The sequence below is a fragment of the Centroberyx affinis genome, unplaced genomic scaffold, assembly GCF_046629955.1.
Source record: "Centroberyx affinis isolate AG114_WGS23_722 - 3 ecotype Tasmania unplaced genomic scaffold, CSIRO-AGI_Caff_v1 ptg002319l_1, whole genome shotgun sequence".
Classification (NCBI taxonomy): Eukaryota; Metazoa; Chordata; class Actinopteri; order Beryciformes; family Berycidae; genus Centroberyx; species Centroberyx affinis.
The window spans coordinates 137,952-281,620 of record NW_027280588.1 but is presented as its reverse complement, the minus strand read 5'-3'; the positions used below and the strand labels follow the sequence as shown (position 1 = coordinate 281,620).

At 42.3% G+C, this 143,669-nt stretch overlaps 9 protein-coding genes across 11 annotated transcripts; 6 read left to right on the top strand and 3 right to left on the bottom strand.

Moving 5' to 3' along the window:
- Nucleotides 1-1,145: 1,145 nt before the first annotated feature.
- On the top strand, nt 1,146-15,860 carry ssh1a (slingshot protein phosphatase 1a; the record flags this gene model as incomplete). The annotated part of the gene is made up of 14 exons (XM_071533061.1): nt 1,146-1,244; nt 3,736-3,836; nt 7,261-7,325; nt 8,278-8,399; nt 9,007-9,075; nt 9,406-9,471; nt 9,814-10,008; nt 10,158-10,251; nt 10,971-11,099; nt 11,307-11,353; nt 11,483-11,629; nt 11,922-12,122; nt 12,301-12,997; nt 13,204-15,860. Coding segments are annotated over 14 exons (3,127 nt in total), but the record flags the coding sequence as incomplete, so codon positions are not given.
- Nucleotides 15,861-23,944: 8,084 nt separating this feature from the next.
- On the top strand, nt 23,945-64,885 carry LOC139655617 (coronin-1C-A). 3 transcript variants are annotated; one of them, XM_071533063.1, is made up of 11 exons: nt 23,945-24,070; nt 41,440-41,639; nt 55,877-55,999; nt 56,997-57,126; nt 57,568-57,749; nt 59,385-59,504; nt 59,873-59,977; nt 60,104-60,249; nt 60,492-60,549; nt 60,700-60,942; nt 61,781-64,885. In XM_071533063.1, the coding sequence occupies exons 2-11, from the start codon at nt 41,442-41,444 to the stop codon at nt 61,898-61,900; spliced, it is 1,425 nt and encodes a 474-aa protein (XP_071389164.1). In that variant the 5' UTR covers nt 23,945-24,070; nt 41,440-41,441; the 3' UTR covers nt 61,901-64,885. The 3 variants fall into 3 exon arrangements, with proteins under 3 accessions (XP_071389164.1, XP_071389165.1, XP_071389163.1); XM_071533064.1 differs by lacking the exon at nt 23,945-24,070 and adding an exon at nt 24,176-24,311; XM_071533062.1 differs by lacking the exon at nt 23,945-24,070 and adding an exon at nt 28,730-28,779.
- A 1,726-nt stretch (nt 64,886-66,611) lies between these two features.
- On the top strand, nt 66,612-71,229 carry tmem119a (transmembrane protein 119a). The gene is made up of 2 exons (XM_071533075.1): nt 66,612-66,741; nt 68,498-71,229. The coding sequence occupies exon 2, from the start codon at nt 68,513-68,515 to the stop codon at nt 69,269-69,271; it is 759 nt and encodes a 252-aa protein (XP_071389176.1). The 5' UTR covers nt 66,612-66,741; nt 68,498-68,512; the 3' UTR covers nt 69,272-71,229.
- A 1,816-nt stretch (nt 71,230-73,045) lies between these two features.
- Nucleotides 73,046-74,440, top strand: LOC139655615 (leucine-rich repeat-containing protein 24-like). Its single transcript, XM_071533060.1, has one exon. It carries the CDS (start codon nt 73,046-73,048, stop codon nt 74,438-74,440), a length of 1,395 nt encoding a protein of 464 aa, XP_071389161.1.
- An 86-nt stretch (nt 74,441-74,526) lies between these two features.
- On the bottom strand, nt 74,527-76,262 carry iscua (iron-sulfur cluster assembly enzyme a). Its single transcript, XM_071533074.1, has 5 exons — nt 76,141-76,262; nt 75,820-75,933; nt 75,612-75,722; nt 75,428-75,506; nt 74,527-75,247 (listed from the first exon to the last, which is right to left on the bottom strand). The coding sequence occupies exons 1-5, from the start codon at nt 76,240-76,242 to the stop codon at nt 75,156-75,158; spliced, it is 498 nt and encodes a 165-aa protein (XP_071389175.1). The 5' UTR covers nt 76,243-76,262; the 3' UTR covers nt 74,527-75,155.
- A 489-nt stretch (nt 76,263-76,751) lies between these two features.
- Nucleotides 76,752-86,464, top strand: sart3 (spliceosome associated factor 3, U4/U6 recycling protein). Its single transcript, XM_071533068.1, has 19 exons — nt 76,752-76,937; nt 77,561-77,687; nt 77,798-77,902; nt 77,992-78,176; nt 78,579-78,684; nt 79,354-79,478; nt 79,644-79,799; nt 81,321-81,459; nt 81,790-81,897; nt 82,013-82,090; nt 82,200-82,258; nt 82,571-82,680; nt 82,823-82,935; nt 83,538-83,614; nt 83,703-83,871; nt 83,994-84,451; nt 84,587-84,739; nt 85,017-85,204; nt 85,586-86,464. The coding sequence occupies exons 1-19, from the start codon at nt 76,752-76,754 to the stop codon at nt 85,776-85,778; spliced, it is 2,835 nt and encodes a 944-aa protein (XP_071389169.1). The 3' UTR covers nt 85,779-86,464.
- Nucleotides 86,465-86,604: 140 nt separating this feature from the next.
- ficd (FIC domain protein adenylyltransferase) lies at nt 86,605-90,297 on the bottom strand. The gene is made up of 2 exons (XM_071533069.1): nt 89,727-90,297; nt 86,605-89,622 (listed from the first exon to the last, which is right to left on the bottom strand). Exons 1-2 carry the CDS (start codon nt 89,995-89,997, stop codon nt 88,541-88,543), a joined length of 1,353 nt encoding a protein of 450 aa, XP_071389170.1. The 5' UTR covers nt 89,998-90,297; the 3' UTR covers nt 86,605-88,540.
- Nucleotides 90,298-111,053: 20,756 nt separating this feature from the next.
- Nucleotides 111,054-113,753, top strand: cmklr1 (chemokine-like receptor 1). The gene is made up of 2 exons (XM_071533066.1): nt 111,054-111,216; nt 111,350-113,753. Exon 2 carries the CDS (start codon nt 111,384-111,386, stop codon nt 112,434-112,436), a length of 1,053 nt encoding a protein of 350 aa, XP_071389167.1. The 5' UTR covers nt 111,054-111,216; nt 111,350-111,383; the 3' UTR covers nt 112,437-113,753.
- A 3,347-nt stretch (nt 113,754-117,100) lies between these two features.
- On the bottom strand, nt 117,101-130,836 carry wscd2 (WSC domain containing 2). Its single transcript, XM_071533073.1, has 8 exons — nt 130,446-130,836; nt 127,209-127,323; nt 125,726-125,910; nt 123,111-123,232; nt 122,838-123,012; nt 121,594-121,758; nt 121,293-121,493; nt 117,101-118,954 (listed from the first exon to the last, which is right to left on the bottom strand). The coding sequence occupies exons 1-8, from the start codon at nt 130,834-130,836 to the stop codon at nt 118,602-118,604; spliced, it is 1,707 nt and encodes a 568-aa protein (XP_071389174.1). The 3' UTR covers nt 117,101-118,601.
- Between the last annotated feature and the right edge of the window lie 12,833 nt (nt 130,837-143,669).

Genomic DNA, 143,669 nt, shown 5'->3' with positions numbered 1-143,669 from the left:
AGAGAGAGAGAGAGAGAGAGAGAGAGAGAGAGAGAGAGAGAGAGAGAGAGAGAGATCCTTCTCTCCTGTACCAAGTATGAACGCCATAATCTAAGAAACACATCAACTCTGTAAACTCTTCTTTAACTTTGCTTTTTTGTAATCATCACTGTTATTGTTGTTACTGTCCAGAAATATTCTATGTGATGAATCTATGCATTTAATATGCAGTTTATTTTACTTTATTTCTATCATTTATGTTTGAATCTATGCTTTGGCAACATGTGCACATGTACGTCATGCCAATAAAGCTCATTTAATTGAATTGAGAGAGAGAGGCACTCTCAATGGTTTTGGAGAGCTAGTTTTTTGTTGGACAGCAATGCAGGATCCTGAATCTGGACATGGTTTGCATTGCTAAAGTGGGAACCCCTTGCTCACTTTCTACTGAAAAGTAGGCCATTGTTTGAGAGCTGTGTCAGGCCTGATGGAGGAGGACAGTAAACAATCACAGAGTTCATGCTCAAGGAAGAGGGAATCCAAAGCCTAAATTCAACTGGATTCATTGCCCTCCCTAGCCTTCTGTCTGTTTGTTTGCTTATGTTTATGTTCGAGAGCAAAAGGGAGTTTGACTCAGTGTGTGAGTGTGTGAGAGAGAGTGTGAGATTGACTCAGTTTCTGTTAGAGGCTATATGTGTGTAGTTGTAGTTGTGGGAGTGTGTAGCTTGTGTGTGCGGGAGAAAGAGAGTGAAATCAACTGTGTTTTTGTGTGTGTATAGCCTATACTCTATGTTAAAGAGAGTGAGGGAAGGAGAAGGCAAGCACAGCCCTCTCTGCCTCAGGCTGCGGGTGGAGACTCTGCAGCAAGTCGCTCCAGGCAGGAGTCTGACTGTACTCTTCCTCACAGCTCCTCTCAGTCAAACACGGGGAGACGCACAGATGAGGGAGGAGGGGACAGAGGGAGTGGCATCTGAACAGACGGCGCTTTTCCACTGAACAGCACAGATGAGTGCAGACTAACTGTCAGTCAGTCTGTCACTCAGAAGCGTGGGCCAAGCCTGAAACAGTCTGTCTTCATCTGCGCTTTGCTCTGTCACTGTTTGTTGGAGGCTGATGAAGAGGAGGTAGCTCGTACCGGAGAGGCCTGGGTTCGCTCCGGTCAACAGGATGCATCTGGTTGTAGAGTCCATTCAGGAGGCTGCGATGAAGATGATACCCTATTTTGTGGAGAACGCTGTGTTGACCCAGAGTGAAATATGCCGCATGTGAGTTTTGCAGAGTCTTTTAAAGTGGGGTGGGAACTGCTACTAACAAGGTCTTTCACTGATGAAATTTGAGGACAGTTAATATGAAACTTGACTAAGGTTTGGCCTACTTCCTTTGAGCTCAGTAGTTATGTTTTTGAGAATTGAACTCATTTACTGATTGACTTGACTTTTTACAGTTATTTTAAGTCCCAATGTTACTAGTTCACTGTAAGAGTAAGAATGTTGGCTCTTGAATTGATTTTTTCGTTGTCATTTTGCTACAAAGGCACGGTATCATATCAGACCAACAAACTGAATCAGTAAGTGAACTAGCACAGTTGATGTGAGATATTGGACTACAGTAAAAATACGCTATCATTCAACAGCAGTTGTTATTCAATGGGATGAGGTGCACAAAACATGTATTCCTACCACTCTTCATCTGTCTGACCTGATATCTTTTGGCATCAATGGGACAAGCCTGTGTCTTTGTCTGTCTATGGGGTATCGGCAACGTAGGTTGTAATCATGTGGAATCATTGAGGCTATCTGGCAAGCTTTCTGTCACCGTCTTTGTTTGCCTTGATACCAGATGTATTTTTAGCCCTAGTGTTTGTGGAGAAGCTGATAGCAGGGTGCTGGAGGGCAAGAGACACCAGAGCCGTGGCTATTTAATTAGGCTGTCTGAGTATGGCCTGCAAAGCAGTGGGACAGCTTTTGATTTACACACCAGGAGAAGTTTCACACTTGCTCAGATTTCACAAGAATGCACCTTTGAAGGGATTTGTACTGGTAAGTTTCAGGTATCACGTACTAAGTCCTGTGAACCCAAAGTTGCCCTACCCGTTGAAATAGGTGGAATGAGCAGTAGGGGTTTGTACACATTACTGCAGCGTTGGGTCTGTAGCCCTCGTCTTCCCCCTTCTACTGCAGCTCTTGCCTCATAATATCCATCATTCCCTGACAGGAGAGCCTCCTGACAGCCCCATAAATCTCTAAGAGGATAGACAGAACAAAAAAACCCAAAAGTGAGACAAAAGCTCAGTGATGAGTGTCCACCCCCGTGCTCTGTTACTGTGGAACTTTGTTTCTGTGGTGTTGGGGGTGTTGGGATTTTATTGTGAGGCGCACAAAATGGGTCCATTGTTCCTACAAAATCATCTGTTTGGTCTTCTGTACTGGACTCTGGAAGTCCAGTCAGAGAGAGCTGGTTGTGGGTGCTTTGTGTGGGATGAGGGGGGGGGGGTTCATTGTTGGTTCTTGACCCTCAGCGGACACAAAAATGTGATGCTGAAATGTTTAGCTCATGACTTCATTTAGATTGTATTACAAAGGATATTCATAAACAATTCTTAAAACCGAAGATGTTTGGTTAGTGTTTTCTGTAGAGTTTTTTGTTGATGGGGGCTGTGGAGGGAGTTTTGGTTCTGAGACCCCAGTTTGCTCTCAGGCTCATTCCAGGATCAACTCCAGGAGGTATTGTAGTTTAAGACTGGCTCTTAATCTTAATGTCGCAATTATGTCATGATATATGGACAACTTTGTAATTATAATTGTAAATTTTATGGTGAGCAATAAGGCCAGATAATGAATTTTCAAAATTATGAACATTTTTCTAGCTGTCGGGGCCACCGCCGCAAACTGAAAGCATGCAAGGAAACACTGTTGGTTCAGTGCTACACCAGGGTTTGGTACCTGTTTGGGATTTGTTTTGTTCCAGTCTCTCATCACCCCTGTATTTAATGATGTCCTGGTTTGCCAGACTGCACACACAGAATACGTAGGGTATGTGTTCCACCCTGCTGCCAGGTAGATTTATGAATGTGCTCAGACTGTCATTCTGTAAGCACAGTGAAATGGAATGATTGAAGCCCTGAGGAAACACCTCCGTTCCACTTGCACTGCAGTCCCTTACTTATGTCATCGGCAGATCGCTCAAAAGCCCAGAAACAGGCTGATTTTGAAGGCAGGTGTGAATTGTTAATTGCTGTTTTTTCAGCCATGGGGAATGTTAAGCATCACAAACAACTGCAGTTAGGTCAATTATTTAGGTCTGTATTGCATTAGGCCAAGCCAGCAGAGAGTTGACAAGTCAAATCAGAATGCAGCTCATGCAGCAGGAAAAAAAGCCAGATAAGCACTCAGGATCAAAGCTTGATTCATGGCTGCTGCAGACCTGAAGTCTCCCTCTCTAATGTGGCAACTGGGCTTTTTCAGTTGGCTGTTGTGTAACGTACTGGCAGCAGACAACCATGATTTATGCTCGTCTCATTGCCTAGGTCTTCTGAACTGAACCCCTCTACTAAAACCGAATACTTAATTTGTCTCGTGTCCCACTTCTCAGCCTCCACTCACTGTGCACTGAACTAGGAGTGATGATTCTAGCAAACAGGTGGGACACAGTCCCATTTGGAGCCCAAGTGCTGAGCTGTGGCCCTGCAGCATGGTGTCTGATGCACATTGTCTGTGTTGTAACGCTTCTAACTCATGTCTCCCATCTGTTTCGCAGCCTGAGTGAGAGCTTCTTTATGGTGAAGGGCGCTGCTCTCTTCCTGCAGCAGGGCAGCAGTCCCCAGGGCCAGAAAGCACATCCACACCACAAGCATGCAGGTGAGAACCACAAGGTGTGACACCAACAAAGCACAGCTGGAGTTCACACTGTTTGGAAAACTGCTTTCTACACATCCTCTACCCAAACTATAGTTTTGAGCTCATCAATCTCAGACAGTGAAGCTGTTATTTAGTCTAGGTTATGCAGTGCATCTGATAAGTTTATGTGCTGCGCTCCCAAACACTACAGCAGATGTTTGTAGGTGAGGAAGAGGAGGCTGCTTTGTTGATAAGCATGTTCCAGACGTATAGCTTAGGCAGATTAGTGGTTAAGTCTAGTGCATGGTAGAACTTCTGTTCACGATTAAGAAAGCACCCATAGTGTTTGTGTCACCTATGTGTCCTCTCTTGTCCTCACTGTGCTAGCTTAATTGATGGGTGCACAGTGTACATAACTATTCTCAGCTATGGAAACTCCTAGACCTATAGTGTGTGTGTATGTGTGCTGGTGTCTTCTGTTGCTTTAATTGTTAAAGTGAATTGAGTTGGAAGTTGGAACAGTTTGCAGCACAATGTAAATGGCAGCCAACAGCCAACATTGAAAGTTGGCTGTTGGCCTACATCAAGTGTTTACACATAGTTATTGAAAGAATCTACAGTTCTGCACATATTAGAGAAAGCAACAGGGCGTTCACACTGTGAGCAGCTTGGCTGATGGGTCGTTCCATTCTGACTGATTGTAGGCAGTGCAAGAAGATCTGATTCCATCCATGTAGTGTTCTCCTGCAGCTACAGAGGCAAATCAAGTATTTCTGTTATTGCCTGTCATAATGTTACATCGTTTTAATGAGTTAACATTGCTAGCTGGCAAGCACAAAGTAGGTAGCATCAATTGAAAATAAACAGAACTCACTAAAATTACTTTCAGTTCTATCATTGTCCCCAAACATGCAACCATTCTCCAAGCATTGTTTTTGAGACATTTATACCTGTAGTCTTTCAAATAAAAGTTATAGAGAACTGGGAAGCTTGGAATGGCTGTAATCAATTTCTCACCCCTTTTCCCTTGCCCAGCAGAACTATTGTATACTGTATGAAATCTATATCTATTGCGACTGCGAACACTTTGTGGCCAACTTTTCTTGACCGACAAGCTTGTTTATTGTGTTGCTCACAGTCTAAACGCATGGTAAGAGTTGGCTTTGGGAAATGAACTGGCCAAGGTCTTTTATCAGAGGCTGTTTTCAAAGCATGGTAAATGTTTCAAAGACACAGGGCTGGCCTGACGGTCTACTGGCATCATGGGAAATAAACACCAGCCACCAGCCAAATGCTTCCAAGGGGCTGTGGCTGGCAGGTTTGTCTACTTTACCAGACACTTTGTCAGGTAACCCACCAATTTGCAGGTCCTGCTTTGTTCTGAAAAACTGCGGCTGCGAAAATACTTCTGGGATTTTCCAGCAACTGTGGCCTACAGACAAAAAAGATGATGAGATGACTTAAGCAAACTGCTTGCCAAAGCTATTCCTGCTCAATGAGCTGGTGGCCTACTGTCAGAACAGCAGCAGCATGATGGGGCTAGACTTAAAGAGGAGTACCACTCAGTAAGAATGCACACAGTTCACATATCATACGGCCTAGACTAGTTCAGACAGTCTTGGTGAACATGAACATCTCTCTAACAGGCTGAAAAAACACCTAGACAACAACACTATAATCTCTGATACCACACAGCAGCTCAGAGCTACTACACTGATAGTAACTGACTTTGTGGATTCATCCAATGTTAAAAAGTGTGCTTTGATCACAAGAAAATCATCACAAAAACGGTCACAGTCATTCTCTCCATTTTTCTCGATTTTCTCTGTAAAGCTATATTTTGGTGTGACATCACAGATTACACCTCTTGTTTTCAGGCTAGCGGAGTTGGTAAATGTTCACTACTAATATGGCTAAACTGTCTTAAGGTACCTTATTTCAAAGCTGAAATCCATGGTCAGTCAAGGCTGCCAGTTGAACTGGTCTGAACCATCCACATGATAACGTTGACACGTGATACATAATTTTCTGGAGATATATTTATGTTTCTGGGTATGACCAAGCGCCTCTGAGCTAGACTGCCTGAGGAGAACTCTCATAGCTTCCAGCTGTTTTTATTCAGAGCAGATGCCAATTTGGCTACCATATATGTAGAGCTATTTGAACTAAGGCCTTGTACACACTTGACTTTTAAAACAGTTACAGATAGTCTGGCCCATCAAAACCATCAAAAAGACACTTTGAGAGGTTATACTATGGACATTTTACCTGCAGGTCATGGTGTTGGTGGAATAGTTTTTGAAATGTTCTAATCTCTATCACATCTTGTAGGCTCACGCACACTGCATGAAATTAGTTCCAGACTGATCTCTAAGAGAATCAATTATTCTGTTGAGTTTCAACTATAATATGTAACACAACATTTTAGAATATTTTAGGAAATGTGCGTGAAGTCTTCAACTCGGTAAGCAGTGAGGAACGATTCATATGGATGTCATCCTCACTGACAGTGTTGCAGTAGTTGCATTGTCGATCGCAACACAAAATGAGTCTTATGTTTTTTGCACTTTGTGAATATAGTTTTGAGTTTTGTTTTTTTTAATCATTAAGCTAAAAGGTTTCCAAAATCAAACCATTCAAAGTATAGGCTACAAATGTCTGCAAAGCCAAAGAGTAACCTGCTGTGGGAGGGACGTGTCTACCATGAGGCCATGAATCATGAGACCCAGAAGGTACATGGCCACGGAGAGAGCCTGGCACTTTCTGTTTCTTACTGGAAGCTGTAATTAAAACCAGCCAGGATGACATGATTTGTCTACCTGTTGTGACACACTGAGACATAGTTGGCTCCCCTTCTACAGCTACCTACCACTGCTGTTGGTAGAGCTGTCATGTTACCTCCCTCCACACCCTGTTTTATTATCCCACTTCCCTGGGTTACCTTACCTCAAACCTGGCACAGCATACACCAAGAGCTGTCAGCGGAACAAAGGGACGATCTTTAGGTGGGGGTTTGAGGGTGATCCATTTGCTTATAACAAGAAGGAAAATTATCTTCAATTCATTGCACTGCATTGTATTAACAACACAATTCAGCTGATAAGACAACAATGAACAGGGTATACCTTATTATGATTTCCATGGAGTCATTAATTGGGTGTAGATTTCAGAGTTGAACACCAGGGAGCACTGTTTCTTCACATACCTTCACCCACTAGAGCAATGCCTTGAATTGTATCAGCTCATTGTGTATTCCCTAGCATCATTACATTCTCATTAATATTCTCACTCAGTATTGCCGAAGTGGAATTGGCCGGATTTTCTTTGGATCTTCTGTTTCAGGTCAAGATCTATCAGCTGTATGACTAGGTATTTTTATAATCACATGACACCAAACAGCCACAGATTGTCAAGGATCTGTTTGCTCTATGATCTTTCTCAACAGGCGACTTACCTCAGCACCTGCAGGTGATGATAAACATCCTTCGTTCGGAGGACAGAATCAAACTGGTGAGAGACGGCATAAGTACGCACACACGTACAAAAACACACACAGGCCAGTGACTAACACCCTGGCTCTCTGTCATAGCAAACCTTCCTGAATGCATTTTATTGTGTACTTAAGACTCTCATTTGCTCACTATAATTATTAGCTCATGAGAGCATGTTTGAACACACTCAGGAGAGCATTACCAAAAGTTTCCATGGTGTGTGTGTATATGTATGTGTTTGTGTGAAATTGTGTTTGTTCGTTTTATGTTTACCACCACTGTGCTCTCACACTTTTTGAGGGCTCAGTCACCTTATTACATCCAGTTTGCAATGCATTTTTGGGTCAGCGCATAGGATCAGCCCTTATTGGCACCTCTAGAGCATTGGCTGTTGTGTAACTTCCAGTCATGGTGCATGTTTGCTAACTACCTTGGCTTCATTTGAATCAAGTAGGGTTCGACCCATAGAGTTTTTTGAAGGCCGATACTGATACCGATATTTTGTGCTGATATTCAATATATTTAAATGTCTTCATTTTCATGCCAAAATGACATGCATTCAATGTTTACCCCAGAATTTTACTCTTGGCAGGGTGGAAAAGCCTCTGTCGCAGTATTTATGTGACACTAAAACTCTCCATTGAAACCCACACTAATGACATTTATTTAGGGCTAGCAGCTCTTGAAGGCAGTGTGACCCACCCCATTTATTCAATGACTGCAAATTATTTGATAGACTACTATCAAAACCGATACATATCAGTCTAACCCTAGAATGAAGCCCATGCATTCACCTCAGTGAATGAGATTGAGCAAACTACCTATTTCATATTGCAATACAGTATTTTTCCTGCACATGGCACACAATAATGATAAAAGATAGATAGAGAGAATACAGTAGGAGAGGTATACTTGTTGGCCAGTAATGGATGGCACTGGAAGTTGATGTGACTTGTGTCTACCCCATCCAGGCGGTGCGGTTGGAGAGTGCGTGGTCGGATCGCGTGCGGTACATGGTGGTGGTTTACACCAGCGGGCGACAGGACACAGAGGAGAACATCCTGCTGGGAATGGACTTCACCAGCAAGGACTGGTACGAACGAGCCCGCTGTGTGTTGCTGTATCATCACTGTATGCCAGATATAGACAGATACCTTTTAAAGGCGAACATCACAGCATTTAAGAACTGATATATTCATTTATGTAATGTGTGGACATAATATGTGGACTATTGAGGAAAGTCCAGTTCATATTTGTGAATGTGAACAACTCTCTCCTGCAGAAGTACACCTCAAACCCAGTCTGGAGCTGCACATACTTGAAAGGCACACAGATTTTGTGTACAGACAGAATGTTATTTTAAGTTTTTTGCCCAAATGAGTTTCAATGTTCTATGGCAGATTTGTCAGTTCTGAACCAGAAAATGTACCGCTTGTAGCACAGAAAATCTCACTTGATGGCAGGCGCCTTTGTCATCTTTCTCCATTAATTCACACATTAGTTCACAGATATTCACTGAGATGTCCTAGAACACATGAACAACAGGAAAGTCTGAAATTGAGTGTTTTTCCCCCCCTTTTAAGTTGTGGCATGCATAAACTAACATGTTAAATGTGCTTTCCTCATTGCAGATGAACCATTTCAGAGAAAAGCTGAGTTTTGTAGTTGCTTGTTTTAAAATTTTGACTTTTCCCTGCCAGCAAAAGCTGTTCGATCGGCATGGTGCTGCCTCTGTGGAGTGACACAAAGATCCATCTGGATGGAGATGGGTGAGTTTTTACTCTTACCCCTGCTTTCAGGACAGACACCACACAGCAACAGCATTTAGTGATATTGATCTACCTCTTAGTTGACAATGCATCTACATCTGAGACCGTGAATATAATACTAGAATATTGTACTGTAGATAGATAGGTAGGTGTGTGGGTAGGTAGGTAAGTATGTGCATCAATACTGTATTTAACCTAGAGGGAAATAAAATTGCTAGTATTATTTAATTCTAAATCAATATTAGTATTGTATTAAGTGTAATGATGTATTGCAGTAGATCCGTGGCGCTCCAGCTCGGGGAATGACCATCTGTTTTGTTTGCTCCTCAGGGGATTTACTGTGAACACAGCAAGTCGGACTCATGTCTTCAAACCTGTGTCAGTACAGGCTATGTGGTGAGTAATAAACAACCTATGGAGCCACGGTGGCTGTCTACAAAAGTTTTGGGTGATGAATCAGTCTCACACACAACAATAAATCTTCTGATTGTATGTGATAAACATTTGTGCCACTCCACTGCAAAAGAGCCGTAGGTTGAGGTAATGCTTATTCATTCTGCCACCTGCTGGTACAGAGATGCATGTGCATAGAATTGCATGGAGCCTTTCCAGATTGTAGACAGCATGGTCGTTTGATTACTTTTAATATCATTAGCCGTAAGGTCCGGCTTATTTGTCTGAAAATTAATCAATCAACTACAGCTTTGACAATTATTTTTCCAAACCACCACCATCTAGGTCGGCTCTGCAAGTCCTGCACAAGGCATGCGAGGTGTCCCGCAGGTACAACTACTTCCCTGGAGGTATGGCCCTCACTTGGATAGGCTACTATGAGAGCTGCATCGCTTCAGAGCAGAGCTGCATCAACGAGTGGAACGCCATGAAGGACTTGGAGACCACGAGGCCAGACTCGCCCACCATGTTTGTCGACAAGTCAGTGAACAGAAATCCACTCAGATCAGATCCATACAGGGGCCTGATGTAAAGGCTAACCTACTCACTCATATACTAGCTGTTGAAATGCTACTTTTGTGTGAGTGTTGTCTAATAGTCAGATTTTAATGAGACTTTATCTTTGGTAGGCCTTCAGAGAGGGAGAGGACAGAGTGCCTTATTAAAGCCAAACTCAGAAGCATCATGATGTGCCAGGATCTTGAGAATGTCACCTCCAAACAGGTAAATAAAACACACACACACACACACACACATAAGAACACACACACACACACACACACACACACACACACACACACACAATTTAACATTTCTTTATTGTGATTTCATTTTTATTGCAGTTTTTCATGTTTATAGTATATCACAAAATACAGTAACAGCAAATTTGTTGATGGTAACACAAACACATTTCACACATAGTTAATATATGTACATGTTCACAATTTTATTACATAGCCACATTTATATTTCATTGTTTTATGATGTAAACACAACCCACTTGTCTTCTTGGACTCATTGTCACACTGTAAATATTTTTTTTTTTGTTGTTATTCCTAATTAGAGGAATCTATTTTATACTATTTGCCTGTAATTGCTGCCTTGCTGGCTACAAATAGTAACTTATCAAGGTATTACCCACTCCATAGCACTGTTATATTTTCAAGGCACACAGTATAACTCTGTAAGTCTTGGGTATGTCATGGCCTAGAATTATTTTCACCACTGCATAAACAATATCCCCAAATAAGGTATAATATGTGTGTGTATGTTTTTAAGGCAAGAGTTCACAAGAGTAAACTTCTCCCAGTGAGGAGGTTACTGTGATCAAGTGCTTTACAGCAAATGCATTACAGAAAATAGAACAAAAACCTCCACACAAATCAACTTATACTGTATAACATTTGATGTTTATGACCTAATGCTGGAGCTCGCTTTGTCAGATCCGTACAGAGCTGGAGCAGCATATGAACTGCAACCTGAAGGAGTATAAAGAGTTCATCGACAATGAGATGCTGCTGATCCTGGGTCAGATGGACAAGGCCACGCTCATCTTTGACCATCTCTACCTGGTGGGACACTTGATATCGCCTCTCTCATCTACCAAAGAATTTAGGCACACTGTTGTTTCCCTTGAATAGCTTGTATAGACTGATTCTGTCCTGTCCAACCCAATTAAAGACTAATCTTGCCTGTGAAATAATTGTTTTTGGAGAAAAAAAGAACACAGAGTGGAAAAATGCTGAGTATAAACAGTATTTTCCCTCATTTGTTTGTAGGGATCTGAATGGAATGCATCTAATTTGGAGGAGCTGCAAGAGACAGGGTAATTTATTTTATGTTGTGGCGGAGCAAAGATAACCTCTTTTAAGACGTGTTTTTATTGTGATTTGAGCAAGTAAGAATGTTGTTGATGGATGGAAGAGTGTCCATTAACAGAATCTTTCCTCCCCAGGGTGGGCTATATCCTCAATGTCACCAGGGAGATAGACAACTTCTTTCCAGGCACATTCAGTTATCACAACATACGCGTCTACGATGAAGAAGCCACTGACCTGCTGGCTCACTGGAATGAGACATACAACTTTATTGTTAAAGCCAAGTGAGTCCTGAATAGAACAGAAAACACATTATAAAGACACCTCATTATCACTGAAGACAAACTGTTAAAATCTCATTTCCCACATTTATTCTTTCAGAACATAACAGACCGCAAGCATGGCATTGGAAACCTAATCCAAAACATTACTTTTTATCATCTGTCGGTTATGAAGTTGCTAAGAGAATCAGGAGGTTATCTCCAAAAAACAGGAGCAAAGCCAATTTTTTCTCAGCTAGTGAACTCTCTCATCCCTCTTTCTTTCTTTTTTTTTCATTTTGATTCTCCCAAATAGGAAGAACCGCTCCAAGTGTCTGGTCCACTGCAAGATGGGCGTCAGTCGGTCTGCCTCCACAGTCATTGCTTATGCCATGAAAGAGTATGGCTGGTCGCTAGAGAAGGCTTATAGCTTTGTCAAGCAGAAGAGGAGCATCACACGACCCAACGCAGGTTTCATGAGACAGCTGGCGGAGTACGAGGGCATCCTGGATGCCAGGTAAACCTCCCCCCAAACCTCACTGTGCGTGTGTGTGTGTGTACGTGTGTGTGTGTGTGTGTGTGTTTGTGCGGCAATAATGAAACCCTAAACAGCGTGTATACTAGTTGTTTGTTCTCAGTTGACCTGTTTTATGACTTCTGCTCTCCTCCTGCTCACTGTATTTCTGTTTTTCCAGTAAACAACGTCACAACAAGCTGTGGCGTCCAGACCCAGACTGTGAGATGGCAGAGGGGCAGCAGGCCCAGTGTTGTGGAGGGGAGGAGGCAGGCCACCTGACCCCAGAGCCAGGCATGTCCCCCTGCTGTGAGGAGGCGCTGTCTGATAAGGGGGCGGCATGCCTCACCCCATGCAGGACTGTTGCACTGGAGATAGACCCCGCCTACAACAACTATTACTTCCGCCGGCTCTCTGACTCGGCCCTGGACAGCGAGCCGTCAACACCGGTGCGTGGTCCTCCTCTCCTGAATATGGACAAAGTCTTCATAGAAATAGAGGATGTGGAGCGGGACGCCCTACTGGATGATGAGAACTTTGAGGGGCGTGAAGGCCCGCCGCTACCCCACTTTGCGCCTACAGGGGAGGGTACAGCTGCCCAGACCTGCTGTCGGGGTCCTGAGCCCCTGGAGGAACTGCGTCTGAGGTTGGAGTTTAGCACGGTGGAGGAAGAGGATGAGGAGGAGGTACAAAAAGAGGAGGCGGAGATGGAGGTACTCATGCAACCTGATGGCGGAGGGGGTGGGGGAGGAGGCGGCGAAGAGGAAACGCAAGATTTGGAGGTAGAAGGGGATACAGAGGGTAATGGGATGGACCTGGCAACCCTGAATGAGAATTCCAACAACAACAACCACTTGAGCTCCCCGCATATCCTCAATGTAAGTTCAGGAAATAGGCTTGAACATAGTGTTGCATTATACAATTTGAGATCTACATTGTAATACGTTGTAGAAAATGGATAACCTAAATTTCAGAGTGGAAACCCTGTTATTCTTCTGGAGCATTTGTAACTTCATAAAATCCAGCTTGTAGGAATTACCCCTTTCCCTCTGCCCCTTAATTCTTCCTTTCTCTCTGCATTTAGGAAAATGCTCCTTCAAACGCTCATCCAGTTGATCCTTCTATGCCGTCTCAGTGGGATTGTCAGTCCACGCAGAAAGAAGACTCTCCAGTCCTGGTTTGCCTTAACCCCGATCCTCTTGAAGTCCCAAGTGCTTCAGTGCCGCAATCCTTTACCTCTTCTGATGGCATAATTTCTTCAGTGGGACTGCTGTGTCCCTGTGGCCCTCTGTGTGACTGTGCCAACTGTGCTGCCTCACCTCCTACAGCTCCACCTGACACTGACAGAGAGGGGCAGCCAGGAGACTCACTGCACTCAGTGGAGCCTGAGGATAGTGGTGATCTGCTGGAAGAAAAGACTGAGAGTCAGGAGCGGCAGTCCCCGGAGGCCTCTGAGGCTCTTCCTGAGCTGATGAAAATGGATTTGGAGGAAGTGAAGCCTGGAGTGGCCTGCTACCTTGGCCAGCAGCAGGAGACCCTTGTGCAGCTGCAGAGGTCTGGACTGGTCCGCCGCCGGGCCGAGAGACTAGAGAGGCTTTCAGGTTTATCCCAGGAGAGCCTCCATGCTCTGCAGCCTTTGCATGCGTGCCGAGAACCCAAGAAGAGTTCGCTTCACACAGAGGAGGAAGAGGAGCTCTCTGGCTTCCCTAAATCTTCCACACCATGCCAAGTGCGGCTAGAGCCACTGGTGGTGCCACTGACCAATGAGGCCTTGTTGGGGGTGGTGGGGTCTGGGTTGCTCACACCCACCTCCTCGCCTCACGGCTCCGCCCTGACACGTAGCTCCAGCAGTGACAGTCTGCGCAGCGTGAGGGGGAAACCGGGCCTAGTGCGTCAAAGGGCGCAGGAGATTGAGGCACGCATGCGTCTGGCGGGCCTCACCGTGCCGTCGAGGCTCAAACGCTCCAACTCGCTGGCCAAGCTGGGCAGCCTCAATCTCTCCTCTGACGACCTGTGCTCAGCCTGCTCCTCAGATGCAGGCACCCTCCTGCTCCTCTCCCTGTCCCCAGAGCCAGACCCCAGCCCAGAGTGGGACTGCCCCACCACCTCTGCCCAGCCTCGGCCCTGCAAGGACTGGCACACTCCAGAGAGAGTGCTACCAGGGGAGCCCAGAAGCTGACAGAAAGGATGGAGGTGTACTCCTCCACCCATCCCTTCATCTCTCACTCTGGGGAGCTGGAGTGGGTTGGACAGATTCTGGAGAGTGGAGAGAGAGAGAGAAAGTTGAGTCTTAGGAAACAGATGAAAATATGTGTGCCAATATGATTGGCATGTCAATTAATGGAACCTGCAAAAAACAATGCCAACCTTTGTTGTGAGGAGTGTTGTGCCCAGCAACACCCTCCTTTGCCACTTTGTTTCCGATACTGCTGTTCACAGTGATGAGTCATATTGCTGTATCTGACAAGTGTGTAAAGCCATCCGTTCACCTCTAACTTGGTTTGATTCATGGACACAAAAGTGCCTTACCTGTGAGACCAGAGGCACAGCTGTATGTTGCCGCAGTATGAGAGGGGCGGTGACATTCTGTAACCCTTAACTTTACAGTCTGTTTTAAGCTGTTAGTACCTGGTATCTACCAAACTATGGTGTGGTATCCATTGGCACTTGAGTTATTTTTACCTGTCTGGTACATAGTGGTACATTGATGAACTTGAGTCACTCAGTGAATCTTGAAAGAAAGCAAAGTGTTAAATAAGTAATTGTAAAGTTGTTTACCACACAATCTATGATTAGATGCTAGAGGGTTGTAAAATAAAGGGTTACCTCATGGTACATTCATGGAGTTCTTTCTCAGATGAACACTGGGCTAGAGTTTTAATTCAGTTCATTTATTGATGTTGTCGAGTTATGTAAGGAAATCCATGTTGAACTCATATTAATGCAGAAATGTGTGTTCATGCATCAATGCATAGCTGTATGTGAGTCTGTGAGTGAGTGAATGGGATGTGAGTGAGAGAGAAGGTTTTGGCTTTCTCTTGCTAGAGGCACGCTCACTGAGTGTTATCAAAAAAACAGACAGAAACATTTCTTAGTTTGTGGTTCCTTTGCACTGCTTTTCATGAGTGGATACTGGCACACAACAAGCTATCTTCCAAAATAACATTAGAATAATGTTATTGACCTCATCATTCCCTACAGTGCTACTGGGAATGCAGGGTGAGGAGTCACGCTGCATGGCTTGGAATCATCCTATAATGCAAGCACCTGTGGTGACAAAAACAGTCAAATCATATAATGTGAAGCTTTTATTTTTTTCCCTGGCTAAAGCCGTCTGAACATCTTTGATATGATATAAAAACTCAAACATATTCAAATCTGTACGTCTAAATCTTCTATACCTTATCCTATTTGTTACTCCTTGAGGGTTGCCAACATTTTAAACTCATTGTGCTCTTTGAAATGTGGAAGACCAAAGTTCTACGGCTGTCCCGACAAATTGGATACACCATTGAAGCTGTACAAAATATGTGAATCATTATGTCAATCATGTATGTATTTAAACGCTGTTACATCTTTTTGCACCTTTGGGAGAAACGAAAGAGAGACTCATCAATGAATTTTAAAGCTTTTGTCACACTGATGTGACAATGATCACAATAGGTTACTTCACAGTTTTGTAACCGTTTTCTTTTTATATTTAAGTATGCAGTAACTTTTGTACTGTACATTTGCTGTAGTTTGAATGCATATTGCACTTTTTATGTTGGTTAAAATAATGTACTGTATGTGTTTATTATGGAAATAAACATTTCTTTTACATAATATCACAGGGACCCTGTTTGTTCTTTTACAGGTGAAAGTATTGCGTATAAATCTAATAGGATTGGCCATTTAAAATTGATTCAATCTATACACTGTTGCTATCAATTTGCTAATTGAGAAATAAACAGCAGCACCACCGGGAAATCGGGATACACAATGAGACCTTTTGCATATATTTACACATCTCTTTATATTCATCACTCAGGCAAAACGGCAGTGGGTTGATAAATCTGCTCAATCACACTGAGAAACAGTGGCTTGATTGCCACAGCTGACTGTTTAACATAGAGTTCTTTCTATTTGGGTAAACAAAATATAACTAGCCCTGGGCTAAAAATCAATTCACACAGGCAAATTCCAAAGTGGGATAACCCCGACTTTAGCCCAGGGCTAGCTGGCCCTGCTCCGGAGCAGGGTTAACCCCGACTTTTCAGGGTTATCCCGAGAAAATTGTTTAAAACCAGGGTTATATGTTGGCTGTGTGAACAGGGTTAGAACACTTTTGTGTCACTTGTGTGTTGTCCAATCAAATCAAACTTCTCCTTCAGAACGGCAATGATGCATGGCATTCCTAGGCTCAAGTGTTTTTATTACCATAGAATATCCAGACATGTAAGCCCTGGACTAACAAGAATGCTGTGTGAATCGTTAGCCTTGGGGTAAGAGTTAGCCATGGGTTAAATGGCTGTGTGTGAACAGGGGTTAAGCTAACCCTGGGCCAACTGTTAGACCAGGGTTAAGATAACCCTAGGCTAAGAATGTGCTGTGTGAAAAGCCCTAGTATTACTTTACTGACTTGACTGTGATGGTCTGCATCCTGAAATGGCATTACATCATAATGCCCCCATCTGTATACCTTGGCAAGAAACTGGCTTTCTAACAGCCAGGTTATATAACATTTGGCTGCCCATCCCCGTTTGCATGACATCAATGAAACACTTAAGTTGCACGCTCTTGTTCCTCCTGGCCTGTATGCCTGTGTGTGTGTGTGTGCGTGTGCGTGTGGTGTGTGTGTGTGTGTGAACAGTAGGCCTCATTTCATAAAATGAAATGGCATGTGTGTATAGTGGGGCGTTGCAGCAGCAAAGCTGTTCTTTTGCGATGTTGGTATGTGAATTGATAATTGATGGTGTTAAACCTTTCATCGTTTCATCTATTTTTTATGCGTGTACATGAAACTTGAAACTGCAACTGTATGCGTGTCAGTGGAGTTGCTGGGAATGTGAAAATGTAAACCAGCCACACAAATATCAGAGCTTATGTGAAGCCTCTCCTATAAAACTCTCTGACTAACCTAAATGTGTAGACATTTTAATAACAGAAGGATCAAATAAGAAACTTATAAAACTGTCATCTTTAGTGAGCCAACAAGCCAGTGGATTCTCTTCTGACTTCTGACTGTCTTCTGATGATTTTAAAATGGGGGAAGATCAACTGTAGTCTGGATAAGGCTTAATGATGCAACTTCCTAAGAGTGCCCTATTACACTTTTCAAACACAAACATGAAAGCTCCAGTTGCCAGGAGCATTTGGACCACGAGCTGCCTGTCTGTCAGCACAGCAGCCCTCAGAATCTATACTAACTGGGTGTGGGCCGGCCCCTCTTCCCCTTCTTCTGCCTATGCTGCTGGTGAATTCTTGGCTGCCATACCTCCGCTTTTGTTTTATTATCTGAGCGAGTATCCTGTTTTGGATGTTACTATAGAGACCAAGAGAAACAGAGAAAATTCACAGCTATTTTTCAGGTCATTTCCCTCCCTCCCGGTAAGACAGACCCAGGTTGGTTGCCGTCTCTTTAAGTTACTACTCACCATCCAGCCCAGACACACTCCACAAACATTCTTTCACTGTCTCCTACTTCTCTCAACTTGTTTCCTGGCATGAAATTGCATGTACAGGCCGTGGCAGCGTAAACAGTGTTGGGTAAGGAAGAGAGAAGGAAGGAGGACATTCCTCATATTCACTCTAATGAGGTTGAGGAGTTATAGGACTGTCAGGATCTGAGCTGGTGATAAAACATGATACCATACAGTTTTGTTCCCTCTCTCCCACTTGGACAACCGGGGAAAAGTTCACCACTCATGTCTCTAAAATATCTCAGCACAGGTTCATACCCAAAACACTCTCCATGTGCCTGACTGAACGTAAACAAAAGTTTAGAAGGAGTTATCAGAGAAAATATATTTCCTAGGCCTCTCAACACAGGAAAAAGTAAACCTAAAAGTAAGAGTTTTCCCTGATTGTATTAGTCAAATGTGCTGTGACATCACATGGCCGGAATATAAGGCTCCCATTGCTTGTGCAATTGAGGGAGGACTGAACATCACCAAACAACCAACAAAGAGCACTCTGTCGGTCCTGGGAGAGCATCGACTCGGCGACGTCTAACTGGTAAGTGTCAACCCCGATAGACCTGGATATGATAGGAGAGATCAATATCATATCCATCACATTGCAATAGCAGTGACCTGTCATGCGCCAGGCCCAGCTCTATGTCTTGTGCTAACCAGCATACACAGAGTTGACAGAAAGGGTAGGTTGTCTATTTTCCAGATGCCGAAACTTGAACAGCTTCTTTCCCAAAGGTTCTTGGTTTGAATTCCTGTAAGTCTGAGTATGTTGAGGCAGCAGAGCACATGGCGATCAAGTGATCGGCTTTAGGCAGTCAGGGAGGAAGATACAGCATAATAGAATGGTTGTTACTGGGACGGACTGCCTTGAGGGCAGGGGTTCCTCATGTTGGCCATAGTCCTGATGGAGATGGCAGGGCTCGGGGTGGTGGAGGATAATCAGAGAAGGCAAGCTCCACTGAGCACCAACAGTGTCTTTAAAGTCCACATGATATGATGGATGAGAAAGGGGAGTTCTGTTTTGCATAAGGGAGCTCACACTTCATCTTGATTTGTGAGTTTGTTGTACATTATTTTTACATTCATTTTCTGCTCTCATATTTTATCTCTGAAAATCACACTCTCTAAATACCAACATTTGTATCTTCTCCACACAGCTATGTTACTATTTTAGTTAGATAACATGAGTTCACTTAGCCATGTCTCTGGCGAATGTGCAGGCCTGTCAGATGATAAGACAACAGCAGTCATATGCTGTAACACAAAGGGAGTGTGGGGCCATCCACAGGAAACAGACCCGTGGTCCAGATCCTTGTTCATTGTGCTTCACCATTTTCTCTGCTTACTAATGCAGTTTAGTGAGAGAAAAGTTAGCTTGGTAGCATGATGGACAATTACACATAATCTCATGTGATAGTCTGCCTCTGCAATATGTCCATTTATGTACTACTGTGCTCTGCTTGACTTTGCAACTATTCAGGACAAAGTCACTGGTGGTATACTACTAATAATTCTACTACTACTACGAATACTACTGCTATAATAACAATCATCATCATCATCATCATCACCAACACAACCATCAACATCATTATCATGACAACAATAATAATTGAAGTTAACATTGATATTGCTATTCATTAAAGCCCACTCATATACAAATTGTGAAATGTGATGCAGGACTCAGTACATTACATAAAAAAAATCAATAAACAGGTGACATCATGCCATCCTTTCACATCAGTTAGACAAGGTAAAGATTGAATACTGTAAGATGTCCTGTACTTATGCATGCATTGATAGACTGGGTCACACGAAAACAAACTGGCGAAATAGCGTGGGAAAAAGGATTTGCTGTCAAAGCGTTATGTCATCTCATAAACCTTCAATACTGAAGAGGAGGGATTATTTTATCAGTCGGACTGCAGTCTTGTTGTTTTTCTCTGCTTCAGCTGCTGTGATGCTGATTATCCCAAACAGTTAATCAAGTTGCACTCTGCTTCTTTCATCAGTTTCTCATTAGACTACATCAGATCAAAAACATTGATGTTTATTCTGTATTTCCCCTTTTTCATTCCAAATTCAAATTATCTATTCATTTTGCATCAATGTGAATCGGATATTGTTGCTGTGATCATGTCTTATCATGGCTTCTCAAGCCAGAAGGCAGGCTTAAGATTCATAACAGAGGTTGGTGCAAAATCTTGTGACTCTAATTTGTTTCTTAAAGTTGACCTACGATGGGCATTGCAACAGCATGAATAATACAACTGAGTCTATATAGTAGTTTAAGTCATAAGATACTCAGTTGTTTACTAGTTCCATAAAAATGGCTCCTGTGTGAATATCTATATTTTAGTTGCTATATGGTTTCTTCTCATGATGTTAAACTTTGCACAGTGTTTACACCATGTCAAATATGTACAGTTTCTCTGATGTTAATCCTGGGTGTCTGGTAACTAATTTCACTGCTTATTTTTCTCTTCTGTTTCATTTTTATTTCAATCTCTTACGGTTTGTGGTGTATTATTCAAACATGGAATGTTAGCAGGGATGCATAGTAGAAAAGAAGCTGCAAGATCAGTCATGGTCCAAAAAATAAATAATAAATGCTGCTGGGCTGGCATGCCAAAGACATGGCATCATTTGGGAGGACTGGTCTTTTATTGTGAGGTTAACAGCATGTCTCTCTCCACAGACCAATATGGGACAGAACCAAGACAAAGTGGAAGGGGGGGAACAGGCCCTCAGTGAAGGATCGGAGGAGAGAGGGCCTTGCCCCGACTCTGGAGGTGCAGGCAGCGATACAGGTGGAGACATGGAGGGAGGAAGTCCCGGTGAGGAGGCTGGTAACACTGGGGAAAGTTCAGGGAAACCAGACGCTCAGCGTTTGGATGAGAGCCCAGGCGAGGAGCCAACAACACCTTCTATTGAGAAACACATAGGCTTGCGGGTGAGTCCTTTCCCTGCGAGGGAGGTGAGAGAGGGAGGGGCTGTAGGAAAGGGAGGGGAAGAGGAGGGAGGAGAAGAAGGAGGCAGGACTGCTCCGCTGGTTCCACAGGAGCCGGACAATAGCCAGAATCCAAAGAGTAGTTCAAGGATTGAGGAGAGAGCCAGAACATACAGGCAGTTCAATCAAATCAAGAGAGAGAAGAAGAGTGAGGAGGAGCTTCACACTTCCTCAAAGATCAGCATGGAGTATCAGGCCAAGGGGAGAGCCCCACCTCAGGAGAGCCAAGACGAAAACGTCTCACCTGGAGTCTCAGATGGAAAGTACGGCCCCGCTGTTGGAGCAACTGTCGGCATTCTGTCAGTGGATGGAAACTCCATTGAAAACAAGGAAGAAGGCTCTGTGATATTGAAGACCAGCAAAGGTGGGGCTCATCCAGGAACTAACGATGACTTCACCCAGAGGGCAGGAAGTGAGTTATTGCCATCTGTTCAACGAGATCAGAATGAGATCATGAATGTTGAAGTCGAGGATGAAGATATTAAGCTCTGTTCTGGAACAGTGGGCCACTTGAGTGAGATGAAGGAACCGCCTACAGCTCAAACCCGACCTCCTTTGAAAAACAGTCTGGAGAAAGAGTCTCTATTAGCCATGAGTGATACCTTTTACTGCAGTCCTCCAAAGGGGAGAGTAAAAAATAATACAGCAGGGGGGAGGCAGGCACGTGTTAAAGACAGCAAATACTCAGATGAGGTGAAGCCAGTTTTGAATGACTTAGGTGACAAGAAGAACACCAAGAAGAACACCATCCAAACTGGATCTCCTCACGCTGTCCAACACAATGACGAAGGCACATCTTTGCATGAAGCTAAAACAAACACAAACCAAAAGAAATCATCATATTTGGCATCAAATCCCGTTTTGCCCACTGAGCCCAGCTCTATTTTGGAGAAGCTCCTGAGAAGAAATAGAAATGAGGCATCCCCGGCTCTGTCAGAAATGAAAGAGGTTGACACAGAAAACAAGGACGCCATGGATGTTCCTGTGGAAATGAACACAAAGAGAATCCCTGATTCACAAGGCAAGGAGACAGACGATGTAGCAACAGCCGATGATACTCCAAAGGTCGATCAGTCAGATATAAATATACCTCCTTCACTATGTGCCACCAAGGGGATTATGCCATCCTCCTCTGATTTAACAGAGAACCTGACTGAGGCAAACATTGCCACAAAAGGTCTCTACAATAAAAAGCTTGCAGTGAAACAGACTGAGAATACTGACAGTGTGGGCTCAGGCAGTGAGATGTCACTCACAAAGTCACATTCAGACAATGTTGATTGTCAGAGTTCAGAGCAGGACATCAGCTCAACAGATGAAGTGGATATAATGCTAAATGCAGCCCCTTCTAAAAACCTCTCCCTAGAGAACTTACAATCAGCTGCTCCAGGTAAAAGAAAGTCCTGTGAAGTGAGTGGTGTGATCACAGAGGAACCTGCATCTTCCTCCGTGTCTGAGGTCATCTCTGATGCCAAGTCTCCACCCCAAAAACATGATGACCGAATTGCAGAGTCTCGCCATTTACTTATTGATGAGAAGAGTGTAAGCCTTCCACTACAAGCAATCAATGGGACCGAGAGCAAAACTGCACCAAGATTATACACCTCTGAGACCTCAAATGCTGAGACATTAAAAGACCCCACTAAGGACGACTACATTCCTGCACTAGCTGTGGACGCTGGCTCAGCCGGGACAGAAGAAAGCCACCAGGACATGGCCAGCGTAAAACAGGATGAGAAGCAGCAGTCTCAACATGTGACTCTTAACACAGAAAATACGATAACGGGCCAGCCTGATAAAACGTCTGGCAAGGACAGCGATGACAGTGTTACAGTGAGAGACAAATCCCAGAGCGTTCCCAAATCCAGGCCCGTCTCAGAACTCATAAAGGAGACCATTCAGCTGCACGAGAAGCTGAAGCAGCAGGATCGGCCCAAGCCCCCTGAAGTGAAGCCTGACGGGGCCTCGGAGCAGGGCCAGTCTGTGAAGGTGGCACAGATGAAGGCGGCTTTCGACTCAGCTCAGAAATCCCCAGATAAGGCTCTGGAGAGGAAGCCATCTGTGAGAAAAGGTAAGGGCACTAAAATAAAGCCAACTGCACTATAGTATCAAATGAGTAGAAACTCTGAGCAATGCTGGATGCACTGAGGATATTTGGGTAGCAGGTAAATGAATCAATGAGTCATTTGTCATTGAAATGTAATAAACCAATGAAGTCTGCTTTTCTGGTCAATGGTTCCTGAGAATGTGGGTTAAGAGATTTACCACAATCACTTGCATCAACCCTCAGCTACAAGACTGAAGGCGGGTCAGGGAAAAATGGATTGGATGATGGAATACAGCTGTTTTCTACCATGAGAAGTCAGTTGCAGCTTGGATTTGTGAAATAACGCCATCTTGTGGTGCACTAATAAATCGGTGGTACATTTTGTTCTCAAGCAGAACTGCAATTATTTTTTAAATAGCCTTTTATAAAATGAAAACTGGTACCCGACAGTAGCCTGTATTAAGGCGAAGTACCACCGTTTCACTGCCGAGCCTCAACTATATTTTCATCTATTTTAGATGCAAAGCAGCCTGCACATACATTTCAAATGGATGAGGTATTTGCAATTGACATCACGCAGCTGCCATTCAACCAACAATCCCCCCTTCCCAGTATCGCTCTAATGAAAAATACGTTTTAAAATATTACTGCTCCTCTCGGCTCATTTAATTTTACCTCAGAGCTGTAAGATGAGATGTGCAATAGGCCTAATTATATCAGTAGGCTACGACAAAGAACTACAGTAAATCATACAGCAAAATTCAGAATGATTAAAGTATAGGAATGTTACAGGGATATTGTAGTAATACCACTGGAGGTAAAAATCCCATAAGATATGGCCGTTATAAACACACTATTGAACACCACAGATGCACTGTGGGCCTCTGTCCCTATCTGAACATTATATATTTTTTCGGTTAACTGGCAGCCTGGAGGCGTGAGGTTTGCTCCCTTATTTTATCCCAGTGCTTCTCCTGATTGGTTGCCGCGGCTGCTCGTTAGCCGTCGCTGTTCCACACCCGCCTCGCCAAGCCATAAGAGAGGCGGGACTTAGGGAGGGCGTCGCTATCCATGTAGCTACCGCACAGTGACAGTGGGGAAAAGAGCACACAAACGAGTTTCAGCAGCGGCTTCGGCAAGGGAGGAATCAATTGGGATACACATTGGGCTGTGTGCTATCATTCGGCTTTCGGGAATAGTTTTGTTTTCCTCTTGGAAGGTAGGTTATGGCTTAGTCGTTTGCTTAGCAGCTGCTGGTGGTTTTCTCTCGTTTTGGTGTTATTTCTCCTTGCTTATCTACGCACGGTGGCCATCCAGACAGGAAAGTGCATGCGCTAGCTAAATGAATCGGGATGGTCCATAGAATTTGAATTGGCTTTTTAGCTAGCGTTAGCCTGCTACGACAGTTATCCGGTAATGCAAAACAAAAAAAATATCTTTCTAACCTTGTAACCGAGGAGGTGAGTGTTTTCAGTCCGGATTTTGCCTTTTGTCTTCTGGTGTTAGGTGGGATTCGTTGACATCTTCGTCGCTAAATGAAATGCCCCGTTGTATTGTGCTGTATGGGGTGGGGTAGCTCGTTAGTGCGGAAGGAAAACTTAAATCCGAAACGATAGATCCACATAGGCGGAGATACAGGGGGTGCAGGCAGCCCAACCGCGCCCAGGCCCCTGGCTTTTGGGAGCAGCGTTTATGTGGGTTCCTCTAATAGTGAATATTGGACCCCAAACATAGAAATATAGCTGAATTAGCGCAGACATTGAACAAGACACTTTCATGCTTATCAATATGGTTTTTAATCCAGATGCCAGTGCCAAATTTGGCCCACTAACACACCGGTATTGAAAATATATGGAGTAGGCTCGTGGTGGGGGTTGCATAGAAATGCAACCCATCGTGACCCAGCTGCATAGATTGCTGTGTGTGTCAGTCAGCCATCATCCTCCAGCCTCTGCTTGTTTGGCTGTAACACGTGGAGAATTGTTGGTGTGAAATTATGCGTAGGCCTGTTCAGTGTAGCCATAATATACAGTACAAGCGAGCATAATAGTGAGGGAAGACACAGCTGTGTATGCTCCTGCACCTGAGCTCATACCTGCCCATATGGAGCCCAAAAGCATTATGTTGAAACCAAGACTGTTTTGCTCACAGCCTGTTTTGAGCCTATTTTAGATGAAAGGACAGACGTGTGCTCACCCTGCAAAACAACAATTAAGTTGAATCAAATCAGACTTAAGTTGTGTTGCATTCTTCAATGTAACTTGTATTGAACAACACTTTGCCTTAGTTCCATTATTAGTCTGAATAACCTAAATGTGTGCGTTTTTTTTTTTAATTTACTTCACTAAAACTATTTTTGTCTATAGTGACTGTCACCTGGGCTGTTCAAATTCAATCCTGGTGTTATACTTTGCATTAGCCTCTACATGAAAATCCCTACTTGGCTCTGCATTGGAGGAGTGGCTTGAGTGAAACTCAGCAGCATTCTGGGAAAGCTATATTTTTGAAAAATGATTGGATAAATGAAGTGTATAAAGAGATCCATAAAGACTTGATGGCGCTTCACTGGGCAACCATAAATAATCTCTGCAGTCAAGCCATAGTGGCTGGGTGCTGACCCACATAGTCCTCTCTGTGACCCTTATGTCATTACGCCACCTCTGGCTGATGTGTTCACTTACGACAATAGGGCAGTTTGAGTTGTAATGACCATGGTTAGTGTGCCAAAAGGGCAGCCTGATTTGCATATTTGGCCCTTCTCTAGATCTAGGTTACTCAGCTCCCTTGTGTAATCAGCTTTGGAGTGCTGGGAGTTCCCTCGCTGAGTCTCACTGTGGGATGCAGAGCAGGTGAAGGCTGACTGACAGACCCAAGGGTTTTATGTCAACAGTCCTACAGCTGTGTTTGGGCTTGTTGGCCATTCCAGACGCATCAGCCTCTGCTGGTTGTTGGTGCTGCAGTACACTGTCTTAAGAAGTGCGTAGCCTGCCTTCCTATGCCTGGGCTGAGAGAGGAAGTGGGTCAGGAAGCAGAGGGAAATTAAGCATGAGACCTGGAGAAGTGTTGGTTCTTAACCACTGCGGCAAGGCACGCCGGTGTGGAGTGTGGTGAACTCTGGTGTCCTGTAAGATTTTGAAGAAATATTTTTAAGAAAAAATTATATTTATGTCCACTGTCCAAGATATCCATCACATTGACCTCATCAGTGTTGATGCAGCTCTGGCTAAGTCCAGCAGCTCCTTGTGTTTGCTGGCCCTCTTGTACGATTGCACAAGACATTGTGACATTTTGAAGCCATTTGGTTTGCCTTGAAATAACATGCCTGAGCACCAAAAAGTACTCTTAGGCCTGCGCTATGCTTTGTAGACTAAGGTACTGTATGTTAGAGAATAGATTCGGCTATGAGATCTCTCCACTTAGTGTTCATATCAATCTGATGGTCAGCATCCTGGGGAAATCAACTGAATATTCAGCCAGCATTTTGAACGCAGCATCTCTGTTGGTTTCCAAGATTGCATACCTCTGTTAACATGTCTGACATTCCTCACTTTGTCTCAGGTCCTGTCTATGCAAGATGTTATCAAAGTCCACATCTTCAAGAGGAACTTCCGCCAAAATCTTTCAAAATGAAATAGAACTTGAAAATGTCATTGCATTTTGGTTTTTATATTTTTACTTTAATGTGCTACAAAATTAGTTTCCCCAGACAGGTTTAACAATAGTATTTGCGAAGGACAGGTAGGAAGAAAATATCTCATTAATCGAGTGTCTGCTCAACATAGTAGTGTGTTTTTTGTTTGGACAGCCTGGCAGGTGAGCAGGATCACAAAGATTAAGATGGATAATCGCACTTGGTTCACACAGTCATAGTATGATGAAACGCACACAGCCTTACTACACAGGAATATATTAATGAGTGTTATTATCAATAGGCCTAAATCGCAACAACAAAAGGGACAATAAGATTATTGCTCAAAAATGATTGAGAAAATTACCAAGCCCTCTTGATTTCATGAGCTGCGAGCACTTTTTGATAAATATGGTATCCATTTTCGCTGGTAACCTCTATGTCTGTAAAATGAGCCTTTTTATATCTAGATATAGAATAACCTAGGCCTATATGTGGAATTGATCTGTTTTTGTCATATCTAACCTATAGGCTTTTTGGAAGTGCTTTTGCTTGGCAAGCAGGAATCTGGATGGGGAAGGATGCCTCAATCACAGAAGAAGTTCAAATGCCCTTTTTTTTTTTTTTTGCTGAATCTGCTCTCAAAGCTTTGTAATGCTTCGTAACTCAGAACTTCCAGCAGATGCACAGACTAATATTATTTCTTCCATTCGTTTTTTCCCACCCACAGTTGACAACATCTGGTGAAATGGAGCAGTGGCTGGTGCATTGCTCGCTGGGGGAGGGGAAAGTAGCAGAAAGGGAAAAGGATGGGACAGGCTTGCTCTCAGGCTGTCATATTTTGGAGTTGTCACTGTTGACTGTTTAATTTGAACCACCATGTCTGAAGATGTTCCAGTTTAGGTCTATAGCATACCCGACTAGTTTATTGGTAAGGCTATGTTTTTGTCATTAGTATTTTTTTTTTGTGACAAGTTCTGTTGTCCTCCTCATTTGGAAATTTTATCAGTGCTTCCGTACCCTTCAGTAAAATGACTGAAATAGACAGATAGGCAGGCGCTAGGCAGAGTTGTAGTTTGTATGGTTGTATATAGTAAATACTATACCCCCCCCCCCCACACACACACACACACACACACACTCACACTAATAAAAAGCTTTTCCTGGTTTACATAGTTTTATGGGATTTTCAAGTGGTCTCTCTCAAATCTTGACTGTAAGCAGGATAAGTACCAGCTTAGGTGAAGGCCTCCCTTTTGAGAGACGTTTGACATCTTTCACTGTTACACTGTTAGGTTTTAGTCCTTTTAAGGTCATGTTTTCTTTTTTTAACCTTTTTATTTAACCAGGTAGTTCCCATTGAGATTAAAAAATCTCTTTAGAGAGAGAGCGAGATGGAGGGAGGTGTTTATCTGTTGTGCCTGTTTTGGAATCAGGAAGTTGGTAGCACCTCTTTTGACTCCTGAGGCTGTTATCATTTTAGTTGTAAATGTCTGATACACCACATGCTTTGGATAGGCGTAGTTGTAGATGGCGTTTACGTAGTCAGTCTGATCGGTTCTGGTGGATGGTCCTGTCCATACATTAGCTTAGCGCTGAGATGGTCTGAGCTCCATTACTCCTGTTTGTGTGTGTGTGTGTGTAAAGCTCATGTCCTCCAAAGTGTAAAAGAGTACAGCAACATTGCCTGAAGCACTGGTGCATAATGTGTTCTCGTAGTATTTTACAATGAGCAGAGCACAGACCACATGGTCACTTGGGGGTGGAGAGGGGTGAAAAAACAGCACCTTATCTCATTGTTGCAAAAAGCACTGGAATGTAGCTGGAATCTGATTACAATGGTGGTCCGTGGCCTTGGTTACAGGAAGGGGATTTAGGTGGCGTCTCATGCGTTCTTGGTGACAAAAGGCAAAAGGCTGCCAGTGTATGGAGAGCATTGAGGCGACAGAGCCATGGGGCGATATGGGTAGCAGACTGTGGGAAAAGACAGGCTGTTTCCATAAGTGGCACAGACATACTGTGTACTTTGTTACAATATGCAACTTTTTCTATGTTAAAATACTAAGAAATAAGTAGGATATTTACATGTTATCAGTCTGTGTCTGTGACCTTGTTTATACATGCCTACATCCCCCTAGTTTGATTGAAATTGGCTTTTCAATGATGTTAAGGGTGTTTTTTGGGGCACATACCATTTGCTATGGGTGTGTGCTGTGTAGGCGTGGCCAGCAGTGAGCTGGGTTGTTTGCTATCAAGGTGAGGCTAGCAGTCACAGCTCAGGGAAGCAATGGCGGAAAAAGGTAAGAAACAAAGGAACAGGGAAGTTAAACATGTGGCAAACAAGTCCCGTATTGCTCTATTATTGTTGTAGCTTTAAGATAATATGAAGTGTTATAATACATGAAACGAGCATATGCCACAATCTGTATTAAAAACCTTGTCTATTAAGGGATATGGAGTCTACTACATAGAAAGCACAACAAGCTATTTTGAAAATCTCTTTAAAGTAAACTGCCTTGTTTCTCACGTTACCTAGCACTGTGTGACATTTCATGGGTTTGGTTGACTTTACTTACTTACTTTTCATTGTTATTGTGCTATTTGAAATGCGATGTGATGCCTATTTTTTTTTAGGTTTATTGTCATGGCTCTTTGTTTCGCCCCTTATGCTTGACTAATACCAGGTTGACTACCTGTTTTTTAAAGTGTGTAAGTACCTACCAGAGGAAAGGTAATGGAGAGACTGCATCTACATATACAGTAGTTGCCTAAAATAACTTTTTGTTGTGGAGAGGGAATCTTTTGGCCTCGTCATAATTCTGTTACTTTCTGCTACCCCTCCCTGTCCCACATAGCTCATCCTGATTTGTGGCTGGGATTTTAATGTTATGCCACATCTCACTCACCAAGTAAACACAGGGCATCGGGGGCAGTTTGCTCCCCATCACTCTGGTTTCGATCGAGCTGCGGCCCGTCCTCCAGGATAAGCCGCCATCATCGGGGTCCACAGGGACGTAATAGGCTGTGAGTTTTTAATCCAGGTTAGGTTGGTTATCTGCTGTTGTGATCTCATTGTCCGAGTGTTGTAGTTAGGCAGTTTAGCGGACCTCCCCCTTGTCCAGAACCGAGTCGTCAGACTGATCAGTAATCCGCTCTTCAGATCACTGTATGTAGAGCTGTTTCTTCAATACCATGAGTTTTACTGTCAGGGTGCGGCAATAGTGTTACTGTGTCTCAGTCATGTCATTGACAAACCAGTTTTAGTACAAATGGCCATTGACAGAATGGGGTGGCCCAAGTTTTAATTGGAATGCGTTAACATAACTGTGCATGGCAGGGATAGGCAACATAAATGTCTCTTGTCACCAAGAAGGGGCCGTAATCATACATGTTTTATGCACATGCACTGCTGTAAAACCCATATATGATGAGATCATATTTTTTTCAGATGGTGGCAATCTCATTTTAGACTTGTCAATTTATTACTGTACGGACAGTACGACATAGGCAGTGTACGATGTGCCATTCTTTAAAATGGTTAAAGAAAGTACCTTAAGACCTTTAAAAAAAAATTGCATAGTTTTCAGTTACTTAATATTAAAAGTGAAACAAATTATTTTAAATAGTCTTTTATAGGCTTCAAGACCCCAAAACACATCAATATCATAAGTTGCTTTGAAGGGAAAGTCCATAGTTGGAATGTTTTGTCTGTGATATTTTAGATGTCATTGTAAGCCCAGAAGAAATACTATTTAGGAAGAAAAAAGGAGATTTTACTGGATGATGATGATGATCATCTCCAAGTGCCCCTGTGACCTTAGTGTTCAGTCACTAAGAAGTATCTTGGTTGCCTGATATCAGACAGAATTGTCAACTCGTTACACTCCATTTCCATCTTCAGTCTGACATTGCCTCCACTCTAACTGATTTCCGTGGGGGAGGGGGATTCGATTTTCCCTAACCAATCACTAGAGACCAACATATCCGCCTGAATCTAACGTCATTTTAAGTCGACACTGATGCATAGCCATGACAACACCAGAGACGGTTCAGAAAGTATAGAGCATCTTTGACAACACAGAGCGAAGTAAAAACAAAGTATTTTGGATTTCAAAGTAATTGGTACTTTTAATCTATTTAGAACCGCCTCGATAGCAGCGTCTATCTTGTCTATAGCGGTCACCATTGTTGTTATTACTCCTCCTTGGTTCCGGAGCACAGCTTGACAACAGCTTGACAACGGTGTTAGTCCCGCCCGTGGTGCTGATTGGCTAATCGTTAGTCCCCCCCGGCGCTCATTGGACCGATCATTTTTGAACAGAGAAACCGCTGTTTCATGTCACGATGCCAGACCAGAATCAGTCAACTGGTGGAGTGGGCGGATTCAAAGGTCTGGACCCAGGCAAGTATCTTGGATCAAGTGAGAGAAAATATGTTTTTCCTTCCAGTAATAACAAATGCCCAGTACATATTGGGTATTTGTACAGCCCGTGGGATGTGTTAAGTCAGTTTAAGCACGGGTGAGTATGACTGCAGAGGTTAGAAATACTCTTGAGGGCCACATTTAGATGGTATCTGTGACTGATCTGGCCTGCAGGCCCCAGTTACTCATCACTGGTGCATGGTGTTGAGACGGCATATCAGCTGCAATGGAATAAAAGAAGGCATTCTGGCACACTGGCCAAATATGAGCCTTCACTCTGTTTTTTTTTTTTTTTTTAAACTTGTTTCCTCTCTATTCCGTAGATGTTTTGCAGTCTTATGTCAGAGCAAAACAATTTCCCGTTGGTTTAATGGAAGGCCGCAGTTTGCACTATTCTGACGGTGAGGTAGAGTTGAGAGTTGAACCCTGCAAGGCGTGACCCCCAGTGAGCTCTAAGGCAACAATGAATGGCCTGAATTCTTCCCATATCACTTCACATTTTGTGCCGTTCCTTACCTTTTGCGGTGTAGGATTGTCTAATATATATGGCTCCACTGACACATGGCAGGGCTGCAATAATCTAGCTGCCTCAGAGAGAAGTGTGATACAAGGATATCTGATATCGGGACAGAGCAGCACAACATGACCTCTGTTAGTTTGGTTTGCAGTGTTAATGTGCAGTCAGACTAATCATTGAAAGAGACGAGTATAGCAGTGAATGCCATCAGACCCACATTTCCCCTACAGAACTGTCAGATGTCTGTGTGGAGGGAGCTGTGGAATGTGGAGAAGGATGCTAAAACCCATGTCACACTGGCCCCATTTCCTGTTAGTCATTTCCTCGGGCTCTGGGGTCCCCTTTCTGTCTCTCCACATCAGGGTCACCACTTGCTGGCTCAGGAGCTGGTAAGGTACAGACGCCTCTATTGGCTCCTTTCATCTGATTTGACCCGCAGGTCCTTGAGGCCTTTTGCTTGAATTAAGGCTGGATCAGTGAGCCATATGACCCAGGAGAGTGTCAGTGGGCACCACAGCATTCCCGCAGGATGTGTCTGCCTCTCTGACGTATGTCTGCGGCTGCCAGACTGGTGGCAGCGCTTTACTGCCTCAACACAGCCACTGCTGACCTTGTTACATGCAAATGTCAGCCATGGTCAATACGATGCTGATGTTAGGGATGGGTCATATAAACTGAATATTTGTTCAAGGGGATCAACGTTGACTTCTAATTTGGCCGTTGCAGCTGTTCAAATGTGTTGTTTTGGGAAGTCTTTTTCCCGTTTTCAGATTGTTAAATAAGCTTTTTGGTTGTCAACAGTATTTGTTTAACTTTGTTAAATGGACTGTGTTCTACTGGATAAGGAAGTAAATCACTGTAATTGTTTATAGATGTTTTACCCTTTTACAGAATGAATGCCTTTACCATCAGTTTCTGTGGCAACTACAGTAGTCTGACTTTGTAGTTGGCCGCTGGGATGAGGCCTTCGCTAGTTTTGGGCAGAATGCTCCTCTCCTTCCGCTTCCTATGTGCTGCTCTTTTCATCCCCATCTGTTGTTACAACTAAAACTTAGCCACTTTAGCAAGCTAGCCAAAGCCACTCAGGGTTGCGTTAGCATATCATTTAATTCTGACAGCAGCATGCTCCAGTGACATGGACTTAATCAACACACCAGTTGTCTCCACTTCAATCTTGCCTCTGCGATATTGAGTGGTGATTTGTCTATTTTCACAACATTTGCCTGTCATGTACACATTCCAGCACCAAAACAGTTTCCCCCAACACTATTTTGAATGGTTACGGCACCTTGGCTGAAGCGCCGCCCCCGAGTATGAGAGTAGGAGAATCATAGCTTAGGAAGAAGGCGTTTGGAACAGTTTTTTTCCAATCCAAGTACGGTATGTACACAGCCTTGTGCTCATTGCAAGTCATTCTGGATACAAGCGTTGGCTAAACTGCCTGTAATGTAAACATTTATTTATTAAATCATTAAAAATACAGTTAGGCCTACATGTTTGGCAATTTGTATTGCATTGTAGATTTCAGAACAGATATAAAGTGTGGAACCACATGGTACCATATAGACCAACATTACATAACTCAGTGACAGTGACAGACTTTACACTTTTATTTTGAAGGCAGAATCACCTCACTTCTGGTATTATTAATTATCTTTGGCCGGCTTGATGGAGCTGCACCACAGCTTGACACCTTAGCTTAACACACCCGTCACTTCACTGAGATCAAAGAATCTCTACTGCAGATATTTTCCTCCCACTGGAAAAATGTTTTATTCTGCCAAAGCACATGTTCACCTTATATCCAGGTGTTGAGTAATTTTACACATTTCTGACAACTACATTGTCAAGTTGCTGTATAACAGACACAGTTACAAATATACAAGCAGTTTAGAGCTGTGGTCTTCAGTTCTGGTCCTTAGGACCCAGAGCCCTGCAGGTTTTCATACTAGCCAATGCTATAGCCATAGCTGATGTTTAAGGTGATTGAGTCTCCAGTTCAAGTCCTCAGTGCGCAAGTCCAAGTATGAGTCATTAATATTCAAGTCTGAGTCATGACTCTGATCGGACTTGAGTCCAGTACTCCTGTACTACAACACTTGAGTACAACACTGGTCAGAGGTGCAACTACAAGGCTCTTAAGATCAGTATGGTGATCAAATTATGGGGAATTGCCCATATTAACATTAAAAATGTAGCCAGCTCGAAAGGAAACAGCAATCGACTATGTGGCTGGCAGCTGCAATGTAAAAGTTTAAATAGCCTACACCCTATATTGATGTCACATTGGTGGCTGTTGAGTGGCTTACGGAAATGTACTGCTACTGCATTACAGCCTCAAGAGTCGGCCTGCTTGGCTCCCCTTGCCATGTGTATCTATGGGAATGGCTGTTGACTGTGTAGCAGTGAACAGGAAATGGTGTGATATCTTCCTAAAAAGGATTGTCAGGCTACACCAAGTAACAAGACTCACTCTCCAAGTCCCAATGTTGCACAACCAGCAGCAGCCCCACCCAATCTACTATCACTTGTGTACACTAAAACAGTTGTAATAGCCCAACCCTCTCTATAAAGGTTTCATATACAATGCCTGTAACCTAGTTTATCCAAAATGGCTTGGGTAAGCATACATTTAGTGCATTATTTCACTAACCAAATGAATGTCAGGATTATCTAACATGCATGATTCCCCTAATCATTAATTTGACTTTATATTTTTACTGTGAAATAAACATGTGAAATGGTCATAAAATTGTTATGTTTGACATTTATATGCTACCCAGTGCAGCCTGTAAGCCTGTGTGTGTTTCCAGTAGGTCCGTTTTCAGATTGATTAATCAAAAATTCACAAATTGTTAAAACCTTCCAATCTTCCAGTCTGCGTTGTTCTTGGCTTTCGTTGTCTGTCAGTTTGTCTGAACATATCCTATGGCCTGTGGCTGGCATATGAAGTAAGCCTGGGCCCCACCTATTTATTGTGCTGTCAGCACAGATTAAGCCCATTTTACAACAAATAATCATTGCAATGTAGTCAGAAAATATCTTTCCATAAGCACAAATCAGGTGATTGGTCTATTAGACCTTACAGACTGAACTGCTCTACCTACGAGCATTTGAACTTCCTCCTTCAGGCCGGCGGCCTGTTTTTATCATACATGTTCTGCCTGTTTGCATTTGCTTATTTGCACTGTAGCATTGTAGTATGGTAGGTATGTGCTCTATTTCTTGTCTTAGATCTCTGTGGCTTTATCTATTGGTCCTTACTATTGTTCACACATTTTTATATATATATATATATTCACCCTGCCTGCAAACCAAATTTCCCTCGGCACAATAAAGGTGAAAGATCTAGATAGCTAAATAAATACATACATTAATAAAAGTAAAAGCAATGCTCTTACACTTTATAGCTAAGTATCTCAAGGTAACAGATAATCTCCCTCAATCCATTAAATCGATTTCTAAATAAAATCAAGTGTGGTAACACATTATTTGTAATGCCTTTTATATAGGCTACTAATATTCAAGGTCACGTTTCATGGAATACTTTTGATCTACTTTACTAAATACTGCATAATAAATCAACTCAAGATAAAATGACTAGTGCTTATAGAGCATACAGGCTTAAATGAAATGGTTACCTTACACTGTTTACCATAACATTGTTTCAAATCTCCAGACAGTTTGGTGATGGGAAATCACTTTTATATTGTAGTTCCTCTTTTCCCATCATCAGCACAGCCTCAGATCAACTTGTACAATGAATACCAGTGTGTCTATTTCTGCACAATATTTCTGACATGATAATCAAAATATCATAACACTGTAACAAGGAGGCAGTTTGTAGGACTGCACAATTACGTGTGTATAATCAAGTATTTTGATTTAAGTTACCACAATTATTATACAATAAGCAATATTGAAACTTTTCTTTTCACTTAGAATGTCCACTGTGGTTGAACATGGTACTGATTCAAAAGTGCAGAAAATTAGTGATTAATAATGGGATAATAATTGTGATTAATAACCATATCTAGCAATATCATTGGGATGGTCATTTTAGCTAGGCTAATGGAGCCCTAGCAGTTTGTTTCTCACAGTTTTAATATATATATATATATATTTTTTTTTTTCCAGTTTGTTGATTTGCAGGATGCATTTGCATAATTTGATGTGAGGCACTGATTTGCATGCATATAATTAACAATGAGCCAAACAGAAGACACTTGACTTGATTCCTAATTTTTTAATTATGAGTATTGAATTCATAATTAATTTTCTTTGGAATAATTTTGTTTGAGCTGAAGTTTTGTGGAAGGAGTGTCAGCTCTAGTGAAGATGCAGAGGCCTAATTGATGGTTGATCGCTGAGAATATATTATCACCCACTCATCAAACCAGTAAACCTTATTTGTTGGTGCAGGGTTAATATAACTCTGGGTACAATATCAGGCTGGGACCGAGCCGGCCCTGATTTGTTGTCCTCAGAGTAGCTGGCTATAATAGCAACATATGATATTAATTGAACCTTTCCTGTTGTTTGTAGAGCTGAGGATGGTGTGACTGGGGATCTTTGTGCAGGCCCATGCTGACCTCAAGAATGCAGTGATTGTTTAGTCTAGGCTAGTCACACTGTTGTGGTGATAAAACAGCACATCTTATAAAGTTCTCCTACAAAAAACAATGCACTTTTCTATTGCAAATTAACAGAGCCAAGAGCACTGACATTGAGGCATCAGGACAGTTTTCACTGCTCGCTCAGTATTAAGAATTCTCCCATGGCCATCATGTAAAAAAAATTGTTTTGCCCAACAGTGTTTTGTCTTCCAAATGAAAGTACTGTCTGTATTGCTTTCCTTTCCCCTTTGTAACTGCTCAAAATCTTGTCCTTGGTATACCCCTATAATTATGAGTTGCAGAGTTTAATTCTTAATGGCAAAAGGTTGATATTGGAAATCCATTCTGTTTTCAGACTTGATTAGATAGCAATTGTTCCTAACTGCTACCATTGTCTATTCTTGTCTGGTTACAGAACCTGGAGATTTCAATGATTCGTGACATGAAATTGGGCATTCCCATCAGTGTACAATGTGCAGTATTTATTCAAAGTTTAACAGCTACTTGCCTTTTTGACGTTATAACCTTACAAGGCATTTGTGTTGCTGTTTTTGTTTTTTTTATGACCGTGCCTTAGCTCATAACACATCATGTTTCTTTTTTACTTTTCCTGGGCTGGTATTTCCCTGATGTTGCTAAGCAGCATCTCTGTGTTAGTAAACATGTCCTGGAGACGGATTGCAGCCAACTGAACACACATGCGTCTGACCACGACATGAGGTGAATTTGAAGTGAAGGGAGAAAATTTACTTTTTCAGACTTTGTCAGCATATCACTTCCTCTCTCACTGTTGAAATAGGAAGATTTTTTTCCTTCAGCCTCACCTGTCACCCGAGTGTTGCTGTTGTGACTCCACGTTGACCCTCTTTATGCAGACCTGTAAGACTAAGCAGAATGCCCCAGCATGCAGTGCGGCCTGCCAGAGAGAGTGGTCATTAGACATTCCAGTGATGCAGACTGGCGTGGAGACGGACCTGGAGTTGTAAGATGTTTCATCCCCCAGAGGGATGCCCAGGGTTCACTGGGTTGGCCAGGACACTGATTTTCCAGACATCACATTCAAGGCCTGTATTGGCCTATCACATCATGTGCTCTGTTGTTCTAAATCATCATAGAGGGACTTTGTCAGGCAAGTTTTCAGATCTACAACACACTGGAGAGGAAGACTCATCACAATTGATTCTTACTTGGCTCTGCCCACCAAATTACTGGTGAACTGTGATGCACAGTGGCTTCACCAGTCAATTATCATTTCACTCCCTCCCTTTTAGGCGCGAGCACTCACTCTAGCCAAGACAGCATATGGTCCCATTAGAGAACCAGTGGGGGCTAGCCCTAATTGAACACTTGCAGTGGCCAGCTATTAGCCTGTCATACACTCGAGTGCCTGCAAACACTCAATTTACCATGTATGCTATGAATTCAAGTTTCTTCCAGTTCTGTGATAAAAGTTGTTCTATGTATTATCTTTATCTAAGTCTTTATAGTGCAACTTCACCAAAGCTATATTGTTTTTTGAAGTCTTTTAAGTGTTGTTCATGGGCTTCTTGGGCAGATCCTATGTTGTGCCTTCTTAATACCAGAATATTACAAATTGGTTGTTCTTTGAGATCACCACAGTGCGCCAAAGGGGCCAATTAACCTGGTTGCTGAACACATCAGAAGTCACAAAAAGCCATATTTGTATTCTTGTGGGTGTCTGTCTAACAAGGCTATGTGGCAGGTCCAAGCTGGCTGAGGTCCTAATCTTTTCTGTCTCCCTCACTGCAGTGGGTTCATGCGTTTTGGCAGGACAATCGGTAGATTGTTCAAATAACCTAGGGCTTTTCTCCGCTGCATCAGTTTATACACAGGCACACAAGCGTATTGTGTTTGGGAAAAAATATAGACGGGTTAGAAATCCTGGGAAGACTGAATTATTGAAGAATTTATGGTCAAATTGTTTCTTTCTCACAGCCTAACTGCCGTGGCATTTTATTTTATTTTTTTCTTGCACAAATATTCAGGCAAGAGTTGCATAAATGCTGAACAAACATGTTGAAACAGTGTATTGAACCCTATATTCACTGTAACTGGTGTCCTTGCTCAGTTAGATTCCCTCTGTGTAGCGTTTGAGTTATTCTTTGCCTATGGGCTACATCTGCAGTATTAGGTGGTCTGGTTGCCATTCACTGTAGTCTTTATAGTTTTCAATACAAATTACAAGGTAGGGTAAAAATGCTCCAAAGACTGCAAATTATAGCACATGCAGTGTTGAACAGGATACTCTGCTATCACAAATAATTTCCTGCTATTTTATCAGTGTTTTCTGTTATTCATTATCACAGCAGCTTCAACATGGGACTAGGCTGAAGCATGAGAAATGAGAGGTTACAAAGGTCAAATGAAAAAATGTTGGAGTTTTTTGACTACGTTATTAAGCCTCCCCCTGGACAGGTGGTTGATTTAGGTGTCTGTTCACATACAGCTTCCAGTGCAACCGTGCTATGTGGCAGATCTGTATAGGAAGGTAGGCAAACAGGCCTCATGGCTCTTCACCCCTTAAAACAAAGTTGTCCTTGTTGAATGTTTTCCCTAGACTGCCCTTAGATTACTGTAAAGAAGAGCAACTTTCCTTTTTCCATTTCTGACATAGTTGAAAACCAAACATAACTGAGCGTGAACGTCAGGAGTTCAAGTTGAGATGAGGCTTTCCCAGCAGTCGCCAAATGCTGATTCAGGCCGGCCAATGACATGCTGTAAAAATAGTGAATAAATGATCTTTGAACTTGTTAGCCAAATTCTCCATTCCCTGGCATCAAAGTGAATTCTGGGTCTTTTAAACTGAAAGCACATCTACCAAGATTTCTCAAGATTGTCTAAGATGGGAAATCGGTTCTTTGGCCTTTTGCCGGAGTAATCAAATTTTATTTACTAGACAAATGCTGCTTCTGATCCAGATTAATTTAAGGGAGGATTTGGGAAACTCGTGAAACTTCAGGGAAATTGCAAACGGTAAGATTGAATAAAAGTTGAGGTGACATCTCAGAGTCATCATCAGTTTTATTCCATAGAACAAAGTTGGGTCTTGTTAGCCCTACATCTGTGTTCAGAGATTTCAAAATAAAATGTTCTAATGATTCATTCAATGACTTGACGTGTTTTACAAAAGAGTTGGTCTATTAGGAGACTCCCACATCCGTACAGGAAGAACTTCCTGCCTGTGTTCTGCTCCTTCTGTAGGATTCATGTATTTCTCCCTCATTTTCTCACACACACACACACACACACACACACACACACACACACACACACACACACACACACACACACACACACACACACACACACACACACCATGAGAACCACCATTAACATATGTCCAACATCCTCTGCTGTGCTTTGGTCATGTTGGTGAGTCAGGCTCAGCCTGGGGAAGTGTAGTGGAGTAGAGTATCAAAGAGGTTCAACAAGGATTTGATGAGCTTCACAAAACTCCTTTTTTCTGTGAAATACCAAGCCCAGTTAAGGGCTTTTGTATTAGCTTAGGTTTGTAGGTTAGATTGGAGCTTGGTTTTGTTCATTGATCTGAAACTGGCCAGCTTTCCATTGTCTTTGGAAGTGGTCTGTTATTGTAGGCTGAGCAGCAGGACTTGTAGCTTTTGTATAGGCTTGTTTTCCAAAGCTCTCTTGTCTGCCAGCAGATTTTTGTCTGGGTGAGAATTTTAGCTGAACCAGCTACAAAGTCTGTTTTTGTTAGGATTGGATATGTCATATTTTCCTTTTAGAAGTGGCTCTTTCTAAGTAGCCTAAGTCACAGATAAAAGGGTGTTTGTAGTATTTCAGATGTTTAATATTTGGCACAACAGAAGATGAAAAGAAACAAATCGGCTGTGAAGAAGTGGTGAGTCTCATTGGAAATGTCATGTTGGAACATGCTCGTGTGTTGCCATATTCACATGGTGTACTGGTGCAGGATCTGGAGAAAATATTCTCATTTCCATTTGAGTATTATACAATTTTTTTTGAAGCGACAGTGCTTCTGGCCATCAATGACTATGTTTGTATTGGACTTATCACGTTACATTGCATTTGTATGTTGTTGTAAAATAGAATCTCATTTGCTTATCTTCTCGCATTGTAGAAATGTCTTTCCAAGTCGAAATGCGCACTGAAGCGGAGATTGTTATGTATTGGTGGGAGTGGGTTGTGTGTCTGGCATGTAGCCAATAGCCATGCAGGTTAATGTACAGCATGTTGATGCTCTGCCAGTCACAAATATAACTGAATGCAACAACCCTGGCTACGCTTAAAGCACAGAGAATTCTGTTTTTGACCCGGTTTTCTAAAGTAAGCTGGTTTTGGGTGGACATGTAAGCGTCATAACTCAGAATAACCCAGGTAAACTCATAACTCAGATTATTAGAAACCTGGTTAAGATGCATGGCTTACTACGATATTAAATGGTATTAACCCAAATGAGACCTTAACTGGAGTATGGCTAATCACCAGATTACTCCATGCATGTTAACATAGTAACTGATAGTGACTGGCTGTGAGAGGAACGACAACAAACATGGCTTCTCTGATGCTGTATTTATTTAAATGAAACTAAAATTAGCGAAAGTTGGCACAGAAGATTCTAACATTTTGTAAACTCCTAAAGCGCAAACTGTATTGAAGTTTCCAATGCCCTTAATTTTGAATGGGGTTAGTTGGGCACTCAAATTCCAGAGAGACATTTTAACTTTTAAGGAGTCATTGTATGAAAGGAAAAGCAGTGATACATCATTTCATATTTTCCCTAATTGTGTAGTCTCTATAGTTGTATAGTTCTTGTAATGAATGAACCACATAGATACAGGTATCAAATTTTTGTGTACAAAAAAAATTTAAACATATCTGATTGGGATATAGTTTTATTTTTTAAGATTCAAATTATTCTACAAAGTTCCTGAACTTTCTGCAACTTTGGCAAAAGCGATGCATTCAATGTTTGTCGATCAACCCTGTGCTAATTGGTAGCCACATTAGCTTATGTCTGCTAACAGTCAGTGATGTGTCGAGAGGAGAGTAGGAATGGTCTGTTACAACACAACCTTGGAGTCAGAGAACCATACACATCTGGAAAGGGAATGTGTTATGTGAAAAAGCTCACAGATGCTCTCAATATGTTCTACCAGCTTTGCTGCAATATGTGGATGGGATGTGCTGTGCGCTCATGTCTTGAGTTGCAAGTTATAGAGTGGCTCAAGAAGTCTGCATGTGTGTTAGTTGTTCATATTGCAAATACACCTCAATACCTATTATCTTGTCAATGTTTGTGGTTTTAAAACTATTCATAGATGTAAAAGCCTGAACGATCCTTGACGAGCTTCATTTGTCAAATAACACGATGTTAAATCTTCCTCTCCTCTTTGCGCAGATATGTCCAGACGAGTTGTACGGCAGAGCAAATTCCGTCATGTCTTTGGTCAGGCGGCGAAGAATGACCAATGCTACGATGATATCCGGGTGTCGAGGGTCACATGGGACAGCGCCTTCTGTGCAGTCAACCCCAAATTTGTTGCCATAATTATTGAGGCCAGTGGAGGTGGAGCTTTCCTGGTTCTTCCTCTTCACAAGGTAAGTTTAAGGAGTTTGATATAGTGACTGATGGATTAGCACAGCAGATTTATTAAGTACTCGGGACAGAGCATCTCAGGAAGAGCTACGCTTTGTGTGATCATCAGTGCTGTGAGGATGTACGCATAGGACAGTGTTGTAGTACTCAAGTCCCAGTCAAGTCCCAAGACTTGTGACCTGAATATTGATGACTCGTGACTTGACTCAAACTTTTAATATTGATGACTCGCGACTTGACTCTGACTTGCACACTGGGACTTGAACTTGGGACTTGATCACCTCACGCTACACATCTTTTCAGTATTACCCTAAATTTGTATCTGATCATCTGGTTGACATTCTGATGAGACCTGGCATAGGATTAGCACTAATGAGACGCTAGATGGTATTGGCCACCATATATTTACTGTTGCTCTATGCCACTCCAATCATATGAGCACCTAAAAAACACTAGTGCACTTGTTAATCAGTGTTTTAGTTTTTATTTCTCCTTCTCAGGTGAAATCGGCTGGTTTGTTTGGCAGCTTTGGCAGTATCCAGCAGTATGACTGCATGACGTGACACCCAGTCCCACCACTAGTCTAGAATATACAATATTCAGACACACGTTACACAAAGTAAAGTTTGCCGCATGACTCAGAGCTCAGTTCAGGGAAATCACACACTGGCCACATGCTGTAAGATAACAATTACCAACCCACTACTGGATTTGAAAGTATAGGTTTCTTATCTTGTTTGTTCATTCACAAAGAGTATATTCTCAGTCCATACATTACAAAGCCATTCTTAAAGTTGTGGTTTAGCAGAGGGGGATTTCTATGTGTGACTGTAGCCTATAGTGGCCTGTTTGAGTGGGTGAGACAGAGATGGGTTGTGACAGATTGATTTTCTCAGCAGTGCAACATTCACCAGTAGTCTGTGGAGACATGCAAACTAGCCCAGATGTCAGCAGCACCAACTGTCTATGCTGGGATGGAGTTGCAAGTCTTCAGTCTATTCAAGCTCTTCTTCTAGTTCTAGTTAGGTCCTGTTAGGTTCAAGTTGAAGTTTAATGGAAAGCACTGCTTTTGGGAGATTGGCCTGTTGGTCAACTTACCCATTTTGTGATGAGAACATCAAAATTATGTGTCCCTGGTTGATTGTAGGCAACTAGCACCATCCAGAAGAAGACTAATGTTTTAAAAAGTTTAGTGTTTTTTATTATGTGGCCTGTATTTCATTTTAAAAATGAAATATCATCAACTCAATATAGCTGACGTAGCCACATACATTTTTGGAACCGTTTCAGGTTAGCAACCACATATTCATCTGATGTGCAGTGATTTTTAGCTGTACACAGTCTGCCATTGCCCTACATGCTGACTTCCTATGGAAAACCAACAAGTCACATGCCGATTCTTGTGGGAAGTGAGCCATTTTGACAGAGAAAGCTATCCCTGGTAGTTCAAAACGGTGTCATTTGTGTATCATATTTTGCACAGTTTTGACCTTTTTATAAAACTGACAGACCTGGCCACATCATTTAAAATTACTTACCATTACCTTTAGAACTGCTAAATAGAACTGCAAGTTCTCATTTACTCACTTTTGAGATAATGCTAGTCGCCTATGACCACTCAGCATAGTGCTAATGTGTTAGCATGGAGCACCGGAGCGAACAATCTACCTGGTACAGATGGATGATTTTGGTGTCCATAGTCTCATTTAACGGGTCACTTACCGGGAAAATTAATGAGTGGGTTAATCTCCCAAAAAGTCTGTGTACTAATTTAATGGGAAATCGGTTTAAGGATCATGTATATGTTTTCCACTCAGCGAGAATTGGTGCATTGGAATGGTGTAACGCCGGCCTTTTAAAGGCATTGTCTCTCTCCTGAGTGTGGATATGCATGTGATGATGTAGTTACAGATGATGTAAGAGGATCATATTACCTAGGGGTATTTTTAGAGGGGGAAAAAAGCTTGATATCGTCTTCACGTCAGTAATGAGATGAAGAGAATGATAAAGCTGTGATATCTGAGGGATAATGTTTTGGACTGAGATGAATGCAAACATCTGAGGTTGACATGAAATTTTCTTCCTTAGCAGGCCATATAGGCTTCAACTTTTTTTTCTGGCTTTTGTTTTTGTCAGTGACAGTCTATTGCCCTTGCTTTGTGTACAGTAAATAAACATTTGCATTGCAGACTTTGCCTGCTACAAACACGACTGCTGACTCTTCAGGTCAATGTACCATGGGATTAACGTTTACCAGAGGGCTGTTTCACACAGCCAGCATGTATACAACAGAAAACCACACCAAAGCCCTGGAGGGAACAGTCTCCCTGCTCCTCACCTCCATATAAGGGCCTTGAATTGCTGCACTGTAACTGTAATTGCCCTCAGGTTGGGGGCGAGACGGCGTTTCAAGAGTGGCTGTCAACAAATTAGATGAATACTTCTCTCCTCCCTCTTCTTCTAACCCTGCTGTCATAATTGGGCTAATTAAGGTGTAGTAGAGGTCAGACTCTAATTGAAACCACCAAGTGGGTCTGGTATGTTCCCCAGAAGGTCCTTGGGTGACATTAATGGTGGCCAGTAGTGAATTGGTGGCTGGCTGGAGCAGATGCCGTTCTGCTGGGGTTCCTCTTCGGCTGCACCCACCGTGGCCTAGTGACAGGTCCTGACACTCTGAGTGACATAAGTGCTGCTGTGCCGTTGACAGATCCAACCTGGGCCTGTAATTAGAGCACGCCAGTACACTGCCATGTCATCTGAGAAGGCTCTGGCACAGGGGACCGGATCCTTAGGCCTGTCATCACACAGCTTACGCCTCTCCGCACCTCATTCAATGCAGAGCTTGTACTGGAGTTGGGCTGGGAGCTAGATTAGCTTCACACTCCTTCTGTCCTCCTCTCTGTGTCTGTGTCTTGAATGAGCTGCCCTCTGCCTGGCATGTCACAGTACAGTAATGGTGTGTTCACTGAACAAAGTCTGCTTTCACCGCCGAATTAAAAGTGGTGGGAGACTGAGGTCTTTATGTGCAGAGCAAAGCCTGGGCAATTTCCTCAAGTGAGAGATTAGAAAAGCCCTCTTGATTTTTAGATCTGCCCACATACAAGCTGGCGGTCATGACATGGACTAATCTCTCAGCAATAGTGTTTTCTCCATCTCAACAGTCCACGCATTGAAAAACTAAGAGTAGAAGGGGAATACCATTTTATTTAAGAATTCAAGTATGTTATTCTTATGGCTTAGTGCAGTCCTCTCAGTATTTATTACCACAGAACCAAGAGCCCATGTCTGATATCATATTGTGGTATAACATACAGTTTCTCTATTGACAATGAATGGAAAACTGATTTTGTGAAGTCATATAAAGTTTGTCTGAATTTTGAGATCCATATAACATTTATATTATAATTGTGCTATCAGTTTTTTATAGTCACATTCCCACTTTATCCAATTCATTCTTTGTGGAGCTACACATCTGCATTACATCGTAGATTAAGGGGTGGGGACATAGCCTGTTGTTTCTGGATGTGAATGTTCACTTATACAAACTCAACTGTGTAGGTCATAAGGATAACAAACTTGAGAGCTTAGATTCACTGGTATTCCCTTTTGTAATTCATTTGTGTGTTTTACAATTTATGTTTGACTTTTATCACCATGGTATCTTCAAATGAATCCGGTGTGTAATCTCTCATAGAAAAAAGATGGTTCATTTGGAAATCTCCATATAGCCTCAGCTGACAGTGCAGATCTCTAAAGTGGGGCGAGTCTGTTCTTGCAAACGGTAAGACTAGACCGCACTGCAGTGGATCAGTATTACAGAGCTGCTCTTTGCACCTGCAGTCATTTAATGCATTTAATAAAAAAAACGATTATGAAGTTTCCTCTTAATTAGAAATTGAATAATGATTTGTAAGGCACTTATATAATTAATCAGTATGCTATACCATGGGTCAGCATGCTGATTGGAGAAAGTGGCTGTTTTACTTTGCTAGTTTCTGTTGGACTCAGCTTTGCACCTTAAACTCTGTGCCTTATTGAAGGGCACTTTGGGTTCGAATCAGTTGGGTATGGTTTCATTTTTGTTGCAAGGATGCACATCCCCCAGCCCCCCTTCCCATCCCTAATGTGAGGGTGCATCTGGCCGGCTAGCCCATCTGCCCATGCTGCGCTGCTCCCAGTCTGTGTGGGCAGCCAGCTGCTCAGGGCCTTTGTCCCATGCTTACTCCCAGCCCAGCCCTTTGTCATTACCACACTCCGGCTGGGGGGAGGCAGAGGTGCGATGCTCCTTCCCCCTTCCCAAATAATAAGCCTCAGAAAATATGCAACTGTGCACTGTCTTTGTTTTAGTGATGTGATGGGAGTAGGATAATTTTTAAGTTGAATTCATCCAAGCTCCAAGATCTTTGTCTGCTTACATTTCCTGAGATCCACTATTTGTCATGTTGTTTCATCTGGCTGGAAATGGAGAGCATCTCTTGGGGAGAGCAGAGGTTGATGTCATGGGTCTGTGACCTGACCCAAGGTCTGAGGCTCGACCAAACCAATGGAGCTGGGCAGGGCCAGGCTTTCTCTTTGTGTGACTGAGTAGGGTGAGGTTAGTGCGGCAGGCCAGCATGACTCAGCATAGCCATGAGTATTGTTCCTTCCTCCTGTCAGAACATAGGGATTTGTAGAGAGGGTGTCAGATGTCCAGCTAAACACATGTCATTCCCTTCCCTCATGCTTTCAATCTCCCCCTTTCACTTCTCTTAGCTGGATGCCCACTAATTTATTCCCTGATTTCCATATGAAGGAAGTTGTGGGAGTGTGAATGCAGCAGCTAGCAAGTGTGCAGTGAGACATTCCTGTTAATTCCTCTCTCTCAATCTGACCCAGCAGAGAAGGAGAGGGGAGAAAAGTCTCAATAAACCATTACAGTTGTTATGATTTATATCCCAATGACTAGAAATCCCTTATTTTATTCAGCCAAGCGTGACATTGTTAAGTTCTCCTTAGTGTCTGCCCTGCTCTAGCCTCAGCATCTTCATTTTCCATGCAGACTCCCCGTATTAGTCACTATGTGAAATATTTAGGACACAGTTAGCATCTCTGGTTTCCTCTTTTGTCCGTTTCTGTGTGAAATGGACTAAGCTACAGCCATAACACCGAGTAGTGTATTGCCTAATAGAAAAGGCATGTTCCACGTTAGTGCTTCAAACACCGCCTCTGTACAGAAAGGACGATGAGATTGGAGTGTGTGTTTGATTTGGATTCAGTCCCTCAATCCCCCATTCATCCACTGCTCAACCTCTGGTGTAAGTAATCCCTGGGTGTGTGCACGCTCACACATTATTTCTATTTCCCTCTCTCACATACGCCTGGTGGGATACTAACTAAGCCATGCTCCCTCTCTGCACACACAAAAATACACTGGGCATGCTTAATATGAATGGTCTTTCCCCATACTCCAGTCGATCTGTGTTCCAAGACCTCTATACTGCCTCGTTGCCTCTGCCTTCGCCGCTGCTGCCGCTCAGTCCTGCTGACTGCAGATTTTACCATATATGGTCATTCACTGCTCCCTGCCTGACAGCCTTCCAAGACCATTTCCTCCCTGCCCTGCCATTGGCTGCTGCTAGCTGTGCCGGTACACATGTGAATTCTGGGATAGGCTGGGATAGGAAGAGCGGCCAGGATGAGAGAATCTGTTCTGAAGTCAAGTGCTGTCTCTGTGTCACATAGTCACTTACTGTGTCGCACTGTCTCGAAGTGTCACATTTAGATTCTTCTTTTTTGGATTTTATTTTTTTAGTATGACTGTTGGATTGCTTAACAATTTGTGTGTGGGCAATGCATTTTTTTTTTACCCAAGACAAGTTTCAGTCATTAATGTATGTGAACTTATGCAGACACCACAGGATAGTCTTCGATGGTCTTCTGACCTACTGTAGTAGCGCAGCCTGCTGACAAGAGGCATCATGCCTTTGACATGTTCCAGCAAGTTTCCCACTAAAAATATCCATTCATTCATTTTCTCTATTAGGCATGGGACGATATGAAAATTTCATGTCACGATTATCCTGGCCAAAATAATTGCGATTCACAATATTATCCCCATAATCATCAAAATATGCTTAAAACTCTTAAAATGGCACTAAAACATACTGGAATCACATTACCATACATAATATTTTTATTGCATCATAGGACACATATCTTTTTTTTTTTTGTGAACATCCTTTTTAGTGAAAAACAAACAAGGACAGATTCAGACTCTCGCCAACACCCAGCAGGTAATCACAATGAGAGAAAAAAATCCATGAATAAAAAGAATCTACCTATCAACTTGATATCCAAGCATTCACATGGTTCAATTAGTCATGTGTTGTAAATGCACAGTAAATGAATAACTTGTGATCACACAGACAGAGGTACCGCAAGGACAGCAGAATGAATGCAAAAAAACCCAAACAATCTTAAATAAGGTAATCATAAATTATAAGGTCCCCCTGAATAAATAAAGGATAAATAAATAAAAAAATACCAACATTGTGTGAGTCTGTTCTTTAAATAAAATAAAGTCCAACTGGCATTGTAGCATAGAGTCAAACTGTACTACTTTGAACCTGTTTTAGTAAAAAAAAAAAAAAAAACCTGAACAACACTGTGGCACTTTTCTGTCATCAAACAGTACTGCTAGCCTTGTGGCCTAGAGAGTGAGACGTTGGTCCTTTTCAAGATAGATTGAAGTGCAAAAATGTCAGCATGAGCATGGCATGAGGATATTCACGCTCCTGTGAGGATATTCACGATTATCCCGATAATGGAAATTCACCAAGATAAAATTATCTTGAGTGTTTTTATCGCGATAAAAGATAAAATCTTATATCCTCCCATCCCTATTCTCCACCTAATCCTTTTCAAGGCTGCGGGGGGCTGGAGCCTATCCCAGCATACACTGGGCAGAAGGCAGGGAGACGCTCTGGACAGGTGGCCATCCATCACAGGAATATCTGTTTGACATAAAAACTTTAACCAAATGTCTGCTAGTAACAACTGTATGGCAATAGGTTTGGTAGTAGAACGGTTTCTACTACCAAACCTATTGCCATACAGTTGTCTATAAGCAAATATTATTTTTGCCTGCAAGCTACAGGAGTAGTTGGCTGCTGACAGCTGATGTTACCCCAAAATTAAGCAGCCTCAAACCTTTCCTCGTGGGCAGCCGATGAAAGTCTGTGGACTTGTCTCGGGTGTCCCTGCTCTCATACAGAATGAACAGGCGTGCGCTGACTAGTTGCTACAGTTGTTTGCAGTGTGGGCACACAGTCACCTCACCATCTATTACCCTATTAAATTCTGCAGTCACCAAGAGTCCTCTAGCCATGCGCCAGAGAGACCCATATATTATAGTTAAAGTGTCCGGTCTGACTGAGGTGTACTGCACTGTATTGTTCTGTACTGTACCCCCCCATCATTCAGAGGCTGTAAATCACAAGCAGAAGCTCCGGGTTTGACAGAACTGCTGCTGCTACTGCTTCAGCTGTTTGTCTCCAGACCATACAGGCGAAGTGACTTGTAAAAGTGGAAATTTCCATGGAGCTCCGAGGAGCGCTGGGCAGCATGCATGGAGGACCCTTTAGTGGTGTGCGTGTGAATCACATGTTGAGCTGCAAGGAAAGGAAGTGTGCAGGCCTCTTGTGTGAATGAACAGAATGCCCTCTATTGCTTTGAGGGAATGTTGTTGTTCATCTTCATCAAATTTTTTTTTTTTTTTGTGCGTTTCAGCGTCGTGCTTTGTATCTCTCGCAGCGTGATTCACCCTTATTTTGTACAGCTTCACTTGTTGCTATGCAACTAGTCGTTTGCTTGGCGTCAGACATTCCTCTCGAAGGATATAAATGTCTGTAGTGTAGTTATGGACATGTTAGGTATTTGACTGCTGTGAGTTTAGACCCTTGCTGTTGGTGTGGGTGTTTTTTTTTTTTTGTTTTTTTTTACTCTGGAGCTGTTAATTTTCTCAGCTCTCGCCTCCCTCGTCTGGACAAAATGATGCTCACTCCGACCGTCTCTAGTTCTGCTAATCACACTTCCTCTAGGCTGGTTGCCTTGGAGATGATCACTGTTCTTGCTTAGCTGGTTTAGTCTGTTAGTTTTTTTCCAGTGTTGGGAAAGTGTGACGTCACCGACCGTCCTGCCAAGTAACTCTTTGTTCACCTATGAGCCCAGATGTAAGACGCTGGTGATTCTTGCTTACTGTAAAGCATAAGTCGGACTACAACACTGTTCAAATATTGCCAGATGGGGGCAGATCAGACTAAACGATTGGTCCTGAGTAAATCCTTGCCGTGCCGTCAGAAAGGCGTGCACACTAGGCGATGGAGCAATGGTGGGGCGTCACACATATGAATACGAGGGATCACACGGTTAGGGTTGGGGTCCAAGGTCCAAGATGGCAGCATGTCTATTGTCTCTGTTCAGTGTTTGTTTATAACTAGTAATTTTTATTGAATTTAAGCGCCATTTCCCATTTTCTACTAAGGTTTTTATATTGCTGATCTATAAATTATTTGAAGTACCTGTTCTGTTCTGCAAACTGTGGCCCAATGTTGTCATTCATTCAGAACAGTTCACTGTAAATGAAATGAATAAAAATGTAAAAAAAAAAAAAGGTGTTCTTGCTCCATGGTACAGAAGCTACAGTCTACATATGCATTACAAATTTATTTTGTGACATTATTACAAGGATAAGACTGGAGAAGAATTTAGTATGAGAGTCATTTCACTCTATAATTGCATTATGTGGATTAATTCAGCCACGTTGCCATTTTATACCCTCAAATGTAGGAGCCAACTTATAAATAACAGCAGGGATAGACTTCCTGTTCATTATTTCTCTGATGAGGCTGTGGTTACATTTTTGGATCTAAAATATCTGACTATATCTATACTAGGAATCTCTATTGGTGTCAACTGTTTACATGAGTGGAAGTTGCTGTTGTTAGCCTAAGTGACTTCTCTTATGGTTAATTTTTCTTCCCCCTTGAGCTAACCTCTCACTGGCTGTTGCGAGGATCGCTGTCAAATTTCAGTCTTGGCGAGTCTTGACCACTTGACACTAAATGCACCTGCCCCTAATGATGGTCGCATTTACCTCTTGAGATCGATTACTATCAGCAACATACTCAAAGTTAATGTTAATATCAACTTTGTAAACGGCTCACCTAGTACCTTCCTCTGCTGAATCAGATCTTATTATTCTTGTGGTTAGTGAATGACATGCAGGTAAATGTTAGGACATTTTAAGGGTTTACAAATTCCCCTGAAGCTCTGGCTCTTCCAGAGGGAGAGAGGAGAGATGGGAGTATGAGGCAGGTTGCCACTTGCCAACTGGTCTGCATCTCATTGTAGTGAGCTTAGGGTTATGAGCTGGGTTGTATAGCCTTAGTTATGTATAGAAAGCCAATGGTTCAGAAATGTACGAGAACATACATCTCATATGTGCACTTTGTTTTCCTGGCACGGTGGTGGGTGCCTGGTTAGCATTAACGGTGTTTTCAGTTTGATTGTTAATTGGCAGTGCAAACAATTACAGTGATCTCACTCCATACAAAGTGCGTTCCTGCCTTGTGTATCATGCTATCAAACGCAGTTTACGCAGGCTTGGAGCGAGATCCACTTGTGTTCCCCTCTCAGACCCTGGAATTCCTAATCGTGTATATCAGACACAAACACCGTTAACACCTCAAAGGGTGCTACATTTGACACCCTAGCAGCCCTCCTTGCTCTCATTAGTCATAGCCATACCAGAGCTGCCTGGGGCCGAGGTGTGGAATGTGAAGAACGCCAGGCTCTCTGGTGAACTGGCCGGCAGCCCCCTCAACTGTGGCAAGAAGGCCGGTCTGCCTGCTCTTCTCGGCCTGGGTTGACCAGGAGGTCAGCCTGCAGGGCTTAGCTTTAATGTTGCTGGGCTCCATGGTTCAGTGCCAAATGTTTAAAATTTAAGATCCTGTTATTTCATGTGATGGCCGATTGAAAAGTGTTGACGAGATTACTGAATACTGAGACTGATGTGCATATAAGAGTCTTTCAGTGTGTATGGACACACTGGACTGAACATGTGAGATGTGCTGGGAAGTATGAAAGTCTGGCAGAGTCCTGAGGTCTCTGCACTGATCGAGCCCCACAGAGCACATGGTCTTAATCTCCGGGCTCTGTCAACCAGGCTTCTGTGAGTGGGACAGCATTCGTCAGCGGGAAATACCAGACAGAAAGTAGGACCGTGTGTGTGTGTGTGTGTGTGTGTGTGTGTGTGTGTGTGTGTGTGTGTGTGTTGAGTGTACTTATTAGGGATGTTTTGTCACAGTGTTTGTTTTAGTAGACAGGCATACACAAGAACCTAATTTATTTGAACCCTTCGGGGAACGGTCAAATTAAATACTGAAAAGTGGACCCATTGAAATTCTAGAATAAAGCTTATTTACACATAAAATATGCATGTGTGCTTATTCTGAAATGTTCTGCAATAAACCTACCCACAATCTGTAGTATAGCCAAAATATTCACGGCACAACATTCTTTGCCTGTTGGGTAGACCAGTCCGTTCAGATAAGAGGTTCGACTGTACACGTACATTTGCAGTCAACATAAATAATACACCAGCACACCCAGGTCATAGTCTACTCCCATTTTTGTTCTCGTACATAAACCATAAGATCTGTTGCAAACCTCCAGCACTATTGTTCGCGTCAGTTTTAAAGTGCCGCAGCAAGCCAACTGAACATAAAACCACAGTGTTTCATGAAAAACCTCAGCATATTGTTTTGGGAAAATTTGAGCAGGCTCAACGCTAACAATTCCCCTTGGTACACAGATACTGTCTGGCCCTCAAGTACTTGTACTTGGCTTCAGCAAAGACCACAGATGCCAACAGAGTACTTGTACAGCGCCATTTGATGCTGGACTGGTATTAACTGTAATGTTTACATTACAAAGTTTGATGGAAAATTTAACGGCCTGTAAACATTTTTTGTCAAGATCAAAAAATTACTGATAATGGTACATGGGTTTTTGTGGTTACTCAAAATTTAGAATTTAGATTAACTTGATCTGTAGCCCTTTGGACCCGTTTGTGTTGTAAAAATAGTGTTTGGAAAAGGAATTATATTAAAAGTAGTAGTAGTATGGATGAAGTAAATGTCCATGATCAGTATGTTTTTCGTCTGACTTGTTTGTTCCCTTCCTCTCCCTACTACACCTGGTCGTCTGTCTGTGTCCTTCCTGCTTTACATCCTGCTCCGACTAGCTTTGGGAAATAGGCTGCAGGAATATGGGCCTCTTTGCTTGAAGCTAAACTAGCCTCTCAAATATCTCTATGTGCGAGGAAATTAATATGCACTGAAAGATATCACTGAATTGGAAGGTTTTTTTTTACCAGAGGCAGATGGAGTGTAATGCTAGACACTGTATTGTGTCTACCTGGCGATGCAAATGGTTTGTAATTTCTGCTTTACAAAATGAAGGAGGAATATTCAAATAGGCTGAGCACCAGTTGTCAGGTCACCAATCTTGTAGTTAATGGTAACATCATCTGATACCAGTCAGTGGCAGATTCATTAGAATATCTCTACTGACCACAGTGTCAAGCCTGTGTCCTTTACTCTCAGCACCAGGGTGTATTTTTGAGGTGTGTTCACTGGACAGGGTGACGTTTGGACAAGATCTTGTGATTTTCACATAAACATACGCGCACATGCACACACAGTGTTCACTCTCACATACACTGGACTTTGATCACTGAGCTTTGAGTTGGAGTATGTGTCACGGCCCAAGTCTCTCAGTCAGGTGATTGCATGAGGTACACGCCTACTGAGATTTTCTTTTTCTTTTTTTTTCTTTACATTTTTGTACTGACTGTGACCTGTGTGTATATCCAGCAATTGTAGGACCATACTGACCTAGAAGCTAAAACATCTGTTCAGTCTCACTTCTTATGGGCCGACTTAAGATGTGAGTCATGTTGCATGGTGAAATCAACCACAGTACTGCGGGGGTGCATTGTAATGTGGCAGCAGGCTTGAAGTGCCAGGCTGTCTTGTCTGCTGTGGCAGAGGCAGGGAAATGATTCTCAAGGCTGGAAATCCTGGACAACATACTGACTCATATCCTCCTATCATATTAGCAGCACTTAAAGGAACAGCTCACCCAAAATGAAAATCATAACTCACCCTTGTGTCAATCAGAACTCCATTGAAGCGCATACAACCACCAAACACACATCAAGTTAGCTTCTTCTCCCAGACAGTTCAAGTGAACAGGATCTGCTTGTTTAGAGTTCCCAAAAGAGCATAAAATGACCATCATATTTCTCCTAACAATACAAGTGTTTTGTAGCCAAACAATTGAGCCCAAGAGGCCACTATGTACCTCATTACTTCCTATATTTACCTTTTGTGCATAATCATTTAGCTACAAAACCCAGAATTTTCATTTTGGGGTGAACTGTTCCTCTGTGTAGCTTTCCTTAAAAACACCACCACTACCAGCTGGGACTAACTGACTTACAACAATCTGTGGTAGCTTAGTAACATTTAGTTCCCGCTAGTTCACTCTTTTTATTGCATCTCTTTAGTCGTGCTGTGTGGCTTTTTAGAACAGTGCATCATACTTAATTATTTTCATACTCAACCTACTTCCGTTCGTGCGTAAATCTTTTGAAGTTCTTGCTTTTAGTAGCTTGCATCTATTCTTTTTATTAATGTGAGTGATTGCTTCGGGTCCTGCCTTCTTGTACTCCTAAGGTCTTGCAAAATCTCTTCCCTTGCCTCTACCCCCCCACCCACCCACGACTGAATATACAGCTCTTAGATTTAGTAGCCCATCTTGAGCCGTTATTGTCACTGTGCCCAGTCTAATGGCAGAATAGCTGTGGGCAGTGAGTGATTTTTATTTAAAAAATGTATATATTAGGGAAGCCATTATGCTTTAAATAGGACTGCAGCAGGAGGACTCTTGCTACAGTAGGTGACATCATCTCTCCGGCCCTGCGGTGGCACTTGGAATCAACAGCAAAGAATCGGGTGTGTCTCATATTCCCCATCCGCCACAGCAGCGCTTTGCTCAGACACCACAGCGAGGAGAGACAGCACCTGATTCTCCTGGCTTGTGGGGTTAAGAGGTCGAATCCAATTGCAGCCTGATTCCAGGAGGACAGAGGAAGTCAGTCGATATAATTGGAAGCTCCATTGTCTGGTGTGTGTGTGTGTGTGTGTGTGTGTGTTAGTCAGTCAGACAGAAATGCATTTGTGGTCATCTGGTCCATGAGTTGTGTAAGTATGTTATATAAAAGGCACAGTTTGGTGTTTGATTCAGGGTTATCATTTTTAAGTAAGAGATGCTGTAAAAAACTAAGCATTTGTTGGCATGCATCGACTGTATAATGACGCCACCACTAATAACATTCCTTAATTAATGTGGGTGGTCCAATAGGGACTAAGTCTAATCTCGGTATGCTTCTGTGTAGCACGAATAAAACCCAAGCCTCTTTTTTGGCCGAACGATGGAGTGACAAAACAAGGCTGATGAATCTCTGGCTTTGGCCTTGGGGCGATTATGTTTGTACCCCTCTGTGGTCGTAATGCATTAATGGACCATGTAATAAGACACTTTGCCAAAATTTCATTTCAAAATGTAGGCTAGGCTTACAGCACTTGCCTGGGGGTTTTTGTGGGACTGGGCTCTCCCCTCGTGGCTGGAGATGCCCTGTCAAATTCACTGACCCCACACAATGGGCCATACATGGTACATTCAAATCTCAGACAAAAAAAGATTTATGAAAATATTGTGTTTTCATTTTTCTTTAATGTATCAAAAGTTAAAACTATATTCTATACTAAATTTGTAAATGAGGTCTCATATGTCACTCACGATCATATTATGAAGTCACATTTTGCCATATTGCCCCCATTTCTCATTCTCTGCTGCTTTTGTGATTTTTGGCAATTGCTCAATGTGTAGAATGCAATGCTCTCAGTTTGTGCCACTTGCAAAGAATTGTGTTTTTTCCCCTTGAGGATTGAATCAGTGGAAACTCCTCTTCCTAAATATTTATTTGTGTGTGTGTGATCTTAATTTTGCAGGTGGGATTTAGGATTATGCAGTAATTGTTGTGTTCGCTCCTCCGGCATGGACTGTGTTGTCTAAGCAGGACCAGGCTAAGACTAATCTCATTACTTTGTGTTGTGTATCTTTGTCTTTACAGACGGGACGCATTGACAAATCCTACCCCACAGTGTGTGGTCACACAGGCCCTGTGTTAGACATTGACTGGTGCCCCCACAATGACCAGGTCATTGCCAGCGGCTCCGAGGACTGCACAGTGATGGTAAGTACAGTTTCCCTCACCCTTTATACCTGAACTGAGACCTCTAACTATAAATTGTGTGAAATGGTAACACACACACACACACACTTACTTAATCTACTAGGTGACAGGAGACTACATGTTTTGATTGCGAAAGACCAGATTTTTGTAGCCGTGGGATGGGTGCAGGCCTCACCCTCTGGATGAGATTAGGCTCAAATATGTGTCGTAGGAATCAGAGCTGGGGAATGATTTAGCTGTTTTTATTGGGCTGAGGTCACTGACTTGTTTGAGGCTGCTGCTGTACTTTCCTCCATATGTCCTTATTTGGTCCATGAAAGGCAGCAATCAGTGTGTGTGCTGCCTGCTTTAGGTATGCTGCTGCCACTTCCTCACCTGAACGTGTTGACTTTCCCAATAAACCCACTCAGAGGATCAAAAACACCACAGACTCTGAATCTGTGCCATTTTACATTCATGTTTGCAGAAGTTTAACCATCAATGGTTCCTCTCTTCATAGCACTTGATATTGAAATTTCACAGCCTAAATAGACTCTTAGTAGTGTTAAGTTTAGATTAGGGCTTCCTTATTAACTACTGCGTCATGTGTCAATAGTGCACTCTTACAGAGAACTCATGCATTATGGAAAGTACAGGAGTGTCAAGGCACAGACTTCCCTATTTTCATGCAGGCCATGTAGCATATGATTTTACTGGCAGAAGGATAAGCATTGTTCAGTTGTTGCGATAATGACAACGCTTATGTTGCTAAATTTGACTGTATACCCCCTCTGTCTCCAAATCGTATAGATTGCCCTTGACTTCTAGGTTTCTGCTGCCCCCCTCAGGTTCTTTTTGGGAACTGCCATATATGGTTGACTTATTCAATGAATAAATCCTTGTCTTAGAGTGTACACATCATTCAGTCAAACATCAAGGGGAAATTGGTGAGTCTATATCCAGCAGGATTCTCTCTCTGTTTACAATTCCTGACCTTTTCCTATCATGTTCTCAATAGGTGTGGCAGATCCCTGAGAATGGCCTGGTCACCTCCCTGTCTGAGCCGGTGGTGGTGCTGGAGGGTCACTCCAAACGGGTTGGCATCATCACATGGCACCCCACAGCACGCAACGTTCTTCTTAGTGCAGGTGAGTGCCTTCCTCTCTGCCCCTTGAATACACAAAATAAGACCGGGAACAATATATGATGTAAAGACATTATGGGGACTAATTCAGAGGCGTTGCGCAAGAGAGATAGAAAATATATTGGATATTTCACATTTCCCTTTAGGTTGTCAGAAAACAACAATAAGCTGGGCTGGGCAAGAGTTTAACAGACAGTCTAGTGTTTGATTAATTAACGTGATACCACACAAAAGCCCATCCTTTCTGTTGTTCTCTGTTCTCATGTCATTGAATGGAGACTTGGCCCCAGAGTTAGCCTGTGAACCTTGTTGATGTTTGGTGTGAACACTGAACTCTTAGCCAAAATAGTCTGTTAAGGTAACAGCCTCCAAGGCAAAATACTCTATCACAAGCATACTTGTCTTGGATGTGCGAATGCTTAGCTTAACTTTACTCTATTGCCAGGTTGTGACAACCAGATCATCATCTGGAACGTGGGCACCGGTGATGCCATGATCACCCTGGAGGATATGCACCCCGACGTCATTTACAGCGTCTGCTGGAACCGCAATGGCAGCCTCATCTGCACCTCCTGCAAGGACAAGAGCATCCGTGTCATCGACCCTCGCAAGGAGAAGATTGTGGCGGTGAGCTGAGTTTTCCAAGAAATTAAATTTGCTGATGTCTCTCTTTTGTAGGTCATTGTGTCTCTCTGAGAGGTGAAAACTGATTTAGGAGATCAGATGAACTACTTCAGGAAATGGGGTAGGAGGCTGGTGTAGCAAGTAGGGAGACTGCTTCAACTGCAAGGCCTGGGTTCAGGCTCCTGTGACAACAAGCACCTGCCGCTAACGTGTCACTGAGCAAGACACTGAATTGCTACCAGCTCCAGGGGCGCTGTTCTGTGTTACAACAACAATAGTCAAATACCCCATTTACACTGAGCCACTTAATGCGTCTTGAGCAGATCGGATGGCAGCCCGATCTGCAAAAAAGCCAAGTGTAAATGCAACCAAAACGCACTGGAGACAGTTTGGTATCCAATTGCTCAAACCACCTTCGGAGGTGGCTTGAGATGCATTGTGTCCTCAAATTTGCCAAGTGTAAATGCATCGGTCTTGTCAAGACGCATACGGCAACCGTCAACTCATCCCAAACGGAAAAACGTCTCTCAACAATGCCCTTAATGAAAACTGATGCATGTAAATGTGCTTGTCATTCCATTCTCTGTGTGAGAAAATGGCAAAGACGGAAAAGAGCAATTTCCCCTGTAGCCTCGGTTCAGGCATCACCAACGAAATAAAGTTTGAGTGGCAACATGTCACAGCAGCAGTTAATGCCGCCAGCTCCAAGAGCCGGACTGTTTATAAAGCTAAAACAAAAAATATATATGAAGATATAAAGGTTGACCCCAAGAAGCTCACTGCGGTGGCAGAGAGCTGCTGCAGAGGACGGCTGTGCGCCCGGCACCGGCATCTCCAATGCACTCCAGCCGTGCGCCACAAAACCGTAACGCATCATAAATTAATATATAACCTTATGGCCATATGAGCCTATAATGAAACGTAGATGCTTTTTGGACAAACGATAGGCACTATAAAGACACTATTTAGTTGTAGACGTTCTTCTGACATGGAATATTATTATTAGAGGGTTTTCTAATTTGCTGTAGTCAGCCTGGAAGTGAACTGAGTGTAAAGGCCATTTTTACTTTATTTCAATACTTTTGCCATCGAAGTCACCATTCCCCACTGTCTCAAATGTGCGCACGTATGGATCAGTTTCCGTAGCGGTACACACATTCTCACTACAAGTGTTTTTTTTTTTTTTATAATCTGTGTGAAGTAGCGGCTGCTATCTAACTTGAAGAATATGCAGAAATGCATACAAAATCTGAATTTCTGTGGCGCCTGCCATCTCCACATTTGCATACATTGCGGGAAAGCAGGGAGAGATGCAATCGGATTTCTATGTGGCTAACGGAGACGCATTGATGTGGCCAGGTGTAAATGGAATGTGGATAAATCATATCTGGATACTATCCAGATAAGGGACGCATGAAATAACAAGTGTATATGGGGCCAAAGTTCCTTAGGCAGGCGTGTTCCACGGTCTAGGAGCCCTGATGGCAAAATAAAGGAGAAATTGCCTTCAGGGATTAATAGTACAAATGAATGAACAGAATGTAGGGTTTCTGATAAACTGCATGATTTTTCCTTAGTTCAGGAAATTGTGACTTGGCCACTCAAGTGTTGTGCTGACCTTTGAACTATACTTCACAGGAGAAGGAGAAGGCACATGAGGGAGCTCGACCCATGAGAGCCATTTTCCTGGCCGATGGGAATGTCTTCACCACAGGTTTCAGCCGCATGAGTGAGAGACAGCTAGCCCTCTGGAACCCGGTAAGCTTCTACATAACTACTACTGCATAACTACAGTACTCACAGCTTATATGTTCCACGCTATTGCAGCAAATTTATTTGTTATAATATGGCAACAAGCATGAAGAATTATAGCAGAGGATAACGTATTTACAATGTTGTTTAGCAGGCAAGCAGGCAGAAAAATAAATTCAGTCAACAGCATAAACAAAACAGTATGCACCTGTTAAAAATAAACACAGTATCCACCACTATACACAAACCTCTAGTCTAACAACCACCAACAAAAGGCCTTTTTTCCACTCTCTTGAGACCCTCTAGAGTAGAATGGATTTTTATTTAGGCGCTGCGCTCCTAGGCTCTGACTGATCTTTATGCTTCATTTTTAGCATAGCATGGATGAGGCCATTTCTGTTCACGAGATGGACACCAGCAACGGAGTCCTCTTGCCCTTCTATGACCCAGACACCAATGTGGTTTACCTTTGTGGAAAGGTAAGTTCCCTTGAAGTGCTTAAGTCGATTCAACCATTAAATAGCAGACAGTTGGAAGTGTGGGCTTGATTTCCATGAAGTTAAATACAGAAATAAAAGACTCTTCTATTTCTTGGTGATTGACAGGGTGATAGCAGCATCCGCTACTTTGAGATCACGGACGAGGCTCCATTTGTCCACTACCTCAACACCTTCACCACCAAGGAGCCCCAGAGGGGCATGGGCTACATGCCCAAGAGGGGCCTTGACGTCAATAAGTGTGAAATAGCTAGGTAAGACTAAACACCCAGATGGCAGAGATGGATGGATAATCTTTTCCTCTGATATACAGAATTAATTCTGTGTTTTGATTCTATTCAGTGTGGAATTTATTCACCACTAGGAGGCAGTAGTTATTCATAACATAATCACTGAGCTCTCTTGGCACAGCCCAAAGTAAACATGGTTCTAAGAAATGTTCTTTAATGATGCACTAAATTGTGGGTAATTGGGCTTTGTAATTGTATGTTGACAGGTTCTATAAACTGCAGGAAAGGAAGTGTGAGCCTATCATCATGACTGTACCTAGAAAGGTGAGTCTTCATCCTTAATGGCAACTTTGCAGACAGTTATTAAGCCTCTCATCAGCTTGCCTTGTCACAGGCTGCTCTGTAAGGCCCTACCGTGTAATGTGTTTGCTACAGTGTTTCTTGACAGCTGTCACTCTGTCCCCCCCCCTCCAGTCGGACCTATTCCAGGACGACTTGTACCCAGACACAGCTGGACCAGACCCCGCCCTGGAGGCTGAAGAGTGGTTTGAGGGCAAGAATGGAGACCCCATCCTCATCTCCCTCAAGCACGGCTACGTCCCGGGCAAGAACCGCGACCTCAAGGTGGTCAAGAAGAACATTTTGGACAACAAGCTGACCAAGAACACAGAGAACACAGGCCCAGCCAACAAGTCTGCCTCTCCCACTCCATCGATTGTGAGTTCTGCTGTTTGAAGTGCACTGGCGCTCTACAGGGTCTGTTACATGCAGCCAGGTTTACATTAGACCAGACAGTCAGTAGACATCAACAGACATCAGACTACTCTTGTTGGCGACTGTTGTCATGGCTCTTATTTTTGGACGTTTTATCTAGGTTGGCTATGTACAGTATGTACTTTGTGCTATTTCAATATGGATACTGTCCGTCTGCACTGGGTTGTTCTGGCCTCCTGACTCCCAGCTCCATCACTGTGACTCAGTCATTAATGCACCTCAGGTCCGGCCTCATCACTTTGTAGCTGGGTCTCTGGAGCATGCAGTGGTTGTCAGACTGACTGTATATGTATATGTAAGAAGCATGGCAGATTGCTGGCTGACTTCATGAGGTGGTTTGTAGATGTTGGTCAGCCCCATCTCTGACCCACAAACTGAGGGTCTGCTGCTGCTCTGGGCGCCCTGCTGCTGGGCGTCCTGCCGCACCTCACCCACAACACAGCCACCCGCTCGGGACCCAGCCCATGCCTCTGCTTCTCTCTGCAGCTCTGGCCTGTAATCACAGCCCACTGGGCTCCTGCAATGCAGCCTCCTGGCGAAGCATGTTAACCCTCAGAGTTCCAGGCCCTGCCACATGGCACATGCAGTTCAGGCTGTAGGTAGCGATTGAACAAAGGGGGGTGTCTTTTGGACTACGTTAACCTAAAATTTGGTTTGATATTAGCCAAAATATGACTGTAGGTGTGCTTCATTTCACAGCATGGTAGTTGTAGCACTAATGTGATAGAATGGGTACAGGCATGCCAAGAACGGTCTCACATGTGTCTTTTGTCTCCCACAGAAAAGTGAAGCCAAGCTGGAGGAGATCTTGAAAGAAATTAAATCCCTCAAGGACCTGGTCAGCAGTCAGGAGAAGCGAATCATCAAACTTGAAGAGCAGATGTCCAAAATTGCCATTTAAAAGGACCCCTTTACCCAACCCACTACAATTCAGGACGTTCCATTGGCTGGGGGGTGGGCGGGACCAGTCACTGCCAATCTCAATGACAGCGTTCCGCCTGAGGCCTGCCTAGCAACGATCCCTAGCAACATTCCAGATGAACTTTTTTCTTAGCCAGCCCCTAACCCTCAGTTAACACAGGTGGAATAAGAAGGACGTATGGCAAACTTTTGCAGAAAATATTCTTGCTTTTTGGTGAAAGAGAAATCTATTCCTTTTAATCTGTGGCAGTCATTTTTATTTTGTCTACTTGTTGTATAAAAAGTCTTACATACTCCTTTTCCTTTTAGAATTATGACCAAGAAAATTCCAATGTGAACAATTCCCATTTACTATGGTATACCCAAATGTTTTTTTAAGTAGGTATCAGTATTTCATGTCCCCATACTCTGACTTACACTGTTGCCAAATTTGCAGTTTTGTTTACACCTCCTTGACAGTATTTTTTTTTTCTCTCTCTCTGTTTTTGTGGGAAGATTCAAAATGCAAACCGTGAGGCTCAATGCAGTTGCCGGTTATGCAAGGAGGGGGGATTTCATCAATGAATCATTTACTATGAAATTATCAATCAAGAAAAATTGGATAGTTATGATAGGCAGACTGACAACTCAAACTCTGTAATTAGGAGGGAATTCAATTCTGATTGAATCTACATACATTTAGCTGCCACAGTCTCAGACATAAATGACAACATAATTCTTGCTGTCTGTGTTAAAGCTACGTAAATCTATACTTCTTTCTGGTATTTCTCCCATCCCCCTTCCCGCCATTCTAATATGCTCTACTGTCAGTGGACACAACAATGTAAACATACATTCCTTTCATACCTGCTTTATTAACATGCATTGTGTGCTTTATTGGAGTAAATGACAAACGACTTCCACAAATCTCACTTGCCATTGTTCATGTGGAAAGAAAAAAAAAAAAAAATGAAAATTCCTCTCTACGTTCTGTAAACACTCTACTGTAGTCCATGGTGCTGACTCTGGTACTGTGGCCGGTTGTTATTGTGACATTTATGGGTTTATATGATTTTTGTTTTGGCTGTGTGCTGCCCATGGAAGGGCCAATGACGTTGTAGATTTTCAACCGTTCTGCAGAAAAGGCCTGTCAGCTATGCTTTGTTTTTGTAAGAGGTTCAGTCACCAACCTCAGTGTTTAGTATGCGTGGGCTTGCTCATGTTCTGAAACACAAGTGTAGTCCAGTATAGTGGGATTCTTTTTCCATCCTTCCAGTTCATTATATGCCATCCCCATCTCAGATCTTTTTATCTGTTCAACCAAGACAGGAATGTATATGAAACAACTAAGTAATCTCATTTTGACTATTTTCAACTGTCTGGTGATAAAGCCGCAGATTGCTTCAGAAACCATTCGAGATCGACCATAAAGGCTTGAAGTATGTGTGAATATGTGCCTCATGTCTTTGGCCTTTTGGGTATTGTTGTAAGGATGTACCTGCTTTGTTTCATGTGGGGTTTTTGTTGTTTTGTTGTCACTGGCAGAAAATGTGAGGGAGGGGTTGGTTATGAAATGGACTCACAGTAGAATGTGTAAGACTTGCCTAAAACTACGATGAATTGAATAGTTGGGTCATTGCTTCACTGTTAATTTTAGCCTGTTTCTTGCTCCAGCTGTGCTTATATCCCTCTTAGCACTTCCACTTCTTGGTTTTTAAATGGTTATTTCTCAGATGCCCCGAGTCAGTATAATTAACTAGAAAAACAAGGAACCATTGGATTGTCCAATTTGAATTGTTTTGATGGATTTGCCAGCTATGATGAAAGCTCTGTTTTGATATTTTAGTTCGGATTGTTTCCCAGAGGGAAGGTGAGACGGGTAGTGGTTCAGTCTGTTGTTTGCCTTTAAAGTTTGTTACCACTGTAAAGACCAGAAAGTGCCATAGAGGTGACCATGGGAGTGTTTATAGAGGACTGTGTGAATAGATTGAGTTGCTTAGAAAAATTAAGGTATGATAGGTGCCCAGGTTTAACACTTTAACAAGTTTAACATCACTTTGAGGTGCTACATAAAGTATTTGACACATCCTTTCTTCAATGGACGCTGTTAGCAAAGCATGTCAGCCCCCTGGATGATGTCATCCTCCCAACCCATCCTACAGAACAACATACATTAGGCAGCATTTCTGATTACGTTTAGTTGGGTGCATTGAATCTGATTGCTCTAATTTGCCCCCAACATTTGGATGCTTTCCACCATGGTACGGGTACGGGTATTAAAAAATGATGTCAAACCGGGAAGCTGTCAGCTAAATGCACAGTCCATTGATTCATCGTGGCTTCAAGATGTAATCCTGAATTCGAGCACCATTGAGTCACATAGACGACTAAGGAAATCTAGAGTGCTACAGCAATGTGGGTCTGACACAGAAGACCTGTTGTCTTAAACTATACTGCCCTATCTTGTACATCAGACTGCCACTCTATGGATTCTTTATAGCACTCTAGGCACGAGAGCTAAGATTTGAGGAATATTAGTGAATAGTTATCCAAAGGGACACCGTAGGTTGGAGAAATGTGCAGTTGAAAGGTAGATGTATGTTTGTAATAAAGGCCTAGAAAAATGAGTGAAAGCTGTGTAAATAACTTGACCATATTTTTTTGTATTTTTTTTTTTTTTTTCTTAAATTCTGTTTTGTGGTTGTGCTGAAGAGGGTATTTGTATGGGAGTTGGGTTATGGTGGGTTTTAAATGTTTCCCCTTGTCTGTGTTCCCTGCACCTTGCCATAATGCATCATGAGAAAAGCAGAACCTCTATTATATCGCAGGTATTATGAATATCACAAGAAAGAAATTAATCACAGAAGAAAACAAACCAGGATTAAGCCTCATGTGGAGGTCTGCTCAGCGTTTTTGTTCATTATTCCTGCTTCAAGTATCGAACATTGATTATAAGAAAAATTAATAAAGAAATTTTAAAACGTGGGCTCGCTGTATAGTTTTGAATTGGTGAATGCGCCTGTTTCTGGGGATTTTAGGGGGATTATGTGCACTCTAAATTTTCATTACAGAGGAAAGGTTTTGACAAAAAGACAAATACCTGTACATTTCTCAAAAAAAACACCTGTTTGGCATTTGCCTCAATTGTCACTCTGCATTGAGGTTGTTTTAATATACTAAAACCAAGACACATCACAAGAAATAGTAATCTTAAAAAAAATTAAAGACAACCCTCTAGTATTGATCCCACATAAACTGTCAACACATCAACACAAACCATCCAAAGGCAGATCCCTGTCAATGTGCACAAAATCAGGCATCCTATAAGAACAAATTGCTCAGTGGCCCGACTGCTGAAACAATAAAACTTATAATCAACTAAATAACTAAAACTAACAGTTGGAAAATGAATTGATAGAGATAGATAATGAACTAGACAGTTGCTTGAATCTAAGCTGACGTTAAAATCAAAAGTGAATTATTTTCTATAGTTTGCAGTATACGCATTGCTTTGTAGATTCATGACCCCATTTTTACTCTGCAGTAAAAAAGTGAGCAGCCATTAGATTTTTAAAGTTTCAAAAAGAGGAACTCTGCTCTTCAGAGGCACTGTCTTTTTGCCTTTGCAGATTTATCGCTGCTGCTTTATGGGTATGTTGTTACTTTCTCTGTCAAACACTTGTCTTTTGTGTTATAGTGTTTTTACTATGGGGAGACAGTAAGCCAAGCACCACAGAGGATATCCACAACAAGAAATAACCAAATGCACAATTTCAGTTGCATTCTCCAAAGATCAGATGTAACACACTTCAGAAGCAGTCTGTGTTACAGTGTCTGTTCATACACCAGTACTACCAGGCAGTGAAAATAGTCCACAACAAACTGACAAGTATGCATACATTGAAACTAAAATGAATCTTGATCAAATCCTCTCAAACCTTTCTTGTGAATTGCCACCACATTCATGCTTACTCCCCAGCTGACCAGCCACAACATCAACATCTCCAAATCAAATCACGGAAATAAAGATACCTGACTTGTCTCAAATAGACGTCCTGCATATTGACAGATATGTCTTGAGGTAAATGCTTGTAAAAGACCATGAAGTTTATGTGTTCACTCTGTACATGTGTTTTGGGATGAAAGGCGTTCCTTCTCCCTGTGCACTGGTCTTGTATGCCCTATCGGGACAGGCTGTAATCAAGAGGACTTAATTAGAGAGGACTCAGTGGGAGGCAGAGAAATCTTGGGACTCGCCCTGCCAAGAACAGAAATACCCGCTGGCCTTCACCCTAGGAGTCATGTACTCACTGTAATGTTCTTGTGAATGTAGAAAGCTCAATTTTGACTGTCAATCTGATAAAGACAAAGTCTGATAATCAAAACATAACCTGGTAAAAAGACCTTTGGCCCAAAAGTCTTCCAATGACGACCCTTAATGGATGAATCAGTTTATCCTTAGGACTTGCTCCCTGTATGATAAAATCTCACAATGTATAGATTCACTTCTATATGGCTGTTCCTTCTATAATGGTTCAGAAATATATATATATATATATATATATGGTTGAATCCCAAAAGGAGGATGAGGATGGGAGGTAGAAAGGGAGGGAGGAGAAGCTGGAAATAGAGGGATGGACATCGTTTCGCAGTTAGCAGGCTTTTTAGAGCTCGGAAAAAAAACCTCAGTATAACTTAGTAGGGAGGGCGGATGCTTGGAAGCTCTCCTCCACCCTTACTTTCCTCTCATTCCTCCGTCTCTCCCTTATTCTCTCTTTCTCTCTGTCTGTCTTTCGCTCTGTCTTGTTCTGCTCAGAGGACAAACCCAAGATATCACATTCTGTAAGTATATATTTCTATTTTAAAGTGGATATTATCAAGGAAGGAAGGTTTAGATAAATATTTCAGGGATTTCAGGACAGTCTGTGTATCCTGACAACATTTCAGAAAAGTTTTTTTAGTGAAGTTTCAACCTTTATTATCTGTTGAATATACTTATTTAAGGTTGAGAGATACATTGATTTTTTTTCTCAGGATCTGTCATCACTGAGTGTAATGTTTTGACAACAGAAGTCTTATTCTATTGCCAGAAACATCAGAAAAGGCTTCAACGTGTCAAATTTAAATTGAATGAAATACATTTTATAATAAGTAATATCCATTACAGTGAATGCCTAATCTTCGGTCTGTCTGGCTCTGGCAGGAATCCAGCTCCTAATAATGTCACTTTGATGACAGACGTGTTTTATCTGTAAATGCCAAGAGCTGTAGCCAATAGACTGTAGAAGCTAATAATGTTTTACATGATCATATGAGATTACATTTTGAGATAGTTCAAGCACTCAAATGACACATGAAATGGATTAATTGCATGACCGGCGTCTGGATGGCCTTCAGTTGAAGGTGATGCGGACCCACCAGTGGATTCCCGGAGATGTAATTATGGCTTGGTTAAAATTATGGTGCAGTGAGTCGCCGTCCTGTAGCTGTACATCCAAGGAGGAAGATCCAGCCTAACATCTGGTTCAGCATAGTTTGTATTACATATGTACGACCACACAGGGAGACGTGGGTACGCTATATAGTGTGGGAGCTTCACTAGGGCTATAACATGATGCTGATTAGAAGCTTGTCTTTACAGCTAAGCATTGTCTAATTACATACTATGTGAAGAGTTAAAATGTCAAATGGTAACAGATTCAGGTCTGCCCTAAAGGTTGCAATTTTGAATGCTAAAGCTGCCTCTTGATTTCAGATTCAGATTCAGAGAAAGCTTTATTGGCAAAAATCAAGTACTGAGTGTTGCCAAAGCATATTACAGTAGCACAGGACAAAATAAGGTACAATACTAATTTTCTTGATTTCACTTTGGGGGGGGGGGGAGAGAGAGAGAGAGAGAGAGAGAGAGAGAGAGAGAGAGAGAGAGAGAGAGAGAGAGAGAGAGAGAGAGAGAGAGAGAGAGAGGGGAGAGAGAGAGAGAGAGAGAGAGAGAGAGGAGGGGGGGGAGAGAGAGAGAGAGAGAGAGAGAGAGAGAGAGAGAGAGAGAGAGAGAAGATAATCTAATATTGGGTACAGGAGAACAGTTTATTCAGTCAGTCTGTACTGTAACTGCAAGCTTCCCTGCCTGCAGAAATATCTTCATCAGTCTCTGCCACTGTGGTCTGCTGTAAGGCAGCTGCTGCCCAGTGTAAATATAGAGGCCGCAGCCACAGGTCTCCCCACGCCTCCCTGGTCCCTGGGGAATATATAGCTTCCTCTTGGCTTTGGTGTGGTGGATGGGTGGCCTCCCTCCACTCTACAAATTATAAGCCCTTCAGCACCAAACTCACTGTCTCCACCCCGAATAAGTAATGGCTACTCCACTGCCTGCTAAAATAGATCTGATGCAAGAAAGAAAAACCTCGAAAAAACCTAAACTGAATTTTCCTTTAATGCATATAGTTGCATTACAAAGGGAAACAACACCTCAAAAAACATCATTATTATTTTCATACAGTCTGTTGCATGACAGAGTGCATGCCTCTGCAGCTCTAAAGATCAGATTTAACTGTGGTTCCTGTTTTGCCTCTTGATTCAAAACAGCCTGTTCTTGTTTCAGGACTCAGAAGAGAAGATGAATTCCCGCTCTGTGTTCCACCTCTCCTGTGTCACCCTGCTCGTGCTCTGGTGCAGCGGGTGTCATGCCTCTCCCCTCTACAACATATCCATGGACGGCAGTGGCGACGACGGCGAGCAGGAACTCCTTTTCCCAACCTCCTTCTCCACCCGAGCGCCTGCTCACATCACCTCCGCCACCAGCGCTCCCTCGCTCACCAACACCATCACCACCACCATGATCCGCCTGAAGGACTTCGTCCTCAGCCGAGTGGTGGACTTCCTGCAGGAGAATCTGCTCATCATCATCGTGGTGACCTCTCTTCTCATTGTCATGGTCTTTATCATCTGCTGTGCCTCCGCCATGAGTCATAAGCGCAAGTTGGAGGCCTACAAGCCCCCGGCTCATCCGGCCAGGAAGTATGTGGCAGATAAGACCGCAGGAGTCAAGGGTTCGAGCGACTTCCAGGACCGGCCGTACGCCGTCGACCACGTCAAGAGGATCCAGACTCAGAGCATGGCCTCCCCCAAGAACCTGCGCATGCCCTCTAAAGCGCTGGTGGGGGAGAAGGGCAGGGACGTCAGGTCGTCGCCTCGCCAGGAGGTCAGGAAGGTGAGACAAGCAGAAGAGGTGGAAAAGAGGAGAGAGGAGCCCAAGCACAAAGAGCAGGCGAAGCAGAGAGAGGAAGTGCAGCAGAGCTCCGGTCCCAGCTCCAGCTCCAGCTCCAGCCAGCCTGTAGTCTGCACCTGCCATCTCAAAAGGCAAACCACTAGATGAATCTCAAGGCTGCTGCTGACATAAGAGATGAAATCTAGGGAATCGAACCGTGAAATAAATACATAAGGAGACAGGTGGTTTATTCCAACAGAGGTGGGCAAAATATATCAAAATGTCTTGTGAAGCAAATTAGAATAGCCTTTTTACAACTCCCAGCAAGACGTGTTTTAGGTGAGATACGTGCCCTTGGTATTAAAAAAACCCCCACATTAATCTTTGAAACAGTAACATCTAAACATTTGTGAACATAGGAAATACTACCTTGTTTTATCCAAAGCTAAAAACTCAGCAAGAGAGATGATAAGTGCCCAGAAAGCTGAGTAAACTCTCAAGTGTGTTGCCACACAAACGGACCTTAAACAACCAACACCTGCAGCAGGTGTGTGGCTAGAGGGAAAGTCATGGGACTGGAGAGATAGTAGAACAGCAATCCAGGTCTATTTGCCTCATGTACTGCTGAGGCCTTATGGTGTAGCCTACTAATGCAATCAGCTGGTTGTTTTTTATCATTAGTCTCAACAGCCTAGTATCATACCACTGTGCCATTAAGGTAGCATGACATAGGGAAATATGTTTTTTAAATGGTCAAGATTTTCTAGTTTGATGTCTAGTTTGATTTTCTATTGTCTGTCTTGTCTGTCTAACCCTAACCCTATAATTCAGTATTTTAAAAATATAAAACTCCCCTTAGAAGCAGTCTGCAAGATGATGATTTCCCCATGCTTGCCAGGTAGAAATTACAAAACAGAGAAATAATATGCATGTATTTTAAATACATGTAGCTGAAATCCTTCACGTCCCAATGTTTTCAGCTAGTGGTACTGCTGACAGTCTTGACTGAATCAGCCTGTCAATTAGAACAAAACAGTTTCATGCTTCAGCAGGCTTGTTGAGGTTTTTAATCCTTTATCTCCACCCATACAGTACATGCCTTGGCGCTGAAAATGGTTGTGAGAAACATTAGACTTGGTCATCAAATATTGATATTTGTGAAAGTTTGATAACTATTTGTTGTGTGTTTCCATGTTTCTGTTTGTGAATTTTGGTGTTTATAGTGGCTCAGTCCAATAAGATTTTTGGTGCTGTAAATGAGACAAAATGAGATGCCAGTAACCTTGATTTATTGGACGTGATGTAAAAAACCACAATCTCCTCATATTTACTTTCATATTAACTTCATTTTGTATTTACATAGTGTTATTTCATATCATATTGTATTTCACTCTGAGGCTCTAATTCACAAAGGTTTATACCCAAAACACAATTTGTACCTGTGTATTTTCTGGGTAGTTGAACAGCTAAAATAAATGAATAAATAAATAATAATAATAATAAAAAAAACATTATTTTGAGCATCCCTATTTGTCTGAATATTTATTTTTGTTGGTAATTTGGATCTGCCTTCAAATGACAAATACTTTTCTGGAAAACAGCTTTAATTTGTTCTTTGGAGTAAACACTTTGTGAATCAGAGTCAGAGTTTTTCCACAAATGAATAATGGACATATTTATGTATGAGATAGAGTTTAGGAATATAGTTATTGTTGTTATGTTTTTTCTGATCTACAATCAAAAACCTTTTCTGCTAGTGTCATTGTTTTAATGGTTTGACTTAGACTCATGGAGGCTAGTAAAGACTTAAAATCAAAAGCTGAGACGTTTTTATTTCACATACTTATCTGATTTGATTTGACTTTAAATCCATATTACACTGGAGATGAGCATCTGAAAGAAAAGCTTCAGCTCACTGTCCCATTACTTATGCTATTGACTCTATGTATTTAAACCATGTGTGATATTCAGTTTGTATAAGGGCCGGAATTTGGTAATGTTTATATACTTTTTTCTCATTTAACCCCAGATTGTTTTCCCAAGAGCTTTCGAGACAGATGCTTCCTCTGTGACAGTTTTGTTTACAAGATGATAATTAATTTCTCTTTGCTTGAGTTTAATAAAATGGTTGATGTTGATGTATCTCTCGTTATTGAAAATGTGTGGCGGAAACGGTGGAAACAGTTTCATGATGAAAGACAAATACAGTCTTGACATTTAACAAGAAACCTAACATTAGAAATGGCATGAAAGGGCGAAAAAGAGAGGATGCTAGCTACGTGCACATTATGTATAACTTTGGAATCTGTAATTTTGAGCTATATGTACTCAAGAATCATGTGTAGCTGTTTTTAAGGTAATTACCCAAACGTCAGATGTGTAATATCTGTCCTCTATAGACATAAATTCTACTGCTTTCTTGTAATAAGCTTAGTATTTACATTGTGGAGGTGTAAGCATATGGACACACACACACACACACACACACACACACACACAGTGCGTTGGTGTTAAGGTAGTTGGCACCACCATGTGAAGTCCTGCCCAAACACAAAGGCAGCAAAAGGCACTAGAGCCTAGAAATGACGAGAGCCCCCTTTGTCCCGCCGCTGGCTACTGAACAAGTTTCTATAAATATTTCAACAGCCGTCAACCAGATACATGGAGCACTTTGCTCCACAACATGACATGATGTATTTCCTATTAAAATCTTGGAAGCACTGATTTGTTTTAGTGACGCAAAAACTCAGATTTTATTTCAAATAACATTTTATATGTCTGATGTGTCGAAGCACACCAAGTGCTTCCAGGTTAATGCTGCCCTCATGTGAACACTGCAAGTACTGACAAGTCCTCCTGCAACCAGATTTATGTTCATGACTTTTAAAATGACCAGTTATACTGTATTTTATGGGTAGTTTCTTTATAAATGCCAAGTAACTGACCAACATCTATTGTTAAATTCATTTAAAAAATGATTGCAAATTCCATTTCATGTTGAAGAAACAACTGAAACACAAATAGGTTTTGAATAAAAAGTAAGAGTTTGATCCGGATAATCAGCAGGTATTCAGAGTGTCAGCTTACCCAGAGCAGACATCAAAGATGATGGCAGAACAGCTCAAAAGCAAAGCGTAACCTTGTAGTGGCTGAAATGTGAGAGCTGACAGAGCCTTGCGCTAGGGTCAGATTCCCTGCTCTTTTGTCAATGAGGTGCTAAATAATTCTGCAAAATACTACCCCTTCACTTTCACTCGTCCCACCAGGTGATAGGAAGGCACAAGGCCACAGGACCACCCAACCAGGCTCTGTCAGAGGCCTGCTTGCTACGCTCACCGTCTCCTCGACTTAAACCACGGGAACCTCGACCTTCGGTAACCTCAGATGAGGGAATATTTAGGACAACTGGGTTTCTTTCGCACTGCACCTACTGCGGACGTTCCCGGCGTATTACATTTTGACGCACTGCCACAGAACCCGGAGCTCTCAAAACAATTTGGATGGTGAAGAGGATCCAGAATAGGTAATACAGCACCTTAAGGCTATCGTTAAACTTTGATGAGCATCTGCTTGAAATTCTCAACAGCAGTGGTTATCTTTAGAGACACAGTGGATCATGTAAGGACCACTGGGAAACGAGGCTGCCAATCTCTTCGGAGGAGCAGATATGAGAGAATGGTGAGTGATAGAGCCTCAATACATTATTCTACACTGTTTAATGTTTGCTAGTAAAGGTAAGACTTATCTTATTCGGATTAAAATGACAAACAACGTAACGGACTTCAGAATGTTACCCAATACAGTTCACACTGTATTCACACTGCATGTTTCTCTCTCGTCATGTCGTCCTCTCTCCTTCCTCGTCCCTCACAGTGAGTCATGCCTTGGTGCCGATGTGGTGTCCTACTGGTTCTCTGTGTCTGTCCTCTCGCCTGCCTGGTGATGTCTCCCTGTCCGCCCGGCTGCTGCTGCCCTCGCCCGGGGTTTTTGGTTCTCTGCGAGTCCCTGGGCCTCAGGTCCCTCCCTCGCTCTGTCCCCCTCAGTACCTCGGCCCTGTCTGTGGCCAGAAACCAGCTTTGTAACATAGACCACCTGCTCCGGCCCTTCTCTGGTCTGCATGAGCTCAGTGTCAGTCATAATCAGCTGGCCCGCTTCCCTCGCGGCCTGCCGTCTAGCCTGGAGACGCTGCAGCTGCAAGAGAACCGCATCACCTACATCACCTCCGGCGTCCTGCGGCAACTGGGGAACCTCACTCGCCTGGATCTGGAGGACAACCGCATTCGTGCCATCCAGCCGGGAGCGCTTCAAGGCCTTGGGAAGCTGCAGGTCCTGACACTGAAGGGCAACAAACTAACAAGCCTGCCTCTGAATCTTCCACCCTCACTGACCCACTTGGACCTTTCGGCTAACTGCATCTCTGTCCTGGACCTGCCCTCGCTGTCTGCACTGGTAAACCTGCAGGTTCTGAAGATCAACAGCAACTGCCTGCGTTCGGTCCCAGAGAGCGCCTTCGACAGCCTGCCGCGTCTCCGATCTGTGGACCTGGCGAACAATCTGTGGGTGTGCGAGTGTGACATTTTGTATCTTTACCGCTGGCTGCTGAGTGGAAGGCTGAAGATGGCCACAGACCTGGTGTGCACCGAGCCAGTTCATCTTGCACACCGTCTGCTTCTAAACCTTTCCGTCATGGCGATCTGTCCTCGTGTCCTGAAGCCAAATGAGAGAATCCACCAACTTGGCTTCTCCTCTAGACCGGAAAGAAAGTTGGAGACCCCGACAGTGAAGCCCACGGCACCTGGAGTCCAATCCTCATGTGTAAAGAAGAGGGATTTGGGAGGTCTGACTGACAGATCATCACAGCAAAAATCTGCGGAAACATTCACCACCACTGGACTCCTTTCTGAAGTTCGTAATAGTCGTCAGGATGTTCCTTTGACTCATATATTGCCCGAACACTACTCTTTAGAGACTCTTAGCTATGAGGAATGTTTGTCCCTCAATGCAACACCACCATCTGTAAGTCTGCCCCATGTTAGAACCACTCCTTCTCCCCCCGCTGAGGAGCCAAGGTGCCTGGACAATGTCACAGGGCGGTACCCTCAGAGTAATTCTACCTCTATTGATGGGACAGGCTCCCTGCTTTCCACTAACAAAGCCGGCCCCTTGCCCACTCCCAACCCCGGGCCGGTCGCTCCGCAGGACTCTGCAGTGGTCATATCTCTGCTGGTTGTGTTGTGTGTGTTGGTGGCTCTCCTAACGCTGGCAGTGCTGTTTGTACTGAAAAAGGTCCTGACGCGCCAACAGAGGGTGGCTCCACTGCAACAATCTTCAAGCTAATATAAACTGCTGAGATATGAAACTTGGCTTAATGTAAATCTGGCGGTTGACTTCGGCACACAGACGACTGAAGCACATTTGTCTTTACCATTTAATTCTCAGTAAGAATGAGACAAGCACATACACAGAATCTTATATCCTGTATCCAATGTGTTATACTCTGTATGTGTAGTTTAGCTATTGATATATAACTGCATTTTTTTAAAGTGAATCCTCCTATAGTGACTTGAGTTTATACAATCAGTAAAGCCAAATAAAGCTTTAATGCCAAAAAATATACACAACAAATACACCTCAAATTATAATTCCTCATTTCTATATCTAGGCTAATCCATTTTCCTTGTAGACAAACACTCTGCAATAAGAATAATATTGAGCTCCCTTGTTTAAATTTACTGATCAGAATTGTTTTGAAATATTTAATTTTAACTTACTTCAAAATCAATATCAGTTATCAAACACTGCAATTTCTAATCATTACAACAAAAGAAAAAAGAAATTACAACTATAAACAGCATTAACACCTAGCAGTTGTGTTCTGCGATATGGGAATCTTTGCTTGAGTTCAAATTATTGAAACCACAGCAGTGTTACAGGAAGATTTCCATAGACTTTCCAGGGTGTACCAGCTGACCTTTCCAACCAATCTGCCCACCAACACTGCAATCCATCATTACAATGCTGGTGCTAAGATATCACTAAAGGGACACTGATACTAACTGCTGGCTTTCACACGCTCCTCCTTCTTCTCCTGCTGTTTGAGTCTGTAGTCTGACAGAGCTGCTTTTATGGCATCTTCTGCAAGCACTAAAAGAAAAGGAGCAGGAAAGTTAGAGAAACATTATGAGCATGAATTCCAACTGCAGATGCAACAAAACCTGTTATTTTCCCAAGAATATTGTGTTCTTTTTAAGCTTTTCAAGTCAGTGTGTGATAATATTAACTCAATGCATAAATGAATGATTGGCTTTGTTGCCTTGAACTTACTCGAGCAGTGAAGCTTGACTGGAGGAAGGCAGAGTTCTTTGGCAATGTCTGTGTTCTTGATCTTCAAAGCTTCATCAATCTGCATGATGGAAAACAGAATAACCAGAAATCCAAGAAACTAAAACATAGTGCTTATAAAAGTAATGGCCATTGTTTGCTTTCAAACTCGGATGTGCTAACTTACTGATTTTCCCTTCACCCACTCAGTTGCCAGAGAACTAGAGGCAATAGCTGAGCCGCAGCCAAACGTCTTGAATCTTGCGTCCACAATCTTTCCATTTTCACCCACCTGGATCTGTAAATAATCAAGATACACACTTGTATAACTGCACAATGTGACACTGAAACTCATGACAGGGACAACAAACACCACAGTTTTTTGACCTCCATACCTGAAGTTTCATTACATCACCACAGGCTGGTGCACCCACCAATCCAGTCCCCACGTTCTTGGCGTTTTTGTCAAGGGAACCCACATTTCTAGGGTTCTCATAGTGGTCCACCACCTGCACAAAGTCAAAAAGACAGAAAAGAAACATACAGACATAGTACTGTTGTTCAGAGTCATTTAAGGTGAGAGAGGACGCCATTGGTGAAGTTACACCTACTGGCAAAAACAAACACACACGTAGAATCATTGACGCTATAACATACAAGGCTTAGTTCATTCTGTTCATGTGAAGGACAAGTTGAAAACAGATTAAATGACTTACCTTTTCGTGATATGAACAAAGTGCACCCAGCTCCGGGCCGAGTAACCTTCTGCCAAACAACACCAGCGGGGACGCACACTTTCGTAAGGAGACCATCGCCATGTTTTATTTTTTACGATCTGTGGATCAGACAGACGACAATTCACGGAAACTGACGAGTGATCACGAGGGGACCCGTGGCCAGCAGTGAATTTCACTGGCCTGTTTTGTTGACAAACAGGCAGGAACTTCCAACACAAGAGCCCCTAGCGGCTAGCATTAGCCAGAACGAATTAGGCATACACTGTAGCAAACCAAAGTGGGCAGGTGTCAATATATATGCATTATTCACTGAGAACTGATATTAACCAAGTAGTAGTCAGAGGCACTTTTAGGGTGCAGAGTGGGCTCTATAAACTGCCATGTAACACACAGCAAAACGCGTTACAACTATGGAAAAGGGGGATTTTTATCATAAAGTAGTAAACACAGCGATCACTAAAACTGACTTTGAATATGAACTAGTAGGGATCATAGATCGGCGGACGGCGGCGAGTTTACTGACAGGCTCCACCTCTCACGATACTGGCTTGTTGTTAGGTGGTTGTTACCAGGCAGACAGCCTTTCCAACATGGCAGCGTCAAGCAACGCAGAGGAAACGCAGTTGCAAGATATGGAGGAAGATGCAGGAATGGAAAGAGAGATGGAATCGGACGAAGAGGAGGGCATGGGTGTCGAAAATTCAGATGACGAAGAGGACGAATCATCAGAGGACGAGAAAGAAAATGAAGCCGAAATCCAGCGTTTGGAGGAGCAGGTAACACCTAGCCAACCTAGTCAACGTTAACTAACGTTAGCTAACTATCCTAACTGCTAGCTAGCCACAATGAATGGGTTATAAACATATCAGCCGACCGTTAGCCATTAACAACAGGTCAACAACCTCCGAACTGTGGACCACTATGCACTGTGGTTTAATAGAAATGTAATGTACAGCTACCGTTAACCAAAACAATCAAATGAGCGCGCAGTACAATGTGACACGATTAATTCACATAGCTAACGTAATTAGCTTTCCAGCTAATCTTTGATGCTAATGCATAGTCTCTGTACCCACACGCGCCTTTTTTTTTTTTTTTTAACTTAAACATGGCTGTGGACTTTTACTGGCCAATGTCACATTACAGCTGTCTGAGGTAGAGTACCGTAGCTACAAAAGATGCGTTGTACCAACAAGTTTGGGTGTCATTGTATAAACTGTTGTGATAACGTCTGATTATTAAAAGTATATGTCGGTCGTGATTGAATCCGTCGCAGTAGTCATGTGTGTCATTGCGTTCATTTGCTTTAGTCTTTGTTTCTAGACCACATAAGGATAACTAGGTTATATTTTGTTATATTGATCAAGTTTTTGTCTCCCCTTCTTTGTGTGATTTTCAGCTGTCAATCAATGCTTTTGACTACAACTGCCATGTGGATCTCATCAAACTACTAAGGCAGGAGGGAGAGCTGTTCCGTCTGCGTAGGGCAAGGCAGAAGATGAGTGAACTTTTCCCACTCACTGAAGGTCGGTGTATGACTATTATTTTGGGATCAGCAAAAAGCCAATTCACAGCAAGCATGCAAATGTATTGTGTCTCCAATTTTACTGAAATCACAATTTTACTTACCCTGCAGAGATCTGGCTAGACTGGCTCAAGGATGAGATCCGCCTGACCGAGGAGGAGCCCAACCGGGAGAAAGTCTATGAACTTTTTGAGAAGGCTGTGAAAGACTATATCTGTGAGTGCATTACAGAATTGTTACTGCCTTTGATTTGACGCACTGTCACTGTAAGAACCTAATATTTAGTCCCTCATCTTTACACCCAGGTCCAGATATCTGGCTTGAATATGCCCAGTACTCAATTGGTGGCATGGGGTCGCCAGGTGGGATAGACAAGGTGAGGTCTATCTTTGAGAGGGCCTTGACAGCGGTGGGGCTTCACATGACCAAGGGAGATACTGTGTGGGAAGCGTACAGGGAGTTTGAGAATGCCATGCTGTCCACAGTACAGGTGAGTTTCTTTCAGTAGTATAGATCTCACCGCTCATCATTCACACACACATCCTTGTATTTGTTCTTAACTGTCGGGTTGCATGCATATGCCAGTTAAAACCTGATTTTGAAAAGGAGAAGGGCAGTTTCTGAGAACAATATTAGACTATGCAAGGTAGTCTCATAAAAATGTTTTTGTTAGAGTAGTAGCAGGCAGTAGATGCTTTAAAACCCAAAGATATACCCATCAACATACCCATCTGTTTGTCAGGTTAATGTTGCACCAAAGCATGCTTTTGATCCATTTTTCCTGGGAGTAGAAAATACAAACCTAAAATGCATGATTTAACTCCTTTGATGCTACACAAAATAGGCATTTCCTGAATTTTTACACCATTTTCTCTCCTTCCTTTCTTCTCAGCCTCCCCCTGGCAGGGTGCCCACCCGTGAGGACCAGGAGCTGCTGAAGACTCAGCTTGAGCGCATCCATACGCTGTTCCGCCGCCAGCTGGCCATCCCTTTAATGGGTACGGATCCCACCTCCTCCGTCCAGAGGGGGTGCTGTAAAATGGAGAGGATTCTTATTGTAGGGTGGAATCGCATGTCATGGCTCACCTGGGAAATTGTGAAGTACCTCCATTTAAAAAGATCTTTTCGAGGGGGGGGGAATGCACCGCTAATGCGGCCTTATGGGATAAGCTGAGTGTTGTACAGTTGTGGTGAGGCTTTTGAAAAGCCGTACAGGTTTACAAAGACATCACTCCTCTCCAGGCCCAGTTGCACAGTCCCTGACCAGCTTTTCAGTTAATTGCAGGACTGGACTAGAGATAGCCAGATGGTCTGGTATTGTGCACGTTTTTTCCTGGCCCAGCTGAACGGACACCAGAGGCATTTCTGGAACGGCTCAGCCTCTCTTGTCAATAACCTGTGCCAGCATTCTGGTTATAATCCTTCTTTATCTGAACATGTCACTTGCTGACTTGTTCCCTCAGATTATGGGACAAAGAAAAGGCAGTATATATGAAAATGTGCAAATGTATGCTTTTCTGCAGTACACATTTGTCTAACTTTTTAAATCTAAACTTCCTAATATTTACCTTCTTTTTCATACTGTAACTAACTGGTTTACGTTTGTTGGTAGTGTTGAGAAAAGAGAACAGGATCTCTAAAACTGAGAGAACTGTGCTCTTTTGTAGACATGGAGGGCACCTATGCTGAGTATGAGGAGTGGGCTGAACATGGGGTGCCTGAGACAGTCTCACATCAGTACAAAAGCGCCCTGCAGCAGAAGGAGAAGCGCAAGGCTATTGAAGAGACACTGGTATGTATCTTACAATGACACATCCTGTTTCTCTTTTTTAAATTCTCTTTTTTAAATGTGTTATTGCTAACTATTTATTAGTCTGATATTGTCCTCCTGCATCAATACCTGATATGTGACTGAAACATTTTACAATGCATTTGATATGCCAATGTCTCACTGCAGCTGGTAGCTGAGCCTCCCAAGCTGGCAGAGTATCAGACCTACATTGACTTCGAGCTAAAGGAGGGTGATCCGGCACGCATCCAGCTTATCTTTGAGCGGGCGCTGGCAGAGAACTGCCTGGTACCGGACATGTGGGCGAAATACACCACCTATCTTGTGAGTATTGCCCTCCCCCACAATCATGCAGCAGTGTTGGGCTGGGCACACTCTTTCTAGGGCTCTCAGTCAAGCAGTGATGTACCAGCTGGGTGGAGCAAGTGCTCCGATTCAGTGGCCAAATGTATCAAAAGAGACATTCAAAGTCTGTGTACATTTCCTCATCTCTTGACTCAAGATAGCTCCCACCCCACAAAGAGCTCATAAGAAAGCTATATAAATATTCTATAGATATATCAATATTTCTGTTTTATCGGGGTGCACAATATGTAACTTAGGCATGAATTCTAAGAATGACTAAAGTTATAAAGTTATACAAAGTTGTTTCCTCTGTATTCATTTAGCAGTGGTGCGCCACATTAAGGTATATTACCACCACTACTAGTGAAAATGTGAAATTAAAATTATCATTGTAATTTAGTCTTACTATCATTTAAAACTAAAATAAATATAGTTCAAATGTTTTAGAAGAAATTATTTTATTATGATAAAAAAAAAACACATTTTCAGCACTAAAACCTCAACTTGAAACATAACTTAGACCCAAACAGCGACAGATAGGGACAAAACTAGAATTATCTCCCCAAGCACCACAGCTGCATAAAATTACAGAGGAAACTCTCTTATGATCTATGGTAGACTAAATGAAACTTCATTCATCACTGTGTGAAGATGTGACAGCTCCTCTTCTCACTTGATCTGTCATGTTTTGGGGCATGTTCATTTTGCTGCAGTCGCTGGTTTACAAATGTACTTGATTAAGGCAGTACTGGGAGGGTACTGGGCGCTGTGTTGCACTGTGGAGCATCTCATCTTAATTACTCACAGCCAGATATCTCTCCAACAGCTCCTCCTGAAATTTATTCATGAGTCTTTTAATTGCTTTAATGGAATGGTAATTGGCTGCTGACATTGCAAACACTAAACTCACACAATATCCGGTGATTCATCAAGATGATTATCATTATGCTCCTCTGATTAGAGGAAAATGATTTCACTAAAATGTTTTCTAACCCTTAACCCATTCATTCCCAAAATGTCTTATTGGATCTTCCTATGTTTCACTCGCAAAGTTGTAGAACCACAAGGTCATGGAAGCAGCCATGTCTTGTATGAAGGAAGTTTTTAAACTAATGGTAAAAGTCTCCTGCTTATTATTCAGTGAAGTGATTACATTAATGGAGGTGGACACTAATTGAATTGCTTTAAGCTAAGTAATTCAGTACTACTCATAATTCAAATTATAATGGTTTAGGCCAATTATCCCTCGTTGAATAATGTGAAAATGTGCACAATTGCACATAAAAGCAGCCTGCATTAATAAGGTAGAGCTGGGGGGCTCTAAAGATGTTGCTACCCATACATAGTAATGATTGAAAATCTGCAGGAATAGGTGGGATGTTAGATGTGGCTGCCCATAAAAATGACTTTGTATCTGCAGCAAAATGTCTCGATCAGACTGTTTAACCAGTGTTTAGATCATTAAACCCTTTTTCTATCTGTTTCCTCTGGGCTCCATAGGACCGCCAGCTGAAGATCAAAGACATAGTTCTTTCCTCTCATGACCGTGCTGTCAGGAATTGCCCCTGGACCATGGGTCTGTGGAAGAGCTACCTGCTAGCCCTGGAGAGGCACGGGGCTGAGCATCAAACCGTCTCAGGTAACCACAGCTCGGTTGTTTGTTTTGTGTGTTTATTTTCTACACGTTACAGCTATTTACTGAGTTGTTGGCACAAGCATTAACAGGGTTTGACAGCTAAACGTGAATTAAATAGTATTTTGAAGCTGTAAATGATTTATGTATGTATTATTGGTGAAGATTGGCAAAATTGACCTGTATATTTGCTACAGTGAGGTCTGAAAGATGCAGTGATTAGATAAGTTAGAGAACTGCTTTTAAATATCAATAATGGTAGTATGGAGAAATATCCCACACTATTACATGGATTTTTCTGGGCTCAATCATCCTGGATTTTTGTCTTCTTCACAGACATTTTTGAAAAGGCGTTGAATGCAGGTTTCATTCAAGCTACAGATTATGTGGACATCTGGCAAGCATATCTTGACTACCTGAGGAGACGTGTGGATTTTAGCAAAGGTGAGTATGAAATTAATGAAGTATGACTGGTATGAAAACCAGATTTTTCTTTGTGTTTGCAGATAATCCAGTTCAGATTGTTAACTTATTGATGGTGTTATCTTGCATTTCTCAGAATCAAGTAAAGAGTTAGAGGAGTTACGGACAGCCTTTTCTCGCTCTCTGGACTACATGAAACAAGATGTTGAAGAAAGTAAGTGGATTCCAGTCTTATTCTTGAATTTATTCATTTATTTATTTATTTTTGTGTCGTTCTTAGTTTTTATTCCCGTTTGACTCACTAATGTCTTGCGCTCCTGTAGGATTCAGTGAAAGTGGAGATCCTTCCTGTACCATAATGCAGATCTGGGCAAGGATAGAGGTAAGGGTGAGAAATAAAGAATCAAGATAGCAAAAGTTGAATTGACTCCCCCATTTTGAAGGGTTTACTGCTCAGGACAAAGTTAACTATGTATTTCACATGCTACAAATTTTTGTTGATTAGATGGGGTGGAAAAAAGTTAATTTCTATTATCAAATGTCCTAATAGTTTCTCTGGACAATACTGAATACATTTTTGTGAAGTAAGACAGAAAATGCATAAGTGTCACGTACTTTCCCTCTGCATGTAGGCATGTGTAATATGGAAACGGTACAAAAAGTGTCTCATATTTCTACTTTCCTCTCCCTCCAGGCCCTCCACTGCAAGAACATGCAAAAGGCCAGAGAGCTGTGGGACAGCATCATGACAAAAGGGAATGCCAAATATGCCAATATGTGGCTGGAGTACTATAACCTTGAAAGGTCTGTCAGTGCACATCTTGGCAAATAAATGAAATATAATTGCTAATTTAAAGTGCAGTGGTTAATACCTTTGTGCTTAACATTTAGCTAAAAAACTTGTGTATGTTACCTTGTATGTTTTTTTTTTTTACTTTAACCTCAGGTCTTATGGAGATCCCATCCACTGCCGGAAGGCTCTCCACAGGGCCGTCCAGTGCACCTCGGACTACCCAGAGCATGTGTGTGAAGTCCTGCTCACCTTTGAGAGGGTGGAAGGTGAGTCTTAGAAGAAAAGAGTGGAATGAATTAGTTAAATTTGAGTCCCTGGTTGTGGGAACAAAACCTGATGTATGCTGTGGTTTACTGTAATGGCCATCTGTACTTTTTTTTATCTATTTATTTATTTTTATGTTTCTGGGTGTATGTATTGTTTAAGTTAAATGTTGTGAGGTTTTTTTTATTGTTGTTTATTGTCTGTTGTCCTGTATTACTTTGTCTTTTCCAATGAGAAATGCCAATAAACAAACCATGGGGAAAATTTGAGTCCCTGGAACAACTGGGGAAAGTATGGGCAGAAATTGTAAATGGTTAACGCTCTCCCCTCCCTCACCAACTACCACTGAGGTGCCCTTGAGCCAGGCACTTAACCCGAGGTGATGCTGTGTGACTGCTCAGTGACCAACACTAGAGGACTGGTTGCACTGGGCAGTGGGTTTCTGTGAAATGTATGTGAAGTAGGGCGTTGCTGGAAAAAGCATGAGTGGTCAGCAAAACTTCCTGTATAAATAAAGGTTAAACTAAGGGAAGATAAGGGATAAAAATGAATATGTTCATAAATTATAGTCTGTCTCTGAATGTTTGTGTCCTCTCACCTACAGGTTCTCTGGAAGACTGGGATGTGGCAGTGCAGAAGACCGAGACCCGGTTGAACAGGATCAATGAGCAACGGGCAAAAGTAAGAGAACATATCAGCACTGTAACAGTACAGGTCCGTCATTTTCGCTGCTGTTGGCTCACGTTACTGTCCTCCACCCATCTGTCAGGTGGCCGAGAAAGAAGCCAACCTGGCCCGCCAGGAGGAGGACAAGGCTGAGCAGCGGCGGAAGTCCAAGGCAGACAAGAAGGCTCAGAAGAAGGGCCAAAAGGGGAATCGAGCTGGGGAGAAGAGGAAAGCAGAGGATGATTATCAGAATGAATGGGATGAACAGTCGGGTAAGGAAAGATAGATTGGTCTATACAGTTTGTATGATAATAGTTTTTTTCTAGAAAGTATGACCCGTGAGAAAATCGGTGAACATAATGTCATCTATGCTTTCTCTCTCTCTGTGTGCCAGATCAAGCTCCTAAGAGGCACAGAGGAGACGGCGAGCCCGGCACTGAGGAGTACATGGAGACAGAGGCGGGACTGTTTGGGCGGAAAACTCCTGCTGGCCACAGGCTCGGGCCACCTGGCGCTAAAAAAGCCCAGCAGGGAGCAGCAGCCGCCGCTCAGAGGCAGCAAGATGACAAGCCCGAGCTCCGCAACGATAACAACAGTGTGTTCATCAGCAACCTGGCGTATACCCTGGAGGAGCCGGAGAGCAAGCTCAGGACACTGTTTGAGACCTGTGGTCCCATCCAACAGGTGCGCCCGGTCTTCAGCAACAAGGGCACCTTCAAAGGCTATTGCTACGTACAGTTCGAGTCCCAAGCATCTGTCCCCGTAGCCCTGAAGCTGGACCGACGAGAAGTGGAGGGCAGGCCCATGTTTGTATCGCCTTGTGTGGACAAAAACACAAACCCCGACTTTAAGGTAAATACATCCGATTGCGTTTGCATGGATTTGGGGGCAGATGAATATGAAGTCGTATTTAGCTTGGACCATGTGGGCCATGTCCCTTTTTTTATGTGCAGTACTAGTGACCACTTGACATTCATTTCCCTATAGGTGTTCAAATACAACTCATCTATGGAGAAACACAAAATCTTCATCTCGGGGCTGCCCTTCTCCTGCACCAAGGAGCAGTTGGAGGAGCTGTGCAAGAGTCATGGCGCCGTTAAAGATGTTCGTCTGGTCACATATCGGTCAGGCAAACCCAAGGTGAGGCATACTGGAGGGGGAAGGACACTGTGATTCAGCTTATGAGTCCCACTTTTGACCGTTCAGCAAAAAGCACATGGCTTTTTGAGTGCAGGGGGGAAAGTTAGTGGTCCTAATAAATGGTGAGAATCTCCAAGCCATTAATAATTTTGCATTATGATTCCTATCTATCTGTAACATGCTAATTGTTCACAAGAATCTCAAAAAAAGGCTCCGTTGATGCTTTTAAAATGTAGTGACATACTCATTAACCTCCTTTTGCTGTGTGGCCGTTCAGGGTCTGGCATATGTTGAGTTTGAAGATGAAGGTCAGGCTTCTCAGGCAGTGCTGAAACTGGATGGCATGGATATAGAGGGCAACAAAATAACGGTCGCCATCAGTAACCCTCCGCGCAGAAGCATGAAGGATACACCTGGTTTCAGTGGGGCCATGGCAGCCACGATGCCTCGCCAGGTCTATGGATCGTAAGTTTGATCCACTTCTCTGTCATGCTAACTGAAATATGCTTGTTTGCACAGTGAATGTATGCAGAAGTGTTACAGATTGCCTCAGATTTTTAAATGTTACTAATATTATCAGATCTGCAGCAGCTGTTGACCATTGTTGAGATTTTATCTTCGAACAGATTGTATAGAGTTAAGCTTGGTCGTGAAATATACAATTTATCTTCATATCAGCGATGGGAAATGCAAGTATTTTCTAAAAAGACATTTACAATAGAAGCAGCCATAATGCTAAGCTTATAATTGGTAGTCCTTGGATTCAGTTTCAGTATAGTCATAGTACCAGCCCAGTACAAGAACAAAATTTGGGCCAAGAAATTAAAAATGTTTTTCTTTTTCCAGGAGAGGGAGAGGACGCACCCAGCTCTCACTACTCCCTCGTTCCCTGCATCGACCAAGTGGGCCCCCGAGCAAAGCGGAGAATGGGACTGCGACTAAACCAATACCAGTGAACGCAGCTGGAGACGCTGGGTTTGAAGCACAGGCAAAACCTTTGTCAAATTCAGACTTTGCCAGAATGCTTCTCAATAAGTGAGACGACGAGCGAGAGAATTATGACCGCCTTCATATTGAAAGCCATCTTGTGTCCTTACAAATTAGTGATGGTGATTTTTCTGTAATTGGTTGCCTGACTTCCCTTTAATCCAGTCTTGTTCCTGTCATCAGTTCCTGCGAGAAAGCCTTAATCACCCTAGCTCCTGCCCTCTCTCACAAACCCTTTTCAACGAAAGAGTGAAAGAGAAGTTAATTTTGACCGGTATGACAGTATGTTTCATGAGCAGTTTTTGTGTGTTTTTGGGGGAGGTTGGCAGATTATTTTATAAAAAAAAAAAAAGTATCATATTTGTGTGTAAATATATAAAATTGTACACCTCATGTTGCAAGGTGTATTCTTTTGTTGTGCTGACTATGTGAAAAGGATTTGACAGAAGCATAGGGGAGAGTATTTTTTTAAATATTCTAACAGCCAAACTTGTGAATGTTGTTTAAAAATAGGTATATGCAAACGTTGGACATTTCAGATGTGATGTATCATAGTTGGTGTGTGTACATACAGTATATTGGGTGTGCTACAATGATGAAAAGACATTCTCCAGACGTTTTTAGGAAATTTAGGACTTTGTTGTGTAACTTATCTTGACCTCTGAGGACACAGCTAACAATGCTAGCAATGACTTTATCAGACTGTGTGAGTAATACATTGTTTTCCATGATACCATCTCTCTGAGTTACCATCAGCTGTATAATGTTATGGAATACCCTTCTAAAAGCCGAGAGCGTCCAACAGTGTAGATTTGCTTAAATTAATGTAGCTAGTTCATTGGCTTTATCTTGGCTTGAGGACATGGTATTACATTGCCTGCCATTCATGTTATGTCACACTGCTAAAGCTTCAGCTGGAATTATACAAATAATTTATTCACAGAACTGCCCATTAGTTTACCTTCTTATGCTATAATTGATTTCATGTTGTTTGTGGGTGTTCTGTTCAATAGTATGACCCTTCTCTTTAGGGACAATTGATAAAATGCATTTATCATGAAATAACTTATATTGGTTAAGATTCCTAAGACTTCCTAAGAAGCTTGATTTTCAGGCGACGGTATGAGGGAGATGGATGTTAAGGGAAAATGAAACACATCTCTTCCCCTTTACCACAGAGAGTGCAGACTCCTTGGCAGGATGTTAATGTGAAATTGTGAAATTTTTAATTTCACGGGCTACCTAGGAGGCAGGACACAAGCCTGTGTCCAACAAGTCATCCAATGGCACTGGGGTCTTGTTTATAAACATGTATTGCAGACAAATTTGATCGTTTGATCTTTAACTTTAGATGAACAGTGAAATTTCTTCGATACTTGCCATTATAGAAAGTACATGTGCAACTGTGTAGTCGTGTGCACAAAGGAATCTTATACGGTTTTTTTTATAAGTGAGGCTCCAAGTCTGCTTTTCTTGATGTTTTTGGCGGGCTGCCCTCAGTATGAAGTTGGCATCAGCTGGACCATAATTAGCTGACAGCTCTGAAATATTCTGGGAAATTAGGCTATTGCTACACATTCTATTTAGGTCTGCAGGGTCCATTGATACAAGAGAGAATCTATGCAGTTTTTTGATTGCAAGTGTTTAAAGTATATATTCTGTTTTTTTCCATGTTAGAGTTTACCATTCGCCGATGTAGCTTTGCCACACTAGTTTACTGTGTACTAAAGTTCACTTGTCATGTTTGGATCGAGGAGATTTTGTTTGGTTTGTGTACATTATGTTCTGTGTTGAAATTTCAAAAAGGTCACCATAGTTTGTAAAGAATTTATAACTTTGACAACAGATGGAATCCAAGCTATATGTATTGATATCACCACAGTGGCCTAATCGAGAAAAAATATGAATATATTGGGTCTGTAGAAGTTACCTTCATTTTTCTGTCCAATACAAAAAAAGGTGGTGTATGTGCATTGTTGTTTTTGTATAATTTCTATAGTCATAAGGTTTTCAATTTGGTATAGAAGTAAATAACAAATGGCTGTTTTTAGCCGTTTATTTATTTTCCTGCTTGTTTCATGGTCTACCCCTGTATTTTGGGTGCTGTAAAAAAAAGTCATCTTGTCACATTACTTTGTTGTTTCTGGTCTAAAAGTTGTTTTAATAAAGAAATGGAAATGAACTTTCATCCCAATATCATTCTGACAGCTTCACTCTGTTCATTCTAGACAGGTAATATAACCTAAAGACATTACAGATGGAAGGTAATAAAACAAGTTTATTTTATAGTAAAATAAATAATCAAATGCATGAAAGTGCTTTACAGTGTTATGAGACAAAGGTAATTAACTAAATGGCCACACACTGCACACATTTCAACATCACTGGTCACTGAAGCATCTCAGGTCAATGGTTTTCTGTCATCCTCACATCTATGCTAGTCATACTGTACTTCAGATGTTATTCAGATGCCAATTAAAATATTTCATGGCATTGTGGTTACAAACTAAGTGGGAAATTGAAGTTTTCATTATGCAGGAAATAGATTTGTATGTTAGCAAACAAGCACAGCAAAATCAGACTTCAATTCAACCCAGTATGTGGCAGAGAAGAGAGGTGGGACCTGATGCAATGCTCTGATTCCAGTGTTCCTGCAGCAGGGCTTCATTAGATTCAGCAGGTGAAAAACCCAAAGAAAGACAAGGAAATGATAAGTTAGCATATGGCCAAGAGACCAGTCAATTAAGAAACTAAAATTTATGCTAGGGTTGTTCTTGTTCTTGCTCATGCTCCCTGTGCCCCTGCCTCTCCATGTCAGTTGTGGACTGGGATGGTCTGTTTGCAGTCGAGACAAGCCTGGTGCTGACCGGCTCCTGGCAGCCCCACAGCGTACTCAGTCGTCGCAATCAACAGCGTGTCCAATGTGATCTCCGTGCATTTGGCTATGAACCGGATGAAGGGCCGGACGTCACCCTCGTTGGCCGTGTCTAGAGCTGCATAATATTCAGCCCTTTGTTCTTTGCGAATTGTAATAGGCGGGTAACGTGCTTGCATGAGCACGAGGTTCATTAGCAGGCGTGATGTGCGTCCGTTGCCGTCTACAAACGGGTGCACGTACACCAGTTTGTAGTGGGCAAGCGCTGCGTACTCCACCGGGTGCAGCTGAAGGGCCTCCTCAGAGTTGAGCCACTGAACCAGCTCCTGCATGTGTCGGTCCAGGTCCTGAGGGTGGGGTGGGATGTGATGGCCCACAAACACCTGGCTGGTGCGCAGCCTCCCCCCCTCCACAGGGTCTGTGTAGCCAAGCACGCGCCGGTGGATCTCCAGGATGTCGGTGACGGTGATGGCTCCAGCTCGGGACAGCAGAGTGGTGTTGATGTACTTCATGGCTGCATCCACACCGATGGCCTCGTTCTGCTCCTGCAGGCTCTTGCCTGGGACAGCGTAGCGCGTCTCTATGATGTGACGGATCTCGGACAGAGTGAGCGTGTTGCCCTCGATGGCCACCGTGTGGTAGATGTGGTGGTAGTAGGTTTCCTCCATCACACGTCGGAGTGCAGAATTGCCCTTAGGGATGGACATAAGCCTGCGCACTTTACTGTCAATGATGCCAAAGTGACGCTGGTCAATCTCCTCCACCAGGGGAAGAGTGCGGTCTCGGCTGACCAGAGCGCGCTCGTTGCACGGTGAGATGGCCAGGGCCTTGGTGTAGAGGTGGTCTGCCTGGACAACATCCTTCTCCTCCTCCAAAATGGTCCCCAGCTCTGTCAGGGCGTCCACAAAGTCTGGATTCATGTTGAGCGCGTGCACCAGCAGCTTGTGGGCCTTCTCTCTCTTCCCCTGCTTCTTCATCTCCACAGCCTGCTGCAGGGCGGCTTTGGCCTCTAGCACTGTCTCTGCAATCAGCACATAACACACAGCGTCATCTCCAATACTCTCTCCATATAGCAACGTTTCAACACACAACAGGGCAAATGGACAGTGAGGTGATTGCTTTTACCTTTGCTAGGCTTGGACCTATGAGGCAGCAGGTCTAGGGCGGTGAAGGGGACAGTGAGGCTGGTGGACTGCACACTGGGCTGCGGAGAGCTTCCCCACAGCTGGCAGCGTATTTGAGCAATGCCCTTCAGAGTGGCACAGCACTGGTCCTCCACCCCGACCATCGGCATCAACAGCGCCACCAAAGACCCGAGGAGGACACACAGCAGCGGCCCCCATCCTCCAAGGACACGGCCACAGGTGTAACGCCACACCATTACAGCAGCCATCATCCCCGGTTAAATCCCCCATTCTCCGGTGACTCGTCCCCCATCTACTCCACTTCCAGCTGGGAGAGCCGAAGGGCGGCCGAGGGGAGGAAAAACACAACCAACATGACAGCTGTCACTCACCAACACTGCCAAGTAAATTCACCACTCCCTCGCTCACTCTAACTTTTCTAGCTTTGCTAGCTAGGTCTACTTAGCTACGTAGCTAATCACTATCGCGTTAATTATTTTGCGTCTGTAAAACTGTCATGTAACTTGAGGATGAAATTCTGACACCGACTAAATGGTGAATAGACTACTGTTGTCTGGTTTGCAGCGGAGGCAGGGTTATGTACAAAATACACATCATCAACTTCCTCGATCAAAGGCTGGACTTGTGAACATGCTGGAATATCATTGGTCAGAAGCATATTGATAGACGCTGCGGATTGGCTGACAACGCAGCAATACAACAAATGGTTCGTAGCCGTCTTTGATTGGATGTAGCGGGTAGGAATCAACTCCAGCTGAAGAGAGAGAGGCTTCACTTCGGTGTACTTCCGGTTTCGCTTAAAGTAGCCACAGCAACCAAGGCCGCCAGCTGAGCCCCAACCTGCTCCAGACTTTAATATCGACAAGACGCGCTAACGGTACGTCTGGTCCTCAGCCAATGAACTGAACGAGTCCAGTCGCATTTACCACTTTTTGTGTCGTTCATGTGCGCTCAACTCGTAACTAGGACACGATTTCCGTCAGCACTTGAAGGCAGATCAAGACTGTCCTGGTCTTAGGGGGGAAATACAGTATTTCCTCAAACCCCATATTAACTGTATCCCATATTTCTGCCCTCTCATGCCACAGTCACCCTTAGCCCTACAATACTGAAACATTTTAATTTGATCATCATCATTTTAATCTACCACAGTTTTACAGATTATTTCCAATCTATTGAAGCATTGATATGAGTCAGAACAAAACAGAACAGGCACTGTTCCTTGACAGCAGGGAGTTTTGCATTCTTTGATTGATTTGATTGATTGATAAAAGCAATAAAATGTCCTCTTTGTAGTTGCTTTTGCCATGATGCCTTTTATTTCGTCAGTATTTTTGATTATGTGGACATCTGCACTATATATATTTACAGCTCCTAGTTTTATAAATTGACATTTTGTTTGAATTCATCAGAAGTGTTGGGTGAACAGAAAGATTATTATGTCAGAATCTCTACAATTTTGATAGCGCCATTGCTCTGCTATTTGCTTTCAATGTAGATTTTTTGAGTCTGGGCATCAGACTAGTTCAGGTAAACTCTGGAACAGGAGGCTCGTTCACTGCCACTGGCTGGTGTGTGTTGGGGCGGGGGGTGAGGGTGTCATGGTCATTTCCTTTGTTACACCATATAATTATGACGATGTTGTTGATGTAAACGGACATTGTTCCGTTTGTGGACAGAACATGAGATTCAGAAAGTTAGAACGTTTATCAGAACTGTCACTGGAATGTTCATCCAAATGATGCTGTTGCCATGGTAACACATGAGCTTTCTGAGTCGTGCACCAAATCAACACTGATTTACATTATCAAACATTCTATGGCAGCCATTGTAAATGTACCAGCCAAGTGATTATTAAAGAGTGTAGATTTGAATGGGAATGACTGTTCTATCAATTCAAACTCTACGACTCTAACTTTGTGTTTCTCATGCACTCTCCACAGTGCTCGTTTCCATGACTACAACATCTAAACTCTATGGCGGCCATCTTGAAGTGTACCAAAAAAAGATTACCTTGATCCATCAGGAAGTGGCCGTTCTATTGATTATATTTATGTGGATGGCACATAACAGAATTCATTTTTTACCTTTTCAGTGGAGTTTTACCCACAAACAGAGGAGGGCAGTATTGCTCTGTCATGCAGCCATCACTGTAATGTTGTAGCACAGCCTGCATTGACGACTGCAGCAGCAGTTTTAGACTCAAAACTAATCATTAGTCAAGTGTTGGTCTTCTACCATTTTTGAAAGCCATTATTTGAAAACTTAAATGATATGAAGCAAGATCCTATAGCCTATGTGCTACTCACTACTAGCATTTTTTTTTACTACTAGTATTCTGTTCTGTTCTGTAATTCTGTATTTTATTCATAGCTTTTATATTTGTGTGTGTCAACTATTTACAGTGAAATTCCCTTTACATAAATTATCTTTGGCTGTGAACGGCCTGTGATGATGAGGACTGATTCCTGGCTGCTTTCCAGAAGCAACACTGGTAGACCTATCTTCAACAGATGGGCACGGCACGCCGGCAGCTCTAAATAGCACGTACTCAAACGCAGCCTCAGACTCTTCAATAAGATCCTGCAACCACAGAAAGCACTGGCAAAGTTATGAAGGCATGTCTGAAGGCTGAGTTTGTGGAAAGAGACAGGTGACGGGTCTATTGCTGACGTTCTGCTCAGCTTTGGATTTGGATTTCCCCAGACAGTTGTTTTCCATACACCAAGCTCACAGTGCCACAGCCTAACCTCCTTATCACCACTGTGCCTCTGTGTGCTACTTAGTCCCACAGTAATTTCACCTAGGAGGATAATGGAGTAGCTGTTTTGAGTGGGCCTGCACTACATTATTTCTTTATTTCTTTACTCGTGCTATATGCATACATATAGGGGGGGGGGGGGGGGGGGGTAGTGATTTATGATACAAGGGGCTTCTTTCCCTGCAACCTCAAGCAGTTATGGTGGACGAGTATATCTGCTGTGACGACTCCTTCCCCCTCAATTAAATGCATTTACGTGGGAGTGGAGGTCCATCAGAGAGGGGGAGAGAGAGAGAGAGAGAGAGAGAGGGGAGAGAGAGAGAGAGAGAGAGAGAGAGAGAGAAAGAGAGAAAGAGAGAAAGAAAGAAAGAAAGAAAGAAAGACAGAAAGAAAAATAGCATCCCTGGGGAGAAATTTAATCAAAATGTTGCAAATGATCAACTATGTTGGGGGAGGGACTGCTAACTGCTGTTCCAGGGAAATACAGATGCTGCAGTCTGTGGATTTGTGGGTCAAATCAGCCTCAGTGGAATGTAATTTTGCCACTGCACTGGGACACATTTATTATTACTGGTTGGCTTGGAAGGAGCTTTCACTCCATAATGCATGAAACATGCAGGCCTATTGCTGGTAGCAGTGAGAAGAAGGAAGAAGCCTTCACAAGCTGGTATTTTCACATGGAGATTCATAGCTTTTATTTTTCCATGAAAAGAAATCAGAAGACCATAATGTGTCTCTGCACCCTGCAACCTGAAGGCTGTCCATTTAATATGCCATTTATGAGCTGAATTCCAAATTGCACTACCCAACTGCCGGATATTAGATATTTTTGCATATGTCAAAAAGAATAACAAATGAGCGATATATGCAATATATAACAAATGAGAGGAAAATTGGAATATGAGCAAAAACAATATAAGAAGTTGCATCATATATACAGGAAGAGCAAAAATGTGCTTCAAACGGGTCTACAGAGGGCCGTATATCGTTGCTGTCATGGTAATCCGTTTCAACTTTGGAGACAAACTGCGCCCCTCAAGCTTATTAAATCCTTTCAACTCCCATTGAATAAACTCATAGATGCATGGTGGTCGAGTCAAAACTAAGGCTGTTTTTTCTTAGCTCCTGAAAAAAAGAGGTACAAGGTTTTCATGCAACAGCAGCGAACCAAAAGTGTCTAGGTGTGTAGATGTGCATTATAAAGAAAACTACACACCTTATCAAATATATTCAAATAACAGATGTAGATAACGTACAGAAAGTGCAGATGGATGGATATGTGTATTACTGTCTACACTATCAAAAACCTCAGATGGAGACACCATATGTTCAGAAAAGTGACAGTGGGATGGAGGTAGCATACAACTGATTGAAAAGGGAAGGGACACCAGTATTTAGGCTTCCACTAACAATCTCCCTGAATCAACTCTAATCTTGGGACAGGCTGCACAGTGTCTAGTAGGATATCAAGAAGGAAAGCATCCAGTTCTCTGAGGGATGAAGGAGGTAAAAATGCATTTTGCACTACAGAACTTCCCATAAACAGTCTAGCAGAGTCTTCTGGTGACTAGGGAGGCCATGGGAGGCATTTGACTTCATCCTGATGTTCATCAAACCACTCTTCAATTTGTTTAGCAGTCTGCATTGGGACATTATCATCTTGGAATATGGGAACATCATGAGGTCCCAAAAATTGCCATTACACGACCATGCAGAGCAACCATCGGACCTATTGACTCCCACAAGATGGCTGCCAATACCATTTCACATCCACAACCATGGGTGAAGGCTTTCTCCAAAAGAAAACCCGTCCGGATGTAGGAAAACAGGTGAAAGATCACTCAAAAGACCATATTACTTATTTATGGCTTGAATACAAGTGGTTTTCGAATGGCAGCCCTGCTATAAATACCAGCTTTGTGAAGCTCATGAAGTACAGTTTTTGCTGAGACTGTGTCACAGAGGTGTTTGTTAATTTCTGTGGTCATTTTCGAGGACATAATTTTGTGTTGTGTTTCGAACAATCCTGAATCTATCCCTACTGACTTGCAGCCACTGCTCCTCTTTACTGATGCAGTTTGTCATGTTTGTTTTGCATGTTGTCATGATTTTCAAGGCCGTTCCTCTTGCCACATTAAACATTTTGCAGTTTTTGTGGCCAACGTACCCACAATTTGGGTAATAACTATTTGGCCTATTTGGAACTCTGTTAGTTGCCTCATGTTGCTTTGAATGCCCTAATTGGCATTCAACTTAATATGGCTTGCTGTGTAGCTGCCTTTGTAATTATGATTTAGTTACTTCAAAGTTAAAGTCCCTTTTCATGTGCTGTTTTTTTGTCCCCCACCCTGTAAATGTGTGGGGGAGCTGGGGGAGTGACAAGAGGGTTTCTGGCTCAAAGTCCCCAGAGATATTGTAAAGGAAAAGTAGGTCTGTGGAGTAATAATAACTAGCTGCTATAGGCCTATTTTAAATTGTATTCGGTGAATGAGAGTGCATCCCAGAATAACTATCTGATGCTGAATAAAGAGGTATGGTTAAATTTCAGTGGACCCTGTGTGAATTTAACGTCCAAATTCTTGAATGTTAAATGTGTGTTTACAGTAATTTTGCTCTGTTCTTGGTGTGTTGTGTTCTCTGGCTGTTGCTGAAGAATAAACCACAGATGAGCTTCAAAGCAGCGAACAATCCAGTTTAGAATAGGCTTTAATTGAAAAGGAAGTGTGAGTGTGGCAGAATGAGCAACTGATGAAGGAGAAACGATGGCATGAAACAAATGACCCTCGGGTCATATTGTGGACTAATTCCATGCCCATCTGGCATATGCTCATATGAGCTAAAACTGCTCAGCTGTGGAAATAGATAAAACTGTGTGGGTGTGGAGATTAAATCAGTGAAGAATACTAATTCCAATTTTGCTGTGTTGATGCAATTAAATGCCTCATGTCACTTTGGGATTATTATCAGAACGGAACAATCTTACAAAAACAAGTTAGGTGCCTGTTACTTGTAACACATTCCTTTACTTTATATCCTGTATCAGTGGTGTCAAATGATGTAATGCATGGTACATGAATTACAAGCCTGCACTGAGAGCATACATTATTCACTTCACCAGTGAGAAAAATCTTTGTCTCCATAAAATACTTTTTTAATTTTTTTTTTTTTTTCTAAATTTTGTAAAGGAAGGGATCCCTGCATGCAACAGCATGATCTTTAGATTAGGTGACATGTTAACTTGAAGCGCACTCCAGCGCATGGAGAAGCCCCGACAGAGGAGGCCTCACGAATACAGAGTGACCCATCACAGACTATTAAAATACCAACCTGTCTTTTGGTTACTTGCAGGGACTCTGCTTCAAGAGGTAGAAAATCCATCTGCCCACCTGGAGAGAAAAAGAGACCTGTCAGGCCAGGAAATAAATCCCTCTGGCACAGACGCCTCGGTCTCTGACTCTCTCTCTCTCTCTCTCTCTCTCTCTCTCTCTCCGTCTCCCTCTCCTCTCTCCAGCCTCTGCGGACCGGCTTTGGAGCCGCCAGTCTGCCTGCCTTTCTGTCTGAGTGGAGGCTTTGTTCTGGGTGACAGAGCTGGGTGTCAGAGATAGAGGATCTCGTTAGACAGTCAGAGAGAGAGGGATGGTGACGCTCTTTGCACTCTCCGAGTATGGATGGCTCAGAAGGCAGGGATGAGTGGGCAGTAAAATGGATGACAGAGTGAAGCAGAGCTGCACTGGCAGGAAGAAGGGCCTCCCTGACTGTCAGCATCCCAAACGGCTATCTACAAGGAGGGGTTTGCTTCAAAATACAATATCTACAATTTGAAGAAACTGATGCCTTCTCTTACAAAATGATTGTCTTTTGTGGGATGCCAGGCCTTACTAGAGGTGTGTTCAGCTCAAAACAAAACTAAAAGAAGCACATAATGTCTATAAAAAGGGCTAATATATGAGCATACTGTATATACATGCATACATACCCACACATACATATTCATACATACACATAGGCACATAGAATAATTTTTACTTGTAAATTGCCCTCCTCATCGACCAAGCCTTTTCTAAAAAAGTAGCAGAAGAGAAATTTTCATATTGAAAGCGCCATTTCCGTTTTCCAACCACGTGAATTTTATTTTTTTTAATCAACTTTGTTAAAAAACTCTTCCTAATGGTGTCATAGAAGGGAAAATACAAGACAAAGTTAGTTTCATTTTCAATTTCTTTGAGTTCACATAGACAACACAGTCTGTCCTCCTCAGTGGTGTCCACATACCGGCCTGTCTCAAAATGAAGGCCAAATATTCCAGCTCTCAATTGAGCACATAAAGACCTCCTTTTCCCAGGCAGGTAATACAAAACATACAGTAATTGTCTGTGGTTGGTGTCAGTGGTCCTTCCTCTGTTGGGCCAGGAGTTCTTCTTCCGTCTAGACTCGGTCAGAGAGATCAAACAGTCCACAGCAAAATAACTTACTGTTACGCCCTCAAAATTCTCCTGATTCACACACACACACAGGCCCAGTGCACAGTGAGACTCTGCTCCCTATGGTCCTTTTTAAAAAATACCAGTTAACTTAAGTCCATGATTGGCAAAATGCTAACATGTTTGCAGCCTGGATGGACCATATGTTAGAGATACAGAATGACATATTTCAGGAACATATCCTTTTTCCTAAATGTAATTTGGATACAGTATATGCCTTTGGTCAATGCAATCTTTAACGACTAAACGATTACATTTACTTTGTGCTTTCAGGTATAGCCAGAATTTGATGCTTTCCTCAAGAGCCAATAGAAGAAATATCACAAAATAGTTCTGTTTTGCTGTTATTTACAGCCTCTTTCTCAAATAGAAATTGACTACTCTAAAATGCCAAGTGCAGTTCCAATCATTTTGCTAGCTAAATCACTTTTACTTTTCACCACAATATAAATGAATAGAAATGTGTTGTCATACAAAACCTTTCAGATACACCACATGCTTATTATTTCATCAGGTCACTCTGACATCTGAGTTGTCTGTCCCCACTAACTATTACTGCCTCGTCTGCAGATCGGCTCAGCTGCCACATATGCCATAGGGTATGTTAAAAAAAAACCCTACAGCACAGAAACCAGCATCGTGGATAATTAATTTTCCTGGAAGCTTCTGCCGTATACACACCAACTTGGAGGGAGGTAGAGTGGAGAATCGCTTTTTAGTATGCTGTCCTTCCTAAACTCCGGAGGAATACAGAAACGATTAGGCAGAAGGGAGAGACACTTTTTCCGCATGACTTCCTGTCCATGGTCTGGAGAGACTGGACACGATTAATTCACTTTATGCTCTTATCTGTCCTTCCTCTTTAACTTATTGACACAGCCCCCCGAGGGGAGGCATTTCACATAGAGGCACCCTTTATGAATGACTGAACAAAGAGGATATTCAGTGTGTGTGTGTGTGTGTGTTTGTGTGTGTGTGTGTGTGAGAGAGAGAGACAGAACATTTGTTTTGGCAAGCACTTCTCATGGAGAGTCATTATAATAGACAGGCACAGACATTCATATTTGTGATCTGTTTTCCAGGCGATTGGCATGGCGCTCTTGTCCTCATCAGTGTCATATTTGCTTGTTTGTCAGCTGCGGCAGATTAAAGCCTGTGTCAGTAATATCAGCCTGGAGATGATCTCCCTCAGGCGTTCTCGTGTGGTCGGCTTGTTCCTCCAGGCTAGTCACATGCTTGGGGAACTCAGCAGGGCCAACAGGTGAACAAATGATCCTGTGAAAAGACAGGAGACAGAAATAGCTTGGAGATCTCAGGTCTCCGCTGAGGGGCAGCCATTACCGGGGACCTCCCTTGGGCGCTTCTCGCTGTTCGACTTATTATTTCACTTCCACATTGCCCTATGCCATTCAGGGGAGTGGGTGGACAAGCCACTGGCTCTGTCAAACGAACCAATTCCAACACTAACAGCCACATCTTACAGCACACAAGGATGACTCAGCAACCGTGGGTGGCTCATTATTTCCTTCACCCACCAAGAGGGGATGTGAGATGGCTGGCTGGTGACTTTGTTCAGTTTCTTTGGTAACGTTATTGCTCAGACGTACTCCCCGGAAATTGTTTACTTGTCGTTAGTTGTAACTTGTTTATGAGCCTTTGTGAATGCAGGCTGAATATGATTTTGTGGCAGGGGGGAAATTATTCACACTGTTTGAGTGGCATTTATTTCATGGCCCCAGTTTGGATTCTGAGTAGCTTTTCAGATGGATCATATAACAACAAAAGCCTTGATGTGACTCATACAGGTGTTATCCAGGTATACAGGTTAAAGTAGGATTATTTTAGGCCTTCCCATATCCTACAGTTAGGAACTCATATCGCAATAGTCAGTTGTAATTCATGAATCAAAAGCCAGCAGTATTAAAAGTCACAAGTCAATGCTCAGTTTTGTCAGTGGCACTTTTGGAACTATGTAAACTCCACCTTGGAAAATGTCACCCATCAACTGCCATCAAGTTGATAGTGATTAAGTTTTAGGAAAGGTCAGTGAAGTCAATCAGGTTGAGCATGTACTGTTTTACACAAAAAAACATCTTAAATATTAGTGGATGTCACCCTTATAAAAAAGTCACATGTGAAAACCCACATGTGAATTCAATGCACATGTGCTTTTTGGTCACATGTTGGTTTTCCTATGTGAACATGTGAAGTTTCTAATTTCCCATGTGAAAATGACATTTGCACCTGTGAATTGTCTCTGCATGTGAAATTAAGTTTTCACATATGAAACAAATCATATGTCAAGTCATATGTAATAGCAGGTGAAAACCTGAAAAAAATTTCACATGTGAAAAAACCCCCACTTATCACCTATGAATTGACATCTGAAGTAAAAACTGTCACATGTGATGTCAGGATACAATGTGAAAAAGAAAAGTTCACATATGAAAACCAACACTGTGTCCAAAAAGCACATGTGCTTTGAAGTCACATGTGGGTTTTCACATGTGTAAGTTGCTGGCAGGTGATAGAGGGGCGAGGGCCATCTGATGCCACTGACATCTGATTCATTATTGCGGGCCCTATGGTAATTATACATGAGGCTCCCATCTGGAGACCGCCTCCAATACGTAATGCAAAAACAAATAGCCAGCGGCGTCATCCATTCCCTCCAGGTTCACATCTGCAAGGCCGGCATGTAAACCCCCAGAATCGGGCAGCCAGAGCTCCACTATCTGCTTCCACAGCTCTGCATGCTTCAGAGGACAGAGGCCTCCACCCAGCTGCCTTATTGTCCTGCGTGACTTGAAACATGACACAAAAGTTTCTCCACCGCCCACCAGAACTTCTTCTAGCTCATTATTTTAAGCATATTACCATTTCAGATATCCAGTCATTACTCTGCCTTAGATATAAGTGATGCCAGATTGGACCGATGTTATTATCATCATCTAACTTGGGAGGGAAACTTTAATGATATGACATTCTGATTACATGCAGAAATCTCCTCATGAGCCCAGGTCACTTTGAGGATTAGTGTTGCTAATTGACTTTTTCTCTGCCATAGGATATTTCTGATCACTCTAACAGGATTTAGATGGTAAAGCCGCACAGATGATCACATAAAACCACAGAGCCTGGGTCATATTGGATTATCATAGCTGCATAATTTATGACATTTCTGTTTGTATCTTATTGGTTTAATTTCCTTAATCCAAAAGCTTGTTTCCTACCCAAAGCTAGAATGTATATTTTGGTGAGATCTATGAGAGAGTTTAGATAATAGAGTTTTCTCTTAATCTGCAGTGACACTGATAACAGTAAACATGTCTGTGCTGCGTTTGATTAAAGCGAGAGCGATATCCTTAGTTTTCACTTGATCTTTTGAACGAATGTGTACATCTGCTGCAGCAGAAAGTCTGCCTGGCGGTGTGCTTAACAAGATAACAGTAAGACTGGTATTATGGTACAAACCGCTTCATTGGCAGTTTGTAAATATATATTCCAGTGAGTGAGGTGCCAAGATTTATAAACTCCTTTCAGCTTCCTCGGATGTCTGGTTTGAATTTGGCATGACAATGAGAAAAGATATAATGTTCAACTATTCTTTTCCTAAGAAATCAGTTATTCTTTCATTGTGACCCCTGGAAAGATGACATAACTCCCAAAACCTCCTTATATAATGTTCTCCTCTGTAACAGAGTAAGGGGCTCCCTCAACTAATACTACTGGTTATAGCGGTTGTAATCCCTGTGGTGTACAAGTACAAGAGGAGATGTTTTACATTCATCCAGTTCACTTGTCTTTCTTCAGTGGGATGTGTGTCAGTTTAGATGGATGTATTTGTGTGTGTATTTGTTATGTTTATATCATAACAAATACACACTGCTGATCACAAACATCTCTGCACTTTCTAGTACAAAACTGGTACAAAACTTCTCAATTAGTGACCTTATTCAACTCATGATTCAAAGATCTCAGCTGGCTGAATGAAATACCAAAGCTCTTCTGGGGGTTGAGACAACCACTCACAGTCTAAATAAATTACTACGGGCTGCAAGCCGTCTTTACATCCTCAGACAGAAAGAAAGCAATACAAGTATCTGCAATACCATTCACTGAATGGGAATTTAACAACTAACATGTTTTTTCTTAAAAAAATAAGATAATCTAGTCAGAAATTATGAACATAAACGACTCTCACCCAACATTAGAAATCAGAGAACTAAGACTCTAATCTGCAATGTCATGGAGCTACTCCAGTTACAATGAATACAAGGCCGACTTGGTGAATGCATGCAAAATCAGTTTGAATTTCAATTCAATTCAATTCAATTCAATTCAATTCAATTCAATTCAATTCAATTCAATTCAATTCAATTCAACTTAATTTATCCCATATGGGACAATTTAAAAGATAATTAAAAGTACAAACAATCATCAAAAGCAAACGTAGATACACATATCCCATAACAAAAAGAGTGCAGGCAGAGGTCAGCAGTCAATTGCATACAGATGAAATAATAGTTTACAATTGTCCTGTGTTTGAAACCTCACAATTCTTATTTATTTGTATTGCTTCTAGTACAAAGGTATTCATCCAAATTAATTTTATATCATTGTAGTGCTCTTAATCCAGCATAGAAAATGCACCCTTAGTCTGAGAAAATGTGCCTGGGTAATTTTTTTCTGTGTTTTGCAATTCAGTCTCCCTAGAGCTGCTGGGTGAACGGTGGTCACCAACACTGACTGAACTGTCACTAGGCATCAGCAATACTTGAAAGATAAAAATCCAGTGTTGTTCCCCTTTAAGAGCAAAGAGGTCAGAGAAGTCAGGCCACTGAAGCAGACAGCCACTGTTCTTTTCCAGCCTTTCAAGCTCTTGAGTTTTCAAAAAGTTTTCTCTCCGGACCAGTTCCTCCTCAGCTAATGCTGTGCCACATGTCCTCCACACAGCAGTTACCTCTGCTGCAGTTTGCCTCTGCTGCTGTACCTCTGGCACAAGTTTTAGTCCCATCATAACTTGCCAATTTGTCAAAGTGACCAAGCAGTAAGGCCTGAGTTATAGGGAAACTGATTTACTGTGAAAATACCTCTCATTTTAACAAATAACTATGTGGAGCTTTCTATATCAATAGAACTGAACTTGAAGGCATGGGGTGAAAAGTCAGTGATGTCTTGAGAAGGGTGTTTTGACTGCAACATCACCCATACACTAAATGGTGCTGCAGCGATATGTGTGTGCAGGAACCGTATTTCTATATGTGGATTGAAAAGGGGTCATAGTGAGACGGGATCTGTGGAAATAATGTCAGAGGAAATAATGTAACTCAGGTCTTGTCTGAATGGGAGGCAGCTGTATCTCTGAACCCCTGTCCTCCCTCTGGATGGATAAAGCCTGTTAATGTAAAGATTTAACATGGAGCCCTGTTGGCCCATCTGTGTGTATGACAGTCGGCAAACAGCCAGCTCTAATCCTCTTGGGTATAAAGAGTGTGTGTGCATATGTGTGGATGGATGTGTGTGTGCATGTGTGTGTCTTTCTCTGTCTCTCTCTTTCTCTTTCTGCCTCTTTCCCTCTGTCAATTGAATTCAAAAAGGCATTATTGGCATGAATGATGATGAAATCACTATTGCCAAACCAATACAAAATGAAATAATAAAATAATGATTAACATTCATATAAAATTTGTCCTAATGGAATCAGTACAACAGGCAGAGCAGTAGTCTAGATTGATTTTAGTGACATTGGTATATATAATTGTTTATGTCTATTGAAATCAAATATCTATACACTGAATGAACAAAATATTAGGAACATCTTCCTGATTGAGTTGCAGCTCCTTTTGCACAATCCATATTTCAATTGCCCCAAAGCTTAAAAATCCTTCTCTAACTCATCTGCTTCTCTACATCTCCTCCTTTGTGATGGGTATAGATTTATTAAGGGAAATCCATAAGGGATAATGGCTTTTACCTAGATTCACCTCATCAGTGTACTTCATGAAGAGCAATTGTATCTATACTAAGTAAAAAACAGGTCCATGGTAATCAAGTCATGGTAATGCTACTTCTTGACCGTTCTCTGCTGTCCTTTAAGCTTTATATTTCATCACCGCTGCTCACTGCTTCTACTGTGCTGCAAGTCAGACACTTACATTCACAGCGAGGCCAAGTCACGTCACTAAAAAAAAAAAAATAATCCCATTGGCAATGGCTTGCTCCCCCGTGGCCAGCAAAAGCTAATCAGAGTTGCCAAGGCTTTGGCCTGTTTTCAGGATATGCCACACATCATCAAAGTGCCAGGCCCGAGCCATTCCACAGGAGGACGACTGTTATACATGATGCTCACGTCGCATTCAGAGGAAATCAATAGTGCTGTGGTCACAAGGGACATGGGATCCAGTGATTGCCAACGTAGCCCGCAGCTATGTTGATCACAGGCTCTAATTAGCCACTGGGACAGTCAGACATGGGTCAGATAATGTATGCAAATACATCTTGACACTTATTTCACTCTGCTTGTTGTGACAGATAGGTGGGGTACAGTGTACCGCATCAGGACAGTTCAGATATTGTCAGCTAAGCTGTCAATCACAAACAAGAATACTAAATTGACTTTCAAAGACTTGATTGTCTAAACTTTCTGTCACTCACTGTATTGTCTTTCCCCGCCCATCCACCCATCTGACACTAAAACAAACCATATTATTTTCAAAGACAATTTCACCCTTGCCATTTCAAACAAAGTTACAGACTTTTCTGTTGTAAAGGGACACTCTACTATTGTAAGCATACAGATTGTTGACAGAGAGAAATTGGTGCATATACATGCTGTCAGTATAATGTGGGGCCTCTATGACAGAGAGAATTAGAGCTCTGTCTTATTTTGAAAAGCTCAGCACATGCATTTCATGTTAATGTTATGTCTTACTCAGTCAGTATGGTAGTATCTATGCTGATGCTCCAGCAAAACACACAAAACTGCTGCAAAACCATAGGCCTCTGGTTCTAATAACAGAGGCAAAGTTAGGAAGTATGAAGTTACAGCATTGCCTTCTGAGATTAATGCCATTGCTTTGGTCAATCAATCAATTCTACACACGATTACCATCCATTTCTGATACTGTAATTCAAATATCCTTTCATTTTAATCTGCTTTTTTGAGCTGGATTTTAGGTAAACAGATTTATGCTGTTGACTGCTGAATCTCTGCCATTCTCTAATCTATATAATGGGTTTCAAGCGGAAGACACTAATGTAGCGATAATGCTTAAGTTACTTTAAAATACAATTGAAATAGCACACTGTCTGACAGGAGTGGAACCTGATACCGAGATGAGGGCAGACGACACTCCATCAAACCGGGAGAGAGAGACAACTCCGACTGAAAGAATAATCACGAGTGCGGCGGCTTATTGCAAGGTCTGAACACTTGAAAAGAAGTGGAGAGAATTTCACAAATTAGGTCACATCCTGCTGAAATCAATGGTCATTTATGCTTCTATGCACTGTCAGTTTGATATCCAAGTATGAGGACAAATTCAGTGCAGCATAAAATCAGCTCATAGAGGAGTAATGTTGTCTATGCATTTGTATACATTCTTTGGTGGAGTTGAGTAATTGGACTGGTTTCTACTTTGACTTTTATCTTAGAGGTAATTTATATCTTGCCCCAGTGTTCACTCTAATCTCCAGCACTGTACACATTTTAAACCACGGGGACCTCATGCAAACAAACACGCTGGACTTAGATAAAATCATGATGTCAGACGTTATACAGAAATAATCCGTTTCCTATCCTGTAGATATTTAAAGCCAGCATTTATCATTTTACTCTTAAAATCAGGAAGGACTTTGAAGCCCGCAAAACATCAGATTTACTCAAGGGTATCTGTGGGGAGTGAGCCAGTGTGTGGGTTTGATACTCAACCAAGTTGAACCAGGATACTTATTAGATTAGTAGAACTGAACGACCTTTTCCTGCAACCTTTTAGGGAAAAGTTTGGAAGTGATTTATTTGGCTCCATAGTAAAATATATCACCATTATCAACCCTGAGGACTGAAGAAAAAACGGTTGTATATTCTATCTACCTGTTTCAGGCTGAGACAACAACCATCCTGCTGCTTAATCAGTGGTTTCAGATGCCCAGCTGTCCATAGGTCTTTGTTTTGTAGTTGCTGTTAAAGGTACAGCAATTAAGAATTTTCATATTCTATCTGTGTGTGTTTGATAGAGCTGTTGTTGATCGGTGCCAATGACTCAATGATTATTTTGCCAGGTGCTGAGATTTCTGGCTCTTGAATCTCATTTTCTGGCCCGTACTCTTTAAATGATTGACAACAAACATGAAACTCTTCTTATTACCAGGGCAAGACAACATGGGAGAGTTACCAAAGGACAGCTTGTAGAATTTAGGACTGCATCTTTTTCAACATCTTCTTTTATGCCACGAATGCCAGTTGAGGTGGTACGGTGACTTAGTGGTTAGCTTAACTATCCCATAATAGAAACGTCACAGGTTTGATCCCACATCAGGCATATATCCTGTCAAAGTGTCCTTGAGCAAGGCACAGATTCCCTGCCTGCTCGCTCAGTGAGAGTATCTCTGGATAAGAACATCAGCTAAAAGCCTAAAATGTAATGAAAAAACAAACAAACAAACAAAAAAAAACATGTGTCCTTGTGCGGTGCGGTTAGTAGAAACCCATACATGACTCTCCTCTGTGCTCAAGGAGAAAGGAATTAAAAAATATACAGTTTCCATGTGAATACTATGCCATCCTGCTGAACCAAGCAACCAATGTCAAAATGATGCATTAAGCTATGGAATTAAGCTATGGAGGATAAACGATCTCTGTATATGTTCCAATACATGTTGGACCAACAATGACTCAGTTTAGTACCAGTATGCATTGCTCCACACTCACACAGTTGAACACCTAGTACATTATTCATGAAAATAATAGGTCATACTTTAAATGCAATATTTTTTCATCAGGATCTTAATCTGATTTAATCTTACTGTCCTGTAGTAGAGACTATTTTCATTACTGTGTAGGCTACTTATAAAGTAAATTTTGATTGATACGTTAAATCATTTGAATGCAGAACTCAACAGAATACTGTTAAAACCTTAAGCAGTTGGATTTGAGTAAAAGTAGAAAGTGAACTTTTTTGCAAGTTACTTGTGTATCACTGTGTTCAGCAGCTTCTCAAATATAAAGCAGGAATCCAAGCTTCCTCAAAGGGCTTGCTAGGCATTTCCCAGGGAAAGACTACCTGGCTATTTGGTGTGTTATGCTTGATTATTTATAGCTTAGGCCTTCATTAGGAAATCCAATCTCCCTCTATGTCCTCCTAGGCGAAAGTGACTTTGCTGAAATGCATCTAAGTAGGTCAGGTAGGCATGCAGTATGCAATTAAATATTTCCTAATTTGCCAAAGAGTTGCATCTGGTTCAGGATTTCCATGCAAAAGCTTGTTTCCCAAGCTAGGTATGAAATTGCCTGTTCATCATAATAATCAAGAGAAATAAAAATAGAAATAGGTCATATTAAGAGATATTTTTAGTTATTTTCTATATTGCTTGTTAAAAGAATGTGTTCTTCATCTACATTCACTCAAAAATGCATTCGCCTCCCTTTAAACACATTTTGTTGTGCTTAGAAAATTTGACAATCTAACTGGAAAAAGCAGTCTCTAAATTTAGGCGAGGTTATACATTTTACAGAGAGTAAGAGTAAAACTATATTTTTTTGTATAACCCACCTTATTTCATTTGGAAGAAATTACAGTCCAAAAATTTGAGACATTTGTCATTATGAAGTCTCTGCAGACTGTATGGTGTTATGTTTAATGTCTAGTTACATGGCTCCTGACAACATTATGATGATGTGAGCAGCGAGCTAAACCACGCTCCGTATCCAAACAGGGGAGCGAACATTACAAACTCACAGTCTCAGGCTGCAGACTCTAACTACTGAGTTGATTGGATTCTTGATGTTACAAGTACTCAGAACACCACTGGGAGCTTTTATCCATCTTCAGTGTTTAGTTTGTTCTCAGGCAGCACAGTAATGGTCTAACAAACAGAACAGGACCAGTTTAACAAAACCCTTCTGCTGTTTCAGAGAGCATGATTAGGACTTTAAATTGCAACAGTACATCTCTAATTCTGTTTAAGTCTACGCCCCTTGCAAATACCAGTTCTCAGATTAGATTTACTGCTTTTCTTGGATTCAAACCAAATGTTTTGAAACATTGTTGTGACAGAAAAGAACATGCAAGGAAAACCCAAAAGACAATATTGCATAGTGTTGTACAGAGGGTGGAAAAATGCCTGCGCTAGGTAAAAAAAAAAAATTCATAAAATATCATTACATGTAATGCAATATCATGGGGTTAGGAAAGACAGAAGATAAATAACATGATATGACTAGAACTTATTATTTATTCACCCACCCACACAAATACACTACATATTGCACTGTTTATCATAAAGGAGAATCCTTTATGACAGATTTTTTGCTTCCTTACACCTTCAATAAAATGGAAAGTGGGGGATGTCAACAACAACACAAACGTTGCATCTAAACAGAATTTCAAATTGCGACATGCTCACATTAACCTCCAGTAGCTGCCAGTGTGAAACAATGCATAAATTGGGTAGTTATTGTGCATGTATAATGTAGCAGGTTTGAGGAAGATCATAGCCAGAATGCAGTATCATAATTATAACAACAATATCATACAAATAGGGTGTGGAGAAGACCCTACGCCTTATTATTACTGAGGAGGTGAGAGCTGTAATTTAGTTTCAAGATAGACTGAGATCTGTTAGAGAGCTGCTTATAAACATTTGATGCGTTCTAGTCTTTTCCCATAACTTTGACATCTCCTCATGCTGTTTTCTTCTCAGCTTTAAGAGAGAGCTGAAGCGCAGAGTAAATATTCTCTCAGGGAATACAAATACGCTGCACTTTCCTTCGTTAGAGCATTTGAAGTTGCTCTAAAACAAAGTTAAGGTAGGGGTAATGACAGAAAACATTCAACATTTGAGATTCAACTCCAACCAGCCCCGCAGGCTCCAGCTGCTCTGACAGGTTAGTTGGTTCCCTGCAGCTTTACCTATAGCTGTTAATGAAGAATACATTTTAAAACCAATGTTTATTTAAACGTTTTAATGTAGGCTACATTTAAAGTTGAGCCAGCAACACAGACTATATAGCCTTGACTAGCTTTAAACTAGCCATTAACCGAATGCTGATGATAGTTGCGACCAGCTTTGACTGTATGGAGCTAGTCTGGTGATGTGTAGCCCAGTGTTGTGTTGTGGACATTCCCATAGCTCAGTGTGGTCTCGTTTGTGGAATATTAAATGTTGAAATGCAGCCTAGATAGCTATGTCTTATATGTTAGATCATGCTGATGTTGGCGTGTGTTGCTGTGTACTGATTTTCGCTGCGAACTCGTGCATCAATAGGCAATATTCTAGCCACAGGTTGGCCATTTACAGTGTTGGGGAAAGTTACTTTTGAAACTAACTTGTTACTGTACTTCGTTACTTGCCCTAAATAGTCGGCTAACTAGTTGGTTCGTTAAAGAGGTGGTGGCTGGTACGAACAGACGCGGTTCGCCTCCCGCTGAAGCACACCTGCCACCCAGTCCAAACTATCAAAACTAACTAGAAAAAAAAAAGTAAACTTAAAAAAAAAAAGCTGGCACGAGAGACACCACCAATCTTGTTCGTCCCCCTGGGACCTACCTGAAAAGTAGCTTCACCAGCTACTTTTCCTGAATTTCCCCATGGGGATTGATAAAGTGCGTGCTATCTTATCTTATCTTATCTTATCTTATCTTATCTTATCTTATCTTATCTTATCTTATCTTATCTCATCGGGTTGTAGGCCCTTGTCAAAGTCCACAGTAAGAGCTTTACCAGGGTAAAGGGGATGGGTGCAGCAGTACCGTTAAGCCAGGTGGTGCTCGTCAGTAGTAGCAAGCAACAACACTGCTGCTGCTGCTGCTACAGCTGCTGCAGCAGTATAGGGCTAGTAGTGGTAGTTCCAGTAGTTCTCATTACAGCTATCTGAAATATTTTAAAGTAGCATTTTGGCTAGTCATAATGTAATGAGAGATATCTCTCATATGACCAACCTAAATGCTAATTATATTATAACTAGTCAAAATGATAATTTAAGATAACTTTTACTACATTATGACTACTCAAAATGCTAATTTAAGATATCAAACACAAGGCAGTCCAGTTTGGGATGAGGTTGGGATATGATTGGCGTGCTTGGTGATTGATGACATGTGGTTTTGATAGTGAATGTCCCGTTTCACAAACAAACTGAATGAATGATGACGTGGGGTATGAATTTGGCCGACCGCCAGGATACTGTGCGTCGTAAGAGTAGTGCGGAGAATATCACCGGTAGATGCTGGACCTTCGTTTGGATGGTGAGCGATTCAAGGCTTATTTCAGACATGTGGTGCGCTTGCGGCTTTCCAAACAATTTTGATATTTTTATCTCGGGACTGAAAAAAAGACGCCTCGCAACGCGTGTGCACCGCGCGTCTGCAGCGCGCGCACACATTAAATATAATGGATTTGTCGCATGTGAACCGTCAATTTTATTGGGGGGGACAATTTTGCCTACTTTGAACATTGGGGGGGACGCCTATGCTGCAAGCAGTTACTTAAAACTGAGAGGTGACAGGCGGAGGTGAATCTTTGTTCTGCTTCCCGTCCATCAGTTTCAAGCAAAAACTATAAAACATGCTATTCTTCAGTTTCATGGTCAAGGATAGGATGGATGCCTCATCTCCTCCAGATTATGACAGTGTTTCATTTCACTTTGAAAAACAATCTCCACCTATTTTCATGATCTATCAGCTTAGGACAATGATCAGATCCATATACTGTATGTGTTGGTTAAGAGGAAATTCAGTCATTGGATGCGATGTCTTTTCTTCAACCTCATCTTGTGCCTCTTCGCCCCACTATACCTGATAGTGCATGGAAGTACTTCTCCTGGAAATTTGGGCATTTCATATGAAAGCAGGAATCCAGTGGTATGTTTGGGGACTTTGTTCTCCTCCTCCTTCATGATAACCTTTTCAATTTTGTACCTGGTGTGTCCCTAAAAATTACCTTCCCAACAATATGGTTCTTCTCCATTCCTGGCAACGACTCCTGCTCTCTCGTCCCTATTGTCACAGGAAGAGCAGTGCACTGTAGATGGATGGATGCATCTGCCTGGATAATTATGACTATAGGAAGCAGGACGACCCAAGAGGTTTAGAGAGAATGATGGCAGTGGTTTTCTCTGGCTTGCTTTCACAACAGCTGTTGTTGCTTTTGTGTGTTATTAGAGTCGACTTATGCATCAAAAGCTGTGGTTGAAACATTAAATTAAAATCATTATTTTTATGGCCTTTGACCATCACTCATTCACCCATGGCTCTCCAGATGACAGTGGAGAAAAACAGCAGTGTAGTTTCATGTGCCTTTGCCCTTCTGTCTGCGGCTGCATCTGGACAAGCATATGCATCTGGCAGAAGGGAAGTTACCAAATCCCAGAGATATCTATTATCAGAGCCATATCACAACGCTCCAACAGAGGGGGGGTATACAGATGATCATGAGGACACTTCCCCGTTTCACAAACCAGACAAAGAACAAAGAAGAAAATAGAGAGATTAGTAAGATGATAATTTAAACCCTTGAACCAAACCAACATAGATATATAAATAAAAAAACTAAATATTTGTCAGGACATTTTCATCGGCAAGAATCCTTCTTTTTTGTTTATTGGGTAATGGGGATATGCTCAAATTGGCATGTTTTGTATGGGCAAATACAGAAGGTGAGGAGTGCTGCAGTGGTATGTTTTGTATCTTCTAGAAGCTTGATTTTGGTTTTCTTTTTCTTGAAACGTGTCTTTTTCTGGAATTAGTTGTTGTATGAAGTTGCAAAAAGGGGAACACATACAGTTGTTAAAATTATTTACAAAACTACAAAACAAGAAGAGACCTTCAAGAGGCCAGTAATCAAAATGCAGTAGTGAAAGTATTTGGAGGATGGAAGTGTTGAGAAACGGCTCAGTCAGCTGATGGGTTATGTTGGGTTGGAATTACATCTTAAGAGGCAGCACAGCTCTGTTGACATTCAGCTCCGGACAGCATCAAGTCAACAGTCACTGGATGGTCCAGCTATAGGTATGTATTTTATATTTAATTCAACTAATATACAGCAATTAATTTGGATTAGATTACATGAAACTTTAATGATCCTTGTGGGGAAATCAGCTAAATCCTGGGTAGATCTTATACATACCTTCTTCTTCCACAGGGTTTTGAAAGTCAATCCTGCTACTCAAGCCACAATGGAAGATTATGGCTACGTGTTTGACATTTACACTTCAGACGGCAGCAATTACACATACCAAGAAGACCTTTTTCCACGTGAGGAGGCAGTTTTTAAACACAGTTCAACATGTTTCAAGGAAGCCTCATGTGTCACTCTGCTGGTGGTCAACGTAGTCATTTTTCTGCTGGGGTTCTGCGGGAATGGGGTGGTCATCTGGATTTCCGGCTTCAAGATGAAGAAGACAGTCAACACCACCTGGTACCTGAGCCTCGCCATCTCCGACTTCATATTCTGCGCCTGCCTTCCGTTTAGCATCACACACATGGTGATGGCCGACTGGATCTTCGGGCTCTTCATGTGCAAGTTCACCTCCTTTGTTATGTTCCTCAACATGTTCAGCAGCATCTTCCTCCTGGTCGTCATCAGTGTTGACCGCTGTGTGTCGGTCATGTGTCCGGTCTGGGCCCAGAACCACCGCACCATTAGGAAAGCCTCTGTGGTTGTCGTCTTAGCCTGGGTCGTCTCCATCGCACTGAGCATCCCCTCTATCATTTTCCGGGACGTCATCAGCCACCTGGGGAAGACCATTTGCTTCAACAATTACACATCGGACCAACACAGCCACAAGACAATCGCAGTGAGCCGCTTCCTAGGAGGCTTCATTGTCCCGTTCTTGATCATCATCATCTGCTACTCCGTCATTATCCTGAGACTTCGAAACAACAGGATGACCAAATCCTCCAAGCCCTTCAAAGTCATGACGGCCCTCATCGCCACTTTCTTCATCTGTTGGCTGCCCTACCACGTCTTTGTCCTGCTTGAGCTGAACCACGAAGACTACAACCGGGACTTAATAACTATTGGGCTCCAAGTAGGCACGTCTGTGGCTACAGCAAACAGCTTCCTTAACCCAGTACTGTATGTTTTCATGGGCAATGACTTCAAGCAGAAGTTCAAGAGCTCTGTGCTCTCTAAGATGGAGAATGCGATGGCAGATGAGGGCCGCACTATGAGCCGATACCTGTCCAGGTCCAGCTCCATGGATGGCAGAGCCTCGACGCACATCTAGAGGTCTCAAACTCTCCTCTGGAAATTTTCAGTTCTGCAAAATGTTCTGTCTTATATATCCAATAAGTTAACATCATTCATCCCAATCATGCTAAGATTCATTGTGAAGAATGTATATGAAATATCTCTTTTCATATGCAAAATTGCATATGCACAATTATGAATCATTTTCAAAACTGTATAGATTCACTGCATCAATGAGCATTAGCCTGTCTCTCATGCTTTCCCATGGGCAGCAAGATTAGTTCTATAAGAGAGAACATGCAGTGCTGCCAACTTGGGACGGCAAACATTTTATATTTCACGGCATTACTGAAATCTGAGGGCGGTCTAACCCAGCTAAAGGATTGTTTTCAAAATAGCTCTTGTGGAAAGCCTCACCCGCAACTTTCAGTGCCGTACATAGAAAGAAATACACTGAAAGAAATATTTAGTTGTAGATTACATGGCCTGTGAAATCTGGCCAAGGTACATTTCCTAATCCATTTATTGAAGTAAAGGCATAATTGAGTATTTCACACTTATCCATCATTTCTGTTATCTCTATCATTTCTCCATAATTTAGTCTCCATCATCATATACTCAGCAAGGTCTGAATATACAAGCTGAGGACAATGAAAAACGCTCATTGAAGGAAATGAGTCAAAAAGTGATTAACATTGGTCTTTTCCTTTTAATGCAAAAAAAAACTGAAGCTGTGCATCACCCAATAGAGATGTAATTGTGTAATTCTAGTTGTTTTCCCTACTAACATTGCAATGGGTATTTTTGTGTCATTTAAATGTATCAGAGTGACTATTGATGTATGTATGTGTAGATATGATTTTATGGTTACATGTAGCATGTGTGACTCACACACAAGACAGCAGCTGCTCACAGAAGCTCACAACACAGGAAATGAACCTCTAAATGAATTTGAGAAGGGGAAGATAGCTGGCTCCTCCACTGCACTGCACACCTTAATCTGTTTTGGACGTGTTTTCCTGTGTGAGCTGAGTGCATCTGGAGAGTGTAACATCGTGTCCTTGATGTTGTGCACTCCGCTGAATAAACTGTGCAGATTCTGAGTTTTACTAGCCTATCAGGTGAAAAATCCACAATGAAGTGCAAAGCATAATGCTATTGACTGGGGTGCAAATATCACAAACCCAGCAATTATAAACAATTGACATTCAATTTGTATTGAATGGATCTGTGTTTTTGTCATTCCATGTTTTGGGAATTGAACAGTGGGATAATTGATCAGTGGGTGTGGTTGATACAGTCAAAGTCAATGTCATTTTCTCACAGTTCCTATCTTCTGAAATAAAGATTTAACTTTCACAATATATCTTCTATCGTCTAATCAGTTCATGTAAGTTAATAGCACATATCCAGTGAATAAATGAATATAATTGAGGCTGTATTTTGGTGCCAAGTGCCCCAGTTGAATTATGTAATAGTTTACACTTGAAAATTCATGATTTCCATTGACAGAGATAAGGCTAAGTTCATTAGACACCTGGGGAGCTGGACAACCAAAGCAGATGATCAGTCTTCACTTCAGTGAGGATGAGGAATGAATCTTTTGTCTCTAGTTTTTCAAAATGTCTTTATTTCTGATGTATTCATGGTCGTGGAATATGTAAGTTCTGCATGACAGTCACAAATTGAACTGAAATAAGGTTATTCTTGTTCAGAAAACTATGAGAATCCATGTAGGTAAGGCACTGAGAACTGCATTAGACTTTGAATATTTTATCTGCAAAGGGATTTCCAGTCAAAAACATGTCTACGAGCCTGTTAATTTTGGAGTAAGTGAGATTGAACAGCCTTAATTATTGTCATATGATTGATATTGATAACTGACTTGCAGTATTAAATGCATATACAGTATAGGGATATCAGACCGCAGCACTCACCAGTGGTCAATAGGCGAGTAGGATTTTTAAAGATCATACTCGCCTACATACAAGCTGAAACATGTTGGTGGGCCAGTTGGGTAATTCCACTGAACTATGACACATGACAAAAAATGTAATGTAGTGTAAACATAACAAGGGTCAAAAATATTCTAAAATTATTCTAGCCCTAGAGGTTCACTTGCTGTCTTATGTTCCTCATAATGTTCAGCAGCACCTCCCAATGCTAATCATCAGTACTGACCACTGTGTAACTGCCATCTGTGCAGTTGGTCTCCAGAACCACGAACCACAAGGAAGGCATCAGCTGTCTGTGGCTGGCAGCATTTCCCTCTTTAGTGTTTACTGATGTCACATCTGAGAATGACAGTTATGCATGTTTTAACAAGTTTACATTACAGTAATGGAAGTGATAGAAGAAATACAATAATAGAAGTAAATCTGTCATTCGTGTTGTCCTTGGTTTTGTTTTGACACTTTTGTTTTGACACTGATCATCATCACTGTGTTGCTCTCTCTCATCACCAACAAGATGGCCTCCAAAACCTGCAAAGTCATGACTGCTGTGATAGGTACATTCCTCATCTCTTGGCTGCCCAACCACAAAGACATCAACTTTCACCACTGTATTACTGTTCAAAATGGATTGCAAATATCTGTGCAAATGCAAACCGCTGCATGGGACCCATTTCTCTGTGCAATCATGGGAAAGCAGTAAGCACTTTATCTGTCTCTTTTGTGTCTAAGAACGAAAATGCTGTTCATGTGGAGGGGAACTACAGTATTGAAGAAGTAAAGGGACATCTACAGAATGTCTCAATCTTCCTCAGAAACATCTGACACTACTTTTCATTTCACAGTTTCAGATAGAAGTGTACTTTTAATTATTCTATAGCTAAAAAAAAGTCACCCATCTAAATATATTAGTATATCTAGTAGTCTCCTGTAGTGGCTTTCTCCTGTAGAGGCTTCCCTGTACTGGCTTGCCTATTAAATTCCATATTGATTTTCAGATGCTTTTAATTACTTATAAGGCATTAAACGGTCTGGCTCCATTGTATATTGGTGAATTATTGACCCCCACAAAGCTGCAAGGTCCCTTAGGTCTAGACAAAGGCTTGTGGCCGTCCAGCGGTCCAAGTTTAAATCAGAAGGAGACTGTGTGTTTCAGCAAAACACAGTTAAGTGTTTTAAACCGCATCTCAAAAATCTGTTTTATGTTTTATGCTTTCCATTGATGTTATTGTCTGTCATGTTGGTGTCTCCTTTAAAAAGTGCTATATAAATACAGGAAGATTTACTTAATTACTTATATTATGTCCCTGTACTGTGATGTCATAAACACTTTGTAATGCATTATTGAATGTTTGCATTTGAAAAACACGTAGGTAATGGATGTTTATTTTCCTGTATTGCCAGGTGCCTGAGAAAAAAAGCAAAAAGGCTACTATTGGAGTTGGGAAATGGTTTCATGTTAGGCCTGTAGGGTGAGAGTGAAGGTTGGCACTAGGGGTGAGCTGTAAGGAAAATGTATAGAACTGAATATGAATAATCCCTAAAAAAAAGTTACATTATTATTATTATACATTGCAGTTACATTATTAATTGTCTCCAGGATTTTGCAGAGTCTTTTTTTTTTTTATTATTGCAAACAAAAATATTAGATTTTGCAGTGGGTTTTCTCAAAAAATGTGAAGCAATTTGCAGAGCATTAGGTGTTTTGCAGTAAAATTGTGAGTGGTAGAATGACATGGTGAAATGGTACTAAAGTTGCACTGAACAGATATCAAAAATTGACTACCTCCCATTAAGAAAAAAATCACATATAATCACTTCCTATTATATTTAAGTGCTGATTTTTTTAAATAAATTTTTTGAACAGAAAAAATATAGCCTCAAAGTTACAAGGAAATTGAATTCCAGGCTGTATAAATATACTTTCAATTCAACATCAGCACAGTGAGCACCAAATCAAATCAGTCCATTTGAATGTTTCATTATAAAACTGTATTGATTTAAAAAGTGCCCATTTATGTTTGAGGTAGACTTTGCATTCTTCTGACTAACTGTATGCAAACCAAAGGCTCAGGAGAAATGGAAATTGCAGGTTAAATGAAAAGCAAAGTGTCCTTATTTTCTTATATCTGTAGAGTTGAATACAATTATATGAAACTACAACTCAATGTTGTCTGAATCATTCTCCATCTTTTCCCTCTCGTAGTGTAAGAAGAACAAAGTAGACAGTTTGCTGACGTGCTTTCATTGGACCATTTTATGTGGAAAAAATGTGATGATTAGCCAAAATTACAAGCAGAATTGATCTGGCCATTTCATGCAGAAAAATTGCAGTAAGTTTTCTGAATTGCAAGTTATTGAAAATATTGTGGGGATTGGTTGAATGTGCATTTACTATTGTGATCGCAAAATTGCAAATTCCTGGAGGAACTGTGAGAGATCTATTTCACTGCAGGATCAACATCATCTCTGCCTCCCAGTCTCCCTTTACAGAGATGAGTGCATCCAAATCATTCATCTGGGGCCCCGTGCACAATGCCATCTTGTTCCTTTTGATCAACACAGCGACAGACAACCATCTTTTTATTGATTACATTTACTTCCAGCTGTAATGCAACATTTCTTTGAGATTGCATGATAAATTGTAAAAACCGCAGACCATAGCACATCATTTTATTTACTTATTTATTGGGCCTTATCACATTACATTCATTCCATAGAAAATACATTCAAATGTGACACCCATATTCAGAAAGTGCCAGCTTGTCAATGAAAGCAAGAGTCACTAAAGGTTAAAGCATGTCAAAAATAGAAACAACTTCTCCCATTTGCTTCTTGCATTACAAATATTTTGATGTTCTTGCACACATTATAAAAATATACATATATGGTATACAGAATATGGAAGTCATTTAATCTTTCCTGGCTCTCAGCCACCAGTGTTTCTTTTTTGGAGCATATGGCATAGCACACTGAAGATGGCATTAAGACGTGCTACTTCATGAAATCTGAGTGAAATGCTTCACACCTTAGTAGACTGTTGAGATTCTTTAAGCTATGGAGATGAAAAGTACCACTGGCTTTAACTTTTGTATAGCTTGTATTACAATAAAGCAATTAACAGAAATAACAGTTTTTCACATTCAGTATGAGTAATTGTCATAAAAAAAAAAAAAAATCTAGAATGATCATTATTATTAGAGGTAACCTCCAATCTATAACATACATTAGAATATAATGCCTAATTCCTCAGTGATCTTTGGGGCAAGTGTTGCACAGTGAAATGCTTTTTGGATTTCTGCAGTTAGTCCAGTGTTAAGAAAACGTATGCACAACCAAATTATTCAATATGTGTGCTGCACACCAGAGACAAGATAAATGCTGTTGAGATAAATCTCCTTCTCTCCTTGAGTCGCCCCTCTTACAGTGCCATCAAGAGGGATTATTCATCTTCTTGAATATGAGGAGTTGTGAGAAGTTTAGAGTTCTTTACCTCTTCATCATTGAAAAGCTGATGATTTTTCTTTTATAGTATAACTTGGAAATATACAGTATCCATCATCAGGTAAAGTCATAGCCTGCATATTGCATTTTTTTCTCTATTTAGCAAAAGGCTGAACATGACATTTTGAAGTTTTCAGTGAACCTTATTTCACATATAAAAGAGTAGTGTTATATCTGTGATAGCAGCAGACCATGTCATTGTTTTTTTTATTTTTCATAATCATTATTTATATTCTGCATAAAATAAGCTCATATAACACCCCTTACAGTGTTTTATTATACCTTTTGGATCAAGTGTTTTTCCACTAGCAAAAAAATAACCCAGCACATAACTGGTGTGCCTCTGAATTAACTCACAGCTACTGTACCTTCTTCATGTTAAGGCATGTGCACATGCCTATATAGCACATGTGCATAGAGTAGGAAAAGAAGTGCTTTTCATTAATATTCCCAGCCACAGTTCATAACAGACCTCAACATCAACAACTGCCTCTCCTAAAACAATGTCTAGTATGAAGCTGTTGTTGTCTAAGTTGATCATGAAATGACAAAAGATGAGAACAATGACAAATGGAGGGAAGAGAGACTAATTTCTTCATACTGTATATATAGCTTCAATGAAAAATATCTGAAAGAAAATATTAAAGTCATTTATTCCTGAAAAAACAAATGAGCAGAGCCAGGAGACAGAATAGTCAATAAAAAAGAGAGGGAAAAAAATAGGGAAAAAGAAGTGGTCACATATATCATCTTGGCATATAATCCCCTGGAACCCCAGACATGTTCCTTTTCTTCAGGGCAGCATCTACTGTTCTGATCAGTTCATCGATGTTAGCACGCATTTCAGGAGTGTAGGGGTCATATTCAAGCTTGCGTAGCCCCGAGCGCTTGAAGTTGCCGTCCTTCTGGCCCTCTACACAGAGCAGCCGGTCCTCGGAAACCTCTAAGCCCAGAAACTGGACCATTCCCTTGAGCTGGGAGAACAGGTCCCTCTTCAGTTGCTCAAAGTGAACCACATGGACATTCTTCCCGTAACGCAGCCAGTCCAAGGTGTGGGAAGCCCACCAAGGGGCGTAGTTCTTCACAAACTCGGGCCACTCTGTAAGACAAGAGAGCCCAGAACTTTAAAAAACAGGGACTTGTGGGTGGCAATGCACCAGGCAAAACACATTTTCTGGTGGGAAATTAAATCTGGGAGACAGAGTAACCACTCCTCTCTGCTTGCTAAAGATCAAAATGAATTCAACAAAACAAAACTCAACATGGTATAACAACAAAATGCATAAATACATAGGAAGATAAAATAAATTAAAATGGCCCTCTTGCAGAGAATGAAATCTAAGGGGAAGCGAGAGTCATTCTAATCAAACACTGACGTCATTTTGTGTGAGAGGTCTGGCGCAATTCACCGATTGTTGTCCTTGCACATAAAGTCACTTCTGAGACATGGTGACAGTAAAGTTGTGGTACTTAGCTGTCACTCAAACTGTACAGTTAGCACCTTCTTTTGGAATGTCCTTACCTTGCAACTTTTCATTCATTGATAATCCACTGGCCCAACGCCCATAAAAGCAGAGGCTGGCAAGATCTGTGCTGCATTAGCATGTATCTTTACCATTAGGAGAGGGAGCTGTTAAAGTTTAAAGCCTGCTGAGTTAGCAGTACTGTCTTAGAAACCAATGAGGGAGGCAGCTTTAGTGCCATCGAGAACAAAATATTATAAACTGAATCTGAGAGCATGGGCAGTTTTGCAGTGAGGCAGAGGAGCTGCATGTCTGAACAGCGCTGTCACTGTTCTCCTTGCTGTCAGGCTTTCAAAAGAAACTGGGGATAGAAAACTAAACTAACCCCCCATTCACCATGTTTTGATAGTGTCACCAGTTTGACTGAATGTCAAATGTAGCTGGGATACTTATGTTCTTACATTAGCAACGCTCTGACTTATGAAGCCAGAGGACACAATAATAAAGGGCTTTATGTAAGAGCCTTCAACTAAATCTAGCAGCTAATAGTGAAAAACAATGGATACTGCATTGGAATATGACATGCCCTCCAAAATAAGTTGCATTTGCCTCTGAGTTGACTTTATGGGGCCACACTGAGAGGCATCAGGAGCTGTAACATCATCTGTGCCCCACAGTCTCCCTCGACAGAGGTGAGTGCATCAAAACCATTCATCTGGGGCCCCTTACACAATGTCATCCTGACTCTCAAACTGGAGCCTCTCTTCATATTAGAAGTGGCAGCTGTCAAAAAGCCTTCCTCTTACTTATGTCATCACATCATCTCCACACCAACAAAAAGATAAACAATCATTGGAAATGGCAGGCCATATGTGCTGATGTTTTCACAAAGAGAGAGACAACTGCTGGGTCGGCATCTCTCCACTCTCAGGAAAATCAATTTAACCACAGAGAAAGTCAGAGAGAAGATAGGGGGATAAGACAAGGCCAGTTGCCATGGTTACTGAAACACACTTTGGTGGGTGGACGGATGTACTGAGAAAGAGTGTATACAGAAGAATTACAAAGACGTCTTAGCAACAGGCAAAAAATCTGGTAAAGTCAAACAGCCACCTGACCCAAATTTTTCCACTTCCTGCAGTACCTCGGTCAGAACCACTTTTCGTCAAAATCTCTTTTATCCGCCAAGTGGGTGCACAAGGAATTTGACTTGTTTAATTGGTGCTGATACATCACAACATGGTTACACAATACAGGGTTGACGCATTGGGCGCAGGAGGAAATGTCCAAATCCATCGAACAGCAACATGGAAAAAGGGATAAGGGAAGTATGTATAAGTGTGAAATCGCTGAATGCAGGACTGTCTTAAAAACAATATAATAGGTTCAGGCGGCTACGGTACTTTAGAAATCCATCACAGACTCCTGATTTTGGATGGATGGATTTTGTTTACTTCTTAAACCTAATCTCAGTGAAATTTTCTCTGGTACACATATATGTTCAGTACACAAAACACAAAATGTGTCGTGTCCAAATGCTAATAGGTTCCTCAAGGGTCCAGTCATCATTGATGGCAGAATTTTCTATTGAGAATCCCTTTCCCATGTGTGCTGGTCTCATACTGCCTGTAGAAGGAGAGGTTGAGGAGAAACCTGGGTGTATCTGGTGGCCCATGATCCCAACTAACAAGCAGCAGAGTGACTACAGCTGTGGTTAGTAATTGTTTCATTTCTCATTTCTCAGAAGCACAGATATAGGTTCTGCCTGATGTCGTGCTGTAAAAACCTTGTGTTGAGGCTGCATTGGTTAAAACCACCAAGACAATACTGGAATTAGGGGGATACGATTTCAAGACTTCAACACTGTGTATGTCTTATGTAAATTAAGAGTTCAGAACGTTTCCATATGAATGGCTGCAATTAAAGTGAACATATAAGAGTAACTGAAACATGCTGTAGCTTTCAGCAGCTCACCTTTCCCTCTCCAGTGGGCCTGGGAGGCAAATCCAATGTGGCCGCCGTATTTGCGGTTAAATTCGGCCATGAGGGCCTTGTAGGGGTTACGGATCATGAGGATGCTAGTGTCAAAGGCTTCGATCTCCTTCTTGCCGCTCTCATGTGTCTTAATGCAGATAGTCCTCCCACTCCGCCAGTGGTCTCGCTCCCCTTTAAACCCTGCGGAATGATGAAATCCCACAACAAATGCATAATTCATAAAGGTGAACTGATGGGTGCACATGTTTGCGAACCATGTCAGTTCAATGTTGACGCCTACCTTTATTATATAGGGAGCCATCAAAGTAATAGCTGCCGGTGTAGAAGCCAGTAGCGAGCTCTATGAGGTGGCGAGCCCAGGTGTTGCCGGCTCCGGGGAAACTGGCCAGAGCCAGCAGCTGCTTGGAGCGGGTCGGCAAGAAGTGCCGGTCCATGCAGCGGTTGTCTGAGGGTCAATACACAAGGGGCAACAGGCTTTATTATTGATTTGCTGTACTTCCATAATCACTGAAGAATGCTATATTGATAAAAATACACTGGCATGCTCTTCGGAATGCGAGATGAATGCGAGGGGGCTGTCAGTGATCTAGGACTTTGTGTTTCTCAACACAATAAACCCTCAAATTAGATCTGTGGATAGATATTGTAGGAGTTGAGTCACTTCCGGCTTGGTGACGACATAGCTTTCAACATTTAAGGAAGAGGACTAATGACAAAGGATCTTTATTCTGAGACTGGCCTGTGGTTTTAGTTGTGTCGAAAGAGTGGAGGTTGGTTGTTGGGACATTTTACATCAGTGGAGCATGGGGGAAATGCTGCGGCAGGAAAGGTTACATGAGATATTGGCAGTGAGTCAGAAGACAGATACATAAATCATCATTCTTGACTGCGGTGGTCTTTGGTGTGGGTTGTTCAGCTCCATCATTTCCTGCTCTTTTTCTGTCTTCTTCCTTATCACAAAATGCCTAATAAACAGCCAGTTACCGGCTGTCTTGTGTTAGTTGAGATTATGGACAGTTAAAAAGATGTGAAAGAAGGGAAAAGATTACAGGTACAGATTCCTGAGCCCATCTTGAACAAGGGAATGTCCAGAATACCCGTATGGAGTAGTATACTTTTCACTGCTGTTTGTTTTTGGCTTTTACTATGCATTACAGCAAGCTGCTTCTTGTTTACTGGGAACTGTTTTTGCTGGTCAAATCTAAAGCACTCTAGTACATTCGGGGAACACTGCTCACCACAACCTATATGCAGAAGTGTGAAAAAAACACCTCTGCGTATAGCAACCACAGGGTAAATAATTTTGCTAGCTCGCAAGTTCACAAGTTCTCTGACTTCCTCACACTAGATACACTCCTGCATGAATGTGGGTGCGTGTGCATATGCAGTGTGTGGCTTGCACCTGCGCTGCCTGACTTGCCTTTCCTACCAATATGTCCTATTTAAACTGCTGCCTGTTCTCTTACATCAAGCCCTTTAATACTGAACGCTGCTTAACAATAGAAGTGAGCCACCAAACCTTACCTTGCACCTGTGTCTGGTACACCACAAAGTACTCGTCACTCCCGCAGTTCTCAAACTCTTCCCCGTAGCAGCGGTGAAGGCACATGTCCTCATCCTCCAGCTCGTGAAGGGAGAAGTGAAGGGTTGGGAACCCGCAGTGACATCGATCTCCAGCCAGGACCGCCAGAGACTGTTCCTGAAATACAGGCGGAGGAGAAGGCCGTTAGACACTCAGGCGCACCCACAGGCACCAACACATGCATGCATGAACACACACATCCACAGCGCCCTCACCTTCTCTGTGCACATGTCCACACACTTGTCCACGGACATGTTCTGGATGACTGCACTGATAGGAAGTGCCAAAGTGACATTGTCAGGCCGGTGGAAGCAGCCCTTGAATATGGCGCTCCCATCTGAAACAGATAGAAAATACCAGAATGCTAGTCACCAACAGCAAGACACTATATACTCCGGTTTTGTGGGCACAGCTTTCATCAGCTTGGCCTCTATCCACTGACCCCTGATTTAGAGGTCCCACTGGGACTCTCCCTGGTCTATTGAGGCGCTGACCTGGCAGTGGACTCAACCAATATCAGCTCTACAGGGGCGCTCACATTCCTGCACTATGTTGACGACCTTTAGCACCAGATCCTCCCTGTGGACTGACATAGACCATATATCATGGCAGCAAAGAATAGGGAAGTCTTCCTGTCTGAGAACCCTCTCTGGTACATTATGTGGTGTACTAGCTCCTTCACACCTTCACTGTTCCCACTGGAAGCTGTTAGTCCATCTGTAAAATTATATTCCACTGCTTTACTCTTGTGTTATTCCACTTAAACTACGCATTTAAAATACAACAATCATTAATTTCCAATTACTACATACACATTATAGTGTAATTACATAACTATTACTCAATTACTAACTTGGCATAGGCGACTACTGAATAAATGTATTAAAATATTGTTACACTACTACAGATTCATATAGAGGGATGGGGCTAAGCAGAGGTAAAAAAAAAAACAGTAAAAACACACTTGTCTATCAGATTCCCATTCTAGCCATGCATTTTTAGATGTTTGGTGAAAATAATCTGAACATCCATTTTATATTTATGTAAGCCTGTCAAGATATTAGCCTTGCTGTTTTTCACATATCTGGCTGTCTCCATTGTCAACAGACTGTGAAATGGTAAGTATTAATAAATATCACACACTCAAAGCTTTTTACAATGACAGATCTCTGATGAAGACAGCTTGCCTGCTGAAACAGTGAATAAACAAATGGAGCTGTGAGTGTGCGGTATTCCCTCCAACACCAGCACCTCACCAAGAAAGCGGTGTGCAGTCATTAATTCCTTTATTGAACGCATTATTTACTTATCAATGCTAACAGGCATTAAGAGAAGGTAACCTCACCAGCAAGTTAGCTCTACTCAGCAAGGAACCATGACTCATGTGTGTATTTATATTTGCCATTTTTCTCACACTCAAAGTCCTATTTTTAATGCTACACATCCATTTCTCTCTTTATGTCACTCCTGTACATCTTCAGTACATCCTTTCTCTTTTTCTCTTCCTTGCTCTCACATAAGGCAGTTCTCCTTATTTGGTATTAAAATGCGTAATTGGTGCTCCCTTGTCTTGCAGCATCCAACCATATATCACACACAAGCTCTTGGGAAGCAAGGTAATAGATCACTGATGCAAATACCCAGCTGAGTGAAATCAAGGTATGTTTGCAGAAGAGCAAACATTATCTTTCTGCTTTGCTAACAGATGGGGCGTCAAAACGGAAATATAGGTAGGGGCTCCCGAAGAAATATTTCCTCTGCAGATGAAATAGTGTACATTGGCAACTGGATTTTCGCCTGCAAAAGTATCACAGAAATACTGTTTTACCGTTACTGTTTTAACATGTGGATCATGTGATAATAATGGTTTGTTAGTGGCAAACCACCATCCAGCCACCTCAACACATCCCACACTGCATTTCCTGTTTGACGTGCTCAGCAGGGCTCACATGACAGAGAATAGGGTCAGAGGTGAACACACAAACATGAAAAGCTGCGCTCAGCAGTCCAACAGATGAAAAAAGAGAAAAAAAGCAGAAATGAAAACAACAACCAAACAATGATGTTTCATTGCAAAGTAAACAAACAGCACTACACTGGACGGAGGAATTCAGATTGTATTTCTTGGAGCTTTGTAGAGATTCAAGAGTAGTTCTACAAGATATACACTGAACTATCAAACCCTATAGCTTGTCTCACAACTCTCACATTATTACATTATTTCTCAGTTTAGTAAATGGGTGGAAGGGTGAGAGAAGGAAAGAGGGAGAAAGTGCTGAGAATGTGCATAGTCCCCTCCTCTGGTGGCATGGACTTGCTTAAGACTCATAGCAAGGTTTATCTATTGCATTTCATAGAAAGGAATAGATGATATCTTGCTGCCAGTCCAAACAAACCACATCCACACATTGGTCTCAAACTATGGGAGCTATCAGCCCTTCCTTCCTTCATTCATTTGAGTTTTCCAGTGACAGCAGCGAGTATTTCGAATGCAGACCACGGCTGGCTGGGCGAGGTAGTGCAGCTCTCAAGGGGAAGAGGTAAACACAACTGAGCTGGCCCGCTCCCAACTGTGGCATTAATCCAAAATGAAAAATGCTTTCCTTCAAAACACCCAGTCTCATTACAGTACCTGTATCAAAATAGCATCTCTGTATTTCAGTGAATACTATCAACTGTACAGCACACTCATGCCTGTGCAGTTCTTTCATATTATATAAATCAAATACAGTGCATAGGCATAATTTGAAACACAACAGTGCTGTCTTGTGTTAGTCAAACCCGCCCAGCACAGGTGAGCTTGTTGTCGGGGGTTGAGTGGCCAACTCACAGCGGCGCGCTGACTCATGGCTCAGCTCCAGCCTATAGATGGACAGCCGGTTGGCTCCTCCGCACAGGTTACTCTTCTCGCCCTTACACTCCATGTTGCATTCACTCTCTGAAGCGTTGGGCGCCTGGATCTTGTGGCCACAGTAGCACTCTGCCCCAAATTCCAGACCTGCGTACAGGTAACCTCTGGACAGAGAGAAGACGGGGGGAAAAGGAAGATTAGCATCATCAGTAAAGGAAAACAGAGGTCTAATGCTCATTCTGAGGCTTCATCATGTGTCTGGACAGACATGCTCCTGCCCCTATAGTATATCCTGCACAGGGCTGCATAGATTATTATTCAAAAAAGAAGGGGGGCTGCCTGAAAACCTGCCAATGTTATGTCTTAAGTTACACCCTGACATCCTGTCCAGTGTGCTCTTGTTTAAGAAGCAGATTATGCATGTAAAACCACTCCAGCTGCTCCACAGGGCCAGTCCACTAGCACAGGTGATTCAGAGTCAGCCACCGATTAGATAACCGGTGATCAGCACAAACCCAAAGCACAAACAAATTAGAAACAGCACTGCCTTGCGGGATGCATAACAGAAGATGTTGACGTAATGAAGAGAACGCATCCTCAGACATTACGTTGGAATAAATCTGCTCTCTTTTTCGTGTTTGAAAACCAGAGAAATTAGACATACTACGAGGCTCTGAGGAAAAGCCAATTATGAATTCATGCAGTATACATGAAATTTGAATCCATCAAACAAGGCCTCTCCTCTCTTACGGACAGCCTGCTGTCGCCTCATGAAGGATTTGACTCCCGAGAGGCCGTCCAAACGCAATTAGATGGCTAACACACCCCTCACACAGGACAAATCCCCTGGGCTGTCAGTCAAGCCCAAACCTCTCTGTACTGTGCGCTGTTCCCCCTCATTTGTTTGTTTTTATCAACCCATTGCTCTGGGAGGGAAGTGGGCAGGCTGAGAGAGCCAAGCAGAGGAAGGAGCTGAAAACAAGCTCCTTGCTCCTCTTCCCCTTCTTCACGTCTCTGTGAATCAGTGATGGGTGTAATGGAATGTATTCGATGGAGCCGTCTGTGATGCTCCTCAGGGAGGAAAAAAGGAGTGGGAGAAAGATGGTAAGGTAGCAGAGAGAAGAAGACGAGATGTGAGGAAACAGGAGACAAATGGAGGAGAGAGGCAGAGAGCTCTAAGAGAGAGAGAGAGAGTGTAATGTGCATAGCTGCAAGTGCTGCGACAATTTAGAGGACTGGAGCATGGTAAACTGTTTTTCATGTATTAGCCCCATAGAAAACACCAAGAGCCTTTGAACCTTTGATCACAGTTGCAATGTGGTCATTTGATTTCCATATCAGGCGCTTCTTGAAATGCACTATCAATTTTTATTACTCAGCCCATCGTTAAATGGAGAGGCAGAGGCACAGACTTTATCTAATAGATAAGTGTGTTTGTTTTTTTTGTTTGTTACTGTCATACCTTTCTGCACAGTTGTCCTGGCAACGGAAAACAGTCATCTTTTTGTAGTCAAAAAAGGACACTCCCCTCAGAGCTCGTTTCTGTATGTCATCAATGTAGCAGCCAAAATACTTTGCTGGGAAAGATCACAAGTCACAAAGTTAGACACAAGTTAGACATGTACAAGAGGACAATTAGAGATACATTGTACACTTTCAAGCTAGAATACATAGAAACATATGTATAATTCCAATAAAAATAGGTGTTTTTACTGTAAGAATTTGCTACAATTGCTTTACAATACTGTCAAAATAATTTTTGAAAGAGCCATTTGACCATCAAGTGACCAAAAGGCAACTTGACAACAATATGTTCTTCCGAAAGACCGTATGGATAGTGTAGGAACAGTCCAGTGCGAGGAGTCCAAACTGGGGCAGAATCTTTATTTATTTATAAAGACACACACCCCCTTCTAGTGGCCTGTTACTGCAATGGCAGACATCTCCCTATGTTTTTCAGATGTGGGTGGGGGTTGGGGCTGTGAAGAGGCAACGTCCCTCTGCAAAGGGATACAGCGGTCCTTCCACCCTTTCTTCCTACTCATTAAAACACTCCCCTTGTCAGTGGGGTTACACAGGCTGTGCTGTACCATAGACAAACAAACCTCTCACCATCTGCGCTCTGCCATTACCCCTTTGAACCTTTGTTAATAGCTAAATGTGGCAAGCACACAGTCCTAGGCCACTGCATTACTTTAATTGTAATAGTGTAAAGGCCTGGGTTTGAGCAGCATGTGGTGTGCTGGAGGACTCAGCAGTAATCTTCCTCCTAACCATTGTTGAGCTGGAAAATAATCTGCTTTATGACAAAGGGAAAGACTGATTTAAATGCAGCGGCACTTCAGCACAGTTTTGACTGCCGCATTTCTGCCAACTAGTATATGACATGAAATCAACACATCATTTTAAGGAACATGTAGCATTTTACAGTGCATCCGCAGATGAAGCAGCAGAGTCACAGCAAATGCAACCATAGAGTACAACATACAGTAGATAGTCTGTTTACATAATGCACTGACACTGCTAGATAGCTATGCTTGTGGCAGAACTGGGGGATTGCCACTCAATTATTTGCATTATGCAGAGTTATAGTGACAGCGTACGCGACCCCCTTCTTTAATTAAAAAAGGAAAAGACTATGTCTTAAATCTGTTCTATATATAAAACTTCGAAAATAACCTCATAGTACCCAGTGGATCATATTATCAGCGATTATTCAGCCCTACTCTTAAAGCATCATATGTCTGTGTGCTACAGCACCATGCAGTGCAAATGTGTTTATGCGCTTTGATAGGCATCTGACGCTACAGTATTCCCTTCACATCAATTTCAGAGCGAGTGGGAATGTGTGCATTTGGGGTGGGAGGAAAAAAAAAAGCGTCTCTTAACCGGAACATGACAGGGTCCTGAAGATGGTTCAGGCAGCTGTGGAGTACTGAGTACTGGTGGATGAAAGAGAGCCAACAAATGCTTTGAAGCTCCTAATTACTCTATCATCACTCTCAACTGTGGTCCTGTGGGGTTACCATTTCAGAGAGAGAAGGAGGGGAGGGGAAGGGAAAGAGGAGGACTGAACAGTGGAGTTCGGATGCAGACCGAGGGGCCTTTCATTTGATCAGATAACCCAAAGCTTGAATGTACAGTGTAAACATGTTTGCGTTCCTGTCCCCGTATTGGAAGAGATAAGCTTAATACTATGTAAGCTAGAAAAACGTTGTCCTATAATCTACTGCGCTCTAAAGCTACGGGTACCATACTTGCACAATTACTCCAATTCTTTGTAATAGATTCATGTATTCATTTTCTCGTCTGCCCTTTTTGTAATGGAGTTATACTGCATTAGTAAAATCCTGGTGTTTCAAGGATTACGGCTGTTTCTGCTGCTCAACAATGATCCCTACAATATGTATGTATATGAGATACTATGAGTGGATGGAAGAGAGGCGTGTTTTCATTGTCTTTCATGTCTGAAGCAGATCAGCGGGCTCAAAACGTTACATGTGATGTGGTAATTAAAAGCATCGTCATAAAAGGAGTTTATGGTGTGCAGATTCTAGTTTTGTTATTTCGGTGTTCTTTCATCTGTCCAGCACCCACATCTGCATTTGGGTGTGCGTGTTTTGTGTGGGCTGCTCCGTGAGTGAAAACGAAATACCCGAACAGCATGTGAGAGTTTTACTGCTGTGCTCTCCGGGCTCCCCCAGCCATTCCAGAAGTTATGGTGAACGAAATGACTCTCCATCATTTCAGATCATTTATTTTTCTGAGTTACTTGGACATGTTACATTTGGAATGGAATAAGTAAGCAAGATGTGGTGCTACCCATTACAGGAGATGTCTGTTCCAAAAAAAAAACCCCATCTGTTTAGCAGTCCTTCAAACATGAACAGATTTGCCCTTAGTGTGCAGACGCTTCCAGTCCTCACACTGGCTGGTGTTTTCAAAAGGTTTGATATAGTAGAAAGTGCTAGCAAGTAGTTTATGTAAAGTTTATGTAGAGTAAACCTTTTTAGAGGGGATTGTGTAGTTGCAAGGATTATTAATATGAGTAATACAAACTGAAATCCTGATATCATGAAGTATTAAATGTCCTGATTCTGTACCAGCTATGGTAAAACATTTTCATTAAATGTGTGTAGTAGGCTACTGTAGTATATTGCCACAGCTGAAGGACAGTGGGTGGGAATTGCTGCTTGAATCCTTGAAGGACTCTCTAAGAGAAAAGACAAGGGACTTGCTCATATTCATCACCTCACTCCTCTCTCAATTACACTTTCAGATTTTCAGCCATTAAAATGCTGCAGTTTGCAATCACAGAGGTTACCATGAATCATTTTCTTGCGGAAAGAGGCTGTGTGTGTGTTTGTCTGTGTGGATTTACCTTATGTATGAGTGTGTAAAAATAGGTTTAATTTCTATATCGTCTTTTAATCCATGGAACTACAACCACAACAATGTGATAATGTTGTAATACTAGCGTTAATAATAATGTTTACACAAATATTGTAGCTTACCAAGTTACCAATTGTACTAGATTTGACATCTTGTTTGAATTTTAAGATGCTGGGACAGGCTCTGAGGAGGTTCTCAGGAGGTAGCTGTTCTGGAAGACTGCCAAAATGAAAACAATACCACTGCAATAGTACTGTAATGAATCTAGGCTTGCTTGGCAGAGTGCCTCTAGTAAGCTGTAACCCACCTCTTCCATCTTCCATGTCTTTGGCATTACGTCCTTTAAGCGCACGGTTCCAGTTGCTGGTGTAGTCCCCACTCCTTCCCCCCAAACCCTGGCCCTCGTGTCCAGTCTTTTTCATCCACGGAGGCCCATACCTCCGGCCGGGTCTGCGAGTCTCCTTAAACACCCTACCCATGATGCCCAGCCCCCGATTGTCTGAGGATGATGTCCGGCTCCCCATCTCCGAAGCGACCAGGGGGTCTCTGCCCCTGCCGGTTCCAGAGGAGTTGTCCCCAACAAAGCCGGAGTGGAGGAACACAAGGCTGCCAGCGGTCAAGTAGAGGAGGATGAGGGAGAAGAAGCGGACAGGTTTCCTGCGGAAATAGCGCTGTATCTTCAGCAGCGGCCTGGCCATGCTGGCTTCCCCTGCCACTCAATCACACTCGCCCAGTGATGAAAACTCATAAAGCAGAAGAAACTATACCGGCTCACCCTTCTCCCACTCAAAAGCCCCGCAGAGGACCAATTAAAACGGAAGGAGAGACAGCAACAAACGTCTTAATCCAATTCTGTATGAAGGTCACCCAAACAATAGTGTGAGTTTTTCCTCATGTACGCCTCTTGAGCCTCATGTGGCAGAAGTCTTGTTGTGTGGCACCGGGGATCGTCTCCACGTGAGTCTGTCTACGTTCCCTCTGACAGCCCGGCCCTGGGAGCCAGCGGTGGGGCCATGGCATGAAAGGTGAGTGGCTCAGAGTGAAAGATGATCGCTGAACACTGCTTTCACTCCGGTTATCAACCTACAGTGATGCCACGCCAGCTCCACAGTGCCACTTTCGCTCCCACACTCTGCAGATGGAAGGAGGTTTTATTTACTCGCGGAGCCGAGATCCCTTCGCCTTTGTTTGACCAGCCATTCACTGAGACGATCTGGGAGGGGGGGCGTGACTCATCTGCAATAAAGACAAAAAAAAAAAAGAACAATAATGGCACATCTGAGTAAGCTTTGTTGCAGGTGGGAAAGGATGAACTCAGTGCCACACCTGCATGGCAACACACCTCAGATTTACTGCTCATAAGCTTTCAGTGGTTACGTCAATCCCAGCATCACAGTTAGAGACATTCAAAGAATATGTTTGATTAGCTTGTCTTGTTATTGTATGCTCTGAAGATGGTCTAACTACTGAAAGCTTGGGCACTAAATCCAATGTGTATTACAATGCTGTTGTTGCATGGAATTCCACGTTTTTGTCAACAGCAAGTGAAATTGCCCTCATTCTTCTGTTTCTGGAAATTGGGTACAGACACACATACATATACACCCCCGCTCCACCCCCCCCCAAACACACGCACGCACACACGCACGCACGCACGCACACACGCGCGCGCGCGCGCACACACACACACACACACACACACACACACACACACACACACACACACACACACACACCTCCTAGAAGCACAACACAAAGGGGCAAAGAGATAAGCAAACAAAAGCAAAGAAATAACAGGAATACATGTAATTAAGTATATGGGAAGCCTGTGAAGTCGTTACCTTGCCACTAAACAGCGGAGGAGTCTTTACTCCAACATGCTCTGAGCTCTACAAGCTTCATTATCTTTGATAAATTAGGTTACACCAGAGGAGGAAAGGGAAAAACAGAAACAAAGCATTAAGCTCTACCCTGCGGCATTTTCACTGATGCTTCTCAGAAGAAATGGGTGTAAGAATTGAAGAAAATTAAAAACATTCTTCAAGATGATCCAAGGTGATGATAATTTGTATGAATGTGAAGCAGGAACAGAGCAAGCCTGCTCAGTCAACTTTTCCTGAATAAATAAAAGGTTAAAGCAGGTTAGAGCATTAATTTAATTTTTCAATAATTCTGTCTGATGTCTCTGCCAACCCACTCGATCCCCAGAGTATCATGGATTGACTTTGATTTCTTACAAAATACTGTGCATGCATAATTCTACTTATTATTTTTCACAGATCACTGCATTTAGTTGGGAAGGCTGAATCGCCACTTCCAAAGTTTTCTGCATTCTCTGTCAAAGGAGTCTCTGTTCAGGGATACAGACAAACCTGAGACGGTACAATTGGCAGGTGTAACGCAACACTCTCGTCAGGTCAGGGAATTTTCCAGAACATTCGAGGGGACACTCGCCCTTGTGGCTTTCTGTCTGCCCCGGGACAAGTCTAAAAAAACGACTTGTCACCTGAAACCTCACCTGCACTGTGGACCCCCCCCCCAGACTCTCCGCCTGTCTGGTTTACCCCCGGTAATCTGGGAAGAGTCTGGAACCCTGAAGGTGAGATGGATCATATTCTGTTCATCTGCATCAACCACAGCATCTGTGCACAAGAATACTCTTGATCTTGACTGACTTCTAAAAACTTTGCCCCTCCATTTGGTACTTTTACAAATCTACAAGTATGTTATTTTTCATTGGGATTTCTTGGTCCATGTCTGACTCAATTCAATCTTATTTGTTCAATTTAAGATAAAAAACTGTCAGCCTAGGTCAAATTAAGTTCACAAATGTCAGATAGTAAATGTGATGAATGAAGGGTGTTGAAACAGGTGAAGTTGAGGGGAATGAAGTAAATTACACTGACAGGGCTCACACTCAGGACCCATGAGCTCCAGTGAACCAGCATCCATGCAGCAGAGCCTCATTTGTCCAGACCATAAAGTTTCCAAATGACTGATAATGAGCAGAAACACGGTGATACAAAAACATCTTCTATTAATTGCGCCTGGTTCCTGTAATGTTGCTGTTGACACTGAAAGACTGCAAAGCGCATTTCAGAATCTTAAATATTTTATGGCCTGGAACTTCAATGCATTTGAGTGATCTTTCATTCCCATGAACAACCTCTCTATCCAGAGGGATTCAGATAAATGCTGTTCCACAGTATAACACTATATACCCTCAGCTCAACAGCTGTATAAACAACAAGGAAAATTAGCTCCTACAGTCTATCGACACTGTTTTCAGTCTTGTGTCAGTATTTTGGTCCCTGATGGGAGAGAAAATATTCATATTTCAGGACAAATGAGATGAAGTGACTCTCAAAACAAGCTAGTCATTGTTTTTAACTGAATAATTTGTTTGCCTTACAGGAATGGAATGCTATCTAGGTGAGTTCCCTCAGTGTGTTACAGCACCGAACTGAAAAAACGGAAACCGCAGACGTCATTAAGCATTTTAGCTTTATTGCTTTGCTTTGAGGCTGTGTGCTCACATGTCATGTCATCATGGCTGGAGCTTATAGAGCAGCGAGGGGCTGCAGCATCAGTCGGTATCTATACTGGCACACAGGACACAGCAGACAGGCTTATCAAAGTGGAGAACATGGAGAAAATTACATAGGGATGCATCTGACAACACACTCTCCCCCTCTGTCTCTCACATATGCAACACACATACACACACAGCGTGTCCCAGGACCACACACACAAGTTAATCATCGGTATTAATTATTTATATCCACCCAATTACGAAAATGAAATTGAACTCTACTCGTGACTAATTTGGAGGTTCAAATGACAGTAACAAGAGTGTGAATGGACTTGACTAGACTCAATAGAGAGGTACAGACCGCCGCTGTATGGATCCTTCATAAGAGGGAAGAGAAAGAAAGGCCACAGCCAGGTCTCCCTTAGGTCTGCAGTGCTATGAATTGAAGTCACTGATGATAACAACCCTACGTGTGTGTGTGTGTGTGTGTGTGAGCCACTGCAGGTGAGCTTCATAAGCATTCAGCACTAAACAAGAATAGTAGATGAAAGTCTGGCTGTGACATTTGTAGAGAGCGAGTCGGAGGAAGAGGAAACACGACAGACAAGGGAAGGGGAATGCCGCAGGAGTCTGGTAGCAAAATCATGGCCATCACTCAAGTGGAGCGGACATGAACTCACTGACTGACCATTAATTCACATTTATATTAAATGAGCCAGCAAATATTTAATCAGAGCGGATTTGGGGGAGGAAACGTCAAAGTTAATCTTTGCCGGGCGGGCCGACAGCCAGCTCGGCCTGCGCTGTGGGCAAATGGCTCGGCGGGTCACTCCATAAATATTCTTCATATCTGTCCTGGGACTCATTGACCAGGGAGAGGGTTGAGCGGGGCTGGGCAGCAGTCAACTCTGTGACACCTCTCCGAGCAAAAAGGTTCAGAAGCCACTGTGACTGTCTGTCCTGCACACTGACACTGCAAAAAAACATCCATCTTAACAAGTCATTTAGTCTCATATTCAGCCTTAAATTCTTACTTTTCTTAAAACAAGAGAAAAATTCAGCCAATCAGGTAACTCCTTTTGTTTCCAATGCAGCTTCGCTTATTTCAGGAATTTTCTAGAAATGAGTGTCAGTATCTTGAAACAAGTCAGAATAAGGCAAATCACTGCACTGCTATCAATACAAAATGCTTGAAACAAGTAAATTGCACTGGAAACAAGTGAAATTACGCCATTGCAGATTTTTTCCACTTATTTTAGGGATTTTAGGACTTAATAATAAACTAAATGACTTGTTAAGATGGAGATTTTTTGCAGTGTAGGTTTAACATAGAAGGAGCGACCTCGCACTCAGCTGTACTCCTACAGATCAGACACTGAAGCTACAGTTGTACTCAGTAATACAGGTTAGTAATAGAGCATGCATATTAACTTCAGATGGTTGGAATTTGTCATGGTTTAACGTAAAACGATGTCAACACAGGAAGAAGTAAAAAAGGAAGCAACTAGCTGCTGATATGACAAGTACAAGCTGCCAGGTAAAAGATGGGACTTGATGCGTCAAGTGGAAGGACAAAAGATCCTTGTTTCTGTGTTGTTGTTTTTTTTTATATTTCTCCTCCTACAAATGTCAACAAGATATAAACACTGAAGAGGTGGAGAGAGTTTGATATTTCCTCATGGTCAGAGTACATAAAATATGTAGTTTGGCTTGGATTCTGCACATGTATTCAATTTCCATTCCTTTGTCTTTAGATTGCCAAAAGAGACCTCATTTCACTGAATACTTCTTGGGAAACTGGGTGAGGCTTTTAAACTGCAAGACCTCCGAATCCCCAGTGCAAATCACACCAGCTGGGTTATATTAGATGTAAGCGATATCCTCCCATAGTTTCTCTCCTTGTTTTCACAATGTGACAGAGGGATACAGCGGTCCTAACAGTAAAACAACCGTATTGAGAGATGACAGTGTGTGGGCCAGTGAGGTTGCTTTGGGTCCACAGCAAAGCCAGCACTGATAGTAGTCATTAGCAGTGGGCTACTGGAGAGCAGAAACACATATTACTGTGGCACTCACTGTATCAGCAAGGCCAAGAACAAGAGGGTATCAGGTGCTCTGGCGCCAGCTGTCAGTAACAGAGGAAATTGTTCATGAATCTTCCTCTCTCTCTCTCTCTCTCTCTCTCTCTCTCTCTCCCTCTTTGTGGATGTGTTATGTGCATGCACAGTAAACTTAAAGGTTCTACACGGTAACAGTACAGTGCTGTACTGTAACTGCCCATATCCATGTAGGATCTGTCCAGTTGTTTTGGTAAAAGCAGCAGCAGAAGGGTTAAAGGCGGAGCGGCAGTGTCCCGTCTGACAGCGCTGACCCTTCCCTCACCCTGCGGCCCGTCTTTCCGCTCTCCCGGTGTGTTTGGCCTGCCAGTGCGCATTAGCTGTGTTTGTCAAATCAAATCAAACCAAAGATCACATTCCTCCCCCAGTGATAACACAGGCCGTGCTTACACTCAAGTTAACAGCGGGTTTTTTTCATGTTCCACACCATCCACCATATAACCTTGCCTGATGCCCCATTACCGGGCCAGGAGACACGGCTCCGATCGCTGGAAATCAGGCAGCCTTTCAAGGACGACTCTGAAGGAGGATTCAAGGTCATGAGGTCAGGAAACAGAGGAACATTCATACCAGACTAACATTCATGGAGAGGAAATGTATTTCATTAGTCACTATTTATGTAGGTATTCATTTAAGTATGTATGTGACCTGGTCAGTATTAGGTAAACATAAAGCAAAATGTGTTGCAACAACAATATAATGTTAAATGTAAAATGTGATGTAGGCGTAACAGCAACAAAATGTATTTGTATCATTTTATACTGTATCACAATAGTGCCATTCAGATCATATGGAGCTATCATGCCAAATCATTGCTGCTCTGCAGAACAGTTTTAAACAGCTCACTCAGTGCAGATGGCAACTCTTAGGAGTGCATGACCCCTGAAAACTGGTGTGTGACCATGGGGTCCCTCCAAACAACAGGATCACTGTGCCAAAGCACTTTTCTTTGCTTTGTGCCTGGCAAAGGTAACCTCAGTATGTGTGCTAGAGTTTTGGCTTCTCACCTTCATGCTAGCCATTTTAATTAGACCGGTGTCTGATCCAGGGTGTGCCAGCATCAGTGATTGGCTCGGCGCCCGATATAATTAATTACTGGTGGCCACTCAAAGGCCTTGGAAACTAATCAGCGAAGATGTTTGTGAGAGTCCCTCGACAGTGACCGGCTATATGAAGCTTAAAAAGCAATTTTAAAAACTTCTAGCATTGCTATTAGGTATTCCTTATTACTCTTTTCCACAAACCAACATGATGACAATAAATCATTTACTGAAGACAACATCTGGTTGACTGTGATTATGAACTTAATTCAACCTAATTCTTAAGGAGGGCTGACTAATTTGAAAACACACACTGAATATCAGCATAGTCATTTGCTGGTAAAACCATATGGTTCTGCACACCTCAGCTTCAGTGTCGACACTTTGCCACTTCATATTAATGTACCACTGTGGCAAATTTTCAACCAAAAAGAAAAAAAAGAATATTCCAATATGTTTATGATATGATATTATTTGTCTGTATGATAACAACAATGTTAAATGAGCGGCTCTTAGCACTGCAGTAGTTAGTATGCAGTCTAGCAAACAATACTGCAATGCCACTATAAAGCTCTATTTCAACTGCCTCAGTGCCAATCCATAATCCAGAGAGAAAAGAAAGTACAGCCCCACTACTGATTGTAAAAACAAAGCAGACATTTCTTTCCATGACTGAATGACAAGGACTTGTAGTAGAAAACAGCTAAATATGAGATTTTGAGAAAACTTATTTTCCACCTAGTAGTCAAACTATTGACTATTATGTAAATATAACCCCTAAATGAATATAGCCCATATACTGCATATAGATTTCATATACAAGTTATATTCTAAAAACATAAGTTAGTCTTTACAAGAAAATGTATCTAATTGCTGGTACTTTATATTGCACTGGTGCCTTCCTTTCATTAAGACTGACAACAATAGGACTGGAAAAAAAATTAAAACACATGTAGAGGAACTAATCTGCAACCAGAGTGGTGCAGGTTACCTCACTGGGAGTCTGTGCTTGTTTAGATTGTGCAGCCAGTCACTAATAAGGATGTTCATGAATAGGCCTGATCAGTGATGTGTTATTTAGGCCTATTTTTGACTGTGTGCAACATCAATCAGTGTTATCAAGATTAAAAGATTAATTTTGGTGTGGGGCAAAATGGAAAAATACTATCTTTTGAATTGACCATGGCATGCAGCATAGTAGAAATATTCTGTGCTTGCTGGGTTCAAGAGACATGCAAGTCCGCTGCTCTACCCGGCGAGCTAAAGCACCTCTGAGGTGACCTGAGAAACATACAGGTATTGTATCACTGTGTCCCACGGCTCAGGACCGACACACTGACCCCACCAACAGAGTGACTCTCTGCTGGTCACAGTTAAAAACCAGCCAGGCTTCTTCTATAGGAAGAGAGCCTGCTTCTCAAGTGACAGTAGGAGGTAAATAAATTACCAGCTCCTAACCAGCAGGTGTGAAACAATCTGCCCAGTGGTGAGTGTATTTCTCTGGAAGAATACCAAACCACCATTTCCTCAATATTGTGGCAGGCCGATTTCAAAAGCTGGTTACTGGAAATCTTTAGCACAGAGCTGAAGTTTAGAGTGGTATTTGGATTTCCTGTTTGTTTCCAATTTTGAATGAGGCAAACTTCTCACCCATTTTATATTAATGAAGAGATATAAGTGTATCCTGGCTATTGTTGCCAAGAAGTGATTGCTTTCCTCGGTCCCACGGGTTACACTCTCCCAAGACCTGGGGTTAATTACAAATCTGGCATTAGGAAACCAGAACAGACCAATCAGAGCAAGAGTTTTTAAGCACACCCTATAAAGCTTAAAAATTAAGCCTATGGTGGCAGGGAAAAAGCTCATTGTAATCCTTATAATACTCAATGGTCCATTAAGCTCACTGGTGACCTTTTACTCTGAAAGAGAAGAGGTAAATTAAAGGGTCTAAAAATAATGTAATCCTCTTCTTCAACTGGTGCATAGTAGCGTTAATCCTGAGTGTTGTAATCGAGTGACTACATTGGTGATTGGTGAATATTTCCTCAGTATATGGTGATATGCAAATGACACAGTCAAAAGAAAAGGGCAGTAAAGAAATAACAACTCCAGTCCATTTCCACAAAAGCTGGATCAGCATGTTTTGTTCCACAGCGCAGTAGACTCGTACTGTCATGGTCAAGCATGGTCAGTTTGTGAAGCTGCATGCTTCGGGAAATGAGGGAAAGAAAGAAATGGAAGAGAAGAGAACAGCTACAGTCGAGCAACCCCTCCGCCTTCACACTTTCTGAGAGAGAGAATAGAAAACCTCATTGATGCCAAAAGGGGAGAGAGTCCTGGGCCTGGCACTAATGATATGTCACCATGAAGCACCAAAACAGGGAGAAATAGCTCAGATTCCTTGGCTGTGTGTTTCAGACCCGCCCTCAATAGCCACCACTCCCAGAGCCCAGTTGGCCATATAGATGGACATTTGAGAAACAATCACGTGAATTGGCCCACTCTAATGGCTCCATAAAAGAAGTAATTATTCTGCAGTGGTACTGAATGGGGAGGCACTGTCAATGGGAGATCAAATGATGTGTTCCACTATCCAACCTTAACAAAGCTCTTCATTCACGGCCCACAGAATATCTGTATTTTTTTTTTCAAAGAGGAGAGAGTTTTTCCCCCCTTCTCCTCTCCCACCTTCACTAACCACAGAGGATCTCTCTGCTTTAATTAAAAGTGAATTCTCCCAGCTCAGTTATGCTCTGAATCTCAGTCCTCTCTGCTTGAATAGACTTAAGTGGGGATTGCAGCAGGTTTCGGCAAATGTTTAGTTGATGAAAAGGAGGAGGCAAGAAAGGAAATAGGAAATGCCTCTCCTTCGCAACTGATTGCGTGGAACTTAAGGCTGTTTTCACCAGCACATCATTAAGTTGAACTGTGGAGCCATTACACAAGCAAAGGTACACAAACACATCTTAGCAACTAGCAACTAAGAAATGCAGTTATTTATTAACTGAGAAGAAGGCACTTTGTTTTTCCATGTTGGACAATGAGAAAACCTGTTTGACAGCAACACAAAAGGAAAGATTCTCAGCAGTACCAAATAATGGCTATTTGGCTCACTATAACAGAGGAACCCCCTTTGGAGCTGCAAAGATTTTTTAAATAGGAATACCACTCAGTAGGAATTTACATTCCACTCACTTGGACAGAACAATCGCTATTTGTGAACATGAGCAGCTCTGTCACAAAACTAGAGGCCAGAAAAAACATGACCTCAATCTGTGCTGTCACACCAATGTAAGACCTGCCATTGCTCAACAGTCACTGAATTTGTGGACTTGCACTAGTTTTAACTTTTGCATCCAAATGTGAAAATGCACCATTATCCACAGAGAATCATTGGCAGTTACTTTTTCCATATTTCCATTTCCAATTCATTCCTGATGGAGTTGTCAATCAGATCAGGGAGCCAGACATGTTTCTCTCTATTTTTTTTTTTTACTGCTGGAGACAATAGCGGATATTCACTAACGTAGACCAAACTGTCCAAGAGCAATTCCCATTTAGGATGTTGGATAGAGGAATGCTTAGCTGGCACTGCATAGAGTGACATCCTCTCATAATCACTTAGACTCAACATGGTAAGTTTTCAGGAACTTATTTTCAAAAGAAGATGCTGAGACAACTTTGCTACTGTATCACACAGCTTCTTGGACTATTTAGGAACTATAGAAGAACAGCAGAGTGCAGGGTGGAGCAGTGAGTAGGGAGACCGTCCATTACAGTACAATACAGTACTATGAGGAACCATATGTGCTTCAGAACCACCGAAGAAACCCTTGAAGAGCCTTATGGGTAATATGATATGATGTCAGGATGAGGCTGGTTGTATTTGAAGTATTCAGTATTGACAAAATTTCACTTCCCTTTTGCCAAAGCCATCTTTTTCTCCTGTTACCACCCACACTATGACCGCAAAGAGACTGACCCTACACAGCTGAATCCAACTCTCTGAGCAGCCTGATTTTTCAGCAAGAAATAAAATCATTGCACTTGACCTAAGCCTTGCTGCTGCAGTGCTCAGCACAATGTCAATTAACTTAACAACTTTAAAGATTTGGACCAAAGCATAGCTGTTACTTCAGAGTTAGATAAGTCTGCAGCATTCATAGATGGGATAAGAGAGGATTAGGGATGGGACTGGAGATGCTGTCTGGAGTGACGGGTGATCCTTCCCACAGTGCCATATGCTGGGATGACATCAAATAAAACAAGATCCACGAAGCTTGCTTTGCCTCATGCTGTCTCAGCATGAGGCAAAATTAATAGTCAACTATTGTGTTTTTACCAGAAAATCAGAAAAGTCAATCAAATTTCCAGCGCAGATAATGGAGTTTGGTAGCAGAAAATATTTCAGCTCTCTAAAACATCAACAGTAAATGTCAGGTTTTAGTGTCAGTCCCTCAGAATCAAAGAGCGAGGGCTTCTTTCTACAGCTGCCATCGTACAAGAGGAAGAGATAGCAGTTTCTCTACCCACAGTAACCTCAACAGGCCAAAATTCAACGCAACCACACGACATGTTGCTGCTCACTTTCAACGGGAAAATGTCACTCTCTTGCTCTTACTATGCAATCGTTGCTCTCTCCACCTACACATACAACCCACAGCAAGTCCAGACAAGTTCTCTGAGTTGTCAAAAGTCCTTCTGTCACTAACTGAGGCAGAAGCAGGCGAGGCAGGTTGAGGGAAAGTGGGTGCCAACTAAACTGAAGTAAAGTACAACACTTCATCACAAAACAACTCCTGGAAAGCATTGAACGTTACAGATTGATGACATATGTAAAAGTATCGCAGGGTGGATTTTTCCTTGAACACATCGAGTATTGCGAAAAAGTGTTGCAAAGTATTGCTTTGTGAAATCATAGCATGAGAAGTGTACGCCTGTCTCTCACCCTAACTGCTATAGTACACAAGCTATTGGGGCTGTTTGTGATGAGCTGTTCAATGTGCATGATCACGAAAGTCAGTGAACTGGGTGCAATGGGCTGGATGCACTCATTTGAGGAACATGAAGCGGGGGCAGGGTGCTCTGCAAGCATGTCTTGCAAAATGCCCACTGAACCATGGGCCTCATCAGCATCACGCAAATCTGCCTGTAAAGGGCGTGCAGCACCAGCGGCTTGGTAACACCACATCCTCTCCAATTAAAGACGAACATCATTAGTGTCCTTGTTACTCACTGATTCTATTTTTAGTGAACTGCTGTTGTAGTTGTTGTTATCATTGTGTCGACTGCTAGTCTCTTCAGTTCTACTGTCTGACATGCCAATACCGTGATTGAGCGGGTTTATGAATGAAAACATAATAAATGAAAAGATGTTTAAATCTACCATAGTTTAAATCTACTCTTTCATTTCTCTCCAGGAGTCACTGCAGGGTTTACTGTGATAAAGGAGGGATGCTTTGTCTACCAACAGTTCCATTCTACAATATAGCATCACATTTTTGCTATCAGTACTACTAATAGTATTCCTTTATGTCAGAGTAAACGAAAAATCATTATCAGTAATAATCTAACCATGCAATGTCAAAAGTGTTGGCATCAGTTGTTACACTTCTGCATTAATGGGGTGTTATGTGTGCATACACAGGGGAGCACTGTAATATGCATTCAAGTATGTGTATTTGAGTGAGTGTGTGTGTGTGCGTGTGTGTTTATGTACAGTAGTTGAGGTGGGGGAAGCATCTGGGGATACAGACATTATGACTGCTGCTGACTCCTGCTTTGGGTACGCAGGAATGAGCGAGCCTCAGTGCTGCAGCCTCGCCTAGATGAATAAAATATGACGTGCACATAGTATTCCAGTGTTGCTCTGATGCAACACAGTACAGCATCTCTAAAGAGAAAGATGGATGGGGAAAGAAAGAGGAAGGGTGTGTGTGTGTGTGTGTGTGTGCACGTATGTGAGTGTGTGCACATGTGATTGTGTGCGTGTTTACAAGCGTGCATGTGTGCATAGAGGAGGAGACAGAGAGATACAGAAACAGTAAGACAGAAATAAATAAATAGAGAGAGATGACTGTTAAGTGCTGAATGTTCTCACTCATCCATGCACTTCACTCCACCAGCGACATGGTTACATTTTTTAAAGCCTTACACAGAATACCAACTCTGATTTTGAAGCCTCATTCCAGCTTTAAAATAAACAGAGCCTGTTTAGCCCCACAGTAAGCTGTGTTTCCAGGTGACTAATGCTGTGCATAGAGAGGCTAACACAGCAAATAATGCTGCCAGTGTTTTGGCCTCAGTCTAACCTTGCAGCAAGACCTCGTTTAAGTTGCTGTGGTTGGCAGAGGAGAGGGTTGAAGTGGGAGTCAGTGAAGCGCTGAGTAGGAGCTAGAGCTGAGTCATCCCCCTGAGCAACCTGGGAAAGACATATGCAGAGTCACCACAGAGAAAGGAGCTGATGAGGGTTGACGTGGCATGGAGATGGACTTGTGGCTGACCGAGCGTGCTCCAATTGCTCCGTGTGATAGTCCCAAACATCACAGCCAAGCGGGGTAGCTTTACTGACAGATGGAGAACATTAGCTTTGCGGAGGGGGACTTGTCTGTACTCTGCTTACTACCAGATTCAGAAAAGTAGCTGATAAGGGGATAGACTTAGGGGCTCATCCTATTTGATGCTGCTAGTGCTGGAAATTAATAGAACAACATGTAGGACTGAGTGTAACAATAGAAGCGCTAACTTGAAGTGTATATAAATAGGACTCGGTTACTACCACACATCTTTCAGATGAAATCCCAGTAGGTGCAATTACTGAGCACAAAACTATCATGAGAATG

Coding starts and splice junctions, on each gene's coding strand:
- LOC139655617 (XM_071533062.1), top strand. Junction 59,505..59,872: donor AGCTAGCCCTCTGGAACCCG/GTAAGCTTCTAC, acceptor CTTCATTTTTAG/CATAGCATGGATGAGGCCAT. Junction 60,943..61,780: donor CCTCTCCCACTCCATCGATT/GTGAGTTCTGCT, acceptor TGTCTCCCACAG/AAAAGTGAAGCCAAGCTGGA.
- sart3 (XM_071533068.1), top strand. CDS start 76,752: ATGGCAGCGTCAAGCAACGCAGAGGAAACGCAGTTGCAAGATATGGAG. Junction 83,872..83,993: donor TGAATGGGATGAACAGTCGG/GTAAGGAAAGAT, acceptor TCTGTGTGCCAG/ATCAAGCTCCTAAGAGGCAC. Junction 85,205..85,585: donor CCTCGCCAGGTCTATGGATC/GTAAGTTTGATC, acceptor TTCTTTTTCCAG/GAGAGGGAGAGGACGCACCC.
- ficd (XM_071533069.1), bottom strand. CDS start 89,997: ATGATGGCTGCTGTAATGGTGTGGCGTTACACCTGTGGCCGTGTCCTT. Junction 89,623..89,726: donor TAGGTCCAAGCCTAGCAAAG/GTAAAAGCAATC, acceptor TGCTGATTGCAG/AGACAGTGCTAGAGGCCAAA.
- LOC139655615 (XM_071533060.1), top strand. CDS start 73,046: ATGTCTCCCTGTCCGCCCGGCTGCTGCTGCCCTCGCCCGGGGTTTTTG.
- iscua (XM_071533074.1), bottom strand. CDS start 76,242: ATGGCGATGGTCTCCTTACGAAAGTGTGCGTCCCCGCTGGTGTTGTTT. Junction 75,934..76,140: donor TTTGTTCATATCACGAAAAG/GTAAGTCATTTA, acceptor GACTTTGTGCAG/GTGGTGGACCACTATGAGAA. Junction 75,248..75,427: donor AGTCAAGCTTCACTGCTCGA/GTAAGTTCAAGG, acceptor CTTTTCTTTTAG/TGCTTGCAGAAGATGCCATA.
- wscd2 (XM_071533073.1), bottom strand. CDS start 130,836: ATGGCCAGGCCGCTGCTGAAGATACAGCGCTATTTCCGCAGGAAACCT. Junction 125,911..127,208: donor CAGGACAACTGTGCAGAAAG/GTATGACAGTAA, acceptor CTCTCTGTCCAG/AGGTTACCTGTACGCAGGTC. Junction 121,759..122,837: donor GTACCAGACACAGGTGCAAG/GTAAGGTTTGGT, acceptor ATTGACCCTCAG/ACAACCGCTGCATGGACCGG.
- tmem119a (XM_071533075.1), top strand. CDS start 68,513: ATGAATTCCCGCTCTGTGTTCCACCTCTCCTGTGTCACCCTGCTCGTG.
- cmklr1 (XM_071533066.1), top strand. CDS start 111,384: ATGGAAGATTATGGCTACGTGTTTGACATTTACACTTCAGACGGCAGC.